General features: G+C 48.0%; 1 protein-coding gene across 1 annotated transcript; it reads right to left on the bottom strand.

Moving 5' to 3' along the window:
* Positions 1–24,615: 24,615 nt before the first annotated feature.
* Positions 24,616–138,711, bottom strand: LOC102576298 (E3 ubiquitin-protein ligase rnf213-alpha-like). Its single transcript, XM_059731390.1, has 65 exons — positions 138,628–138,711; positions 136,772–136,890; positions 135,081–135,126; positions 134,283–134,331; positions 132,908–133,069; positions 130,500–130,717; positions 128,737–128,981; positions 126,933–127,153; positions 123,650–123,847; positions 122,299–122,485; positions 119,389–119,453; positions 117,574–117,760; positions 115,352–115,471; positions 115,164–115,262; positions 113,715–113,843; positions 113,249–113,453; positions 111,370–111,543; positions 109,931–110,083; positions 108,434–109,017; positions 105,776–105,941; positions 103,786–104,003; positions 101,819–101,956; positions 101,392–101,574; positions 98,114–99,578; positions 97,314–97,507; positions 95,247–95,402; positions 90,961–94,590; positions 89,356–89,489; positions 89,150–89,245; positions 88,432–88,547; positions 86,851–86,979; positions 85,005–85,063; positions 82,861–83,011; positions 78,299–78,440; positions 76,969–77,142; positions 75,939–76,072; positions 74,559–74,716; positions 71,823–72,026; positions 70,223–70,416; positions 68,875–68,995; positions 67,789–67,889; positions 66,119–66,292; positions 63,244–63,461; positions 61,024–61,120; positions 60,808–60,922; positions 56,071–56,254; positions 53,543–53,754; positions 51,409–51,510; positions 49,372–49,584; positions 47,933–48,014; positions 47,486–47,520; positions 45,318–45,412; positions 44,881–45,031; positions 44,545–44,710; positions 43,910–44,001; positions 41,851–42,093; positions 38,614–38,755; positions 37,228–37,311; positions 35,804–35,972; positions 33,670–33,865; positions 32,580–32,657; positions 31,603–31,803; positions 30,202–30,291; positions 28,778–28,938; positions 24,616–27,458 (listed from the first exon to the last, which is right to left on the bottom strand). The coding sequence occupies exons 5-65, from the start codon at positions 133,030–133,032 to the stop codon at positions 27,287–27,289; spliced, it is 14,445 nt and encodes a 4,814-aa protein (XP_059587373.1). The 5' UTR covers positions 133,033–133,069; positions 134,283–134,331; positions 135,081–135,126; positions 136,772–136,890; positions 138,628–138,711; the 3' UTR covers positions 24,616–27,286.
* Between the last annotated feature and the right edge of the window lie 4,725 nt (positions 138,712–143,436).

The raw sequence follows: 143,436 nt of genomic DNA, 5'->3' as shown, positions 1-143,436 counted from the left end.
GGCAGAGAGAAGGTGAAAAGGCAGGGGACACAAAGCGATTGCAGTAGCAGAGGTCAGGGGAAAAGGCACTGGAGACAAGGTGATTGCGGTGGCAGAGGTCAGGAGAAAAGGCGGTGGAGACAAGGTGATTGCGGTGGCAGAGATCAGGGGAAAAGGCGGTGGAGACAAGGTGATTGCGGTGGCAGAGATCAGGGGAAAAGGCGGTGGAGACAAGGTGATTGCGGTGGCAGAGATTAGGGGAAAAGGCGGTGGAGACAAGGTGATTGCGGTGGCAGAGATCAGGGGAAAAGGCACTGGATACAACGTGATTGCGGTGGCAGAGATCAGGGAAAAAGGCAGTAGACACAAGGTGAAAGCAGTAGCAGAGGTCAGGGGAAAAGGCGGTGGAGACAAAGTGATTGCGGTGGCAGAGATCAGGGGAAAAGGCAGTAGACTCAAGGTGAAAGCAGTAGCAGAGGTCAGGAGAAAAGGCAGTGGAGACAAGGTGATTGCGGTGGCAGAGGTCAGGAGAAAAGGCACTGGAGACAAGGTGATTGCGGTGGCAGAGATGAGGAGAAAAGGCGGTAGACTCAAGGTGAAAGCAGTAGCAGAGGTCAGGGGAAACGGCAGAGGCAATCAGGCTAGAGCAGTGGCAGAGGTCAGGAGAAAAGGCAGGGGACACAAGGCGATAGCAGTAGCAGAGGTCAGGAGAAAAGGCAGGGGACACAAGGCGATAGCAGTAGCAGAGGTCAGGAGAAAAGGCAGGGGACACAAGGCGATAGCAGTAGCAGAGGTCAGGTGAAAAAGCAGGGGACACAAGGCGATAGCAGTAGCAGAGGTCAGGAGAAAAGGCAGTAGACACAAGGTGAAAGCAGTAGCAGAGGTCAGGGGAAAAGGCAGAGGCAATCAGGCTAGAGCAGTGGCAGAGGTCAGGAGAAAAGGCAGGGGACACAAGGCGATAGCAGTGGCAGAGGTCAGGAGAAAAGGCAGGGGACACAAGGCGGTAGCAGTAGCAGAGGTCAGGGGAAAAGGCAGTAGACACAAGGTGAAAGCAGTAGCAGAGGTCAGGGGAAAAGGCAGGGGAGACAAGCCTATAGCAGTAGCAGAGGTCAGGCTCTGCCACAGCTATCACCTTGTCTCCACTGCCTTTTCTCCTGACCTCTGCTACTGCTTTCACCTTGTGTCTACTGCCTTTTCTCCTGATCTCTGCCACCGCAATCCCCTTGTCTCCACTGCCTTTTCTCCTGATCTCTGCCACCGCAATCACCTTGTCTCCACTGCCTTTTCCCTTGCCCTCTGCTACTGCTTTTACCTTGTGTCTACTGCCTTTTCTCCTGATCTCTGCCACCGCAATCGCCTTGTCTCCAGTGCCTTTTCCCCTGATCTCTGCCACCGCTATCCCCTTGTCTCCACTGCCTTTTCTCCTGAACTCTGCCACCGCAATCGCCTTGTCTCCACTGCCTTTTCTCCTCATCTCTGCCACCGCAATCGCCTTGTCTCCACTGCCTTTTCTCCTCATCTCTGCCACCGCAATCGCCTTGTCTCCACTGCCTTTTCTCCTCATCTCTGCCACCGCAATCCCCTTGTCTCCACTGCCTTTTCTCCTCATCTCTGCCACCGCAATCGCCTTGTCTCCACTGCCTTTTCTCCTCATCTCTGCCACCGCAATCCCCTTGTCTCCACTGCCTTTTCTCCTCATCTCTGCCACCGCAATCGCCTTGTCTCCACTGCCTTTTCTCCTCATCTCTGCCACTGCTATCCCCTTGTCTCCATTGCTTTTTCACCTGACCTCTGCCACCGCAATCACCTTGTCTCCACCGCCTTTTCTCCTGACCTCTGCTACTGCTATCACCTTGTCTCCACTGCCTTTTCCCTTGATCTCTGCCACCGCAATCCCCTTGTCTCCACTGCCTTTTCTCCTGATCTCTGCCACCGCAATCACCTTGTCTCCACCGCCTTTTCTCCTGACCTCTGCCACCGCTATCCCCTTGTCTCCACTGCCTTTTCTCCTCATCTCTGCCACCGCAATAGCCTTGTCTCCACTGCCTTTTCTCCTCATCTCTGCCACTGCTATCCCCTTGTCTCCATTGCTTTTTCACCTGACCTCTGCCGCCGCAATCACCTTGTCTCCACCGCCTTTTCCCCTGATCTCTGCCACCGCTATCCCCTTGTCTCCACTGCCTTTTCTCCTGATCTCTGCCACCGCTATCCCCTTGTCTCCACCGCCTTTTCTCGTGATCTCTGCCACCGCTATCGCCTTGTCTCCACCGCCTTTTCTCCTGACCTCTGCCACTGTTGTATCCCAGTCTCCACTGCCTTTTCCCCTGATCTCTGCCACCGCAATCACCTTCTCTAAACCGCCTTTTCTCCTGACGAGACAAGGTGATAGCAGTGGCAGAGATCAGGGGAAAAGGCAGTGGAGACAAGGCTATAGCGGTGGCAGAGAAGAGGAGAAAAGGCAGTGGAGACAAGGTGATTGCGGTGGCAGAGGTCAGGAGAAAAGGCAGTAGACACAAGGAGAAAGCAGTAGCAGAGGTCAGGAGAAAAGACTTGGAGACAAGGGGATTGTGGTGGCAGAGATCAGGGGACAAGGCAGTAGACTCAGGGTGAAAGCAGTAGCAGAGGTCAGGAGAAAAGGCAGTGGAGACAAGGTGATAGCGGTGGCAGAGGTCAGGAGAAAAGGCAGTGGAGGCAAGGTGGTAGCAGTGGCAGAGGTCTGGAGAAAAGGCAGTAGACAAAACGAGAAGCAGTAGCAGAGGTCAGGAGAAAAGTCTGGGAGACAAGGCTATAGCGGTGGCAGTGATCAGGAGAAAAGGCACTGGAGACAAGGCTATAGCGGTGGAAGAGGTCAGGAGAAAAGGCACTGGAGACAAGGTGATTGCGGTGGCAGAGATCACGCAAAAAGGCAGTAGACACAAGGTAAAAGCAGTAGCAGAGGTCAGGAGAAAAGGCAGTGGAGACAAGGTGATTGCGGTGGCAGAGATCAGGGGAAAAGGCGGTGGAGACAAGGTGATTGCGGTGGCAGAGATCAGGAGAAAAGGCAGTGGAGACAAGGGGATTGCGGTGGCAGAGATCAGGGGAAAAGGCGGTGGAGACAAGGTGATTGCGGTGGCAGAGATCAGGGGAAAAGGCAGTAGACACTAGGTAAAAGCAGTAGCAGAGGTCAGGAGAAAAGGCAGTGGAGACAAGGTGATTGCGGTGGCAGAGGACAGGGGAAAAGGCGGTGGAGACAAAGTGATTGCGGTGGCAGAGATCAGGGGAAAAGGCAGTAGACTCAAGGTGAAAGCAGTAGCAGAGGTCAGGAGAAAAGGCAGTGGAGACAAGGTGATTGCGGTGGCAGAGGTCTGGAGAAAAGGCAGTAGACAAAACGAGAAGCAGTAGCAGAGGTCAGGAGAAAAGACTGGGAGACAAGGCTATAGCGGTGGCAGAGATCCGGAGAAAAGGCACTGGAGACAAGGTGATTGCGGTGGCAGAGGTCAGGGGAAAAGCCGGTGGAGACAAAGTGATTGCGGTGGCAGAGGTCAGGGGAAAAGGCAGTAGACTCAAGGTGAAAGCAGTAGCAGAGGTCAGGAGTAAAGGCAGTGGAGACAAGGTGATTGCGGTGGCAGAGGTCAGGAGAAAAGGCGGTGGAGACAAGGTGATTGCGGTGGCAGAGATCAGGGGAAAGGGCACTGGATACAAGGTGATTGCGGTGGCAGAGATCAGGGGAAAAGGCAGTAGACTCAAGGTGAAAGCAGTAGCAGAGGTCAGGGGAAAAGGCAGAGGCAATGAGGCTAGAGCAGTGGCAGAGGTCAGGAGAAAAGGCAGGGGACACAAGGCGATAGCAGTAGCAGAGGTCAGGGGAAAAGGCAGTAGACACAAGGTGAAAGCAGTAGCAGAGGTCAGGTGAAAAGGCAGAGGCAATGAGGCTAGAGCAGTGGCAGAGAGAAGGTGAAAAGGCAGGGGACACAAAGCGATTGCAGTAGCAGAGGTCAGGGGAAAAGGCACTGGAGACAAGGTGATTGCGGTGGCAGAGGTCAGGAGAAAAGGCGGTGGAGACAAGGTGATTGCGGTGGCAGAGATCAGGGGAAAAGGCGGTGGAGACAAGGTGATTGCGGTGGCAGAGATCAGGGGAAAAGGCGGTGGAGACAAGGTGATTGCGGTGGCAGAGATTAGGGGAAAAGGCGGTGGAGACAAGGTGATTGCGGTGGCAGAGATCAGGGGAAAAGGCACTGGATACAACGTGATTGCGGTGGCAGAGATCAGGGAAAAAGGCAGTAGACACAAGGTGAAAGCAGTAGCAGAGGTCAGGGGAAAAGGCGGTGGAGACAAAGTGATTGCGGTGGCAGAGATCAGGGGAAAAGGCAGTAGACTCAAGGTGAAAGCAGTAGCAGAGGTCAGGAGAAAAGGCAGTGGAGACAAGGTGATTGCGGTGGCAGAGGTCAGGAGAAAAGGCACTGGAGACAAGGTGATTGCGGTGGCAGAGATGAGGAGAAAAGGCGGTAGACTCAAGGTGAAAGCAGTAGCAGAGGTCAGGGGAAACGGCAGAGGCAATCAGGCTAGAGCAGTGGCAGAGGTCAGGAGAAAAGGCAGGGGACACAAGGCGATAGCAGTAGCAGAGGTCAGGAGAAAAGGCAGGGGACACAAGGCGATAGCAGTAGCAGAGGTCAGGAGAAAAGGCAGGGGACACAAGGCGATAGCAGTAGCAGAGGTCAGGTGAAAAAGCAGGGGACACAAGGCGATAGCAGTAGCAGAGGTCAGGAGAAAAGGCAGTAGACACAAGGTGAAAGCAGTAGCAGAGGTCAGGGGAAAAGGCAGAGGCAATCAGGCTAGAGCAGTGGCAGAGGTCAGGAGAAAAGGCAGGGGACACAAGGCGATAGCAGTGGCAGAGGTCAGGAGAAAAGGCAGGGGACACAAGGCGGTAGCAGTAGCAGAGGTCAGGGGAAAAGGCAGTAGACACAAGGTGAAAGCAGTAGCAGAGGTCAGGGGAAAAGGCAGGGGAGACAAGCCTATAGCAGTAGCAGAGGTCAGGCTCTGCCACAGCTATCACCTTGTCTCCACTGCCTTTTCTCCTGACCTCTGCTACTGCTTTCACCTTGTGTCTACTGCCTTTTCTCCTGATCTCTGCCACCGCAATCCCCTTGTCTCCACTGCCTTTTCTCCTGATCTCTGCCACCGCAATCACCTTGTCTCCACTGCCTTTTCCCTTGCCCTCTGCTACTGCTTTTACCTTGTGTCTACTGCCTTTTCTCCTGATCTCTGCCACCGCAATCGCCTTGTCTCCAGTGCCTTTTCCCCTGATCTCTGCCACCGCTATCCCCTTGTCTCCACTGCCTTTTCTCCTGAACTCTGCCACCGCAATCGCCTTGTCTCCACTGCCTTTTCTCCTCATCTCTGCCACCGCAATCGCCTTGTCTCCACTGCCTTTTCTCCTCATCTCTGCCACCGCAATCGCCTTGTCTCCACTGCCTTTTCTCCTCATCTCTGCCACCGCAATCCCCTTGTCTCCACTGCCTTTTCTCCTCATCTCTGCCACCGCAATCGCCTTGTCTCCACTGCCTTTTCTCCTCATCTCTGCCACCGCAATCCCCTTGTCTCCACTGCCTTTTCTCCTCATCTCTGCCACCGCAATCGCCTTGTCTCCACTGCCTTTTCTCCTCATCTCTGCCACTGCTATCCCCTTGTCTCCATTGCTTTTTCACCTGACCTCTGCCACCGCAATCACCTTGTCTCCACCGCCTTTTCTCCTGACCTCTGCTACTGCTATCACCTTGTCTCCACTGCCTTTTCCCTTGATCTCTGCCACCGCAATCCCCTTGTCTCCACTGCCTTTTCTCCTGATCTCTGCCACCGCAATCACCTTGTCTCCACCGCCTTTTCTCCTGACCTCTGCCACCGCTATCCCCTTGTCTCCACTGCCTTTTCTCCTCATCTCTGCCACCGCAATAGCCTTGTCTCCACTGCCTTTTCTCCTCATCTCTGCCACTGCTATCCCCTTGTCTCCATTGCTTTTTCACCTGACCTCTGCCGCCGCAATCACCTTGTCTCCACCGCCTTTTCCCCTGATCTCTGCCACCGCTATCCCCTTGTCTCCACTGCCTTTTCTCCTGATCTCTGCCACCGCTATCCCCTTGTCTCCACCGCCTTTTCTCCTGATCTCTGCCACCGCTATCGCCTTGTCTCCACCGCCTTTTCTCCTGACCTCTGCCACTGTTGTATCCCAGTCTCCACTGCCTTTTCCCCTGATCTCTGCCACCGCAATCACCTTCTCTAAACCGCCTTTTCTCCTGACGAGACAAGGTGATAGCAGTGGCAGAGATCAGGGGAAAAGGCAGCGGAGACAAGGCTATAGCGGTGGCAGAGAAGAGGAGAAAAGGCAGTGGAGACAAGGTGATTGCGGTGGCAGAGGTCAGGAGAAAAGGCAGTAGACACAAGGAGAAAGCAGTAGCAGAGGTCAGGAGAAAAGACTTGGAGACAAGGGGATTGTGGTGGCAGAGATCAGGGGACAAGGCAGTAGACTCAGGGTGAAAGCAGTAGCAGAGGTCAGGAGAAAAGGCAGTGGAGACAAGGTGATAGCGGTGGCAGAGGTCAGGAGAAAAGGCAGTGGAGGCAAGGTGGTAGCAGTGGCAGAGGTCTGGAGAAAAGGCAGTAGACAAAACGAGAAGCAGTAGCAGAGGTCAGGAGAAAAGTCTGGGAGACAAGGCTATAGCGGTGGCAGTGATCAGGAGAAAAGGCACTGGAGACAAGGCTATAGCGGTGGAAGAGGTCAGGAGAAAAGGCACTGGAGACAAGGTGATTGCGGTGGCAGAGATCACGCAAAAAGGCAGTAGACACAAGGTAAAAGCAGTAGCAGAGGTCAGGAGAAAAGGCAGTGGAGACAAGGTGATTGCGGTGGCAGAGATCAGGGGAAAAGGCGGTGGAGACAAGGTGATTGCGGTGGCAGAGATCAGGAGAAAAGGCAGTGGAGACAAGGGGATTGCGGTGGCAGAGATCAGGGGAAAAGGCGGTGGAGACAAGGTGATTGCGGTGGCAGAGATCAGGGGAAAAGGCAGTAGACACTAGGTAAAAGCAGTAGCAGAGGTCAGGAGAAAAGGCAGTGGAGACAAGGTGATTGCGGTGGCAGAGGACAGGGGAAAAGGCGGTGGAGACAAAGTGATTGCGGTGGCAGAGATCAGGGGAAAAGGCAGTAGACTCAAGGTGAAAGCAGTAGCAGAGGTCAGGAGAAAAGGCAGTGGAGACAAGGTGATTGCGGTGGCAGAGGTCTGGAGAAAAGGCAGTAGACAAAACGAGAAGCAGTAGCAGAGGTCAGGAGAAAAGACTGGGAGACAAGGCTATAGCGGTGGCAGAGATCCGGAGAAAAGGCAGTGGAGACAAGGTGATTGCGGTGGCAGAGGTCAGGGGAAAAGCCGGTGGAGACAAAGTGATTGCGGTGGCAGAGGTCAGGGGAAAAGCCGGTGGAGACAAAGTGATTGCGGTGGCAGAGGTCAGGGGAAAAGGCAGTAGACTCAAGGTGAAAGCAGTAGCAGAGGTCAGGAGTAAAGGCAGTGGAGACAAGGTGATTGCGGTGGCAGAGGTCAGGAGAAAAGGCGGTGGAGACAAGGTGATTGCGGTGGCAGAGATCAGGGGAAAAGGCACTGGATACAAGGTGATTGCGGTGGCAGAGATCAGGGGAAAAGGCAGTATACTCAAGGTGAAAGCAGTAGCAGAGGTCAGGAGTAAAGGCAGTGGAGACAAGGTAATTGCGGTGGCAGAGATCAGGGGAAAAGGCAGTAGACTCAAGGTGAAAGCAGTAGCAGAGGTCAGGGGAAAAGGCAGAGGCAATGAGGCTAGAGCAGTGGCAGAGGTCAGGAGAAAAGGCAGGGGACACAAGGCGATAGCAGTAGCAGAGGTCAGGGGAAAAGGCAGGGGACACAAGGCGATAGCAGTAGCAGAGGTCAGGTGAAAAGGCAGGGGACACAAGGCGATAGCAGTAGCAGAGGTCAGGAGAAAAGGCAGTAGACACAAGGTGAAAGCAGTAGCAGAGGTCAGGGGAAAAGGCAGAGGCAATCAGGCTAGAGCAGTGGCAGAGGTCAGGAGAAAAGGCAGGGGACACAAGGCGATAGCAGTGGCAGAGGTCAGGAGAAAAGGCAGGGGACACAAGGCGGTAGCAGTAGCAGAGGTCAGGGGAAAAGGCAGTAGACACAAGGTGAAAGCAGTAGCAGAGGTCAGGTGAAAAGGCAGAGGCAATCAGGCTAGAGCAGTGGCAGAGAGAAGGTGAAAAGGCAGGGGACACAAAGCGATTGCAGTAGCAGAGGTCAGGGGAAAAGGCACTGGAGACAAGGTGATTGCGGTGGCAGAGGTCAGGAGAAAAGGCGGTGGAGACAAGGTGATTGCGGTGGCAGAGATCAGGGGAAAAGGCGGTGGAGACAAGGTGATTGCGGTGGCAGAGATCAGGGGAAAAGGCACTGGATACAACGTGATTGCGGTGGCAGAGATCAGGGAAAAAGGCAGTAGACACAAGGTAAAAGCAGTAGCAGAGGTCAGGGGACAAGGCGGTGGAGACAAAGTGATTGCGGTGGCAGAGATCAGGGGAAAAGGCAGTAGACTCAAGGTGAAAGCAGTAGCAGAGGTCAGGAGAAAAGGCAGTGGAGACAAGGTGATTGCGGTGGCAGAGGTCAGGAGAAAAGGCACTGGAGACAAGGTGATTGCGGTGGCAGAGATGAGGAGAAAAGGCAGTAGACTCAAGGTGAAAGCAGTAGCAGAGGTCAGGGGAAACGGCAGAGGCAATCAGTCTAGAGCAGTGGCAGAGGTCAGGAGAAATGGCAGGGGACACAAGGCGATAGCAGTAGCAGAGGTCAGGAGAAAAGGCAGGGGACACAAGGCGATAGCAGTAGCAGAGGTCAGGTGAAAAGGCAGGGGACACAAGGCGATAGCAGTAGCAGAGGTCAGGGAAAAGGCAGTAGACACAAGGTGAAAGCAGTAGCAGAGGTCAGGGGAAAAGGCAGAGGCAATCAGGCTAGAGCAGTGGCAGAGGTCAGGAGAAAAGGCAGGGGACACAAGGCGATAGCAGTGGCAGAGGTCAGGAGAAAAGGCAGGGGACACAAGGCGGTAGCAGTAGCAGAGGTCAGGGGAAAAGGCAGTAGACACAAGGTGAAAGCAGTAGCAGAGGTCAGGGGAAAAGGCAGGGGAGACAAGCCTATAGCAGTAGCAGAGGTCAGGCTCTGCCACAGCTATCACCTTGTCTCCACTGCCTTTTCTCCTGACCTCTGCCACCGCAATCCCCTTGTCTCCACTGCCTTTTCTCCTGATCTCTGCCACCGCAATCACCTTGTCTCCACTGCCTTTTCCCTTGACCTCTGCTACTGCTTTTACCTTGTGTCTACTGCCTTTTCTCCTCATCTCTGCCACCGCAATCGCCTTGTCTCCACTGCCTTTTCTCCTCATCTCTGCCACCGCAATCGCCTTGTCTCCACTGCCTTTTCTCCTCATCTCTGCCACCGCAATCGCCTTGTCTCCACTGCCTTTTCTCCTCATCTCTGCCACCGCAATCCCCTTGTCTCCACTGCCTTTTCTCCTCATCTCTGCCACCGCAATCGCCTTGTCTCCACTGCCTTTTCTCCTCATCTCTGCCACCGCAATCGCCTTGTCTCCACTGCCTTTTCTCCTCATCTCTGCCACCGCAATCGCCTTGTCTCCACTGCCTTTTCTCCTCATCTCTGCCACTGCAATCGCCTTGTCTCCACTGCCTTTTCTCCTCATCTCTGCCACCGCAATCCCCTTGTCTCCACTGCCTTTTCTCCTCATCTCTGCCACCGCAATCGCCTTGTCTCCACTGCCTTTTCTCCTCATCTCTGCCACCGCAATCCCCTTGTCTCCACTGCCTTTTCTCCTCATCTCTGCCACCGCAATCGCCTTGTCTCCACTGCCTTTTCTCCTCATCTCTGCCACTGCTATCCCCTTGTCTCCATTGCTTTTTCACCTGACCTCTGCCACCGCAATCACCTTGTCTCCACCGCCTTTTCTCCTGACCTCTGCTACTGCTATCACCTTGTCTCCACTGCCTTTTCCCTTGATCTCTGCCACCGCAATCCCCTTGTCTCCACTGCCTTTTCTCCTGATCTCTGCCACCGCAATCACCTTGTCTCCACCGCCTTTTCTCCTGACCTCTGCCACCGCTATCCCCTTGTCTCCACTGCCTTTTCTCCTCATCTCTGCCACCGCAATAGCCTTGTCTCCACTGCCTTTTCTCCTCATCTCTGCCACTGCTATCCCCTTGTCTCCATTGCTTTTTCACCTGACCTCTGCCGCCGCAATCACCTTGTCTCCACCGCCTTTTCCCCTGATCTCTGCCACCGCTATCCCCTTGTCTCCACTGCCTTTTCTCCTGATCTCTGCCACCGCTATCCCCTTGTCTCCACCGCCTTTTCTCCTGATCTCTGCCACCGCTATCGCCTTGTCTCCACCGCCTTTTCTCCTGACCTCTGCCACTGTTGTATCCCAGTCTCCACTGCCTTTTCCCCTGATCTCTGCCACCGCAATCACCTTCTCTAAACCGCCTTTTCTCCTGACGAGACAAGGTGATAGCAGTGGCAGAGATCAGGGGAAAAGGCAGCGGAGACAAGGCTATAGCGGTGGCAGAGAAGAGGAGAAAAGGCAGTGGAGACAAGGTGATTGCGGTGGCAGAGGTCAGGAGAAAAGGCAGTAGACACAAGGAGAAAGCAGTAGCAGAGGTCAGGAGAAAAGACTTGGAGACAAGGGGATTGTGGTGGCAGAGATCAGGGGACAAGGCAGTAGACTCAGGGTGAAAGCAGTAGCAGAGGTCAGGAGAAAAGGCAGTGGAGACAAGGTGATAGCGGTGGCAGAGGTCAGGAGAAAAGGCAGTGGAGGCAAGGTGGTAGCAGTGGCAGAGGTCTGGAGAAAAGGCAGTAGACAAAACGAGAAGCAGTAGCAGAGGTCAGGAGAAAAGTCTGGGAGACAAGGCTATAGCGGTGGCAGTGATCAGGAGAAAAGGCACTGGAGACAAGGCTATAGCGGTGGAAGAGGTCAGGAGAAAAGGCACTGGAGACAAGGTGATTGCGGTGGCAGAGATCACGCAAAAAGGCAGTAGACACAAGGTAAAAGCAGTAGCAGAGGTCAGGAGAAAAGGCAGTGGAGACAAGGTGATTGCGGTGGCAGAGATCAGGGGAAAAGGCGGTGGAGACAAGGTGATTGCGGTGGCAGAGATCAGGAGAAAAGGCAGTGGAGACAAGGGGATTGCGGTGGCAGAGATCAGGGGAAAAGGCGGTGGAGACAAGGTGATTGCGGTGGCAGAGATCAGGGGAAAAGGCAGTAGACACTAGGTAAAAGCAGTAGCAGAGGTCAGGAGAAAAGGCAGTGGAGACAAGGTGATTGCGGTGGCAGAGGACAGGGGAAAAGGCGGTGGAGACAAAGTGATTGCGGTGGCAGAGATCAGGGGAAAAGGCAGTAGACTCAAGGTGAAAGCAGTAGCAGAGGTCAGGAGAAAAGGCAGTGGAGACAAGGTGATTGCGGTGGCAGAGGTCTGGAGAAAAGGCAGTAGACAAAACGAGAAGCAGTAGCAGAGGTCAGGAGAAAAGACTGGGAGACAAGGCTATAGCGGTGGCAGAGATCCGGAGAAAAGGCACTGGAGACAAGGCTATAGCGGTGGAAGAGGTCAGGAGAAAAGGCAGTGGAGACAAAGTGATTGCGGTGGCAGAGGTCAGGGGAAAAGCCGGTGGAGACAAAGTGATTGCGGTGGCAGAGGTCAGGGGAAAAGGCAGTAGACTCAAGGTGAAAGCAGTAGCAGAGGTCAGGAGTAAAGGCAGTGGAGACAAGGTGATTGCGGTGGCAGAGGTCAGGAGAAAAGGCGGTGGAGACAAGGTGATTGCGGTGGCAGAGATCAGGGGAAAAGGCAGTAGACTCAAGGTGAAAGCAGTAGCAGAGGTCAGGAGAAAAGGCAGTGGAGACAAGGTGATTGCGGTGGCAGAGGTCTGGAGAAAAGGCAGTAGACAAAACGAGAAGCAGTAGCAGAGGTCAGGAGAAAAGACTGGGAGACAAGGCTATAGCGGTGGCAGAGATCAGGAGAAAAGGCACTGGAGACAAGGTGATTGCGGTGGCAGAGGTCAGGAGAAAAGGCAGTGGAGGCAAGGTGATTGCGGTGGCAGAGGTCTGGAGAAAAGGCAGTGGAGACAAGGTGATAGCGGTGGCAGAGATCAGGGGAAAAGGCAGTGGAGACAAGGTGATAGCGGTGGCAGAGGTCTGGAGAAAAGGCAGTGGAGACAAGGTGATTGCGGTGGCAGAGATCAGGGGAAAAGGCAGTGGAGACAAGGTGATAGCGGTGGCAGAGGTCAGGAGAAAAGGCAGTGGAGGCAAGGTGGTAGCAGTGGCAGAGGTCTGGAGAAAAGGCAGTAGACAAAACGAGAAGCAGTAGCAGAGGTAAGGAGAAAAGACTGGGAGACAAGGCTATAGCGGTGGCAGAGATCAGGAGAAAAGGCACTGGAGACAAGGTTATTGCGGAGGCAGAGGTCAGGGGAAAAGGCAGTAGACACAAGGTGAAAGCAGTAGCAGAGGTCAGGAGAAAAGGCAGAGGCAATCAGGCTATAGCAGTGGCAGAGATCAGGAGAAAAGGCTGGGGACACAAAGCGTTTGCAGTAGCAGAGGTCAGGGGAAAAGCCGGTGGAGACAAAGTGATTGCGGTGGCAGAGGTCAGGGGAAAAGGCAGTAGACTCAAGGTGAAAGCAGTAGCAGAGGTCAGGAGTAAAGGCAGTGGAGACAAGGTGATTGCGGTGGCAGAGGTCAGGAGAAAAGGCGGTGGAGACAAGGTGATTGCGGTGGCAGAGATCAGGGGAAAAGGCGGTGGAGACAAGGTGATTGCGGTGGCAGAGATCAGGGGAGAAGGCGGTGGAGACAAGGTGATTGCGGTGGCAGAGAAGAGGACAAAAGGCAGTGGAGACAAGGTGATTGCGGTGGCAGAGATCAGGGGAAAAGGCAGTAGACTCAAGGTGAAAGCAGTAGCAGAGGTCAGGGGAAAAGGCAGAGGCAATCAGGCTATAGCAGTGGCAGAGATCAGGAGAAAAGGCTGGGGACACAAAGCGGTTGCAGTAGCAGAGGTCAGGGAAAAAGGCAATCACCTTGAGTCTACTGCCTTTGCCTCTTCAGTGGCAGAGATCAGGAGAAATCAGGCTATAGCAGTGGCAGTGACTGGTGTCTTTAAATGGGGCTTCGTCTTATTCGAGATATTCGAGATTGAGGTGGAACGAGAGCGTTAAAAAGTGGAAGCAAGGTGAGATCACTGAGACGAAGTGTTATATTCATCTTTAAAGATGGGTGTCCTTGTTTTATGTGCTCCCCTTTTGGCCCTTAGGCTGCCCTGGATTTCTCTGGTCAGCCATGGAAGCCTCCTGGCCCCTTGCCCTCTTTTGCCTCGCTCGGGGATCGTCTTGCTTTGTGCCCGAAGGATCGTTTCCTTTAGTCAAGGACGCACTGCAGAGTAGGAGTTTTGATGGGATGGGAGCCCAAGAAGGGTGGCTGTGTCTAATCGCCTGAGTGCATTGAGATCAGCTTTCCTAAAGTCTAGCACTTTCACCCTACTAGTTACCTTACCCACTCGACGTCTTAGTGATCACCTTATAATAGAATTCAACATGTCTCCCAGATAGCTACTGAGCTGGAGGTCCTCTACCATGTCATCCCCTGTTGCCAGTACCGGTCCAGTAAGACATTCCCCCTAGTGGGACCATGCACCTCCTGTGTCAGGTGGAGGTCCTGTACACAGGTTAGAAACCTGCGTGAGCGATGGGACCTTGCTGTCTGCGTCTCCCAGCAGATGTCCGGGTAGTTGAGGTCCCCCATGACTACCGCCTCTTTAGCTTTTATGGGCTCTGAGAGTTGCCTCAGGAGCCCCGCATCTATTTCTTCCCCTTGATTTGGTGGTAGGGGTCTGCTACAGACCCCCACACCCCTTTCTCCTTGCCCCCCATGTAGCCTAACCCACAATCCTTCTACTTCCTCAGCCTCGGATTCTGTCTTTATGTCAGTGAGCAATACACATCAACCCTCATCAAGTGCAACGCCCCCCTTACCTCCTTGTGGGAAGGCGATGTATTCCCTCCCCGAGACCCTGGAAACGAGTGCCCTGGCACTTGGCCAGCTGTTCTTGTGTGCCCCTGGCCTGCAGCCTGTAACAGGGTGCAGGTCCCCTTCATTCTCCGGGTCTGGTTCCACTTGGAGAGGTTGGCCAGAGAGAATAGCCACGGACTACAGGGAAGGCTGCTGGCTTCTGGAGGATACTGAGTGTGTTGGCACCCCGAGACGTAGTGACCTTCCTGTAGCTCAGGTCCAGGTCTCTGCTCCTCTGTTCTACTGCTCCGGGCACTATTGAGACGGCCTCCCCCGGCACCCTGTAACCAGAGCTGCGCCCCCACCGCTTCTGGCCATGGGGGAGGAGGCCTCAGCTCTGTGGCTTCCGTGACAGGAGCCTGAAGTCATGGGGCTTATAGCCCCAGACACCTAGCAGCTTTGACCCCTGATCGAGACCACCTGAGGCAGCTGTCAGCTGGCATTTGGGGCACCGTTCGTGGTGCTGCCCGAGCAGTTCTGTCCAGAGTCCTGGCCCATCGCACTCTGCTCCGGGCTGGATGTCAGAGGCCAAACCTGCAGACGTCTGCTCTTCCCACCTTGCACAGAGTGACGAAGTGGCAGCAGGTGCATTTACACGTAAGAGGAGAAGAGAAGTTGGGGCCTGTAGTCTCGTCCTCTGATGTGCTGACTTAGAAAACAGACAGGCATTGGACTTAAGGCCCCAGAAGGAGAAGCAGGGAAATGGCAGACGAGCAGGAGTTAGCCACCAAGGAGGGAAGAGACCCACGCCAGCCCACCCCGAGGGAAGGTAAAGGAGTTTGGACACAGTGTCTGTCCTCTCTGCAAGTTGTTCATCACAAGGTCGACAACTTGGGGATGCGTGTCGTGGAAGGTTTGGAGCAGCGGGACCCCCTTATACACAGGATTCGTGCCTGAGGTCCTCCTGTTGTCATACACGGGTGAGTGCTAGCGGGGTACTCCTCATTTAGGAAACCGGACGCATGTCACACCCCCTTGTTTTGAAAGGACACCAAGCTTGAGAGTACAGTAGGCGGCGTGAGCGACGTTATTTTACATGCTATGGGGGTGTGCAATTCATTGCCAGTCAGCTGGACTTCTGTCTTGTGTACTATTGCAGGTCCCTGAAGGGCGGCTGGACGAGAGCGAACGGAAGCAGGAAAAGAAGCTGGGGAACAAACAGTGTGGGTTGGGGTGGGCGGGAGGGAGGGGAATTGTTAACGCATGCTTAGACGAGTCCTGATGGAGACGGTGTGCATCTCTCCACTTTCACACACCCATGAGGAGCAAGCAGCCCCGCGCGTCAACTTGCACCGTGCATTCGGTCTTGGGTTGGCCCCGACTGTGCGTGGCGAGGCTGAGGCATTGTGCCGGTTGTGCGTACTGATATGCGGCAGTCGAGGGTTTTGTGGGTTGTTTGGCTTTGCTAGTTAAGCGGTTGGTCCAAATAGATGCGACTGAAGGCAGCGTGTAGGTTTTTCTTGTTGAGCGGGTCTCGGTGGTAGCGTAGAAACGCAGGTTTGTGCTCGGTTCTGTTCGTGGCTTGGCTGTAGCTGCTTCGGCTGGAGGTTGCGGGGCCGATTTGAGGCTGTTTGTGGTGCACTTTGTTTGTGTCTGGAAGTGAAGGCTCCATGGGTGTTTGAAAGTGTTAATCTCCAGCTCCACAGGGACGAAGATCTTGTCCTGTGTCCAAATGATCATAAAGTTAATTGACGTCATTGTCTAACCGGTAGGAACAAGTGGGCCTAAGATGTATGCAGTCGAATACTCAATGGTATAAAAAACTTTTCACTTTGTGGCTGGTGCTTGTCTACATAGAGAAGATTCAGCCATTATCCTTCCTACTGAGGCTGGCTGAAGGAATAAACTTTTACAAGTAAGACCATGGACTGGATCAGTAGATGGAATGAAAGTCACAACAGGAAACATTTGCATTAAACAAGCAGTAAAAGACTGTAACAGATGGTGCCTAGTCATCAGTTCACAATTGCTAATGCACTGTAGGAAATCAGTCCCGATTCTGCGAGGAACTGAAAATAAGGTACAGTGAAGTAGTGATGCTTAGGGATCGGCTGGACTTCCACAGATCATACCAGTCTAAAAAGAGAAACTGGTCCCAATAAAAGTAAAATACTTTGGAACTAAAAAACACCAAGAAGCTGGGAAGTTACTCCTGTGTTTCAGACCGTAGTCTCTGAATGCCTCTGGTACGCATCTTGCTTCTTCTTTTAGCACGGTGGGTGCTCTTTCTGTACCGGGCTGGGTCACGGCAGGGGGAAGATGCGCTTGTCCCCTTGCGAGAAGGAGAATGCCTGTGTCCATCCCCAGTCGCCTCCAGGTTTTCGCGAGTCCCTGAAGTCCAGCTGTGGTTTCCGCCCCCCATGCCTGTTCAATGTAACGTCCACGGGCTTTCAGCCATGTCTCCCGATTTTCATCCCTGAGGGGCCACTGAGTTGGGAGGGAGCCAGACACATTTTCTCACTGAATTTAAAAATTATATGTTTTAAAAATATAATGGCATTTCGAATTTATTTTCAGGCATATTACGTATTTTAATTATTGGGGAAATGGTGAGTCAGTGACGGTCAGCACGTTTCCCAGCACATTTGGCTGGAGGGAGGGAATGAATATTTTCGAACCATTGAAACAAAAATGCATTTGACCAAGTGGAGGCTTCTGATTGACATAAGATACAAAGCTGCTCTTGCTTTTGGCTGATCCACATCAAAACCAAAAAACGTACCGAAGGAAAAACCCCTGTTCGGTGCTGCCGTCCCGTGGTGCCGGCTCCACCTGGCAGCCCGCAGGGGAAGCTGGGGAAAGCCAACCGTGCTCGGGGCAGGGCTGAGCCGGGAGCCGCGGAGGTGGCGGGCCCGGCCTGTGGGACGTGGTGTCTGCAGGGCTGGAGAAGGGGTGCGGGGCGGCGTGAGCCGGCGCTGCTCCATGGGGGCGGTGGGGCTGCCTGCGGGATAGGCTTATATTCTGAATGCTGACGGGTTTAGGGGAGTTGGGCGCCTGGCTGCTGCTCGGGTAAGATTGGGAAACTTTTCGGCCTTCACTGAGACGCAGTTGTTGCCATCGGGAAAGCCTTAAGGTCCGAGAGAGAGGAGGCCCTGATGTCTGGTCACCTCCAGGGTTGGGCACCAGCCGAGTCGAAGTTTTCGGGTAACAGTATTGGACTCAAGCTCCCGGCTTGCAACCGAAGCCCCACTTCACCTGCCCAAGATCCTTTTTTGTTGTGGCTCTGCCCTGAGTCTCAGTCTGCACCCCTCTTCCACGCACCAGGTGCTCCATGTAACAGACTCCTCTCAAACTTCCCTTGCTTTACTTAGCCAAGGGGTCATCATCACTGCACCCGCGTGAAGCGGGGACCTAAGATGGTCCTAGGGTCTGCATTAATACAGCAACACAACCCTGTATTTAACCAGCTCCCGGGGAGGGCCGGGGCGCACGGCCTGTGACGCACCCTTGGTCTCTCCAGCTGTGTCTCTACGCACCTCCTGTGTCACAGTGAGAGAGAGACTGATAGGCGGCAGTCGAGGGTTTTGTGGGTTGTTAGGCACTGTTTCCAGGAGCCTGGGGCATAGCCCCGAAACCAAACTAATATACGTCTTCTGTTGAGCTAGCAAAGCCAAAGTCCCACGCTGCTATGTGAGCGAGACTGGAGGTTAGGTCCTGATATGGGAACAGTGGGTCTTTTGGCATGAACGGTGTGACTGGTGTTTTTGAATGGGGCTTCGTCTTATTCGAGATAAAACAAGGACACCCATCTTTAACACTCTCGTTCCACCTCAGAGGCAGCGAGTCAAGGGGCGCAGCACAGAGCTCTGCCTCCAGAGGTGCTTGCTAGCCTGGTGGGCAGAGACTTGGCCTAGAGCTTCAGTGTTGTGAGTTTGAATCCCAGCCCAGCTGGTAAGGTGTTCTCCTTGGCACCTTCTTTGTTCTTGTGCCCGGCTGCCTCTTTCATTTCTGCAGCCGGAGGCACCAGGTTAAGAGGTGCAGTCGACAGCTTCTCTGTTAGGAGAGCTTGCTGGCCTGGTGGGGAGAGTGCTGGTGTGTAGCTTGAGTGTCATAGAAAGCAACTCACCCTGCCAGGATGGGATTTGAACCTGAGGCAAGTTTTTACTCCCAGGCCCCCCTGACTCTTTCATTGCTGCGGCCAGAGGCGCCGAGTCAAGAGGCGCACCCGACAGGTCTCCAGGAAGGAGAGCTTGCTGGCCTGGTGGGGAGCCCACTGGTCTAAAGCATCAATGTTGTGGGTTTGAATCCTGGCCAGGTAAGATAGTTTCCTGGTTAAGTTCTTTGGTCTTGTGGCCTCCTCCCTTTATCATTGCTGGGGCCGGAGGCACCGGGTCAAGAGGCGCAGCCGGCAGTTTCTCTTTCAGCAGAGCTGTCTGGCCTGGTGGGCAGAGTGCTTGTCTAGAGAGTTGGTGTCATGGGTTCAAATCCCACCCTGGCACTGTGAATAAGCAGGTCTCTGGGGCCAGTTCTTTACTTCCAGCCCCCCCTGACTCTTTCATTGCTGCGGCCAGAGGCACCGAGTCAAGAGGCGCACCCGATAGGTCCCCAGGAAGGACAGCTGTCTGGCCTGGTGGGTGGCAGAGTGCTGGTCTAGAGAGCTGCTGTCATGGGTTCAAATCCCACCCTGGCACTGTGAATAAGCTGGTCTCTAGAGCCAGTTCTTTACTGGCGGGGCCCCCGACTCTTTCATTGCTGCGGCCAGAGGCATTGAGATAAGAGGCGCACCCGACAGGTCTCCAGGAAGGAGAGCTTGCTGGCCTGGTGGATGAGGCGCTGCCTTGAGACACTGGAGGCACGGGTTCTAGTCCTGTGTGTGTCTGGGCTGGTGAGTGATCCTGAGTGAGCCCAAGACCCATGGCCTGGGTGCCCCCCTAGCTGTGCTGTTTGAGCGCACAGCAGCTGGGGTTGGCTCCATGCTGCTGCTCAGCATGACTTTGTTGGCGCAGGACCTTTTGGAGGTCACGGAGAGGTCGCCCGGGTCTGGGGGCGTCCGGTTTTGGCACTCCAAATGTACATGTACAGTGTACAGTTGTACGTCCATGTCTCTGTTACTGATTGCGTGTATGCCTTTTAGTCAAAACCAGTCTACATTCACCTGGACGACTGTACACTGGACGTACGACTGTACACTGTACGTGTACATTTGGAGTGCCAAAACCGGACGCCCCCAGACCCAGGCGACCTCTCCGTGACCTCCAAAAGGTCCTGTGCCAACAAAGCCATGCTGAGCAGCAGCATGGAGCCATCCCCAGCTGCTGTGCGCTCAAACAGCACAGCTAGGGGGGCACCCAGGCCATGGGTCTTGGGCTCACTCAGGATCACTCACCAGCCCAGACACACACAGGACTAGAACCCATGCCTCCAGTGTCTCAAGGCAGCGCCTCACCCACCAGGCCAGCAAGCTCTCCTTCCTGGAGACCTGTCGGGTGCGCCTCTTATCTCGATGCCTCTGGCCGCAGCAATGAAAGAGTCGGGGGCCCCGCGAGTAAAGAACTTCTCCCGGAGACCCGCTTATTCACAGTGCCAGGGTGGGATTTGAACCCATGACACCAACTCTCTAGACAAGCACTCTGCCCACCAGGCCAGACAGCTCTCTTTTTTGAGTCCTGTCAGGTGCGCCTCTTGACTCAGTGCCTTTGGCCGCAGCAATGAAAGAGTCAGGGGCCCCGCAAGTAAAGAGCTCGCCTGACAGGGCAACTCACCATGCCAGGGTGGGATTTGAACCCATGACACCAACTCTCTAGACAAGCACTCTGCCCACCAGGCCAGCCAGCTCTGCTGAAGAAGAGGCTGTTGGCTGCGCCTCTTGACCCGGTGCCTCCGGCCCCAGCAATGAAAGAGGGAGGTGGCCACAAGAGAAAACAAGTCACACAGGAAATCACCTTACCGGCAGGGACAGGATTCAAACCCATGACACTGATGCTGTAAACCAGTGCTCACCCCACCAGGCTACCAAGCACCACTAAACATGGAGCTCTGTGCTGCGCCCCTTGACTCGGTGTCTCTGAGGTGGAATGAGAGCATTAAAGACGGGGGGTTTGGTGTCTTTGAACGGGGCCCGTGTTAGTCGAGATGAACAGTCGCACTGCTCGCACCCAAACACCCACTGTTCCCGTATCAGGACTTGACCTCCAGTCTCGCTGACACAGCAGCGTGGGACTTAGTGCCTACAAGGAGGAACCCGCTCAACAGAAGACGCATATTAGCCCCGAAAACATGCTACCCCACCCCAGGCTCCTGGAAATGCTGGCTAAGTGCCCCCACCTGAGAGCCTCAAAAAGCAGTGGTTACAGCCCCAGTTTGACTGTTGGTTTTAGTCCCGGGTCCGAACCTCCATGTTTCACTTCCCGTCAGGGGAATGGGTCCAGCTAGGAGAGAGCAGGCAGGAGCACCTCACCCAGGACCCCGACAGCAGGGCAGACAGCTCGGCTGCTGAAACTTTGGGAGCCAAGTCAAAGTCATGGTAGATGTATGCCCAATAGACAGACTGGAGACCTGGGATCACGGCTCTGCTCCAGGCCATATGGTGAAGTGCTACAAGCCAGGCTCCGGGGTGGCCACAGGCACTGCCAGCCCTCGGCCTCTTGCACAAGCCCGCCTCAGGCAGCTCCTGCAAGCCCCAGCCGTCAGGCCTCGTTTTCTCCCGGCACTGCCTCCCCCCGGCTGCGCCCAGTCTCTCCGTGCCCGACTTACCTGGAGCACGGCAGGGCCTGTGGCTGCACACGGGCACGTCCATCTGCGGGGCTGCGGCTGGAGGTACGGTGCGAGGAGGCTAAACAGGCGTCTGCTGGGGCAGCGGGTCCCGGCCACCAACACCCCAGCTGCGGCACTTGGGGGACCAGGGCCAGCTGCACCGCGCGGTCAGGAGTGCTCGCTGCGCTCACGCCAGATGTTGTGTGCAAGCGGCAAGTTATGCTCCGCTCAGTTACCTTCCGCCCATATTAGATGATATGTGGGGCGGCAGGGGCAGGGCTGGTGCCTAGGGGCTTGCACCAAAGCTGCTGGGGCTGCGGGTCCCTGGGGAGCGGTGGGACAGGTGCTGATCATGGGCAGTCACGCCTGATGGGTGCTCGCGAGGCTCCTTCCCAGGACAAGCCACGTGTCACAGAGCTGGGAGCTGAGCCCGAGCCAGCCCCGGTTCCCCGTCTCAGCTTGGGCTGGGGCCTGACACCCCAGAGGCAAGGGCGCCCTTCCGAGGGCTCAGGCCTCTGCCTCCCCTTCCAGCCAGCCCTGCGGTGGGGCACGGCCAGGGGCTCTGACTTGGGCTCATCTGCCCCGGCTGTGCAGAGCCAGGACTGCTACAAAATGGGCTGCAGAGATAGACACTGTCTCTGTCCGCTGTGAAAGCCCCAGACCCTACGAGAGATGTACAGAGCTCTGTCTGTATATCTCTGTCTCTGCTTCTCACTGTGTATGTTCATCTCTGTATATCTAGAGAGATGGAGATAGGGATAGAGATATATGGTGATAGATAGAGATACATAGAGACAGAGATAGAGATATACATAGACACACTGCTGAAGAAACGTGGGTGACTACTGCCTGGTTGTAGGTCAGAGAAGAAGGATGACTTGTGTGAGACTGCAGCTCTTTTGTTTTATAGCCAGTGCGTAGCGCAGTGGATGTGGGACGTACCTTGCAGGAGCAGGGTGGACTCCGCTGGGCGACTGTACGGCGTTGGAAAGAAGCAGTGCGGTTTTCGAGCAGACAACGAGGGGTACTGGCCGGTGCAAGAGGTTCACAAAAGTTGAGGACAGCACTGTCAAAGCAAAATTTTTGGACAATTACAGCAATTACTGGCAAAGTACAATTAAAACACTCGGGAAACACGCAGAAATGTTTGCTTGCAGTGGTACAAAATGACTAGCATACACACAAAAAAAAGGGACCACCTCTTTTAGCTCTTTTCGCACCGCTGCGAGCTGCAGTGCATCTGCTCCACGAGCACACTTGAGCAGGAGGCGCAGGGGCGGGGGCCCAGGGCCCGGGAGCCCTGGGGGGCATCCACACGGCTGTCTGCGAGACCGGCGTCGGTCCCAGGACAGACGTGCACGTGGCAGACCGGCCGTGGCACCCTCTGGACAAAGATCAAAGGGATGAGGGGACTTGCATGTCACGCTTGGGCTGACTTCCAGCACACAGGGCAAAGGCAGGGTATCTAGCTGCATTTTTACAGACTACATTAATCCCGAGACGCACAAGCGTCCACGAGGAGCAGCTTACACCGTGGGACGCTGCTTCCCAGCGACTCTCCGACGCTGCGCTGAGCCCGTTCTGCTCCATGCGACAAAGCCCCTCGCATTTCCCCTTCCTTCCTACCTCCGCTGAGACGCCGCCAACTTCAGGCTACCTCCGAGACGTCTCCTGCCCACGAGAGGGAAGAAAAGGGCTCCGGCCTCAGCTCTGCACCCCCAGACAGGGTCCACCCTGGGCACCTGGCACCAGACACCCCCGACCCGCGACCTCCCCCTGGGGAGACGCCACCTCTGCCACCCGCGCCGGCACGAACCGAAGCAGCGCCAGCAGCCTCAGGCACGGCCACAGCTGGGACACGCCGTGAGCAACACCATCTTGGGAGGACCAAGGGTTGAAGGAAAGGATGACACTGGTGCAAGGCAGGGGGAAGGACGGGCAGCAGGTGTGCGACACGTGCGAGGGAAGAGGAGGCAAGTGCGAGCAACGTGAAAGGGGGAGGGCTGACATTGGGCTGAAACTCCAGGAGGGGCCAAGAGGCAGGAGCCGAGGGCGAGGAAAAGGGGGAGAAGGTGCCAAACCGAACAGGAGAGCGCGGTGAGATCAGGGGTTTCATAAAGAGAGGACAATAACCGGGGCGAGGAGACGTGCAGCTGCAGCAGCGTCCCGTGTTTCGCACACACTAAAGGCCAACACAGTCGCACGTCCCTCAGCAACCTACAGCCCAGCACCAGTGTGAAGCCCCAGCCCGCAGCCAGCCAAACTGGGGGCTGCCTGTGTGCGCACCCCAAAACCAGGCCCACGGGTTACGGGCGGTTGCCACCAGCTGTGCCCGGACGCCCCTTCCCAGCTCAACGCCCAGCAAATCCCACCAGGAGCCCAAACGTGTGGCCTCCAACCAGACCCCATGGAGTGCACGTTCTCCGTGCCAACCCCCGCCCCGCGTGTCGCACCAAGCACGGTAAGGTTTGCGCCTGTCCTGCGCTCGGAGATGCAGCCAAGCAGTCCTCGCATCCCAGTCGCATCACACGCGTGTCCCCAGCACCGCCAGCCTTCGCTCCTCCCGCCACGACAAGGCCCTCCCGTGCGCACCCCACGAAGCAGGAGCCCCGCAGGGAGCAGCCTACGCCCACGCTAACTTTAACCCGACAAGCTGTGCGGAAAACCCCAGCAAGTGCTACTTAGAGGATTGCTCACAACACAGCAAGATGGGGCGACAACCTGCCCCACGCCCAGACCAGACATCTCCCCCCCCCCCCACCTGCCCCCAGTGCAGCCCGCCCCACTCACGGCCATCACACAACGTCTACTTCAAAGCAGAGATGTTCCTATCCCTGTCCAAACCCACGTGGGGACCCCCATCCAGACAGGTCTCCACGCCCTATCTGCATACAACCACTCAAGGCCTTCTACCGCATGCCCAGCCACTCATGATGATGATGGTCATGTAGTACAATGGGCCGCTGTAGCAGGGTCTGCCTCCTGAAGATGTCCATGGCTGTCCTGCCCCCTCTATTCCCTTAGGCCACTTCCCCACACTCACCTGTGACACCTTGATCTCTAAGTAGTGCAGATATGGGAGGCTGCTCTCAGACACTAAGAGGGAGCCTTGGTCTGTTTATAGAGGGCACTGCTCAGTGGAGATGCACCGATTGATGCCATCTGAAGATCTAATTTGATCACTTCAGAAGTATTTTATTTTTTTCCACATCTGCATTATACTAGGAATATATGCTCTTTCCTCTGCAAATGCCTAGATGGCTCTCCCATCAACTCCTCAGTGTACATCTCCACTGACTGCCCTTCTTGCATGCAGGAATAGGAACAGATTTCTTCTGACAAAGCCATACTATTAGCTCAGAGCCATGTTTTCAAAATTAAGTACACATACACATTATTTGAAATGAAATAGTCCCCCCTCTGCAAAAAATAAAAGGACCCACTGGCAAAAACCAGAGTCAGCACTTCCATGGCTTTCAGTCTATATATGTGGGTGTCTGATCGTGTGTAGACTGAAAGAAAATTAAATAGGAACCAAGAAAATACAACACTTTCCACAATGAGGCTTATAAATGAGTTGAAGACAGAGGTGCATATTTAATTCTGGGTACAGTGGGCTGCATCCCAGCTGATAATTGTGTCTCCTTCAGATCTCCTTTGGAAACCAGATATCCACATGCATCCAACCGCTGAAAAGTAAATGTAAAGCTGATTAGGAAATGGAATAGACATCTCACTGTAAATTCCAATATTTCAAACTTTGTTTCCAGGTTGGTTGGAGAGGAGAGGTTAAAATACTAATGAGACTTGCGCTTCATTCAGAAAGGTAGGACACAATGCCAATAGAAAAAGAACTACAAAAACCAGAACTCGTGGTTCCAAAATGATACCTTTTATTAGACCAACTGGGAAATGGTAAGAAAATCGTCCTTTTCTGCAAGCTTTCGGGATCAAAGTCCCTTTGTCAGGCTCCGGGAAACGTGTAGATGGTACAAGAAAATGGAAAAAGAACACTTTCATCAAAATCAACATTTCTTTCACACTTCAATGTGCTCCAAAACCCCTTTTTTTTTAACTCTGTCATTTGGACTGGCCCAAATAAGCAGTTTCATCATTATCAATAAGGGATGTCTATTTTTTATTTTGTTTTTTCTGTTGAATCAGATGAATGCAAGGCGCTTGGACTCTCGCAGTCCTTCCTAGCTACTGGACGAGCTTCACCAGGAGCGATGGAGATCTCCCCAGGCCTGTCCAGTGCATCACCTGGTGCTTATGGGACTTCTTCAGGCACTTGGAGTTGTGGGTTCATCTGCCCCTTCCCTGGTGGAGTCTGGGGCCAGAAGGAAGGAAATAAAGACTCCTTTCTGGAGGCTCCCGCTCCCAGTGTAACACCCTGCTTCTCAGGCTGCTCTGTACATGGTTTCATGCTTTTCTCCGAGTTCACATTAAAATGTTCCTGCAGTCTTGAGATACATGGACGTGTTCAGCTAGACACAGAGGTTTCAAATGACAGTCGATCATACATGCGCAAGGAAATAAAGTGGACTATCAGAGCAATATTTATCTACTTTTTTAAAGTCACAGAAGATTTTCAACTTTTTATCACATAACTCAGTAATAGCATCTACATAATTATAAAAAAAAATGTGTTTCATTTCCTTTCATTACTAATGGACCTCCAAGCAGCTGTATGAGTTGTGACCACATATACAAACGATTTCTATGCAATACACAATAAATATGGTTTTTTACAGTACGCAGGACTCGCTCGGTGGAATCATCTGATCTTTGTTAAGCAGGGAGCTGATGGTCATGGTTGCCCTGAGACATTAACATCTACGAACAAAAGATTTATCCTTCAATCCTACTATGAGATCTGCAAGTCAAGGCATCTGAATTTCTCTGGGGGCCTCTAGACATTATTCCAGCTGCAGCATTGCTTTCCCTACGCAATGGAGACATCATGCCATGTGCGCGGCTACCGGTGCATCAAGCAGGCCGTCAGGAGCACCGCTGGAAGAATTATATGGCTAACATCTTGGGCACTATACTGGCTGCATAGCAAATGTCAAGAAAAGGTAGATTTCCAAGAAAAACAAAAATGGTGAGGGTGCTGCGGCACATGAGTTACAAGGAGATGCTGAAGGAGCTGGGCTGATTGAGTCTGGAGAAGAGAAGACCGAGGGGGGTTGAATAGCAGCCTTCACCTCCCTGCAGGGGGGCTGCAAAGAGGATGGAGCTGGGCTGTCTCAGTGGGGACAGATGGCAGGACAAGGAGCAACGGGCTCAAGTTACAGCAAGGGCTGTTTAGGTTGGATATTAGGAAGAAACTCTCTCACTTGGAGGGTAGCAAAGCACTGGAACAGTTTACCCAGAGAGACTGTAGATTCGTCGTCCTTGGAAGTTTTTAAGACCCGGCTCGACAAAGCCTCGGCTTGGATGAGATAGTTGGGGATGGTCCCATTTGGAGCAGAAGGTGGGACTAGATGATCTCCTGAGGTCCCTTCCAACCCAGCCAGGGAGATCCTGACCTCCAGCGGCTGAAGCACAGTCCAAGAGCTAAAGCACGCGATGAGGGAAACTGTGACCCAGCCTGCAATTCCCTCACTAAGACCATCCAGTGCGGTGCCTCGTATTCTGTACAAATCCCTCGGGCCTGATTCTCCAGGGCCCTGCGCTGTGCGTGCCCCATTCCCCATGTAGCTGCCAATGCTCATCCAGTGGTGCTCTTCACTGTTCTTGCACTGGCTTAGCTGCAAAATGTCAGCCCTAGTGACACCCACCGGTAACATTTCGGCGAGGCATTGGCGTCAGGCCTAGTCTGTACAAGACAAGCTGTATGGGGCGGGATGGGATCACTTTGCCAATATGCAGTACCTGGTGCTGAAGCAGCAGAGTGGTGGAATAAAAACACGCTACATCTCAAAGTGTGCTACTGATAGGGAAACTGAGGCATGGAGAGCAGACCCATGGCACTAAATAGGATAATGGCAAAACGAGGCTGGAAACCAGTTGAGCTCCTCTGCCCAACCTGTGTTGTAAGCACCCGGCCACTGGGCCTCCTTGCACAGACAGAAGTCTGAATTACAGGCGAGGCTTAAGTGATGGAAGAACCACATCCATCACTTTTAGCTCTCTCTGGGTAAAATTCACCCCCAGAGGTTGATTCATCATAAATTCATCTCTCAGGCAGAGGCCAAGGCACTCTTCCCATCCATTTGACGTCTGATCCTGGCTTAAGTAGAGCCCAAGCCTCCAAAACCCAATGAGAATCACTTCTAGAGCAAACTAATCTTCCTCAACTACCGTGCACGGAAATCAGGATGTGGCATCTGTGGGACACCAGTATGGAAAGATCTTCCCGGGGCATTGAGCCACAGGCAATTGCTAACCAAAGGAAATCCCAAAATCATCAGTCCAAAATCCTTACTCATAGCTACACAGCACAAAACTTGACTATGCTAAAGGTAAAAGCCAGGGAAGTGAGGACATTGCAAATGCCGTGCCACTGCTACAATGGAGAAAAGTGGTAGCTGACAGTTCATTCTCGGTTGTAGCCGGAGCCGTATAATTTGCTGGTCTGCACAGCTGTTTTCCAGACTGAAATGACATGCTTCATCTGCAGGTCTTGGCTCAAAGTACGGGTCAGATTTTCAATGTACTGATCTTCTTTTCCCTCTTGTTGCAAATATCCTTCAAAGGTCTCCACTATCCTGTTTGAAGAGAAAATATCGTGTTAACGTTACAGGACAGAGGTTCAGAAAAGAAAGTGCTGGGTAGCAGAGAAGACGGGACTGGGCCCACCTCACTCGGACACTGCCGATTTGCTTCACGCCTGAAGGGAGACCTGGGGTCTGCTCTGGGCTGCCAAGGATATTCAGGGTTTTCCACTAATGAGTAAAATACATAAAGGGCCCTGGCAACAGGAAGAACAGCTCCGGACTCTCCATGCCTAGCTGTGCCCATTTCACAGAGTCGGCGTCCCTCTTCTTTGCTCCCCTTTTGGCTTGATGACTGTGCTTTTGGCTAATAGCCTAGTTTCAAAATGAGGGGAAACAATGCACCTGCCTCGTCTAGTCTGTCAACCGGTACTCGGGGTGCCCTGCTGGGACGCTGGAAATGTGGGTTTGAGGACTCTTTGGCTGACGATGGTCTAGACCCTGCGTCTCCCTTTGTTTGGCAGGGGTTAAGAGGGGGTTGAATAAGATGCTTGTGAAAATCCTTGTGAAAATCCTGCAGGAGGAGCATAATCTACCTTGTACAATCCATCTCACCCCAGTCTGTAATTATTAGAGATCAGTTTAAATCTGGAAGAACATCTGGCTGTTAGTTTTATGGGCAAATTATGAACTTTAGGCAAAAAACACCTCCTGTGATTGGGTTTGCATTTCCCATTGAATGCCTCCTCCCAAAAACTCTGCCTCCTTTCTCAAGTTAGGACAAATAGAAAATAGTTTCTCGGTCTCTCTTCTAGTCACTATTTAATGTCTATTAAATGGTAGCTGCATCTACAGGAGACGCTTATTGTGCAGTAGCTCGTTATTACCGCGCAGTAAGCATCACGAGGTAGACGTGCTGGGACGCTACTGCGCAGTAACACCGGTTATGCAAATGCTAAATGACTGCAAAGTAACAACTGCACAGCCGGCGTCTCGAGTAGACGAGGCCGGCGACTACCCATTTTTAGTAATCTCCTCTTTTAAGTAACTATCCATACATTTCTGAAGAGCCGTCCTTAAAATGCTCCATAATCTGAGCTCACGCTTTTGATAAAAGTGTATGGATATTGGGCAGGAAAATGCAGCACATTGGGTTTCTAAGCCCTATTTGTTTTCTTAATATTTTTATAGCATTTAAGGTAAAAAAAAACCCCAGCTCCACAACAGTGGACTATAAATCAACAGGTGTCAAAGGATGCTCAGAGTGCAAGTGGTAAGGACAAATTAACTGCCAACCAGTTTGTTCACCCAGGTCGACATTTTCTTACTGAGAAGAAAAAGCACATTTGCAAAGAGAAGAAATTCATTCTCACCCCCACTTAGGACTATAGCTGCCTAATGTCACCACGATCATTTCATGCAGGTCAGCGATGAAGAAATCAATGTTGATGGTGGATAAAGCCTTTGTTAGCTCCTCCCTCTCGACCGCCTCCAGCTCCTCTTGATATCTCTTGTCCACCAGGAAAAAGGGATTCTGAAATGACAAAATGGTCAGGAGCGGACACGGATGCATTACAGAAGGCCCCCAATGTCAGCTGACCCCCTTCAAATACTGGAAGTGCTAGATAAAGAAGATGGGAAGCGCCGTTTCTCTCTTGCTGCAGACAGGAGGACATGAACCAATGGCTTGAAACTGCAGTCAAGTAGGTTTAGATTGGGGATCAGAAAAAACGTCTTCCCTGCAAGAACGGGGAGTTGTGGGCTCTCCATCACTCTTCAAGAAGAGGTTGGCCAGCCACTGTTTGATTCACAGAGCTCTGTGCATTCATAAAGCCGCTTCTTGGGGTCAAATCAATCACTGCTTTTGGGATCAGGGTGGAGTTTTACCCTAAAGTTAGCTTTACCATGAGCATGGACCATGGGGGTTCATTTATGAACCCCCATGACGCAACTTCCTCTGTTGTGTGCGTCTGTAGAGGGGGCAGCAGGGCGAGGGTGTTTGCCATCTTCCGGATAGCTCTCAAATGATTTTGAACAACCCTTGTAGCGGCAGGACATTGGCCACCATGGTTCCCCGGATTTACGCCTGGCAGATTATGGTGTTATGTCTTGGGATATGTCCGGGACTGCGTAGTTGGACTAAGATGTTAGTCAGTATATTTGTATAGGGTGGATGGTTTTGGGGCTGGACTAGATGACCTCTCAAGATCCCTTCCAGCCCCACTTCTCTATGATTTTAGGAAAACTGATTAAATGGACCGCTGACTCGCTGCACAGCTTTGGCAGCTTTTAGCCCTGGTATCAAGGAAGTGCCCACTGGTGTCCTGGATTTTTCATGCATAAACCACTGTGAAATAATAAAGGGAACAACTGGATTTTTATTGAGTGCACTTGCTTCCAGCCATATTTTGCATTGTGCCCAAAACCATCTTCTGCCAAAGCACAGGGACCTTCCTGGAAGCTTACTGATTTCAATCTCAGAGTCAGCCCTCCTGCAACTCCTCGTCCAGGTTTCCTGCTGCTTTTCACACTTGTGCAACACAACTGTGATCTGGCTCAGCTCCAAGACACCAAGAACAACCTGTACTTTCAGTTTTCTGATTGAAAATCTTGCAGGTTTTGTGTATTCACTCAGGTTAACATTACCAGTGGAAAGCTGACCGCTTCCAACTCGCTGAAAACCCAGATGTCCCGTGAAAACCAGTGCTGGCAACAATATTTCAGCCAGCCCGTGTCATTGCCTTCCCTCCTCCTCCTCACCGCTTACATTTTCCTGGGGAAAGCAATTTCTTGTTACCTGATTCATTTGCACAAGCAGCACTGATCTCCTCACTGACAGGACTTGCCACAGGGACAGGATGTGCTTCAGCTGCGTTTGCGGCACCACCTGGGAGATGAAAGCACAGGCAGGGACTTAGCTGGATTTTAGGCCCTACATGGATCACCGTTTCACAGGGCTGAGCATGCTCTTCACTCCCTGCAAAGTCCTTCCCTTGTGAGTGGCCAAAGTCTGGCTTGAAGACCTAAAGGATTAGGGTCTTGCTGGTCTCTGCCCGGCTGCCGACTAAGATTGGGGCCATGCTGATTAAATCATGCTTATTTTGATCCATAATGCAGTGATCCTTCAGCTATGCCTCTCTCCATCTCCTCCAAAGCGTACTACAATGCAAGTACATTCCCTGGAAAAATAACCCCTGAGTAACATTTTCTGGAAGTGATGAAGCGAGTGAGGAGCAAAGATCCACTTTCTAAAGAGACTGGCATGGACTATGGACTTAGGTGGCCCAACAGCCATGTTAGCTGCCTACCTCCACTATTTTGACCCTGACAAGCTCTATTTGACCACTGCCAGCACCTGTGGGGCACCTGAAACCTGTCCTTCCCCACCTAGCTCCTCAGTTTGATGCCTGCAGCTGCTTTTGGACAAAGCCATCCAGGACTGCACGCTGGTGAGTACCATCGCCCCTGCAGGGCCTAGCCTTGTAGATGCTCTTAGGGCAGGTGGCACTCCTGGTGCTCCTCCTTTGTTAATAAGAAAGGCTGTCAGGGGCCACGTCTCCACAAGATGCTGACTGCACAGCAGCTCGTTATGACTGCGCAGTGGCACTGCATGGCACGAAGCGTGATGCAATGCTACTACAGATATGATATGTATCTACCATAGATGCATGCATATCCACGTATAGGTGTATACGCATGTGCACAGGTGTATGTGAACATCTGGGTGTGCATCTGTTCATGTAAGCATTTGTGTTTTTCAGGGGTCAGAAAGTGTGCTTTTTTTTTTTTTTTTTTTTTTTTAACTCACACGATTGAAATTTTCTACAAAAAATGTCAAACTCCTGTGAAAAATCCTCCATTCCATTTTCCTCACCATCAAAATCTTTTCAGTTTGTGGAAAACTAAGATGAGAGAGGTTTTCTGTTTTATTTTTAAGCTTTTCAAACACAATTTGCAATTTTTCTCAAAGAAATCATGTCAGGTAAGGTTAACACTGGGTCTGCTCAGTATGCCAGTTTCTGTAGAACAAGTTTGGTTTTTTTTAATTCCTAGTGTACCATTTTATATATAATTACACCCCCCAACACACACACCCACACTTCAAAGTAACCATCAGGAACGGAGATAAGCAGCACAAAATATGTGACAAGGAGAGCTCCGCTTTCACATATGCAAAATACAAAGTCCATTTTCTTACTGGTAGGTCCCTGAAGTGCTTTGCATCTGCATCCATCCTCAGTTCATTTCTGACATAGTCAGTCAAGAGGCGCCCTGGCTCCCCTCCAGTCACAGCTAGGAACTCGGCAGCTACTTTTAACGTGGACAGTGCTCTGGAGATATCGCTCACAGACCTAGCCGCCTCCATAACGCTTTTCACTTGACTCACGCTCAACAGTTCCTAGGAACACAAGAGGAGGTGAAAAAAATAATGCAGGACTGAGGCACTCAGGTCCTGTTGCTGTCAGTGGTGTTCGAACCCCCTGGGCATTTGAGGGCACATCCATGCAGCACAGTGATGGTTGTTCGTGGCATCTGCTCGTGGTAGCAATGGGAGGCAATATTATTTGTTGGGGGCTGAGCGCCATTATGGGGCTTGCAAGTACTGGTGCAAGTACTGGTGCTACGTGGTGCCAGACGAGCTGTCATCAGCCACCGTGAAATGAGTTTGGGAGAGCCAAGCCCCATTAGCCCCGCACTGCCTATGCCTGCTCAGACACCTGTATTAGCTGCACCCAGCTAGTGCAGAGCAGCGAGGATGCAGCTTCATGTGCTAGCAACTAGGGTACAAAGTTTCTAGGGAACCCAGGGGTGCTTTCTGGTTATCATCATGTGCCATATCCTGACCACCCTTTCTTGCCTGCCTTTGTCACCTGCGCCAGTTAGATGAAACTAGCACAGGGTGGCAAACCCGTGGTACAATTACACTTCCATTGTGCTGTATGGGCATCAGCTCTTCCTCATGTGATTTCTGTCCTGGCCTTGCAGGATCTAAGCTATTGCATACAATGCATGAAGAAAATCAGTATCATCATATGCAAGATGGGTAAATAATGCACAAGTGATCATGGCTTTTAATCCATTCTGGTAGTTAAGACTATAAAGCCTGGTGATGCCCTGAGAGAAAGTCCCCCAACAGGTTAGGTCTGTGCATTTTATGACCCACGTCTCTGTTACCTGAGACAGCTGTTCTTTAACTTTGGCCTTTGTGAACTGCAGCGTCTTCAAGTGCCGGGGTGGCATGGATGGAGCTGTCTGAAAAGGAACATGGTAGTTATCAGTGACTCGCATATCAAGCACGGCACCGTTCTGCGTACACAGAAAAGACCATGAATGGACATTTCAAGAATTAAAGCTACATTTTCTAAAGTGCTTAAGTGATTTAGGAGCTGAAGTGCCAGTGCAAAAAGCAATGAGGGATCTGACTGAACACAGTGCTTAGGCACCCCTGGTTTAAATCGCAGGCCCAGCTCAACAATATCATGGCAGAAGCCACCATGGCTTGCATCAAGCCATCTTGTTGCAATGAAATGCCATGGTATGGCCACTTGCTGGGGAACTCCCCTGCAAGTGGCCGTATTGTGGCATTTCATGATTTTCACGAACATGCAAAATTGCAGCTTATCGCTCTTGGATGCCATTGACTTTTAGAGGGAGATCGGTGCTGAACTTGCCTAGGAACATTTTAGTAACCTCCACGATGCCTACCTGTACCTTGGACTATCTTGCTAAAAGGCAATGAAATTTAGCTTCCTAACAGGACTGGGCTGGGAAGGAGTTCTCCAGTCCTGCAAGATTTTTCAAACCTCCAAAGTGTTTTCTGTCTCAAATCCTGGCAAACCAACATCTCAGCTGTCGTGCACAGTAACCCTGAAACTGCTTTGCATTTGGGCCGATCAACATATTTAATTGTGGGGAATTACAAACATTTTGTTGGACTTTAAAATTGGAATCAACATTTTTTTTTTTAATTACTAAAATTTGGGAACAAAGAGTCATTTCCAATGGAATATTGACACGTTTCGCTCCAAAACATCCAAGTGGGAATGGCTCAACATCTTCACAACTTCTTCCCGAAGCGCACGCTGTCCAAAAGCTCCAGATCAGCTGGCCTCGAGGATGTACGTCCCTGTGAAACATTGCCCTTAAGCTCCTAACCACAGAGGTGTTTTTGAAGATCTTACCTTCAGATTGAAGACTGATTCACCAAGCCCCACCTACGCGTTGCCTCTGTTCTTACCCCAAATGAGACTGGTCCTGAACTCACCTGCACTTTTATACTGGGTTTCCCACTGATGAACCGGTTTATTGCTTGCCTCTGCAGAGTTTGAAAGTTGAACTGTGTGGTTTTGGTCCCGTTTTCCTCCAGCACATACTGGAAGTTTGACAGTGCCATGGTGATCATGTCACTTGGGGTAACTGTTATCACAGATGACACCCGCACTTCTTCAGCGGAAACAGACCTGGAGAAGAGGGCACGGCAATATGAGGAGAAGCCCTCTTTACAGCCACCAAAACTGAAGGAGGAATGAGCCAGCTTGGGCTATTTATTTCCAGCTCTCTGGGCTCCCAAACATGGGACTCCTGCGATTATACCTGCTTTCCTCGAACACCCCAATTCTTGGAGTCATGGGATCATGGGAGAAAATACTTGGTATTAAAAACGAGGCATGGCACAATCCTATTCCACTCCAGATGCCTAAATGACCTGGTCACAGTTGCATAACTTCAGGGCTTAGTGTTTGCTCATAGCTTCAGGGTCAAAATTGCCCTGAACATGGTATGGGGTGGGGAGAAGGAGGTTCCCCCTAGGCTTTTGCCCAAGAGCTGAGCGGTCAGGGCACTTGCCAAGGAACAAAAGATCGAGCTCTCGGCCCCCCTTGCTCAAGGGGTTGGGACCCGCGTCTCTTGCTTTGTAACAGTGCTTTAACAGCCCACCCCTGCCTTAGTCCTGGTCACTGGAAGTTACAAGCTGGGTCTGTTCATTGCTGCCATCCTGCTTGGTTATAAAAGAAAACACACGGTCCCATTTCTACTCAGTGCTGACGAAAGAGGCACCAGCAAGTGGTCTCTTTGTTCAGTGTCCGTCGGCAGTCGAGTGTCAGAGCTGGGTTTTGATCTCAGGCCACCCCAAAAACTTGAGAGACCACCATCCATAAGGATGACCAAACTGCTCAAAATGCAGTGAAGACGGCAAATATTTCTGTTGTCACGCACCATTCAAATACTGACTCAGAACAGATCTGTAAGGGGACTAAAGCAACTTCACTGTCTGCCCGGGTAGAGCTCATGGGAGATGGCTGGAAGGGATCTGTTATCAAATCCCCCCTCGGTCTTCTCTTCTCTAGCTTAAATCATCCTAGTTCTTTCTGCCTTTCCTCATACATCTTGCCTCCCAGACCCCTACTCAGTTTGTCACTTTGAGCTGGACTTTGTCCAGCCTGCCCACATCCTTCTTGAAGCACAGGACTCCAGGTGAGGCCTCACTACAGCTGAGTAGAGCAAAGGAATCGCTTCCTTGCTCAGGAAGGATGAGAGAAAAAAAGACATTATGGGTGCCTAGACATGTGCTCCGAGGTGGAGGTGGGGGCGCTTTAGTTGGAATGGCTCGCAGTGTCATGTGTATTCAGTGTCCCACGCTTCAAAATGGCAACGGAGGGGCTTTACTAAAGCTCATTCAATGAGCTGCAGTAAAAATGCCCCTGCCACCACTTTTAAATGTGGGGATGCTGAATACACGTGATGCGGAGGCTGCCGGAGCGTGCCAGTTAGCATGCTCCAGCAGACTGGATTAGTCACGTCTACTCCAATGCGTGCTAATTAGCACACGTCAGAGCAGAGGTCCGTCACATGTATAGGTGCCCGCAACACTTCAACCTTTTCTACATTATTGATAATTAAATTGCCTTCCACGGTCCATAGGGAAGCCAACGCGTTGACTGGTCCTCCTCTTACTTGTGACGAACTGGTAGATCCCTTTTTATTGCCTTTTATGTCCCTTACTAGTTGCACCTCGACCTTCCTAATTTTATCCATGCGGTACTCTCATACTCCTCCCTAGTAGTACAGCCAAGTTTTCACTTTGTTGAAGGATTCCTTTTTTTGGGTTTCAACTCATTCAAGAGATTGCGGTCTAGCCAGGGTTGGCCTCCTGTTGCACCTTCCCATTTTTCTGACGTAAATCAAATTGTCTAGGAGAATCGTGATTGTAAGGCACAGCAAGCATCAGCTCCTTCGACACCTTGCAGCAGTGAGTAAAACTCACTCAGGAAGCAAAATGTGAATTGTAGGGCTCAGAGCAGCGTCCAGCCTTTCTGAGCTGCGGGCTAGGCAAGCGGTGTGGGGTCAGGTGGGTTGCCTAGTCTGGGCAGGTCACCACAAGTGAGAAGTTTGGAGGATACCTTTGCTTTTCTTTAGTGAGCTGAGCCGCTGTGTCGATTAAGCTGTTCTGGAGCTCGATTAGGAATTTTGTAACGATGGAACTGATGGACGGGTCAGTCGGGAGGAGGTCCAGGACAGCGGTGTCAGTGTCGATTTCTTTATTTTGCAGCTCTTCGGGGATTTGCATTCCTGTAACAGAACACAGAATGGGCCACTTCGTGCATATGGAGTCACTGCCACAGGCTGTCACCTGCCAGTGGTGAAACTGGGAGGAAAATTAGATGCATTTGCCACAAGAAGATTTCCAACCATTGCAGATTGGTTGTTTTTGCATGTCAAGTTTAAGCATGCTTACGAAGTTCAAACAAGTCCTGTCTAGACATTAGCGCTCGGTGGCTGCATCTACACGAGATGCTGACTGCCCCCTAACTCGTTTCTACTGCACAGTCAGCATCACCAAAAAGCCATTCGGGGAGGCTACTGTGCAGTAAGGCTGGTACTTGTGTGTGTATTTAGTACTTGTGTGCACGTCAGCATCTCGTGTAGACGCAGCCAGTCTGTCTTTGGAACTGGGAGGTCAGGGGTTATTTGGTGTTATTTTGCTGGTTATTGGGTTCAGGAGTAACCCCACCGGTCATCTTGTCTGCCTGGCCAGGCCAGCCTCGCACCTGGAGCTTGTGCTCTCCCTCGGGTGCTTCTGCAGGCTTCTGAGCACCTGTTGGCGCTTCAGCTGTTGCACACTTGGCCCTGTTTTCCTCTGGTCACACCCGCCACCTTGGTCCACTGTATTGGTCCTGCCTTGGTGCAGTCCTGCCTGGGTGACTTGGAGAGCCCTTCTCTCCTGGGAACACTTCTCCTTGCTGCATGGTTGCATGGTCAGAAACTGGGCTTATATCCCCAAGCCTAGTCTCCTTCCAACCTTCAGGTCTTCTGCACCCAAAAAAGTATGTGAACTTTTTCACCAGGTGCAGCTAATTGCGTCATTAGCCGCCTGGCCTTTTTAGTGCTGGGCCCAGCTACTCCTTGCTCACTTTCTGGCCCTGGGATCCCTGCTCTCTCAGACCTTCCTAGTAACAGGGCCGGGGCTACAATACCTGATTGTTTGTCTTTGGAAGACATGACAACAGTGAGCAATGCAAAATGAGCTGGTTCGGGTGCCATGCTGCAACACTCTGCCATGGCTCAAATCAGCCCCGTCAAGAAAGGCAGACATCTTCTTAGTTTATGATTTTCGTTTGGTTGTCTCGATGCAATTTCCATTTGGTCATCAAGCCGTACGGTCGCTTAGATGATCAAATGAAGATACAACGTCACCCCACAAATACATACAACCGCATCTGCCTTGGTGAATCAGTCCCACTGAGAAAAGCAGACGTTCCTTATTTTGGCACATGACAGGAGACTATCTAGAAAGAAAATCAGAAGGCCATAAAAGTCCAAATACCTGTGCTTTTAGGATTCAATTTTATATTGCTCCAAACTTTCTGAATGATGTGTACAGCTCCTTTAAAAGCCAAACGTTGATCACCTGAAGTTGGGGAGGGGAGGAAAAAAAACATTTGTCAATATATGCAGACAAGGTTCCTTGGGTGAATTTGATATCTTTTATTAGACCAACATGGCTACAACCCAAACCTTTGTCAATATATGTTATTCAGGAGTGTGTGTACACGTATATATGCTGTGTACCATATTACACATATATACGCATACATGTATGTATATATGTAAAAACCTGGCGTCTCGTTTCTAAAGTACATCTTAGGGTTACAAGATTTAAAGAGAAGTTCAACTACAATTACATGAAAGGAGATTTATCTCCAGATGCTGAGTAAAAATATGAAAAGTTGTGTGGCTATCAGAGAGGACCACGCTCAATGGCAGCAAAAGCAGATCTGCTCCACCAAAAAAAGTCATAATCCCAAAAGAAGATTAAATGAGCTAGAACCAGTTTGTGGAGGGGATCAGATGACAGCAATGGGAGGTTTGGGTGGCTGCTAGAGGGAGTGATATGTGGAGTTACGCTTGCTGTCCCTAGGCTACAAAATGGACTAGAGGGTGTTTTATTATCTTCCCAGACTCCTGGGCTTTGATCGTTGCCATGTAGGGTCAGGAGAGAAAGTTTTCTTGCCTGATGCTACAGGTGCCGGGGTTCTTTCCCCCCCACTTTTCTCACAGGTTGGGTGTCAGCCTGTGACAACCCTAATTAGCACGCTCCAGCAGACTCAATTAATTACAGGGTGCCAAGCACCCTAAATTCACATCCCACTTTTGTGTTTGCTTCCCTAGCCAATGGCACCAAGCGAGTCAGATAACCTGAAACCTGGCAGGCCTGATGCCCACACGAGGGGCTACCACCCCTGCTGCATTCATCCCGCTCTGCCTTAACACACACACACGTGATACGAGTTTTGCTTGCAACAGTTTGAAGTGCGCTTTCACAGAAACCCCTGCACCTATCTCCTTGAAACTTGGCAGGCTTCATGCCCTTAAAAGGGGATATCATCCCTGCTGCTTTCATCTGAATCTGCAAAGCAATGACAAAGTTAGAGGTATTTTAGTGATTCCCCATTATAGCCTACGGCCAAATCTCCAAATTGGCGCCGAATCGCCGATTCTGAATCATCCAAATCGCATCAGGACAGTGATACGAATCACCGAATCAAGTCACTGTCCCTCCGAATCGGCCAAATCTGAATCCGAATGGAATGCTTGCTGCTTTGCGCAGGCCTACTGATTTTTGCCAGCCAGCAACTTAACCCCATTGACACAGAGGGAACTTATCCAAAGGGAGAAAACGGGCCAATAACTCTAGAAGTCGACACTGTACCTGAGATATGAGACTGCTCCAAAAACTCTCTAACAGAAAACTGTTCCTCTTCATGGATGTCGCAGTTCTGGTAGGAGTGGATTAAGGCGTGCTGCAGGCTGAGGATGTCAGGCAGGTGCTGTATATACTGGATGTGGTGGTGCTGGAAGAGAAAGTTTGTGGTCTGTTTGACATTGGCTCATCAGAAGACAGAGAATGCTTTGAGTAAGGGGTTGATAGCTAATGAGCCAGGATCCTGTTTTTCTCTGATAAAAAAAAATCTCCAGTTTTCAGGTTAAAAAAAATAACCCCAGATCCACCTTTTTCCATGATTAAAACAAAACTGGGCAGGAGCAGCATAAAAAGATTGGGGCCAAGTTGAATGCCAGAGGCTGAGGCTCTGATAAGCGGCAGGGGCAGTGGGGAAAAGGACAGCCAGAAGCGAAGCGCGTGCGAAAAAGTGGAACATTTTTTTGTTTGTTTTTTGGAAATTTCATTTGTCATTCATTTGAAATAACCAGTAAAATAATCAGTAAAAAAATTGCAAGGTTAGCACCTGGCATCCGGTTGAATCATTGCAAGAGAAATGTGATGGATTTCCGAGTGAACCCAAGCAGCACTTGGCGATGAAATTTTGGCAAAGCAGGAAAAATCCCAATTTGGGTGTAAGTCACAGTTTCATAGCAGCTAGGGTCAAGAGGGACCTGAACAGATCATCTAGCCTGACCCCCTGCCACCGGCAGGAATGAATGTTAAATCTATGTTGAAAATTTAAAACAATAAACAAAACCCTCCTGGAAGAAACGCAGGAGCTAAAAATAAAACATGTTGGAGGTGTTTTAAATGACAAAAATACATAAATGAATAAAACAATAAAATCAGCTGACAATGTGGCTCTGCAGATGCAATTTAGGTGGCTTAATCTTTGCGACGTGGACACAGGAAAAGTGTGACGCGGAAACAGAAAAGGTGTAACACGGACGAGCGCCCTACGAATGCAAATACACACTGAATAATCCAACAGCAAAATGAGCATAGCCATATGGTTTGGTTGCTGGAAACTGCCCTCAAAAACGCAACAGTTTTTTTGAGCAGATTTAGAGGCACAACTGGTGTATAGTAGTCCCTTCTTGCAAAGATATTGGTTCCTTTTCTTTAATTTTTTACCAAGAAGCTGATTAGGGGGAACAAACTCTGAAGTAAGTAAAATAGAGGGGTTTTTTTGTCTGTGTTTTTTAGTAAGTTAAGATATAGCTGTGGTTTTCAACCTTTTTTCATTTGTGAACCCCTAAAAATATTGAATTGGAATTTTTAAATGGAAATGTGGACCCCTTTGAGTTGTAAGTGTGGGTATTCACATACTTTTTGATTGATCATAGTCATCTTTCATGCACCCCTTAGACATAGTCTGTGGCTCCTCCGGGGTCTGCAGACCACAGGTTGAAAACCACTGACATTAATAAGTGCAGTTTAAGATCCATATTCAACTCTCACTGCACTAGGTTTTTTTTCCTAGCCTAGAGGAGGGGCTTGATGGATTAGGAGACCCATAATGAGTCTTTTCTGTGTTGCAGGGAAATAATTCTTTCTATTCTGAAGAAACTCCCCTTTTTCACATGACTGCTCTAGAGTCACACAGACTTCCTATAGTCTGCCTATAGACTTCCTCAAGCATTGGAAAGCAGACTTCCACACATCAGCTCAGGGAGGGATTAAGAAGGTGCTGGATCCATTTGTGAAAGGGGTCTGTGATAGATTCAGAGAAGTAGGGTCGGAGGCTTGCAAAAGGGGACTGAACTCCATGAACAAGTCCTGTGTTCCCATGGTTCTCAGTGCCGGGACTTTACCGGAGCACTGATCAACCCACGCTCCTGAAGCACCGACTAACGTGGACCTCATGGGAGCCAAACTAAAGCTAGAATGTGCATGCACATTTAGGTTGTACCAATTCATAAAAAAACCCTGATTGATAAAGCGGGTATTGAATAGACTAGACAATACTGGGATGTACATGAAGGGGAAGGTTTAATACAGAGCGTAAGATGAGCTTGTAAAATGCTGTGTCAAGCACAAGTTACAAGATGTGTATGATGCAAATGTAATTTGGTTTGCTCATTGTGAAAAAGGAGAACTGGAAAGCCCCGGACCTTTTACAGGTCTAGGGGATGGGATTTGTGCTAATACCTTATTATGGGCATCCTGTACTAACTAATGCCTTGTGACCCATTGGCCAAGAGTGGGCAAGTCCACCTGGGACATTTACTGTGCAGCTGACTAATTAGCTCTGCAGTAAAATGTTAGCGTCTATACATGCAGTGCTATTAGGCAACAATGAACTAATTAACTGCCACAGGACAGCACTGCTAGATGCAAGTACTATCCTACAGCAGAATGATTTACCCTGTTGCAACACATGTGTAGATGCTGATGGGGCACAAAGGTGCTCCAGTGTGGGGGCTGCCAGCTGGCTAGCCCTGCACTGTAGCACCCTTGCACCCCAGCCAGCCCCTCTGTAGCATGTGGAGCTGGACTGGAGCAGCCCCAGGCTGGCAGCTGATCACCCAGGTCCCCTGCCAGCAATGTCTGCTCTGCCCTAGCTCAACGTACTTCAGTTCTGGGCACATGTACAAATGTAGTACCTGGGAGCAACAAGCTCCAGTGCCAACCGTACCAGAGTTTCTTGCTTTGCATAAATTACACGTGTGGACATGTCCAGTTTGCAAACAGTGGTGGGGCATTCACCAGAGCCAAGCCTGTGGTCGTTCTTGCTATGATCCTGAGGTCTTCAACACACTGGGCCTATCTACAAATGAGCTTTACCGAGCATAGACTAATTTACCGTGCATCAAAGCATCACTGTCTACATGTACACCACAATTTGGGTGCAGTAGATTAATTTACTCTGGTGTAGGATAGTCCCGTTTGACACAGGTACTATCTGACAGCAGAGTAAACGACTGTGTTTAAACGCGTGTGTAGATGGTGACACCGAGGTTAGGTTACTCGAGCATAAATTGCACCAGAGTGTTCAGATGCATTCACTGCACATGTAGACGCACCCACAAACCGTAGTAGCAGCAGAGGCATTACTGACAGCACTACAATATATCACATACCCGCGTAGAGAATTGCACTGACCGTGAACAGAGAACAAAAAATATAACGAATACATTGGTGTGTGTATCCAAAGGTGCGTGCGAGTGGTGTGAAAATGCGTGTGGTGTCTACGCATGTCGGTTCATTCAAATCCCCACGAACCTTGGACAGGATCTGCAGGAGCACAGGGAACTGACTTGTTTCACTTTCCTGTTGAATCACGTGAGTCAGGTGTTGAATGGTCATCCTCTGCTCAAACCGCCACATGCAGGGCTGGTTGATCAGCCCAGTGCTTGGCAGGTCACCGAAGGGCAGGTGCTGGCCATCGGCTGTTTTCAGAATACCGGAGCTATGAGCTTCCTCCACAATCTGCTGCTTTGCAGAAGCAAGTTTCTCATTCAGTCTCTGGGGAAGAAAAACGTCTGTTAAGAGCCCTGTCCTGTTACAAAGGAGGGGCTCGGCGCCAGTCTGAGGGCTGGGTGGGCTTGTGACCATGATACAAGGCTGCAACTCTGGAGATGTAGGTTCAAAGTATAGTTCCTACTACACATGCCTGGATACTCTCCGAAGAGTTACTTCTCCAGGAGGGAGAAAAGTACTAGCTGGCTGTGTCTGCTCATGTGCTTTACTGCGGAGTAAAGCGTCACTGTCTACATGTGCAACAGTATTAGGCTGCAGTAAACTAATTTATGCTGCAGTAAGATAGCACTGCGGGGACAGTACTATCTTATGCAAGGGGCATTCACTGTGATTAAGGACACGTATAGACACTGACCTTGGCACAAACTGCTCCCAGGCAGCAGGAGGCCATACTCCTGGCCGCCACCCGGCTCCGCACTTTCAGCGCCCTCATACCCCAGCCAGCCTCTTTGCCACCTAATGCTATCATCCAGAGCCCAGGGATGATCCCCCCATGCCTCCTGCCAGGTCGTAACTGCTCCACCCTGGCTCAAATTGCTGCTGTCCCAGGCACAGGTGGAGTGCGACTACGTGAGATGTTTTCTGTGCAGTCGACTAATTAGTTGCGCAGTAAATGTCCTGCACCTACAGGTGTGCGGCTATTAGGCTTGAGTAAACTAGTTTACTCCACAGAAGGATAGTGCAAGTATTATCCTGATGTGGAGTAAAAAAAAGCTCCGCAGCAGTGCATGGGTAGATGCTGCCCGAGATGGTTAGGGCATGAGACTTTTAAAGCACCTGGAAATCCTGCTCGTGCAAACAGTCATGCCATTGCAGCACAAGAAAGGGCAAAAAATGTGGCGTGTACGAACACCCATGAAGTTCATGATGGCTGTGCAATAGAAGGAGAGACAGCAAGAAAACTCGGTTGTTCTAAAGTTGGGTATCTATGCAAACAACTCTGGGGTGTGAGAATTTGTGCTAGCAGAGGGCCATTCAGGTCAGCCTTCCAGCTCAGGGCTGCTCTGAACGGGTTCAATGTGCAGCTGAGGGGCTGGCTGGGGCACAAGGGTGCTGCAACGTGAGGCCAACCAGCAGGCAGCCCCCGCGCACCACTGTCAGGTGCCTGCGCAGGGGGAGCAGGAGGGTCCGGTGCCCAGGGAGAATTAGGGTGCATTGAAGGAGCTCCAGTGCCTGCCAGAGAGTTGTAGGCAGATCACTCCAGCAGGCAGAGAGTTGTGTTAGCAGATCACCTGGGAGGCCTGGGAGTGGGTACTGGGGAAGAAGGGGCCCGTGAAACTACCCCCTAAAACAATGACCCTGGGCACCTGTGGTCTTAAGAGTAAAACCAGGCTTGGGACCAGGATTGGGGCAGTCTCTGTTCATCAAGAGTTAGTAGCATGCAGGTGCAGTGAGTGATCAGAGGGGAGAGGGTCCCAGGTCAGCAAGGGCTGAGTGTCCACCCATGGGCACTGTGACCACCCCACTTGCTACAACTCCGTATTTGTAAACTCCCAAATACAGAGGCTTCTCCCCTATTGTAGGCTTAACAAAATGGACAGGTTTTGGACTGAAATATGAGCAAAACTAAATATAGTTAATGCTTCCGTATTCTTTTTTTTTAATACTTCCCACCAATGTGAAGCCAAGCGTCACCGGGAACATTGGGTGTAAATGGCGTTTGAGAAGGCCAGCTGGGACTAGTGGCTTCTGGTGGGTTTTTTAAGGAGAAAAAAAATCTGCATCTATTATTCTTTACCGAATAACCGTGTATATGATATTTCTGATATCTCTTAGGCACAGAAAACCGGTGCTCACATACCTGAAAAAAGGATTGAGTAAGAGTTTTAAAACAGTTTTCCCACTCTATTCTGTCTTCCTTTTTATGCATTGATTTAGCCGTCATTTTTTTACCTGCAAGAAAGATCAAATTACACTCCAACTTTTGTTATTTCGCATGAAAAAACTGCCTAATCTTGTGTCAAAGCAGTTGCGGTAAGCGCTGCAGTTCATAGACTGAAAAGAATAAAAATATTACCAGGCCGCTGGATTCATTATTACTAAGATGGAGGAGCAAAACCTGTTCACTGGCTGGAAATCCATTCATTTATATATGTATACGTGTTGAATCTGAGAAGAACCACTATGATTACTCACCTAACCTCAAGCAACCTCAGATCTGAGGCTGGTGCTGTGGTAATAACCGCTTTTTTGGGTCGAGGGTCCCTGTAGCTTCAGCATCGCATTGACAGCTCACATCAAGGTGACTTTCTCTAGGACCCCCGAATCTGGTTCAGGGTCACCTTTCTGCACAAAACAGTCTCCATCCCCCACAAAGCTAGCAGTATGACCGGTGCATATTGTTCTTCACCGTCTAGCCTTGCACGTGTCTGTGATAAAACATGCCTAGTGCAGATTCCCTGTCCTACCTGCAGCAAAACCGAAGCATTTCTGTACCTGCTGTGACTTCAAGGAGATAGCTGAGAAACAGGTGGACCGTGATGGTGGCATCATCTCTATTCCTGCCAAGCGACTCTGCTAGGAATGCAATATCCTTTTCAAGGTGGTCCTGAAAGAACTTTTTGGCAACTTCTGGCTTCTTCTTCATTAAATTCAAAATGGACTGGAAGACAAGATGTTTCCATAATTATCTCTAGGGAATCATTTGCCCCACAAGCAAATATAGCCTCCACAGACAATGGTGCCATCGTAAATGAGAGCAAAATAACATTAGACAACGCTGTTTAGTAACCTGGGACAGACCGACATTGCAAGGGATGCTCATCTGCTGACCTGGCGGTCTGTAAAGGTCCCCAGGAGCATGGAGGAATGGAGCAGCACTCTTGCAAGGCAGACCGAGGCAGCAGGCAGGTCCCTTTCCGCTTCACTGCTCCGGGAGTCAGGACTCCCCAGGATGTATCCTCTCTCCGTTCTGTCCTCGGAGCTGCATTACGAAACCAAAATTACCTTCAACTGGATGACGGCCTGACTTTTCCCAAAGCTCCCTTCTTTAAGGGTTTCACCTTCTCTATTTGGCAATTAAAGGGGCCCATGGCTGTGAGAAGGGAGGAAAACAGGGTGGTGATTTTGAAGGGAAAAAAATCACTTCCAGTGAATGCCACTCAGAATATCTGTCCAGTTTTCAAGCCCAGTAAATCATTCCCAGGCAGCTGTGCAAGGTTTCGGTTGAGACTGCCTCATAGCTTTCTTTTTAGTGATTTTCAACTTACGTGTCCACTTCAGCAAATCCTTCCACAGGCTTGTGAAAAATCCCACCGACAGTATGGCCACACGGACACTGTTCCTTCACCCAGGGATGTCCACACTGCTCCCGCGGGGGAAATGACAACATTAAACATGTCTTTAAAAACCATGTAAAGATTGCCCTGGGTTTTCTTCGGTGACGGGCAGAACTGCTTTGCTCTGTAATGCTCAGAAAGAAACCGGCTTTGAAGAAAGCAGAAACGTTCAGCGTGCCAAACAAGAGGCATGGCGCTGGTGCAGTACACCGGCCTAGAGAGCACAGCCATGCAGTGCAGAAGCTATTGTGATGCCTGCAATGCCTTATTAACTGCCAAAATAAGTCCTCCTCTAACCCAACCGGCAGAGGCCTGTGATTAAGAGAATGACAGTCATGCTCTAAACCTATGAGCGCTGCCTTCAAGCACATTATTTTTCATCCCAGCTGCTCAAAGAAACCCCACTTTTCTCTCAGAAAATGCTAATGCAACGGTAATACATTATTTTGAAAGGACTGCATCTTGCCAAAGCTGAACAGGGCATGTTAGATTTGATCAAAACATAGATCAGGGCTCCAGTGAATAGAGGGAGCAAGCAGGCCAGTTTGCAAAGTTTGTGGGCAGCAAGGGGAGAAGGAGCCAGGCAAGTCAGTTTGCTGCCCCCGTCTTGGAAGGGGAGCCTTTAAGGTAAGCTCTTTCTTTCATTAAGAGTGTTTAACCTACACACATTTAGTGTAAGTAGGTAAAACTCAGGGTTAGACCTACCCCCAGGCCCCTTGCTTAACTAGAAGCCCAAGGAGGGGGGAGTTGCTCTTCGAAACAACATTGCTCGAACTGAAGAGGATGATTAGACATAGTGGTGCAAAGCCTTTGGCAGCGCAGCAGCACCTACTTTTTAGGCAAAGTGACAAGCTTTTAGAAAGTCTGCACCCTTTATTGTCACGGGACAGTGGTTACCAAACGGTGGATCCACAGCTGACCACAGACGCCACCATGCCCTGGGAACAAAGGGCCCCAGCTGGGCATTAAGGGTGAAATGTGTTTCTCAAGAAAGCTTGCTTAATAACTATTCTCCAATTATTTGGGTTGGTCTAATAAAAGATATCAGATTCACCCAAGGAACCTTGTCTGCCTTGTGTTTCTCAAGAAATTTGGAGGGCTGTCTACATCCAGAAAGGAAAGAAGCTGCTGGTCTTGGCCACTCAACGCATCTCTCTATTCAGTAGCTGTTGACACAAACCGTAGGTGACCAGTTACAGACAGGCTTGCCAAAATCTGGCTTTTCAGCCCAGGCAGTGGGTGCCCTGCTCTCAAATGGGGAGGCCCCACATTCATTCGCTGCTTAGAGCTCTGCCAAAGCTACATACGGGCACCGTATTTTTCATGCTGGAGCTTGGAAACCACTTGGGAGACCAGCAGTGAACAAAACAGGAGGTCTGAGCTGGACTGCAGAAAGGGTTACATGCAATTTAAGTATGGACTGCATATTTCTATGCATATCATATGCGACATCAGCCTGGGCCTTTGTGCGGACGGCAAGTAGAGATTCTGCACCTGGTAGAGATCCATGGGAGCAAGTCTCAACTTCAAACCAAGGCAGGTACAGAAAGGGGTTCGCAGATGCTTAGGGACATGGGTAGTCCATCACATGAGATGAGACTGGAGGAACTGGGCTTCTTTAGCATGGCAAAGCAAAGGCTGAGAGGCATCTGACTGCTGATAGTAAATACATCCAGGGAGACAAGCACCAGGAAGACAGAAGAGCTATTGGGGGCTGGACTCGATGATCTTACGAGGTCCCTTCCAACCCCAATGTCTATGACATCTATGAAATTATTAAATTGGAGCGACAAGCAGTGATGGCACAGGAGCAAGTCGGGTGAACTGGCCAAGAATAAACTTAGGGGGAAAACTGGGAGGTTCGTAATCTCCAGAACAACTGCGTCCCAGGCAGTCGAGCGGGGCAAACCTCTTCACTGTCAGGTGGATTTCTCTCAGTGTCCGACCTGCTTGGCTTGCACGGGGATTTATATGTAAATCCAGTCCAGGGCACTGGACTTGATGGCCCCAGCGGCCTCTGCCAGGCTTGTGTTTGCATATACAGTGCAAAGACAAGAAGGTGCAACAAGAAGCCGTGATGACGCCTAATGGCTACTTACATTTTCAACGCACCATAACCGTCCACACTGGCACTCTGCACATGAAAAGGAAATGATATTACCCAGTCGCCAACAGAGAATCGATGAATGTCTGCAGGTAACTCTGCTGGGGCTGTCAGGGTGGCACCATCAACCCCAATGGCAGGAGTGATTTCTCAGTGTGCCTCTTCTTCCCCATCAAATAAATAACCTCGTGGCCTGAATCCTGAGCGACTGGACATTTGGTCCAACCGAAGTGTGACTGGTGCAGGGATCTGCCTCCTGCTTATTCCCAACCACCCCTCTGCTGTGGTGCTCGTGGAGCTCTTGCGGGGAGGGAGGTTGCAAAGGGGCATCTGTCGGGATAAGGGACGTGGAAGCTCCTCAAGCAAGCACGCCTCGTGCTATGAGAATGGGATGCTGGCCAGCACCCAAGAAACACTAGCGAACGATTTCCCCGACACTTACTCCACATCTTTTCACTTTCGGTCATTTTCCAGTTCTGCACATCAGAGACGAGGTCACCCGGCATGGTGGGAAGATATGTGTCCTTGCAAAACAGCAACAAGAAGAAAAAACACAGTTTTACACCTTTACCATAGCACTTAGCATGGTTATTGCTCCGGATAGGAGCAGCTCACTGTGTCTGTTCAGGAACTGATGCAGTGTAGACTGACAGTGGAGGGGGAAGAATAGGACACCATCACATGTAAAGGTGACCAGACGAGCCATGATACTAGACCCCCGCCCCAGGGAACTTTCGGAAGATACAGACAAGAAATGGAAGCAAAAACCAGGGGACGAGGCAGGTTCAGTGACTTGCCTAGTCACAGAAACAGTACGTGGCAGAGCTGGCAACAGAACCTAGCTCAGCCCAAGGTTAATCCAGCGCCAAATGGAAGCAAAGTTGCGTTTCCGAGTACATAACAGCAGGGCATTAAGCAAGATCAGCCTGTAACACTACACAGAGGCGCTTTCATCAAGGTAAGTCTCATTAGTCTTTTAAATACTAGACACCCCTACAGCACGCTACCAGCAGGAAGGGCTGATCTTTGTACGACACTTGCCAGCCTTCATGTAAATGCTCATCCTTGCAACCCAGGCATAGGTTTCATCTCCTTGTGTTAGAGATCCATGCTCTGTATGCAGTAGCTGGATCACATTCCCCCAGCTTGAGTGATGTTGGACATTAAACTAGATGGCTGAAATGTTGGGTTCTTGCCTTAAAATCGATGAATGCTGTTTTCATAGAGTAAGAGATACTGGGCACATCTACATGAGATGACTAATTCTACTGCGTATTAGCGTGTCACGGCAAAAGGCGGGATAATACACTAATGCACAGTAGAATTAACCTACTGTGCAGTAAGGGTCACAAAAGGACCGTGTGCCTTTGCTACTGTGCAGTAGTGCCAGCTACTGCACATTTAGTTAGTACCTCGTATTAGAGGTACTAAACTTAACGTGCAGTATCGAAAGTGCATTAATGCACATGTAGATGCACCCCCTGGTGCCCTTGGGATTGTCCTTTTGAAGGTGGAAGTGGGGGAAAGTATAAACAGGGGTTTTACAGTTAAAAATAAAAAAATACCAAGTCTCTGACTGACAATTATGGAAAGAAAAAAAGTCACAAAGGCAAGACAAGGGTGTTGAGAAGTGGTGTAAATGCCATCATTTGGGATTATTTAAAAACTACATTACAGTCCACGTGCACTTATAAGCATCAAGCCTCCAAAAAGCTTCTGTAAATCTTCTGGGGACCAAAATGCTTCCTGAACGTGGCTAGGATTGGGGCTGAGGGTACATCTGAAGTGCGGAGCTTGAACATCACAAAGCTCCCGGTGTCGATGGGTATTTATAAATGTTGATTTTTTCAGCCGACTTTGGAGTCCCAGCCATTGACTTACCTTCACTGCACTTGGCTGAAAGCAGATGGATCTGAAGACTTGGGTGATGGGCTGCTGGGACAGGCTTAGTACGACAGCAGTGTGGAAGACCACCTCCAGACAGGTGCAGTTGTCACGGCTTCTTATAACGCTCAGTATCTTGTTCAGCTTTTCTGTGGGTTCCTCTGAGAGCGATGGCACCTCTAGGATGCTCTCCATTTGTTTCGTGGCAGCCTGAAAAATAAGTGAACGAAATATATGCAGCCAGAAGGGAACATTTTAGCTCAGCAGGTACTAGAATCACAGAATCATGGAAAAGTAGGGCTGGGAGGAAACTGAGGAACTCGCAGCTAATCTAATCGAATCTCCTGCTCAAGGCAGGATCATTCCCAAGTATCTGTCTAACTTGCTCTTACACACTTCCAAGGAGGGAGAGTCCACACCCACTCCAGGTATCTGGTTCAACACTGAAATATCCTCAAAGGGAGCAAGTTCTTCCTAGTAGCCACACTAAATCTCCCTTGCTGCGATTTAAGACCTCTTCTCCTTGGCCTATTCCCTAAAGAAATGTCTATTATCACCATCTGTACAACTTCATAATGTCTCACCTCAGTCTTCTCTTCTCCAGACTAAATAATCCCAGGCCTTTTAGCCTTTCCTCATAAGCCATGTTTCCCAGGCCTCTCATCATTTCAGTTCCTCTTTGCTGGACTCTTTGTAATTTGTCCAAACATTTCTGGACTCATTATTCTAGGGGAAGCCTTACGAGCGCTGAATAGAGCAAAAAAATCACTTCTTTTGACTCTCAAGCAACAATTCAGTTAATATAGCTCGGTATTCTGCTGGCTTTCTGTGATATTATATGGTCATAAGTGCACTTTGCACTTGTCCTAATAACATTTCATTCAGTTTATTTTGGACCATGTATCCAGTTTAGTAGGCTCATTCTGACTCCTAATTCTACCCTCCAGGACAACACCATCCATCTTGGGGTCATCTGCAAATTTGCCAAGTATGTATTCAAACCCATCCTCTAAATTTCTAATCATTAATGATTTAGAGGATGGTCATTAATTACTAATCATCAATTACTAGATCCAGGACAGAGCTCTGGAAAGCCTCATTCCCAGTCAGGAGAGATAGATGGCCACTCCCTGGAGCAGGATGATCCAACCATGTACATATCCACCTCATAGTAATTGCATCAAGTCTGCATTTCCTTAGCTTGCTAATGAGGATGTTGTGGGAGACCATGTAAAAAGCTTTGCTAAAGTCAAGGCATCCTATCTACGGCTCGCCTCATCCACCTTGTCATAGAAGAAAATGAAATTGTTCGGGCATGACTTATTGCAGAGGAATTCCTGTTACCCATCGCCTTGTTTTCCTCCAGGTACTGAGAAGCAGACCTACTCCATGTTCTTTCCTGGCACTGAAGTCAGGCTGAATGGTCTGTAATTTCCCAGATCCTGCTTTTTTCTATTTCTTAAAGGTGGACATTATACTTGCTCTTTTCCAGTCATCTGGGATCTCATTCAGCCACCGGCACTGTAACAGCATCGTCACGCTGCCAGAAGGGAGAGAGCGTGGGCTAGCGCGGCACCGTGAATATTCAAAACCACGAACGCCAAACCCACAAATAGCGAGGGTTTCCTGTAATCCCTAACTTGCTCTTCCACTACACTAAGCTGTTTCTCTCCTTCCCTGTCCTTGTTACCAGCTGTGTTTTTCATCGGGTAGCTGATTTTCTTTTTGAAGAACGCTTCAGACTGCTCAGCACCATCCGTAGTTAAATTGCCTCTGCAATTTAACTATGGGATAGGCACTTCACTTAGACTTCCTCAGATCCCTAACCCTTGACACATCTCACGCTTCTGATGTAAACCACCCTGTGCAGAGTTGCTGGCACACAAGTGAGACCCTGACTAAAACCACTCTCATCCTGTGGGTCAAATCCTTGTCCCGTGTACATTGTCACAAGGAGTTCTCTCCGCTGGGTTCAGCTGATGCATCACAAACCAAAATGAGATGTTTTACATTAAATGTAAAACCAGTACTCACAGTCAGATTCTTGGCCGCTTCCGATTTTATGCTATTAAGCTGGTCTTCTGCTTTGCCTAGTGCTGAAATCATCAGGGTTTTGTTGGACCTGGTGTCCATGAACTAAGGAAAAAAATGTTTTAATCAGAAGGCGGCTATGTCTATAGCAGAAGCATTAAGATCATTACACACCAAAAGGTCAGCAGCCATGTCCAATTACACTTGAAGGACAATCCGCACATTTTTCTTCGACATTAAGATGGTGCATTCTCAGTTACTAATTGATTATTTGATTGCTTGCATTATGCTACAACCAAATCCCACTTCATTTTTACAAGGACCTTGCTACATAATCATTTTAGCTGGCTTCTGGAGCTCTAAAGCACTTGTTATTCATTTTAAAGTTATACCACACCAGAGCAGGATTATCTCTAATCTGCCTAATTTTGCTCCAGTTCCATTAAAGCATGGCCATTCTCTACAGCTCTTCCACCCAAGTTGAAGTCCTCCAGCATCCCAGGATGCAGCAGCCCCTCCTGAGTCTAGGTGAGTGGGGACGCTAGTGCACAGTGGGGCCAGGCACGGCATCTCACTCCCTGGGCACTTTGGGCAGAGTGAGCTCTGCATCCCCAGAGCGTGCAGCAGCTATGGTGCGGTGACTCCTGCCACCACTTTGACTTGCTTGCTCTGCCTGGCACAGCCAGTCTGGGCAGCAGTGGGAGGCACCAGACTGCAGCCACTGGGTGCTGTGGGGCAGCAGCACTTGCTCTGCCTGGTGGGAGCATCAGCCTGGTGCTGCCCCTGCACACCTAGCCCTTAGGGGCAAGTCCCAGCTGCACAGGCGAAGGACAGGCAGAGGAGTATTTTCACCTTAAGGTGCAACTGCTCCTCTAAGCTGAACAACACGACGCCAACATGTGTGCAGCTTTCAGTGCAAGATGTAACAAGGCCCTTAGTCTAAATTCTACGTATTTGCCCACAGGTAGCAACGTCAGTGACATTTGTGGCACTGCCAATTTTATTGTTAATTTACTAGGCCTGTGTGAAGTGGCTAGTATTTGCATTGGATTCGGCCGATTCGGGGTACAGCGATTCCATTTGGTGGTTTGACTCACTGTCCTGAATCAATTCAGCTGAATCTTATTTGGAGTTTCGGCTGCTGCTGAATCAGCCGAATCTAATGCCGAATCAGCTCTCCCAGCCCGGCCCCAGTTCCCGGTTCTTTGGAAAAAGAAGCCCGGTACTCGCTGAGTGCTGCCAGGTAGGGGGACGGGGGGCAATCCCCGCTGCCTCCCTCTGCCCCACACTGTATGGGGGGCTCTGCCACGAGCCCCCAGAAACCCCAAGGCCACTGCAGCAACTGGTGAGTGGAGCTTTTTTTTCTTCTTTTTTTTTTTTAAAGAGCTGGGGCAGTGGAACAGCCATTGGGGGGGGGGGGGGGGGGCTGGAAGAGTGGGCAGGGGGCAGGTTGCTTATGGAAGAGCCCCCCATGCAGCATGGGGCAGTGGGGGCCACCAGAGATTGCCCCCCCCCCCCCCCCACCTGGCAGCAACCAGTGAGTAGGGGCTTTTTTTTTTCTTCTTTTCAGAGAGCTGGGGCCGGGCCAGGCAGCCATGGGCGGGGGAGGGGGGGGAAGGTGCTCTGGAGGGGCTGGGGGAGCAAGCAGGGGATGGGGGCTGGTGAGGATCCCCCCATGGTCCCCTCGCCCCTCTTCCAGCAGTGAGCGGGGACTGCCCGAGTCTCCGAAGCTCTCCAAATCTTTTCTGAATAGATTCAGAGATCTTTGAATCGATTTGGACCTTTTAATTGGTCTCCTGATTTGATTTGGATTTGAAGATTTGGCCGCTGAATTGGGCCGAATCTCCTCCAAATTCGATCAGCACCCGAAGCTTCGCACAGCCCTATAATTTCCCTCTTCACAGCTACACTCGTCCTTTTGAGCATGCTCAGAAAGCTCCATTATGGCCAAAAGGAGGATTGCCTGGGTAGGAACAGAGGTTAGGGCAACATGCCACCTTAGAGACTAACTGGTTCAGAGAGGCATGAGCTTTCAAAGGCAACAACTTTCTTTGTTAGACGCTAGAGAAAGGGAATCCAAACCCTCAGACAGTTTCTGTCAGCACAGAAATCTCACATTACTTGGACAGAGCTTTACCTCTGAAGTTTCACATCCTCTTGGCAAAATCCACCGCTCTCTCTCAAGAACCTTCTGCATGATGTTCAGCCCATGGATGTTAAGAAGGGCCCTAAACAGAAATATTTGGGGCCATGGTGTTTGGGCATTTTCCACCATATTTTTCATGGCATTCAAAAGGGCACGATGTTTCTCTGCATCTTCACTATTCATTCCAGTCTCTGGAACCGCAGCTGCCAAAAAAGAGTGAAGTTTTAGCCTCAAGCCAAAGCCACATTTTAAACTAGGGGTGGGCAATTATTTGGGCCTGCAAGCCACAGAAGGAGTTTTGGGGAGCTGTTGCAGATCAGGTCAGCTGCCCCCCTCCGCAGCCCAACAGCTCACCAAAACTCCCTATGTGGGATGGGGCTGCAGGGTGGCAGGGAGCTGACGTGGGCAGCTTCAGCAAGGGCAAGTCATGCCTGGCTTTGGCAACAGCAACCCTGGTGCAGAGGTGGTGGTGGCAGTGGTGGCAGCAGTTGAGCACAAGCTGCTGCTGGGTGCTGGGAAAAAGCAGGATCTGGCAGCTGGCACAGCTGCCTCCCTTTCACTCCTGCTGGGGCCCTTGTCACTGCAGCCATCCGGAGCCCTGCAGCTGCTCCCCATTGCTGTTGCCACCATAAGTGCCATCTTGGGGCCACTACCACGAAGGCTGCTGGGAAATGGGGTCTGGCCACTGAGCTACCCCAGCCCTGTTGCACATGCAGGGGTGGCAGGATGCACCGCGGGCTGGACCGCACCTGGAACAGGTGGGACGGATCTAGCTAGGCCTCATCCAAAATACTGTATAGCGTTCGGGGCTACCCATTTCAATAAGGATGTGGACAAGTTGGAGGCAGAAGCTGAAACAAAAACTGTGAATGGGCTGGAAGGAAAAACCCTGCGAGGAAAGGTTGACAGAACTACACATATTTATCTTGAAGAAAAGATGACTCTGGGTGGGAGGAGGGGGGTGGGTATATCTCAGTAATCTTCAAATAGGCTGAAAAAGGCTGACATGGAAAGAGAGAACAGCTGCTCCTTCTTGCCACAGAGGGCAGAATATGAAACAATGGATTTAAACTGCAGCCAAGTAGAAATGGATTAGATGGTAGGAAAGATGTTCGTACAGTAAGAACAGAGGTAGAGCAGACTGCCCAGGAAATGCTGGACTCTCCTTCAGTGGAGGATTTCAGGAGAAGGCTGGATAAGAACTAGACAGGGGTGATTTAGGGAAAGCATTCATTCATTCACTGTTTTATCCAAAGAAAGCTCATGTAGGGGTTTAGACCAGATAACCCTTGAGATCCCTTTAAATGCTTTGATGATTTTACATCTTGACATTTAAATGTGTATTTTTCAGTACCTATATTTGAGTGGCCATAAAAAGAGTTTCCAGGGGAAACTGTAAAGTTTTTACATTTATTTTTCTAAATTGTGACAAAAGTCAAACTCTCAACATATTTGCAAACTTTGGGAAGCTGTGCAATGATGTCGTTGAAATGAATCATTTCTATAAATGGAGCATTTGATGATACCAACATCTTTTGCTTGGGTAACCAACCATTCATCTCACAACAGACAACAAAAAGGTTGAATTGAAAAAAAATGAAAGGAAATGAGAAGGCTGAAAGGACACAAACAGGAATTTGAACTGAAACCAAATGAAAGCAGGATACAGAACAGACCGCTGCATTTCAATTTTGAAGTTTCTCTAACTTGGTTTCCCTAACACCGGGTGCGCAACTACATGAGACGCTAACTGTGCAGTAGCCTGATTCTACTGCACAGCAGTGTGCAGGGCAAAACCTGTGCTAATACGCTACCGAGCACTAGTACTAGGCTACTGTGCAATTAGCATTGCTAAAAAGTAGGGATGCACTGATAAAGATTTTTTCAGTTGATTATTGATGAGCCAGATCAGCCGATACCAATCTGACTGCCAATGTCAGCCAGGCAGCTTGGAAAGCAGTGTGCATCTGGTAAGACCACTGCAGGGAAGGGGCAAGGGGGAGGGAAGGGGCGTGGAGAGGGCAGATTGAGGGCCCAAAGGTAAGGGAGGAAGTGGGGGAGGCGCTGCCCAGCCCAGGGCAGGGCGTGGGACAGAGCCACAAGTGGCTTGTCCAGGGGCTGCAGGGTGGGACAGGGAGGGGGTGCAGCTCCCACTGCAGTGCACACCTGCAGGGGTGGCATGGGGATCATGCACCCCCTGGATCTGCACGCAGGGCAAGGGTGGGCTGCCACTATGGGCTAGGGCTGGGCTCAGGGCAAGGAGCAGTGATACTGGGAGGGAGTGTTCGGGGGGCTTATGGTAAATTTTGGGGTGGCTGTAGCCCACCCTGTAGCCCCCACCTATGATACGGACCAATGCGTCAGTGCACCTCTACTAAAAAGCTGTGTGGCTGTTACTGCACACTGATTTAGTAGTAGGTTAGCCAAGCACTAAACTTAATGCTCAGTAACTACAGTGCATTAATGAACGTGTAGATGCACTCACTCTTGCTTTAAAAATGGGGAGCAGCTCCACTCACCACTCAGAAACTCTGTACCAAGCACAGTTGCAACATGACTGATGGCCAGTCGGAGCCTGGCGATCAACTGCAGGGTATGAACATCTGTAACCGCAGCACAGCTGGGAGTGGACAGGTCTGCACTGGTGATGCAGTGCTCAGCCTCTTGGCTGGCATCTTCTTGGGAGGAGGAGTACATAAAATCCTGTTAAGTGAGGAGAGCACATGTTCAAAAACTGCACTGTGACCAGACAACGTATCTGTGGAAACGGGTGTAGAGAGAGAGTTAGCCATTATAAACATCACCTGTATCTTCATCAGCATCTGATGCAATGAGTTTCAGCCCACAAAGCTTGTGCTATACATATCTACTATAAGGAACAGGTATAGTCAGTGTGACAGTAGGTGCATCTACATGAGACATTTACTGCGCTGCAGACTAATTAGCTGCACAATAAACAGTGCATGTCTACACATCTACCCCTATTAGGCTGGAGTAAATTAACCAACTATGCAGCAGGGTAGTACTTGAATGCACAAGTACTCTCCCACTGTGGAGTGTTTTAGTCCATAGCAGTGCACATGTAGATGCTGCCCTAGCTGACAGGGGCATGAGGGTGCTTCAGTGCAGGGGCTGCCTGCTGGCACAACACCCTTGTGCCCCAGCCAGCCACTCCACAGCATGTTGAGCTGAGGGAAGCAGCCCTGGGCTGGTGCGCTGGCCCCCAAGACCCCCTGCCAGCTGGTGCTGTTCTGACCCAGCTCAATGTGCTATGGTCCCAGGTGCATGTGAATCATAGCAGTTAAGGGCTGGAAGGGACCTCGAAAGATCATTGAGCTCAAGCCCCCTGCTCTGGGCAGAAATACTGCTGAGATCAAAGCAGGCACCATACCCCGGAGCAATACGTTCCAGAGCGATAAGCTCCAGAATTTATTCATGCACATGTAGACACACCCAGTCGCAGTTGTTGAAACCTAGGTTTTTTTCCTTTCCCCCTTCACATGCCACCATAACCTGAAGCCAACAAAAAAGAAACTTGTTATTTTTAAACAACGTTATGGATTAATAGTAATGGCCCACATGCAAAAACTCGCATCTTTCCCCTTTTTGCATCTGCTCCCATCCCAAACCCCACTTCCCATCTCTTGAGAGAATTTGTAGGTGCCCAGTGGTTGCACATAGAGCTAGATCCTGTGCCACTTATTAAGCATCTAAGTGGATGTAGGCGCCTTAGTGTAATTTTATTCTACTTTGTTCAAGCCTTTGAGGGTGCGTCCTGACGAGCCTGCACATGAAGTCTGCGGTGCCTCAGACCTTTTTGGGGCACCTCAACCTACATGTAGCACACATGCACCCGTTCAGCACACTGCTAGTTTGCAGCACAGCAGGGTTTTTTTGGCACCAGGAAATCCAACTGTAAAGAAAGAAAACACTGCTGAAAAAGTAGTACGGTGCATGCAGCAGCAGTGTGCACCAAGAAAACCAGAGCCTGGCTCACCAGAACCATACTCTGGCTGCTGGCCAGGCTCTGAGCAGCCAGCTTGGTACTGCTCCTGCCCCAGGAGGCCCCCAGGACCCCAGGTAAGGCTGCTGGGCCTTGCCCGGGTGCTGGCCCCAGCCTCCTCTGCCCCACTCAGGTCAATTTGCCATGTGCCAGAGCTTGCATGCAGGGGTGCACCCAAGGACAAATAGCAGTGGCACAGATATGTGCTGGTGCCACGTGTCCCACGGGAAACATGTGCCCCTGCACATATGCACTCGTGGCAATGAGCCCTGAGAGTCCATTATTGCACCACGCTTTGTTAAACACTCTCAACACTAAGTTCTCAAAAACAGAAGTCAACTTGGCTCACAGTGACCAGGGGCATCCCTCAGAGCTCAATACTCTTTAATATATTAATAAATTATCTGGATTGGGCTGTCAGAAGTGGACTGGCTAAGTTCACAGATGACACCTACTTATGGGGACATGTGGTCACTCTGCTAGGCTGGCAATTCAGGCTGACCTGGACAGGCTTGCAAGGTGCGCAGATAAAAACCTGATGACATTCAACATGGAGAAATGCAAGGTGCTCCACCTTGGGAGAAAAAACTCACATCATACTTATAGGCTTGGCAGTGCTACACTCACTAGCACCATGGCCAAAAGAGACTTGGAGGTCATGAGTGACCACAAGATGAACTTGAGCTACCAACGCAACGCTGCAGCCAGCAAGGCAAATACAACTCTGGCTTGCATCTACTCATGCATCTTAAGCAAGACCCAAGAAGTCATCCTCCCGCTTTACTCAGGCTACAGCTGGAGTAGGGCATCCAATTCTGGACTTTAGAAAGGATGTGGAGAAGCTTGAGAGAGTCCAGAGGAGAGCCATGCACATGATCAGAGGTCAAGAGAACAGGCCTTATGAGGAGAGGATGAGAGCCGTGGGACTCTTCAGCCTGGAGAAGCCAAGGCTCAAGAGTGACCCGGTGGCAGCCTGTAAGTACATCAGGGGTGCACATCAGGAACTGGGAGAACGTCTGTCCATCAGAGCACCCCAAGGGAAGACAAGGTCTAATGGTCACAAACTGCTGGAAGACCATTTCAGACTGGACATAAGGAAAAACTTCTTCGTCCAAGTCTCCAGTCTGGAATAGACTCCCCCCAGAAGTGGTGCAAGCACCTACTCTGGGGACATTTAAGAAACACCTGGATGCTTATCTCACTGGGGTGATCTGACTCCAGCTGAATCCTGCCCCTGGGGCAGAGGGTTGGACCCGATGAGCTCGAGAGGTCTCTTCCAGCCCAAATGTCTGTGAGAAGTAACATATGTGAGTATTTATTCTGGGACTTGAGCAGGGCGGAGTAGGACTGCCTCTTTGTGCTTAAGTCTATCAAGACATCTTGTAGATGCCCAGTGGCTGCACATAGAGCTAGATCCTGTGCCACTTATTAAGCATCTAAGTGGATGCAGGCAGGGATGGAAAGGGATCTTGGAGTCCTAGTGGACTCCAAGATGAACATGAGTCGGCAGTGTGACGAAGCCATCAGAAAAGCCAATGGCACTTTATCGTGCATCAGCAGATGCATGACGAATAGGTCCAGGGAGGTGATACTTCCCCTCTATCGGGCGTTGGTCAGACTGCAGTTGGAGTACTGCGTCCAGTTCTGGGCACCGCAATTCAAGAGGGATGCGGATAACCTGGAGAGGGTCCAGAGAAGGGCCACTCGTATGGTCAAGGGCCTGCAGACCAAGCCCTACGAGGAGAGACTAGAGAAACTGGACCTTTTCAGCCTCCGCAAGAGAAGGTTGAGAGGCGACCTTGTGGCTGCCTATAAGTTCATCACGGGGGCACAGAAGGGAATTGGTGAGGATTTATTCACCAAGGCGCCCCCGGGGGTTACAAGAAACAATGGCCACAAGCTAGCAGAGAGCAGATTTAGACTGGACATTAGGAAGAACTTCTTCACAGTTCGAGTGGCCAAGGTCTGGAACGGGCTCCCAAGGGAGGTGGTGCTCTCCCCTACCCTGGGGGTCTTCAAGAGGAGGTTAGACGAGTATCTAGCTGGGGTCATCTAGACCCAGCACTCTTTCCTGCTTATGCAGGGGGTCGGACTTGATGATCTATTGAGGTCCCTTCCGACCCTAGCATCTATGAATCTAATCAGTGAAATAGGATCGACTCTGATTTGCAGATGTCCACCACAAGAGGCAAGCTCTTCTCTGAACCATAGGAACTGCTATAAAAAAATGTAAAGCATGCTGAAAAACCAGCACTGGATACCTCAACATGGGCACCCAAAATTTGGGGGCAATTTTATAATCTAACCTAAATGCAGTACTTCAGTACCTCTATTTCACAGGTATAAAATGGAGATAAAGACAGCATGTCATAAAGATGAATTCACTGATCATTTAGTGCATAAGCACTGTGGTGAGAGCACCAGAGATGTAGCCTTGAGGAAATGGGTACGTTTGAATTCAGCGCGGTGTACAGGCAATCCTCGGACTTACGACACAACTGGTTCCTGAAAACCGCGTCTGAAGTCGAAACGTTGCAACTTGGAACCAATTTTCTCATAAGACACAATGTTATAAATGGGGGATTGTTTTCTGAACCAAGGCCCGATACCCTATTTTCACCAAAAATACCCCAGAATTTTGTACTCGATCAATTATAGATGAGTAACGTAGCTGCATTTATAGTGTAAATAGCAATCATTGATTTGGAAGGACTTCCTTGAGGTGACTTCGCTGGACTTTTCGAAAGGCTCTTGGTTGAACTTTTTGAAGGGCTCTTGGCTGGAGTCTTCTCAGCAGTCCCGGCTGCAGGTTTTCTGGAGTCTCGTCTGCTTTCTTAAAGCAAGTGTCCCAGGAAGTTTGGACAGACTTTCTCCAGGGAGACGGGCGACACAGCGAACTTGTTCGCTGGCGTGGCGTCGCATCAGACCAAGTGTTGTAAAGTCAAAACTGAGGTCATAAAGTTGAAACAGGCTGCCCACTTATAAACGTTGTAAGTGCAAAACGTTGCAACTGCCTGAACAGAAAAACTGCCCGTTCACTACTAAAGCAGAAGGTCCATGAAAAAAAACCCTCTAAAACCAAATAATAAAAATAACCCAATGTGTAGTCTCATATTTAAAGGATGTATCAAACAGGCTGTGTTCTGTTTGTACAGACTCTCTTTAATCAGGCATTTTGTAACCTTTGGATGTCGGACTTTGCAACCTTAATGTCCTTTTTAAGGCAGTTTTGTGGATGAAACATAGAACTCACCTCAAAACAGCGTACCACCATGAAGTAGAAATCATCCCGGATGCTTTGGTTTGAAGTTATTACTTCCTCCATCCTGGAGAGGTATGCCTGAAGGTGAATCTTCACATCATCGAGTCTAGGAGGAAAGGGATATGGAATATCACATACCCTGTACCCTGTGTTGGTCAGGGAGTGGGACGTATGAGGAGAGGGCTATGAGTGAACAGGAAACCCAACCTGCATTGGAGCAACATTTTGAGAAGGGAGGATTTGACAGTAGGACTTGGGTCCATGCACTCTTCAAAGGGTGACAGGTCACTTGTGGGTTTGTATACTAAAAGCAAAGAATAAATTGGGTTAAGTTTCTTCTGCGCAAATATATAAATCTATGGCTTCTTTGGAGTTCACATGCCCAGCGTGGGCAAATCAGTCACAGTCTGTTGGCACAGAAAGCTTCTATTTCTGGTGCTCTTCTATTGCCCTTTGCACACCTCAATGGGGCTTTTCTAGCGCTAGACCTGGGTGTTTTCAATCTTCCCCTGCTAAATGGATATGCATGTGTGCACATGTAGACTGAGCCTACTCATTACTCACGTACCTGCCTACCTTCTGAGGCTGGGGGGAAGGACCATCATAGGAAATCAGGGCTGGAGGGGACTTCAGGAGGTCATCGAGTCCAACCCTGTGCTCAAGGCAGGATTGTCCCTGGCTGACGCATCCCAGCCAAATGTCCGTCTAACCTGCTCTTGAAAACTTCCGAGGACGGAGATGAATTTTTCTAGACAGCCTTGTTCCAATGCTTGACCACTCTGAGAGTCAGAAAGTTCCTCCTAACCTCCAACCTACAGATCCCCTGAGGCAGCTTGAGGCCATTGTTCATATTCCTATCCCCTGTGACCACAGAGGAAAGTCCATCTCCAGCTGCACTGTAATCACACTTCAGGTATTTGAGGGTATTCAATCCCTCTGTTGGCAAATTGCATAGCGTAAGTGAAACAGGCCTGAGCCCTGCAACCAATTACATAGAAAGAAAACGTGCTGAGTGTATAACCTGCATGTAATTTAAGCAAACAAGGGGCTGCAACAGCACTAACCTGCTTGAGTAAGAAGCAGGCACTTTCTAAATAGCACCACCTATACTAGAATACAAGGTAAGGTTACAGCACTGGGAAAAAGCTCCTCGTCTTACAGTGACCCCAGGTAAGGCGGCTGGGGCCGCTGCTTTTTGTGCGCCTGGAGACGTATGCCTCTGCATGTGGGGATACACCCTATGAGGTGAAACAGAACCAAGTTGCCCTGCACCTCATCTGCATATACATTTTGGGGGGTTCCAAGGACTCATGACAAATACACCTGATTCCAGTCATGAGTGGGGGGCTAATTAGCACATGGCTTCTTTGTGGAGAGTATCCGGAGTGCGCACACATACTGAGCAGTATTGACTTGTGGCTTGAAATACTGTTGACTCCACTGGGGCCCAGCCCAATGAGCTCTAGAGTAAATCCTGAGCCTTTTGGCTTTGGACTAATATCATGCATAATTTGTACTATATATAAGTAAGTGCCAAAGTGCTGTTTAATAGCATGTTTATGGACTGCATGTGCTAAAATTGGCAGCAGTTTCAAAAAATGGTGAAACACATCAATTCTGGGTGAACTGTGTCTATAGGTACTATATGCAGATTACTACAGGTATATTTACCTTCAAGATCTTTTTTTTTCAAATTTGCTTCTTAATTCCATGTGATTAAGGAGACCAGGGTCTGACAATAAGGAGAGGAGGAAGGGCTGCAGGGGGAAGAAGTTCCAGGGGGCAAGCACAAGGGCCCTAGATCTATTTTCCCTGATGTAGCAGTGGGGAGCAAGGGGGTTCAAGGCAGACCTCCATTAATTAGATTTTACACTTACACAATTATTACAAATTTATAAATTTTCTGTATATAGAATCTAATTAGTGTACTGCGGTGTACAAAAGGGGCATGCAGAGCAGCTCCCAGGGAGGGCATGCCCTGGGGCTGCTGCCATCTGAGCTGCTGCTGCTGCAGTGGCAGCAGTATCAAGTGCCTTCAGTATGAAGAGACACCAGGCAGGTAAGGCTTCCCTTCCTCCTCATCCCACTCCTCCCAAAAACATATCCTTCCTATCCCAGGCACTCGGTGAGCTTGCTACACCCTCTGCCTACCATATACTCACACAAATGATGAGCAAAAGGAGCTGGGCTGGAGCACACCCTAAGCATACAGCCACAGCAAAACATTTCAAACTGAGCCTGAGGATGCAAGATACCTACAGCGGGAACGTGCATTTGAATAACTGTACAGTAGAGAATGGAAAGTTTCTAGTACTTATAGCTGGGGTGAGAAACATTAACAAAAATGAAATGCAAATGCTTCAACACCAAAGGCAAATAAAAAGGACCCAACATTTATTTTTGAACTCGGATTTTCAAGGATCATACCTCTGATAGTTGAATGGGTGGGGCTGCTGAGATTGGATTTACCACACCTTGACTCTGGGTGCTCTGAGTTTGCGGGCTTGCAGGCTACAAACTTGATTAGTTGTTCAATGACCTTCGCGGGTAGAGGGATTCTGCCCCCAAAGCAGTAACTGCTGACAAACTCCACGAAGAAAGAGTTGCATTTCCTTCGGAATTTGTTGCAATTTTCCACGGCCTCCCTGGAGCAAAAAAAATGCAAGAAGCAAAAGAGAATTAAAAATGGCAAATGAAATCAGAGCATGATTGCAACTGCATGGCTGATAACTACACTAAATAAAACCAGACAAGGAAAAAGGCATCTGCCCCCACCCCGCCCAGGGAAACAACTATTGGAACAACATCTAACCATAGGGTTAAAGTCCTCTCTGTCCCCAAATATGGTGATTGGTTGGACCCTGAACAGAGGGAAGATCATCTAACCAGGAAATTTTGGCTTTAAGTCCCATTCAGGAACATTGGCCCAGCCCAATCAAAATCCCCAACCTAGGCTGCAGCCAACACCCAATGCCTCTGAGGAAGGATTAAAAAAAGCCAAAAAGAAATGCAAAGAAATGAAAAGAAATAAGAAATCCTGACACGTATCAGAAAAGGGAGGGGAGCCCAGGGGCAGGAGTCCCCTCAAGCCCCATACGACAACCGACAAAAACCATAGGCATAGCTACACCTAGATCATCCATGAACAGTGGCTGCTCTACCTCTTCTTAAATCTCCAGTGATGGAGCGTCCACATCAGGGCTGTGCAAAGCTTCGGCCCCGGTTAGATTTGGTGGAGATTCAACCCGATTCGGTGGCCGAATCTCCGAATCTGAATCGAATCAGGAGACCCTTTAATCTCTCTGAATCAAATCAGAACCCTCCGAATCAATTCGGAGAGATTTGGTAATTCGGATGTAGACGCAGCTTTAAATGTTTTTCCTACATACTTCCAGGTAGCAGGTGGCTCGTGAATGCTGCGATGCTGGGGTGCATGGAGTGTCCCACAGGAGCATGGGGGGCTCCCCAGCATACTCGGCAGCAAACCCAGAGGTGGACCAGAAGCACTTCCAGGTCCACCGGGGAGCATGCTGGGGGGCGCTCCCATACCTCTCTGGCTTGGCGACTGGTGCCTCCTGGGTCTGGGGGGGCACCCGGGGTCCCCCTGCAGCCAAATGCTGAGCTGGGAGAACGGGAGGGAGGGAGGGAGGGGGCAAGTACGCTCCCCACTGGACCTGGAAGTGAACCAGAAGTACTTCCGATGCACTTCTGGGCTCACAGCTGAGCACGCGGGGGGGCCGCACTGCACTCCTGTGGGACGCTCCATTCGCCCCAGCATCGCAGCGTTCATGTGCCATGCCTGGTACCTCGAGGTATGTAGAAAAAGCATTTAAAGCTATGTCTATGTCCAAATCGCTGATTCTCCGAATCAGCATCAAATCCTCAGAATCAGATTCAGCCGAATTGAATCAAGAACAGTTATCCGAATCAACGAATCAAATCACTGTCCCCGATTTGGGCTGAATCCGAATCGAATAGACCCCGCTTTGTCACCTGCCTCTGCACCCTCTCTACCTTCTCCATGTCCTTTTTAAAATGTGGAGCCCAAGACTGCCCACAGTACTCCAGATGAGTCCTATCCTATATCCTAGCACCATCACCTCCTGCGTCTTGCACCTAGAGCTTCTATTGCTGCACCCCAAAAACACCTTCCCCTTTCGTGTAGCTGCATCACACGGCAGACTCATGCTGAGTCTGTGATCTACCAAGACTCCCAGATCCTTCTCCATAGTGCCACCATCCAGCCAGGTGACATCAATGCTGTGCTTCTGGTTTTCGTTATTCATCCCAGGGTGTAGGACCCCACTGCATGAGCACACTTGCTTTAACACGGCAGGCACTATGGCTAGGTCCTAAATCAGTTTACGCAGTCTAATGGCTCTCTCGCCCATCCAAGTAAGTGCCACTTTTGGCACTTATACACAGCCTGTAATTCTATTTCCTTTGGCAAAATCAAAAGGATACCTGAGAAGAGATCTGCAAAGAACATCATAAAGGGTCCTTGCACAGTTTAGCCTGAAAGCCTAAGAGTTATAGCACCCGAATAGGAAGTGGGAAACCTCTAGCCACCAAGCCCTGAGCCAGGTGCTACTGGGGAAAATAGGGCTTAAGACTCGAATGCAGCACAGGGATTGTTCTTCTGGAGCCTCTGGGGATTTAAAAAGAGGCCATAACATGGAAAAGAAACCCTCTTCTCCTCCATACTCAGAGGCAAGTCCCCTTCCTCTGTCCCCTACCCACTGTGGCTGCTTGGGAAAGACGACTCTTCAGAGATGCTCCTGCCCGCTCCACATTGATTGTGCAAGGAGATGGGCTCATCTAGAGCACCAACAGTGGCAGCTACTTCCCGTCCCTGCTCCTGGGCATTGCAATGGAAGCCACCTCCTCACCACTACTGCTGCCACCGGTCCCATCTCTCTCAGCCCCTGTGCAGCCCAGCCGGAGCAGTCACGAGCAGATCTGAAGCTTCCCCCGACCTGGGACGGTGGGGAAAGCAGCAGCATCTGGGGAAGAAGGGGATGGGACGGATGTACCTCTGAGCCCAGAGGGGAAGCAGGGATGCTTACTTCCTTTGTGAATTTTTAAAAGTCCCCAGAGGCTCCTGCAGCACAGTCTGCCCACAATAATGGGTTGCGGGGAGGAGGCTGCGGACATGGCTGCTCCCATACTCCCCTTTACCAAATCTTGGATCTGCCCCTGATGAGCACACAGGGCTTCAGACAACCAGTAGTGACTGAGATGATCAAGAGCGTTCCTGCCCCACGAGACTCCAAAATGCTGCCTTTTGGTGCCCATCAGGTACCTGGTGACCTGCGAGACGGTGGGCGTGTAGTCCTTGGGGATGTTCTCCTTACAAATCCTGCACTGCTTGTGCTTCCAGTCCAAGATGCACTGTGTGCAGAAAATGTGTGCACAGGGCAACTGGGCTGGGTCGGTGATCTCCTGCTGGCAGCTTCTGCATTTGTCCACGCCTTTTCTGCAACACATCACATAAAGGAAAAGCACACTCAGGCTTGCTTGACACAAAGAGTTTGAGCCAGTTCTTGTTGAGGAGAGATTTCTCTACTGGTCTAATTAAACCATGCAACCTCATCTAGACTGGAATAAAGGGGCTGAGACTGGTGTAACTTTGCTTCCCACAGGGGAACAGCTGCATAAGTCTATGCAGCATCATAGTAGGAAAACTGCACCCATGCTGGACATTTATACCATTTTAAGCACTGCTACCTGCACCCTGGGGGAAAACTAGAAACAACAGCCACAAACTCCTGGAAGAGTTTCAGGCTGGACATTTGGAAAAACTTTATAACCAGGGTGCCCAGATGATGGAACAGGCTCCCCGCAGAGGTGGTGCAATCATCTACCCCAGAGGTCTTCAAGAGGAGACTGGACGGTCACCTGGCTGGGGTCGTCTAACCCCAGACGTTTTTCCTGCGCATGCAGGGGGCTGGACCCGACGATCCTTCGCAGTCCCTTCCCGCCCTAGGAGTCTAAGTATATGGACAGAATTAACGAAGCACAACTTTCTGAACAGAAAGATCTTACAGGTTTTGATTTTCAGGGCCTAAGAGAGTCAAATGTGCCCCATAAAGTACATGAAAACTCAGCCTAAATCAAGAATTTTCCCAAATCTGTGATTTTTCCATTGGAATCTCAATTGTGCATCAAAATGCTTTTCATCTTGAAAATTAAAATGCACTATTTTGCTTCAGAGAATCCATGGACTGTCTGTGAAATTTAGGCTTCTTGAAAACGTCCTTCCCACGGAAAATTCCCTATTTCTAACATTTTGTTCTAATTAACAACCACATAAGGGAAAAAATGCTTAGAAACGCAACATTTTCTGTAGCTAGGAAAAGTCATCTATAGTATGAAATTCTTCCAGACCGGCATGGCAGCATTTGACACAGTTATTTTAGGACCTATTTCTACCAGCATGATTAGATTTGTCCTTCTGGGCATGCTTAGAAGAGTCTGCTATGGCCACTTGAGCTCTACTGCAAGCATTTTCTGCTGAGAAAAGCACAATGTGCAGGTCCCCAGAATTTTAATCAGAGCAACGCCATTACCAGCAACTCTTTGATAGAGGAGGAGGGCAATTTTTTGCCTTTTGGCTCAATGGTTTTTTGGTCAGGCGACACGGCTGGGAAGTGGAAGACCCCAGCTGGGCTTCTCCCTCCAGGTACGTGGAGTCAAGAGGAGACAAAGAAAGCAGAGGGAGTGACGCTCAATGAGATGGGAAGCGGGCTGTCGGGGACAGCACCTCGGGTCCTGGGCCGTGCTGCTGGTGGCTGCTTAGCGGGGCAAACCTAGTTGTGCAGAGAGCAGTACAACCCAAACTGAACCTACGTGACCCTATGTGCCATCTAGACAGATAAGTATCTCGGAGACACTTAGAGGTGATATAGGATTTGGACCTAAATATCGACTTGTTGAAAAATGCACCCATACAGGTCTGCTTGTTTGACTTACCCAAAGTAAACTTTGACAGCATGGTTGCTGCACGTCTTCAGCACTTTTGTCACGATCTCAAAAATCTTCTCCGGTTTCAGATCTTCGGTTTTATACAGTAACTGGATCAAAGAGCACAGCAAACACCATTACGTTTTAGCTGAGCAACATATCAAAGCATTAAGCAGACAAAGTTCTTTGGGTAAATATGATCTCTTTTATTAGAACAACTAAAGAGTTGGAAAAACTGTTCTTTGCGAGCTTTCCGTCACAAACACCCTCCTTCAGGCCCAGGGAGAGTCTGCTGGTGTTTTGTGTTCTCCGTGGTGCAACAGAAGCCGACATGCAAAATGCAAGTCTGAAAAAGCAAATGCCTGGCAGTGAGGATCAGAGGCGAGGGGAGACCATAGGTGTGAGACAGGGGGAGGAGAAGCGGGGATGTTCACCTGGTGATAGAGGTTACTGGGGGTTATCAGCTGTCAGGCAGGTAATAATGTGCCATAAACCCAACGTCTATATTTAGTCCATGACTTTTTGCACATACTTCACTTCACAAAACTACTGGATACAAAAAATCATGGCTGGGAAATGCACCAGGCCATTGCTGCTTCCCCCAGCTCTTGGCACCGCAGCTGCAGCGTGAGCGCAGCTTCCACCCAGAAGGGAGCTGCACTGGGACCGGGGAACTAGACGCTGCTTCCACGTTGATGCCACTTCTTTCCACCCCTTCCTCCCCACTATCCAGCCTGCTCCTGGTGTGGCTTTCCTCCAGCTGAGCTATATTTGCCCTATGTAGAAAGATCTGGGAGTCTTGGTAGATCACAGACTCGACGTGAGCCTGCAGCATGATGCAGCTACACAAAAGAGGAATGAGGTTTTGGGATGCAGCACTAGAAGCAGGAGGTGCTAGACACAGGAGGTGATAGTGCCTCTCTACATGGCATGGGAGGTCAGACAGGCATGATTTAGTCATCGCTATACTTATGTTCGACTATGGAGGGGACAGGAGAGAGTTGGGTGAATCAAAGGACTGAATTCTTCCAAAACTTTGCTGCCTAATCCCAGCCAGCTCCGAACCACCAGCCAGGGACCATGTTGAAGCCTTACGCTCCAGAGGAAGACCGACTGCTTCACAACGGTCCTCAGCAGCTTCTCATCCATCTCGGTCTCATCGTGCAGCAGGTGATCAATGAGCAGGTAGATGATGTTTGTGCTATTCCATCGGTGCCTGAAAAAAAATGAAGCTCCCTTACTTCCAAAAACTGTGTCCTGTTTGAATAATAAATCCAAGGAAGTTCACTCTTGGGGAAACATCGGCTTTCCCCCAACCCATGGAACAAAACCAGCAGCCTGGGTGCAGTTTCTGAGCCAGACAATCGGTCCTAAGGCTCACAGTCACACTGGGATAGGGTCCGACTGTGCTCAGGAAATGATACAAGGGGGAACAAAAAAAGTCCTTTGTGCTTTCCTCTCCCTGATGTGTAAAGGTAGCAAACATGCTGAAGGATTACTGCACAGGGCTTCTGACTTGCTTGCTGTTGCTGGGTTGATAAAGCAAGCCCAGAATAAAGGGCTATAAAGAGACTGATAGTTGGAGCTTTCTTCTCCACCCCTGGCTGGCGAAGCAGTCACCTAGCATACACATCTCATTCTGCAATATTTACAATGGATGTTTCCAACTGTGAGGTTTGCATCACCTGCACAGGCCGTCACGAGGAGGTGGCAATAAAAAAAGCCTGGTGCTCTGATCGTGTGATAGACCTTTGTCATTAATAGCCCCAGACCTTCACAGTTTGGGACCTTGTTGCATCATTTATAACCATGTAAAAAAATTCTCCGCTGCTACGTGAGGAGACACTTCTCATCTCTCCGAGGACTACATAGGTGAAAATGGCACCGCAACTAAGGCAGCGGAAAAAGAGGTCCTCGTGAAGGGAACCAGGATGACTTCTCTGCTGCTGGAGCAAACAGCTCAACTCTCCTGGTAAAATAACAGGGTGCCACCCTTTCCACGCACCACACAGCAGTAGGGGAAGACACAGAAAACACTAAGGATGCATCTTACAGGACATGCACCATAAAGCAGGGTGCAAAACAATTTTTGTATCCTGGAAACCAAGTTTCCATTAAAAAACCAAGCATCAAAATATCAGTGTATTAATGGAGTATAGGTTGTAGCCGTGTTGGTCTAAGGATATAGGCAGGCAAGGCTCTTTGGGTGAAGCTGATATCTGTTATTAACCCAGCTCAAGTAGCTGGAAAAATTCTTCGTTGCAAGCTTTCGGGTATAAATACCCTTCGTCAGGCTGAGGAAGCACCTGGCTTCGGTGTGTGCTGTTGTTGGAGGTGTATTAATGGAAAAGTTTGTATGTGTACATCCTTTTGCAAACAGGAAATCAAATTGTGTATTCTTTCAAGTACACAGACATACCTTTCAGTGTGGGTGAGTACTTACAGTATGCTACTCAATAGTTTCCCCTTTTCACTATACAGCCTTATTTGGTAGTCGTCCGATGTGACCCAATTCAGAGTGTGCTTGATGGACTGGACTCTTTTCAGCCATGCGAGGCAGGTGGCAAACGATACAAAAGTCTCCTCTGTGGGTTGCAGTTGTCTCAGGAGGATGTTCAGGGCATCCAGAGATACAAACTGGAATGACAGGCCAGAAACGTTTCAGAAATGACATTTGTGTTGCGAGGAAGAAGGGGATGGGGGATGAGGGCAAATCGAGGGGGGTGCAGTGATGCAGCTGCACCCCCGTTCATTCCTTCTCCACCCAAAGTTTAAAACCAACTGCCTGGCAGTGGGAGCAACATTTCTATTCTGGCAGCAGTGACAGAGTCAGTTGGCCTCATGGCTCATTATAATCTACCCCACTCTTCCTAAACTCTTCATTCAAGAGGTGTAAATGGCCCTCCATGAGTCTTGATGCTCAGCCAATCAAGCTAACCTTTCTTCTGCAAGTCTGATGTCTGGTAACTGCTCCTGGTAACCTAGCTCCTCTTTCACAGTTCTGCAGCCTGTTTTTATCTCTAGCTAAAAACAATACATCAGGTGTGAAAATGTTAATTTGGGTGAACATTAACTCAGGTGTGGAAATAACTCGGTGAGGTATGGATGCACTGTGAAGAAAAATGGACACACTCACTGGGCGCATCTACACTAGACGTTTACTTCGCAGTTGACTAATTAACAGACCTCTAGTAGCCAAACCACAGTTGTGCATGTCAGAGGTGGCATTAAACCTTAATGCATGACTGCTCGAGGCTCATTCCGGCAGACAAACTCTTTGGGTAGAGGTGATATCTTTTATTGGATCCACTAAATAGTTGCAGAAAAGTTGTTCTTTGCAAGCTTTTGGGCACACCCATCCTTCTTCAGGCAAAAAAAGGAATTGAAAATGGTGAGAGAAATTAAAGATGGGTAGAAATCTCTCGGGTATGAAAAAGGACGCTTGTGTCCAAAACCCTGCAAAGATGTGCGTGTACCTGAAGAAGGATGTGCGTGTCCGAAAGCTTGCAAAGAACGCATTTTTTTTGCAACTATTTAGTTTTTGCAACTAAACAGCCTGGACTAAATATTAACATAGGGCTTAAGGCCCCTGCTACAGCCTGTCTGCCATCAGACAACTCCAGGTAACCTGCCTGCCTTTGTCTCTGCAACTAGTCTTCATTTGCATTCTCACAAAACAGCTTTCCAAAGACTGGCTTTTTTCATATCTGACCATCTTTAATTTTACTCACCACTTGAAGGAGGAGGTGTGTGTCTGAAAGCTTGCAAAGAACAACTCTTTTTGCAACTGTTAGTTGGTCTAATAAAAAATATCACCTCTACCCAAAGACTTTGTCTGCCTTCGTGTTTAGACCCATACAGCTACAGCCAGGATCCCCAAAGCTAATTCTGGCATTAACGCTGCTTAACTTTCCGTAGCAGTTAGTATAGGGTACTGGGATTTGCAACCCCACCCAAAACCTGCATCATACAGAGCACACGGGACAACATGCGTGAGGTTGAACAGAACAAGAACAAAGCCACCAAAGTTCAAACAATCTCACCATTGCAGTTGAGTCCTTACTGTACATGTTCTGCAGCTCATCGGTTATAGACTCCTCAGTCTTTACTAAATCGATGAATAGTTGATAAGTGTCTCGTAAGTAGAAATATTCAATGTGGAGCCAAATCAAGGAAAACCGCAGATCATTTCCTGCCACAGAGGAGTGGAGTTTTTTTGCACCAGTTATAAGGACATTTGACAAAACCTGGTAAGAAAATAAAATGCATTATTTCTACTCAGCAGTAACCACTGACTTAGGTTCGTTATCGCTGTTGCGTGTCATGGAACATGTATGCTACATCTTAGGGTTTCCCAAACTTTTGATATCTGGGGTACACTTTTTTTTCTGGATTAAAACTGGGAGCACACTTCACTTGCCCACCCAAAAAGGGGACCAGGGAACAGCGGGGGCAATACAAATGCCACTTGCAGAGGTCCCATCTTGGTGCAGCCCCCCAAAGCTGGAAGCTGCATATTAGGGATGTGCGACATGGGCCCTATTTGATTCAGATTCAGCCCGAATCGGGGACAGCGATTTGGTTCGTTGATTCGGATCACTGTCCCCGAATCCAAATTTGAAGACTCGATGCTGATTTGGAGAATCAGTGGTTCAGGCATAGACACAGCTTTAAATGTTTTTTCTACATACCTCGAGGTACCAGGTGCGGCTCGTGATTGCTGTGATGCTGGGGCGGATGCAGCGTCCCGCAGGAGCGTGGGGGCTGGCAGAAGTCCATTTTCGGGTCCACCAGGGAGCACGCTGGGACCCCCCCCCCACTGCCTGGCACAGCAATCAGCCGCGGGAAGACCCCAGGTGCTCCCCCAGACCAAGGAGGCACCAGTCACCGAGCTGGGGGTAATGGGGGGGCCCCCAGTACGCTCTCCGGTGGACCCAGAAGTGTTTCCTGTCCACTTCTGGGTCTGCTAGCAAGCACACTGGGGAGACCCCCACGCTCGTGTGCGACTCTCCATGCACCCCAGCGCCACCGCATTCACGAGCCACCTGGTACCTAGAGGCATGCAGAAAAAACACTGAAAGCTGTGTCTATGTCCGAATCTCCAAATCTTTCCGAATCTCTCCAAATCAATTCGGAGAGATCGAAGGGTCCTCCTATTCGATTCAGATTTGGAGATTCGGTCACTGAATCGGGCCGAATCTGTGCCAAATCGAATCAGGGACCGAAGCTTTGCAGGCCCTGCTGCATATGCACTACTACCGGCGAGCAGGGAGCCGGCAGAAGCAGCACCAGCGTGGGCACGGTGCGAGCCCCCAGGGGAGGTGGTGTCAGGCTGAACTGGGGCAGCAGGCTCTCTAACGGGATGCAGAGAAACACTTCCAAGCATTCAAAAACTAAACTATTTCTACAAAGAGAGAATATTTATGAGGAATTCTGATGGGTTTAAAAGAAATACAGTTTTCCCCAGAAAACATTTTCTACAGAAAATGTAACTCTCCCACTCTTTTAAAAAGGCCTACAGTGCCCCATTATAATCAGAGGTAAAGTTAACCATATCAAGAACTAAGGAAATATCTGGAAAAGAGTTTTAAGTTAACTCCATTTTTGGTAAAAAGCATCTGCTGGTCACAGAGGAATTTTTGAGGTGGAAATATTTCTTTCTTGAAGATACTACATGTCACGAAACGAGCAAACATGCAGCTTGTAATGGAAAATAGGACTGAATATTTTATATATAGATATTTTTAAATAAACATGTTCACTCAATTCCATCATAACAGTTAAAGCTTTCTCTTCCAGGCCTTTAATAGCTACACAGGATTTAAGGCCAGACCTTAGATGCCACTTGGGACCTCCTCTACCATAAGCCAGAAAACTTCACCCTGTGATTCCTGCATCCCGTCCACAACTCCGCTTTGAGCTAGAGCAAATCTTTCAAAACAGAGATGCCCAGCCCCTGCAAAATCCACCATATACCTTAGCAAGTTGCTTCAAGACTTAATCAATTCTAGCATTAAAGTTGTGTGCTTGCTTTCTTCTGAATTGTTACATGCTGAAAGGGAACCACTCCAACCACATCATTATATTAACTCACAATTCTTCCTACAGGAAGGTGCACATTTTTGGGCAAGCAATTCCCAAGGAGGAAAGAGCTCTCCACTTTTTAAGCTACTGATTAGGACCAGGGAGAGTGAGACCTGGGTTCTAGGTCTCCTCACCCTAGTAGAGCTCAAATCTGCCGCCGGGTAGGGATGAGGCCAGACCACAGCATGGATGGCGCTGAGGTATGGCTGGAGCCCTTGGGCTGTTGGGGACACTGGAGAACCAGGCCAGGCTGGGAGCAGAAGGGGACCAGGCAGGGAGGGAGCACATGTGCAGCTGCTCCCCGTGGCTCTAGGCTGGAGGACGGCAGGGGTGGCTCTGAGGCTACAGCTGCAATACGGTCAGCTGTGAACAGCGGCAATAGTGCAGAGAGGAGTCCTTCTAGAGCTTCCTCCCAGGCATCATCAAGGGACATAGTGTGGGGACGGCAGACATGCCGGGGAGCAAGTAAGGGAAGAGACAACCTGCACGCTGCTGCTGTCCTCTGCAAGCCTGGCGCCCGACACAGCAGCTTCCAGCAGGAGTGGGGCAGAAGTGGCTCTGGGACTCCCCCGTGCACCGGGCAGCTCGGGGACAGCAGGATGTGACCTCCTGAGGTCCCTCCCAACCTACGATTCTGAAATTCCCATATAACCCTGGCCATATTTAAAAATGCCCATCTCCGGAAGTCCAGTTACCTCATACACCTTAAGGTCCTGTCCAGGAAGAGCCATCCTCACAAAATCACTGGCGTAAAACTGTACCACGTCCACTTCATCGACATCTGGCATTGGCACGTTCTGGATTAACCTCTGAAACATCTCTGCAGAGTCTCTTGTGGGGTCCCTTGGAAAACCTGGGTCACCCAAGAACGAGCAAAGGAGATCAGTCAATCACACGGTGCCAGCAGACAACAGCGCTTTTCAATATGCAGGTGGATGGGGACCGGTAACAACACACAGTGGGGCAATGGGCAACCAAGGTTTCTCTGTGATGCAGAGTTAATCATTAGAGAGAGCCTGCAAGGTCATCAGAGGTCCTAGGCCATCCCCATTAGCTGTGAAGAGCAGCAAGTGCAATCAGTCCCCTCTTCAAAGCATTAAGGGCAGGAGTTTGGTCAAATGTCCAACAGGGCCACCTCCTTGCCCCCATCAGGTCCCTCCACCAAGATGCCTTCAGCACCAGCAGGTGCTATACTTCCACAGCCTGTCGGTCTGCAACCCTAGGGCAACAGGGACCCATAGTTTTACTTTGCCAGGGTGAATTTGGGTGTAGTGGGTAGGCCATGGGGTGAAAGGGAAGGGAAAGGAGGATGGAGGGCTGTGGTACCTAATTCAAGAACTTAAAAAAGTCCCTGGCTGCTTTACCTGCAGCACGGTCTGCCAGCCCTAGTGTGGGTGTGGGGACGGGGGGAAGCTGGGACTGGGGGGGGTGCATCTACCTCTGTAGCTCTGATTGCTGCTTCCACACCCCCTTTTGCAAAATTCAGGACCTGCCCATGTCCCTAGGTGAACTGTTCGAGTGTTTTGCTCCCTTTACTCTTATATATCAGCACCTTTGAGCCTGGATATGTATTATTTTATCTCCCAGGCTTTGGCTCTCACTGGGCACTTTTACATGCGTCTTGTGGGGAGGGCACCACTTTAATTAGAGCACCTCCGAGAGCCACTCGAAAGTGCTGCAGCATCTCGTGTGTCAACAGCTCCGTGCTTCAAAATGGTGGCGGGGGTGCGTGAACAAATACTTGTTCAACGAATGTCAGTTCAAGCTCCCCCGGCTCCATTTTTAAGTGTGGGGGCACTGATACGTGAGATGCAGGAGGCTGCTGGAGAGCGGTAATTACCACGCTCCAGCAGACTTGATTAATAGAGTCTGCTTTGACATGCTGTAATTACAGCGCATTGGAGCAACCTGTAATTACCCATATGTATGGAGGCACCCATAATGCCTCTGAGCCTACTGTAGAAATCCTCATTCAATTGACCCAAATTCACCCCAGCATAAGCCAAAGTAAAACAAAGCCACAAATATTGATCCACTATAGTTTGTTTTAATAGTTGCCGAAAGTTTGAAATCACCTTTTGCCTGATGGACCGTCTCCCATATCGCATCCAAGTCAGCTTTCAAAACCCAGCTGAACGGGAACTGGCAAACCACAGACGTGTTTGGGTCTTCAGTCATTGATAACACAGCAATCTTAGCATCAGGCACTCTTGAATAGGAAAAGTGCATATTACAGATGAGAGTATGTATTAGAGCCTTATATATATTGTTTTCTGGCTATATGCCTCTCCTTAGGGGTTGGCACAGATTTGCATTATGGATGCACGCTTTCCTCTCCAAGCTCTCCTCCTCTCTCTCAAAACACTAATGCAAGCACCACACTGTAAACTGTAGTCATACACAGGTATGTTCGCTTCGGTCCTGAAAAGACTGAATTTGCTAACAATTTTTTTCAAACTAAAATGCAGTTCTGTCTAAGCAGAACCCGCGTGCAGGAAATGGGTGTTTTCAACAAATGTCTCGATTCCAAACATTTTTAAAAGAAAACCTTGAATTTTGTAAATAAGAAGATTGAGGTTTTGATTCAGTAAGTTTTTTTTTTGTTTTCAATTTTTAGCTACTTTATACCAAAGACAGTTTCGGCATTTTAAATGAAAATTCACATTGAAAAGAAATATTTCACTGGACTCAATGGCTGCCCCTACACGAGACGCTTACTGTGCAGTAGTGACCCACAGCACGAACCATGATGCGACGCTACCGCACAGTTGTGACCCGCTACTGCACAGTCAGCATCACCCACAAGCTGTGTGGGGACGCTACTGCTCAGTAACGCTGGTTACTGTGCAGTCCTTTAGTACATGGGTATGCAGCCACAGCTATCTGTCAGCAGGGAGCCTGGCTGGCAGCTGGAGCGTGGTCCTGGGCAGCCAAGCTGCAGTTTCAGGCGGTGCACATTGCTGACCCCTCGTGCTGCAAATTGCCAGTGCAGGAAACACCTGCACGTGCAACACGTGCAGTGTACAGCATCGTGGACAGGTCTGTGGTGCCACGTACTGCACGTGCCCATGAGAGTCTGATCTCTCACAGTGAGTTGACCCTTACTTGCTGGTGTACTTAATCTTCAGAAATGATTCATCTTGGAACATCCGGAGCCACAGGTCGGACAGCGGAGCCTCCTGAGAGATATGATCCAGATTGTTGTTGGCATCAATTACTGCTAGAATTTGGGCGAACACGTTTACCATAATATCTTCTATATAAATCCAGAGCGTGTGCCTTAAAAAGAAGGGAAAACACGTCCTCCAAAATTAGTTTTCTCAGCTCTTGTGTCTGCAGCAGGACAGCTGTCTAGGGTATACTATACTATCCTATACTGAAATGCTGAAGCTATACAGTATACAGCTGGAGAGCCAATCCCTATAGGCTCTCCAGCATGTCGAGTTAATAAAACATAACTAAATTCCAACCTTTATATTCAACATGAGATAAACCAAGAAGCACACCTGTTATGGGATTGGTGGAGACCTGCTACAGCAGCAGCTCCCAAACTGTGGGTTGTGACCCCAAATGGGGTCACAACATCAGCGGATGGGATCGTGGAGGTAGGGGGACCGTGGGTTGGGAGTGAGGGGCCATGCTGAGGAAATGGGGTCGCAAATGGGGTCATAATAAGGACACATTTGGGAAACACTGCTCTAGAGGACTCGGTACACATCAACTCCATAGTACAAAGTGACCGACTATCATTCAGCATTAGTGAGGCCTCGCTTTGAGGACTGCATTGAGTTTTGGGTGCTGCAGTTCAAGAAAGACATAAATAACATTGAAAGAGTTCAGCAAAGAGCAACAAAAAATGACTTGCTGGAAAAGACTGGAAGAACTGGAATTATTTAATGTGGAGAGAAGACGGAAGATGGATTTAATAACAACGTTCAAACACCTGAAGGTAGGTTATAAAGAGGGCTGGTGATAGACTATTCTGTGTGACCTAATGGGACAGGATGCCACATTTTGAAATCGTAATGTGGGAAATTTAGGCTGCATATAAGGATGCACTCTCTGAGGATGAGGGTGGTTAAGCACTAGAATAAATTGCTCACAGGAGGCATCACATCTCCACGGCTGGAAGTTTCTGAGATCAGATTATGCAAATACTTGGACTGCCTAGGTGAGTTTAGAGAGGGGTAATCCTGACTTGTGCAGGGGGCTGAGCTGGATGACCTAGTGAATTGTTTTCAGACCTAATTTTCCCTGATTTTACAGAGGTTCTTACCATAGATCAAACTCTCACTGTCCAATCTAAGACTTTTCCAGTAATTAATCCAATGAAGGATCAGAGCCTATCATATCTTTTTTGTATTCCAAAAAAATGGAGCTCTCTGAAAATCAAATGGACGACGTGTCGATGCTATCCAAGGACACAGACATTTACCTGAACGAAGCGCCTTCAAGTATGAACTTTCCGGACTTTGCTTGATGGAAGGTCCATTCTTTAGGCTCAAGACTCCTCTTCTCACGTTCTTGTAAAAGGCGACAAATTCTCTTTTTTAATTCTCCCATAAAACTGTGGGCAACTAGCCAAACACAAAACAAAAATCGCTAAATAAGACCGGTGAAAATTTTCTACGAAAGCATTTTCTCTGGGGAAAAAGTGCATTCAGCTACGTGAAAAAGTTATATAGAACCCGTGCTTTCATCAGTTTTTAATTCTTTTACTTTTCATCTGAAAAACCCAAACCTAAACATTTCCAGTCAAAGTCACCAAGAAGTTTAGTTAAAATAAAATGTAGTGCTTTTTTATTAAACAAAAAGTTGACATTTTTCATGGATAGAAAAATACCCATTCTGACCAGCTATAGCCAAAGACGATTACTTATTATCTTCTATTAAAAGGTTCTATTGGTGGAAACAATTTGAATTGCCATTTGGAATTGAGCAACTCATAGCAAAATCATCAAGGAAAACATGAAATATAACGGATGCATGTTGCATTTGTCTCTCGAACGTCCCAGTTACTTCAGTCTAAATACAGAGTTGAAATCAGTGGGAAAATTTAAAATGTGTGATGTAACTGGAATGATGGCAGGGGAAAAACAGATATATATATATATATATATATATATATATATATATATTGCTCTATATATAAAGGAGATTTCCACTTTGTACTGCACCTCAGAACATAATATCTATCTACCTATCTAGATAGATAGATAGATATAGATATATATATAGATACAGATATAGATATATAGATCTATACATACACACACACATACATACATATATATATATATGTATGCATTATATATGTGTGCATTAATTTCATATGTAGACACACCCAGATGACCACAAAATGACTGAGTTCAAGATCTTAATTGGAAGAAGGAAAGATGGACGGCAGCAGAATAAAGATGCTGGACTTCAAAGAAGCAAATTCAGGGAATTGGTGGTTAGGATCTCCCAGGATGCAAGGCTGGAGGTAAAAGCAGACCAGGAGAGCTGGTTGTATTTGAAGAAGGCTGCATTAATGGTGCAGGAGTAAGCTAATCCGATGCGACAGAGGAATGGAAAGTGCAACAGGAGACTGACCTGGCTAGACGGTGATCTTCTCAATGAGTTGGGAATCGTGCGTGATCATATTAAGAGTATGAGGATATCACACAGGCATGCAGGGAGAAAATTCGGAAGGCCAAGGCATGAGTTGAGATGCAACTGGTAAGAGCCATAAAAGGCCATAAAAAAGATTCTGCAAGAATCTCAGAACTAAGGGGAAGACCAAAAGAAAATGTAGATCGTGGAAAGGCTGAGGGACCTGGGCCTCTTTAGCCTAAAGAAGAGAAGGTTGAGAGGGGACTCGATAATGGCTTACCGCTATGTCAGAGGAGTGCATCAGGAGCTCGGTGAGCAACTGTTCACTAGGACACCCCTGGGAAAGACCAGGATCAATGGATATAAACTCCTGGAAGGTCGCTTCAGGCTTCATACCAGGAAAAACTCATTCACAGTGAGGATGTCCAGACTGTGGAATAAGCTCCCTCCAGAAGTGGTGCATTCACCTACCCTGGAGGTTTTCAAGAGGAGACTGGACGCTCGCCTTGCTGGGGTCACCTAACCCCAGTCGTCTTCCTGCCCAGAGCAGGGGGGCTGGATCTGATGATCTGTAAGGTCCTTTCCAGCCCCTAACGTCTATGAATTTATGAATCTATGGAGGATGTCCTTTATTGTGAAACACCCAGAGAAGAACAAGGTGATCAGGAACAGCCAGCATGGATTCACCAAGAGCAAGTCATGCCGCACCCATGTGACTTCCTTTTATGATAAAGGTGACAGGCTCTACAAATGGGTGGGAGCAGCAGGTGTGATATACCTTGATTTTGGCAAGACTTTTGCCAAGTCCTTCAGAAAATTCACATTAAGAAGCTACGGAAATAGAGACTAGATGAAACTATTATAAGGTGGATGCATACCTGCTTGGATCATCATGCTCAATGAGTAGTCATCAATGGCTCAATGTGGAGGCAGTATCAAGTGGGGTTCCCCAGGGGTTTCTCTCAAGTCCAGTATTGCAGAACATCTTAATTACTGATCTGGACAAAGGGACTGAGTGCACTTTTACCAAATTTGTGGATTATACAAATTTGGGTAGAGTTGCAACACTTTGTAGGGTAAAGCGAGGATCAGAATGATTTGGACAAACTGGGAAATGGTCCACAATTAATAAGGTAACATTCAACAAGGATAAGTACCAAGTCCTACGCTTGGGATGGGATAATTTCAGGTGCAAATACAGACTGGGGAATGATTGGCTAGGTTGCAGTACTGCAGAGAAGGACATGGGGGGCTATGGTAAACCAAAAGCTGAATATGAACCAACAGCATGCTCTTCCTATTGCAACTCCCCCCCCCACAAAAAAAAATAAAATTAAAGTTTAGTCCATTGTATCAATAGAAATGCCACTTGCAAATCTAGGGAAGTAGTCCTTCCACTGTTTTCCGCACTGGTGAAGCCTCACCTGCAGTGTTGTGTCCAGTTTTGGGCCCCACACTTCAAGAAAGATGCAGGCAGTTTGGAAAGACTAGTGGAGATTTTAAAAATGCCTCGAGGCCTGGGAAGCATGACTCATGGAGAAAAGGCTGAAAGACCTTGGGTTATTTGTGTGGAGAAGAAAAGACTGAGTAGGGATTTAATTAAAGTCTTCAAATACTTGAAGGGCGATTATAGAGAGGATAGAGATAGCTCTTTTTTCTGTGGCTACGGGAAACAGAGCTAGAAGAAAGGTCCTCAGACTTCAGCAGGGGAAATTTTGGTTGGAGGACCAGAGGACGGGAGGTGGCTGACATGGGTGGTAGGGTGCCTGGGGGTGCAACCCATGCCACAGAGGACTGAAGCCCAGGACCCAGAGGGCTGCAGGAGGCTAGAGCCAGGGCAGGGCCAGGGATTAGGGAAGGAGTGGGATTAGGAAAGAACCTGAGGTCAGGATTGAGCTCTGCAAGGAGGGATACCAAGGGGACACTCTCAGAGGCCAGAGGCGAGCAGGCAGGACAAGCAGGGCTACTAGGAGGTGCCACTGCCAGCCCTGGAGGCCAAGCCCTATTACAAGACAAAGAAAAAGAACGAGCTTTACCTGGCAAGGGACATGAATGACTGCACAAAGCAGTTCTGTAAGTGTGTGGGCCAGAAAAGAAAGACCAAGGAAGTTGTGCGCCCGCTGTTAAATTGCCAGAAGCGGCTCTTAATAGAAGATGCAAAGAAGGCAGAGCTACTCAACATCTGCATTGCCTCCATTCTCACAAAATAACTAAAATGCAGGCAGACACCTGATAGAGTTTATATGGAGAAGGAAGGGGACAACCTCAGAGATGCAATAAGAGATGGGATTTGCAAGCATCTGGAGGAGGAAAGGCTGATCACAAGCAGCCAGCATGGATTTACTAAGAACAAATCACGTCAAATGAACCTGATCCCCTTCTTGGACAAAGGAACTACTTGAGTGGCTGGCAGGAACGTTTTGAATAAAGTACATTTCAGCATCTGCAAGGCTCCTCACAAGATCCTACACGATCTTCTCCTAAGCGACTAGGCAAGTTTGGCTTGTCGATAAGGTTCTTAAGAGGGGATATGACACATGATAGCAGTGTGCGAAGACTCGAAGGGTGGCCAGGAGGGGAGAAAACACCTTTTCTCTCTTACTGCAGAGAGCAGGGCACAGACTCGTGGCTTGCAGGTGCAGCAAAGTAAATTTAGATTGGATGTCTGGAAAAAAAACCTTCTTCCCTGTTAATGGAACAGATGCTTAGGGAAGTTGTGGACTCTCCATCCCTGGAGGTGTTCAGAAGAGGTTGGATAGTCACTGCTCAGGGATGATCTAGCCATAGATATTCCTGTGTCGTGCTACAGGTATTTCTGGGCTTTGGTTGCTGCATGGGACGGGGAAGGAACTACTCCCTTCCCACACTGCTACATGTGTCACATTTTTTTTAGCTTTCCTCAGAGGCACTGAATGTTAGCTACAGCCAAGGCAGGGGATTTTCACTTGGGGTTGCCAATGCTCCTGCTGAGACTTAAGGATGGCATTTCCTGACTGCAGGGTCTTTCTCTCTGCTCGGGGTCAGACCAATTGCCATGCTTGGGCTCAGGATGGAGTTTAGTCCATGATCAGTGGTGCAGATTTGGAGGGCTTTTATCTTCCTCGGTAGCAGGGGTGGGGAGCATTGCCCTCTACCTGGGATCTCTTGAGTGTATTTTAACAACCTTTGCAGCACAGGACATTAGCCATTGTGGTTCCCCTGCTCTACCCATGAAAGGTTAAGGTGCGATGTCTTGCATTGTGTCAGGGTTGACCGTATCATTTTGCTAAGAGGTTAGCGAACGCATTTGGATGAGATGGTTTGGATAGGGGTGATCTTGCCTCAGGCAGAGGGTTGCAAGAGATGACCTATAGAGGTCCTTTTCAGCCCTACTTTTATAAGTTGCCTTTGGTTTGTGCTCACATGCAGTTTTCTTTTGAGCCGAGAAAAGCGCATCATAGAGAATCTGTATCCTTCTGGTAGCTCGTTCCCTGTTGTCCTGCTTGTCCTCCAGCTGAATCACAGCTTTCTGAACGCTTTGCTTAATAAGGTACTCGATGTTGAGCAGCTGCACCTGAAAAGAGAGCCATTTTAAAACTGTATTTGGTATTTGTTAAATACAGTGTAGACACATCCTAAATGCAATCAGAGAAAGTTAGGGTTGGAAGAGACCTCAGGAGGCCACATCTACTCCAACTGCCTGCTCCAAGCAGGACCAGCCCCAACTCCATCATCTCAGCCAAGGCTTTGTCTAGCTAGGTCTTAAACACCTCCAAGGATGGAGAGCCCACCACCTGTTCCAGTGTTTTACTACCCTCCTACTAAGAAAATTCTTCCTAATACCTAACCTAAACTTCCCTTGCTGCAACTAAGTACTAAGGTGACCCCCACTGCTAAGATTAGATTAGATTAGATTAGATTAGATTAGATTAGATTAGATTAGATAGATCATGCTATTATGCCCAGGTGGGGGTGGAGGTATAGAGAGACTGAGGGATGGGTCCACAAAAGGACAGTGCTTAGTGCTCCAGCACCCCAGCTCCATGTTGCCTACTGATTCACTGACGTGCATGAGGCATCTGGGATCCCTAAACAGTGCATGGGGAGAGCAAATGGACTTGGAGAGGTATCTTCCAAAGTGATGCTGAGCAGGGAAGATCCTGAGCTGGCCAAGGGATGAGGGGAACAAGCTCTGCTCTGGGTGGAAGCACCTTGCTATGTGGGGGTGATAACCTGATGAAGCAGAGAAGTGACAGGCTTGGAACTGGGGCCCAGAGAGATTCAGGGCAGAAACCTATTTCACTTGACAGGCTGCAACAGTGAACCCTAACCCCTCTTATTAGGAAGGGGGTGTATAGCAGGGTAAATGGAAGAAAGCTTGGTACACATGCCCACAGGGAAGTAACCCAGCTGTGTAAACGTCATTTTTTTATACTTGTGAACCTATAACGTAGCCGTATGGATGTGCAAGTGTACTGATTATACACAGAAGGCTGTATTCTGGCCAGGCAGAAACACCGCTACATAGCCACGTAATTTGGCAAGCATTAAGTCTCAAAAATGGCAGCATAAGTGTCACTTCGGCATATAAAATGAACCAGAATTTGACTCTCGGTGTAGCACTTGACGTCTACACTGATACTTCCCCCTGGGGAGAGGCTGGCAACCTGAACAATTCTACCTGGAGAGTCCTGCAGCCATTTCTTCCTTGAGCAGTAGGTCAGCATTGTATAGATCCCTGTGGCTTGCCCCATAATATCATATCTACCCAAACCCAAGATGACTTTGAATTTAAGCCCTCCAGTAATAATACCCTAGATATGGAAAATACATACGTTTGTTCTAATTTTCCATGTACAGAATCTAATTGTCAGAGGGCCATCTTAAATTTGTCCTCCCCGACCACTGCACTAGAGAAAGCAGTAGCAGGGGATAGGCAGTGGGAGGGCAACCTCACCCCCACCCTTACACTTGCACCCTGTTGCCTCGCCCTCCATGCTTGTGCCCTCCAGGGCCTGCCCCCACGATATCCAAGTACCCTGGAGCCCTCCCCTCCTGGGCTTGCCCTCTATGGAGTCTGTGCTCTCTCATGCTCTCTCTCAAGGGGCAGCGGGGCAAGCCCTACGAGGAGAGGCTGAAGGCCCTGAACCTGTTCATCCTCCACAAGAGAAGACTGAGGGGGGACCTGGTGGCTGTTTACAAACTCACCAGTCAGGACCAGTGGGCACTGGGGGAGGCTCTGTTCCCCCGGCACCTCCTGGGGTTACTAGGGCCAGAGCTGTAACTAATGGTAAGAGCAATGGGGCAGGCAGAGACAGTGGGGAGGGTCAGTGGTTGGGGGCCAACAGGTGGGAGGGCGGACGCTGGGGCTTTCACTGACCCTAAGCCTGGATCAGGACTGGAACTAGAGCTACAGCAGTCACTCCCCCTCCCCTCAACCTTGCTCTCATATCCAAGTCGAGGGGCTTTCCCCCCCTTGTTGACTTGCAGGGGGGACCTCGTTTTTGGATCTGAGTAACTATGCTATACAGAAATCTTCTAGTTCACACAGTAAGAAAGAAACGTACCTTTTCCTCCAGACAACGACTGTCTCCTGTTTCAGTGCCTCCTGGCTTGGCTGAACCATCTAGAGACATAAACATCACGTGTAATTTCATACTGCTTGTCTGTTGTATTGAAGAATGAATCACGTGTGACAAATAGAAAGTCGCGTAGAAAATTCATGGGGGAGAAGATGGAGGGGACATGAACACTCCTTATCAGTGCCTTTACAAGGGCATATTACCCTTGGGAAGGGGAAGAGATTTTCAGGCTGAAAATCAGTATCAGCCCAGGGACTGGATGAGATGACCAAGGAGGTTTTTGCTAGTCCTGTGTTCCTAAGGATGGGTACAACTACATCGAGAGTATATTGTTTTAGAGCAGGGGTTCTCAAGCGCTTTTCATTACTGAGCATTGCAATGACTTCGCCTTTTTCATGGAGCATTAAAAGAAAATCAAATAGATATAATCATCATCTCATCGTCAGTTATGCCTGTCAATGGGATTCTTGACATGACTGCGAGTGCTTTCAAGCGCTGTTTTTGGACTTGTTGGAGAGCACCTCATACAGTCATGAGGGCACTATGGTTCTCATGAGCACTGTGGCAGAATACCATCTCTCTCTCTCCCCAAACTCTGCTATGTGACAATTTGGCTGTCACGGTCACTGCAGAGGGCAGACCCCTCGGGTCCCATCTCTTCCGGTGACCCTGAGTTGCAACCTGAGCTAGATACATTCCTGAGGGAGGGGGGAAACCTGCTCCCTCTGCCTACATGACTGGCCTCACACACCTGGGTGAAGGGCTCCCTATTGTTTTAAGCAATGCCAACATACTTGCAAGGGGGCTAAAGACCCTGCCAGTCTACCCAGCAACCAGTGATGCATTCCAAACTGGTTGGATGACAGCCAACAGTTGCTGGCCTCCATTGGACCAGGTAAATGAAGTCATAAGGGCTATATAAGTGAAGGACTGCCCAGGAGGAAGGGCAGGAGCCAGGATGAGAACTCTCCAAGAAGCTGGACCATCTGAAACTCACTCAACTCATGATCAATGAATGGCCTGCCTCCAGAGGGAATCTCCACCTGCCTCTGGCTGATACTCATGAGTAAGCTACCTGAGATCTAACTGGATATATAGCCTGCAGTAACTCAGCTGTGTGATCAAAGGCTACCATGCCACTGTTTGCTCTAAGGGATTTCTCTGATATTGCTCTACCCTGGACCCTACTCCCTGTAACCAATAAAATTCTCCTTTATACCTAGCATGGGAAACTTATTGGGAGTGGGTCTAAATTATGCTTTGGGGTCCCCCAGGTTTGGCTGACTAAGGGAGACCACTATTTGTGCTTCAGACTGAGCGAAGCACCCCAAGTTTTTGCAGTGGGTCAAGTACCCTCAAGGACTATGAGGCCTGTGTTTCCCTCAGGGTGCAGGTCCAAGATCAGGCCAGACTCTGGGTGGTAGCAGCGTTACCCCCAGGCTTGCTCTGGGTGTGCTCTAGGAAGGGGGGTGGCCAGATGTGAGGCGCCCCCGAGGAGGCACTCGGAGCCTGGGAAGTGGTCGGGCAAAGTGAGGCAGGTGGCTCAATGCAGAAGCATCCCCTACTGTCCTGCCACAAGCACCAGGGTGAGAATGTCTCTTTTGAGAGTATGTTCTGGCTGCCACGGGCTTTGTCTCTCCTTCTGAGCAAGCAGACATCTCCCCACCCAATTTACACAGATGCTTTCTAGATCGCAAGAACGCTGTAAGAGACACGTCTGTGCCTGTTTAATCTCAGATGTCCTACTTCTGTAATCCACTTGACGGGGCAGGAGAAGGGTGAAAGGCAAAACAATGCATCCGAGTGGGGTTTAAAGCCAGAAGCTGATTACCTGCATGAAGACCCTGCTGAGCGCTCTTCATGAAAACCTCGGCAACTGACATTTTGGAGAGCTGCCCCAAAGGGGCTGTAAAGTGCTCAAGAGGCAGAAGTTCGTCCAGATGGAGAGAAGTCCATTCATCTGGGGAGGAAAGAAAGGGTAATATAAATCAGGAATCCTCAGGCCAGAAGAGATCACTGTTAGTAACCAGTCCAATCTCCTCCACACAGAAGCCCTGGCAGTGTCACTGGGTCTTGCATCTGGAGATCAGTAAGTTGTGTTTTATTAAATTCTCTCTTCCTAAAAGTCATCCAGGCTGGACTTGAAGACATCAAAATTTGCAAGTTGTCCCAGTTACTCTGACAGTTTTCTTTTCCTTTATACTGCAGAAAGCTCTCACTGACACATTTTCTCCAGCCCTAAAACCATATTTGTGACTCTTTTCTGACCCCCTCTAAATTTTCAGTGACATTTTTAAAAACATGGTCATCAGAACCACATTTTGAACATAGCAGGTCAAGTGCTATTTCACTTTTATGCCACTAAGTCTATCTACACAGCAGCAATTCGCTTAGGGTAGAGTTTAGATTCTTTTTCCATGTGCATTTTGACTTGGCTGCATAAGCTCTGTGGCAGAATAAGGGCATTTATACATGTGCTCTGGGAGTGAAGGGGGGTGCTTTAATTAGAGTGGCTCCAAGCACCACTCTAATTAAAGCACCCGGAGCACCATGCATATCAGAATCCCGTGCTGCAAAAAGGCAGCAGAGGTGCTTTAACTAAAGCTTGTTGAATGAGTTTTTGTTAAAGCACCCCCACTGCCATTTTGGGGACACCAATACATGTGATGCTGGAGTCTGGTGGTGCACAAATAATTGAGTCCCCTACAAAGGGCTATAGTTACAGCAAGTTGGAGCAGCCTTGCTGCATATGTATAGGCACCCTAAGATCACCCAAGTGTGTGTATACCAGTAAGCAAGACCTCAAAAGTGTTTAAAGATCGAACACAATTAGCCCACTGGCCAGAGAAGGTGGGGTCCTCCTGCTCTCAGCCCAATAGCCTGAGCACTTGCTGAGAGACGAGAGGGAGACCCAGATGTTAGGTTCCAATCGTTTAGAGATTAATAGCAAAGTGCCCCAGTCTCCAGGCCATGGGTTAACAGAGCATGTGCCAGCCCTCCTCTTGAAGCACTCTGGGCAGCCAAGAGGAAGACAGAAGGGGCCAGTAGTTGGAGGAGAAAGCAGAGAAGGTCTCCTGGGTTGAGCACTGCCCTGCAAACTGGGGGCCTCAGTCCTGGCTGTTGTTATACAGCCTGTGCTGAGCGCCATGCTGCCACAGCTACACACCTATTGCTACCCAAGCTAGCAACTTCACAGCTCGCTGAGAGATCTCTGCACTGCATCACAACCTGCAGTACAGACGTGCTATAATTTTACCCAGCTCTTCGCCTGTACATTGAAATGGGGGTTTTACTGTTTAGTCAGACTGGTGCTCTTGTGAGCGCTGCCCTACAACAAGACTTTGAATTCTACACGTTACAGCAATTTAAATCCTCGCTTACAGTGTCGAATGGAAAGCAGCCACATACTCACCTCCACTGAATGCCAGGTAACCAGACCCACCCTGTATCCTTGGTACTTTAGTTATGATGACAACGTGTGACAAGCCTGGGCTTTGTGATTTTCGTCTCTCATCTACTATACAGTACCTGAGGGTAGGGATACACATAACTCTTAAACTGGTTTACGTACAGGTTAAATCAGACAGGACACAGGAACACACAACAGTTCTACTATTCCAAAGCGTCACTGATTGGGAACCGTTTCACAATTTCTGCGGGACAGGATGCAGACACCACTTAACAACTGAATTATTCCCAAATGTCACGGATTGGGAATCAGCTCACAAAAGTGTGTGAAGCCCTATAGCTGGGAGGGGACACCCACCACAGCATGCCTTGCCATGGGTGAGTAGAGAAGAGTGCATGCACCCATACTTTGGAGGTCCCAGGAGTGGGTGAACTATGCCTGGGGGCATTTTATCTTTTCTGGTTTCCCTTCTGTCCCAAACATGAATTCAGTGAACTTCCATAGCCTGCAATTCAGTGAGCAGCGTTCTTGCCTGACTTTGGGGCAGGAGGGGCAGTGCTTGATCCCACACTCTTGGATCCCCTAGCATGCAGGTGGCATGATGTGTAGGAAGTGAGGGCACAACCGGTCGTTCTGGAGCCCCTGGTCCCTGGCTTGACTGACACACAGGTTTAACTTCTTTCCTGACCTCAACCCTGAAATCATAAGAAAAGTTGCTTACTTAGCGCAGGCCAGGAGCCTTTTGCTGCTCTGTGGCTCATCAAAGTTGAACTGGACAAGGAACAGTTTCTCATCTGGTGATTGACTGAAAAACTTACTGCAAACAATAAAGAAGTCTCTTTACCTTCTTTTTGAAAGATCACAGCTGTAAAAACATGTCCAAAATATACCGAAACCAAAATGAGTTGCACCAAACCCTCTTGTTACCTAAGCTCCTGACGGAAGGCATGCTCAGTCTCAAACTGACTTAGAAAGACACAGCAGATCCTATTTTGGAGATTCAGCTTCTTCGTGACCATGTCCAACTCTCTCTGGTTTAGAAGTCTTGCGTGTGTAGAAACCTATAAGAAAGGTTTATTTAGGGAAGAATTTCTCTGCTTGAGTTTGCTATGGTATGTAGAAAAAATACAATGAAAGGGAACTGAAGTGAGTGTAAATGGCTGCCCAGTATAACCACCGAGAAAGAACTTCTCCTTCAACTGGAAAATAGTGACTTTTCAACGAAAAAGCCAGACAATCCCATTTCCTTCATCACAGTGCTCTGTAGTGCTGTGCTGGATCTTCAGGACAAGCACTGAATCCAAAGGGAGAGCAAACCCTATGCAGACCCTTGCCTCACTCCTCCAATTACAATGCCCTTACTGAGCTGGGCGTTTTTAAGACTTGAACCAGTCTTGGTGTAGCGGCACATGACACTTTCATATGGCACATGGAAAACTGCGGGCTAGACAGAATTACTGCTAACTGAACATGTGGATGGGTGGATAACCACAAGCAAAGAGTAACTGTACATAGATTGATGAAAAAAGGCAACATTTCCTTAATTTCGCTATTCATAAAACACCAGCATCTTCATGTTCAAGTGGTAAAACATGTGCCAAGGATGATCATATCATGCAGCGTGCCATTGCATCATAACAAAGTTACTACTTTTCCTGGGAAGAATATCTCCAGATCGTATTAAGTGGCCACGTCTACACGAGATGCTGATGGCGCAGTAACTCGGCACTGCTGCGCAGTAGCTTTGCGTGGCACGAAGCGTGACCCAACACTACCGCACACTAGTAATGAATGCTATGCAGTCAGCATCACCAAAAAGCCGTTCGGCTGCCACGCAGGAGCTCCGGTGAGTCTCGTGTGGACGTGGCCGGCCACAAGCACTTAGCTATCGTGAGACTGCACTATGGAGAAAATATGAGCATGGAAAAAAGTGCTTTGCTGCTGCTGGACATAACCTTCAATCAGTTTGGCATTATATTTCCCTGTGAAAGGCTTTATACAGGCTGCAAAGTTTACACGGGCCATATCTGCATTAACTGAGATTCCAATGCCGATGTTTTAAGACTCGTACAACAAGCTCCGTTACTCTAAAATACATGACAGCTTGAACAGCTGTAGGAAAAATGTTAGGGATTGTTTCTAAACCTGAAACAAAACTAAGATGAAGGTCAGTTCCTTAGTACTTTAAAACTTAACTAGTGCAATGTGCTTAAGATAGTGTTAGTATAATGTGCCTAAGGTCTCTCGGTGGTATTTTTTATATTTGCACCAGAGATAATTTTCATAATGGGAAGGTCCTTTGCACATGACGCATGCTACAATAAGTCAGTACACCACCCAAGATAATGAGGTGCACGTCACTAGGGCCCATGGCTTCATCAATAACATTAATATCATTAGTAATAGCATGCAGAAAGCTTCCTAGAGATGCTGCACAGCCTGCAGCTCTTGCTGAAGTCACCTGAAGGCATGGCTGCCTTGCACCCCCCGAAATCACGCCCACCAATCTCGCTCTGTGATAAAACATTGTACCTCCAAGCACAGCCCAGTAGTGGCATCCACATTTGACTGTGCTTTCATTGACTTTCTCAGGACGTCAGTCAGGTCGTCGTGCTTCTGCCGCCCAAAGTACAAGTCCTGGATCTGCTTAGCATCCTGCAGAGAGGAGTATTTGAGACGCAGGATGGAGTCAGGGGTCGCACAGTCGATGAACTTGCTTTTACAGGCTTCTAGGACTTGCTCTTTGTTGAACACAAAGTTCCCCTGAAGGCTGCTCTGAGAGCACTGCAAAAGGACCGTGGCAGAAACATCCTCGCTGAATCCAATGAAGACATCCTGTTCCTTAGGGTTACCGTTGGACCACCTGATGCTGCAGCAACCAGCGTCCCTAACCGTGACAAACAACCTGGCCCATTGCTGGAGCTTCCTCCTCACCTCCACCTGCCGCGAGCTGAGAATGGTATTCATCTCCAGGCAATGCTTCTCCAGCCTGTTCAGCAGCGGGGTGGGAAACTGCGTGTAGACGACGTTCTTCTCTTCGATCACAACCAACTTGAACTCCTTTTTCACTCGGCATTTGACTCTGTGAGTGCCCAGGCCCAGGTCGACGTACTTGTTTTCTCCTAACTTGACAAAACACTGGTTCAGAGCATCGTAGAGGCTTTCGTACAGGTTCTGTATGTTTAGGAGAATGACAGGCCGCCCTGTTTCCATGCAGATTTTCACTCGGTTCACAGAGCGGCATACCTGCGAGTATTCTTGGTCCTGCGGGAAACCTGAGCCAAATATTACATCGCAGCTCTCGATGTCCATCAGTTTGGTCATCTGTAGAATCTGGAAAGCCGCGTGGTTAATTGTGATTAGCAGCAAGTATCTAGATACAAACTCTGTTTGGCTCCTGTCTAAATTTTCCCGCAGCAAATCAACTGTGTGCGTGGTTTCTAGCCTGGTTTCTAAGTCCGAAGGAAGAGTGATAGGAGGTTTGCAGGTTTTGAACAACTTTAAAGGGTCTATGTCTTTTGAACCCCCAAAGTTTCTCAGAATTGCTTTTCCAATGAGCTCTTCCGCAGAGTATCGATCCTGATCTTGGGTGTAAGACAGTATCATTTTGATCAGGCTGTAAAAATCACGGAGCCCAAAAAACTCCGCTGACTGCGTCTTTAAGACCTCGCAATAGAAGTTAGCTAGAAAGGGGAACGTGTGCTCGATTCGTGAGATGTTGCAGCCCGCACAGATTTCCTTGGCCATCTTCACGAGCTCGTCCTCCTTCGGTTCAGTCCTGAGCACAAAGAGTCCTCTGTTCATCTTAGCAGGGTCCAGGGCCCAGTTTGAAATACCGACGAAGCCAACTTTTTTATACGGCTCTGGGGTTTCATCATCGACACACCCATCTTCAAGGAGAGGGTGCAACGTCTTGAGGGGCATTTCAGGAGAGTCTTCTGCAAGACCTACCTCATCCAGAATCACGACTGAGGCAAACTCGTCCAGTTTCTGGCCCTTCTGAAACTGTGAGCATTGCTTGAAGGTGGAGATGATTCCCTCAGGCCTAGAGTGAGGGCTACACTGGAAAGATATCACCTGGATCTGTTTGTAACTTTTGAAAAACTCTATTTTGGATAATCGGCCCTGCATTGCAGCCACAGCTATGGTTTTGGACAGGGACTTGGAGCTTCCCGGCTTCCCTACAAGAAAGAGAGGCACTCGCAGGTCCATGCATATGACCATCATGAAGCTGTTTTCTCTCAAGGCATCGTTCCGCGCCGTCAACTCAGGAATGGTGAGGTTATCCAGGAAGACCTCTTGGCACAGCACGATCTCCTGCTGAAGGAGCCCTGCAGGGAGAGAGAAGCACTTTGCTATCGCTTCCAGGTAATCCTGGCGACCACGCTCAAGAGACATGTAATAGCAAACCCCCATGGAGAGAACCAAGGAGCGTTGTGCTGCATTGAGCGGAGGCATTTGACCTTTCTCATATTCATCGGGGCGAGTGGCTGAGCTGGACGAGTCTGAGTGCTGAGCTGCGCTCTTTTGGTCGATAAGAGGAAAAAGCAGGTCTTTTAGGTTGTAAAACCACAGCAGCACCTTCATGCAGCGCTCAACATCCCTGAGACTGGTAATTCTGCATTCATCTTTGTTCACCCTTAAAAACTTCTGGGAGGTCAGAATAACAGAGGTGAAAATCTCCATTTTTTCTCCAGGAAGCTTGTCCTTCACAATGGATCTAACGATCTCCTGGATGTACAGACTCTGAGTCTGTTCATTTAATTCCCCAAAGTCCCAAACAAGAGGCAACATGCTCGGGGGGAGCGGCTGCACCCGATACACCAGCTGCCGCAAAGGAACGTAGCCCAATTTCTCTAGGGTGTCTTCACTGCGAACTCTGTACCCCAACCCGGCTTTCTCTAGCTTCTCAATGGTCTCCTCCGTGTGCCTCTTGTAGGGGTTGCAGGCAGCCACAACTTTTAAGCGGGTGGTGGGGATCTGTTCTCCATTTATACTGTGGTCGCACAAGACCTCTTTAATGGCAAACACGGCTTCTGTTGTGTTCGCCTCGTCGAAGAACAGCACTGTGTCCACATCGTACTCCTCTCCGTTCCTCTGTGCCAGCTCAATTGCTTCCCTGACTTTCTGGTGGATGACGTGGGAGCTAGTGCCTCCGTGAACACGCACCAGCATCATGTTTTGAATGTCCCTTCCTGCTCTTTGCAAGCTGCACATGAACTGCACCAACTTGGTCTTCCCGCAACCCGTTTCACCCATGATGATCACAGGGATCCCACACTGGAACCTCAGGTGAATGGCCAGCATTTTCATCGTGTTGTCCAGAGTCAGCTTGTAGGATTCATCTGGATCTTGGCTGCTTTTCACACCAAATATGCTGCAGAGAGTTTCCAGCTGTTCTTGCCTGGGCAGATCTTCAAACTTCTTATTGAAAGGCACCTTTTGAACACTAAGTATGTGATATAATCTATACCCAATTACTTTCTTTTCTAAAACTGACCCTGAATATGCATCAACAGCATCATAGTTCTTATTGATATGGAAACCCAAGAACTCCATGGAGTGGTTATCAGCATGGAAGACTATATAAGGGTGAGACTCCTGCTCCCACTTGCGTCTTAACTGGTACCCTGTCAGCACGCTGTCCTCCTCTTTTTTACCCTCTCCCCTTGGAAAGCTTTCATCTGACATGACTAGAGAAGGCATGGCAAAGTCCTTGGACATGGCGATCATGAACTTTATCACAAATGATTTAAAGCCCCCAAATTCTCGTCCTGCTGCTTCGCTGCAGAACACCGAGGTTTCGCACTTCATCAGCTGGAGGCTCAGGAACTGAGCGAAGTTGCTGAGCTCAGTCCAGGAAGGGTTTTTCCGCCCACAGCACTGCAGCAAGAGCCTCAGACACTCCTCCTCGGTCCCTTCCACGGTCTGAGGGCTGTAACAGAATCGGTCAAGATTTTGGTGATTCTGGTAGCGCCTGAGATACTGATATGACCTCTGGAAGGCTTCACCCTTGAATGTGCCTCTGTCCAACAGCTGCCGTTCCACCGCAACATCAGTGCCAGAACTGGACTTTCCAAGGACCTCTAATACCTCTACTGGCGATACACATTTCACAGCTGGAAGAAGAGCTAGAAATTCTCTCTCCATGTTACTGGTCATCTACAGGGAAAACGATAAGGAATTAAAATGATTATTAACACTTTCTAATTGCACAAACAAACTAAGAAATCATGAGGGGAGGCTGAGTGAGTCGGGTTGATTTACCCTGGAGAAGAGAAGACCGAGGGGGGATTTAATAGCAGCTTTCACCTCCCTGAAAGGTAGTTGCAAAGAGGCTGAAAATAGGCTGTTCTCAGTGGTGGTAGATGGCAGAACAAGGAGCAATGGTATTAAGCTTCAGCAGGGAATTTTAAGATAGATTTTAGGAAAAACTCTCGTACTAGGAGGGTAGGAAAGCACTGGAAGAGGTCACCTAAAGAGGTGGTGGAAGCTCCATCCTTCGAGGCTTTTAAGGCCTGGCTTGACAAAGCCTTGGGTAGGATGATGTAGTTGGGGCCGGTCCTTCTTGGAGAAGGGTGATGGACTAGATGTGACCTCCTGAGCTCCCTTCCCACCCTCGCTTTCCATTATTTCTATGGTCCAATGACTCCACAGGTGCATGGGAGCAGAGATTTGTTTTCATTTACTTGGATACACAAAGCACGCTCAGCATTACACCGGACTTGGACCTACTGCTGTCTTATGCCCAAACTGAGTTTCTCGAGCAATCCTGCTATCTGCAGGGCACTGCCTTCGGTGCCCCGTTTTGTCCATACCTCTTGTTTTCGTGTGCTGCTTATGCCCTTGCCTCTCACCATGTACTCAATCAAGTACAGGTGGGAGGCTCTGCATTTCCAGACCAGGCCATCAGGGCTCTGGGTGTGTCGCAGAATGCACAGCTCAATCAGCAACCGGTACAGACCCTTTGACACCTGGCAGGCAAAATGCAAAATGAATAAAGTCAATCAACCTTCCATCAACATACAATCCAGGGCCACGTCCTGCCCTGGTGTACCACAAGTACAAGGGAACTTCGAGGGAACTACACCATTTACCCTTCAGCTGTGCTAATGCTACCCTAAAGAGCTGACAAATCCAAGCTTCAGTGCCATTCCAATTGCAGCCCATACTGCGAATGCAAAGATGCCTTCTGGTATCATGATAGAGTACCAGGCGCTAGAAATCTGCCCAGAAGTAAGTCTTTCTGTGACGGAGATAATTTGGTGACCAAACTCTGGACTAGACTTCCCAAGGAGGTGGTGCAGTCCCTAACCTTGGAAGTCCTCAAGAGAAGTCTGGACAGACACCTTGCGGGGATCATTTGCTCTCAGCAGTATTGAGGGGGATTGGACTCAATGATCTTTCAAGGTGCCTTCCAGCCCTTAATTTCTATGATCTGATCTCTCTAACACACTTGGGATTTCACCCATTTTCCAGTATACTAAACCCAGTAACCTTTCTTTGATTAAAGCAGCGCTCAGTAAAGTCTCTAGTCTGTATCTGAAAACATCTAAAGATGGAAAACCCCATCACTTCACCTTGGTGTTTCTTCCAATGGTTAATTAGCCTTTCTGTAAAAATGTGCATCTTATTCCTAAACTGACTTGGTCTGCTTCGTTTTCCAAGCATCGCTCCCTGCTCCCCATTCACGGTTTAACTCTCTGTCACAGAAACTGAGCTATACTTTGCTCACTCCAATACTGTAGGCATGAGGACAGCTGCAGGGTGCTCTGTCATCACCAGCTCATGGGGTGTCGGTTTGAGCGCTTTGGTAGGAAGCAAGAGATACAGGTTAAGGTTTCCTTTTGGGCAGACGGGGTCCAAAACCTGTCTCCCATTCCTTGGGCAAAACCCCAAACCACAATGGGTGGCATTCAATTCCCATTTGGTTGACTAAGTAGCAGTGTTTTAGTTGCACAAGTGCCATTTTACTGCATGACTTGCTCCATGTTATTCCCAAAACACATCAGGCATTACTAAGGCCTCTTCTTGATGCTGCTTTTGAAGCTGAGACACTGCTCCTTGCATTTACTAGCTATTGGAGAGAACTGGATGAAAGACGGTGTAGACTTTCTGCCCCAATGGGTGCTAGACTCCAGGCTGGAATGGAAGTCCCCTTCCCTTCCAAGCCAGGAGCTATTGCACTGAGCCACACCACCTTAGGCATGCCTTTTTTCTCCTCTCCCCATGTACCTACTTCTTTCTTGGCTGTTCAGGGGGCCAGCTTCAAGAGAAACACCAGGGAATGCTTTGGTTTGGGTAAATCCAATATCTTTTACTAGGCCAACTCAAACAGTTAGAATTGTGTAGCGACAGGCCAAAGTGAAGTATGTTCAAATCTTCTTTGGGCAAGTGCCCTAACTACTCTATTACCAGGGGCTACGCCCCAGGCTCCACTCCTTTTTATCTAACACCTCCTAGTTCTGGTTTTGTGACATTTCTGATCTCAAGCCTTAAATGCAAGGGTCATGTATACGTAGCTGCAAACGGGCTTGGCCAGTTTACGGACTCATTTTACACGCACAGTCTGCACGTGCCCAAACAAGTCCCCTGGGCTTGGAAATAAAATGACTACTTGTGCATAAGTGCCAAAACAGTTTCTTAAATGACCAAAGGGAAACAGGAGGCTGCAGCCTCTCCTCACAAGCCCGTGGACTGAAAGATGGGAGGGCCCTCTTCCTCCATTTTACTCCAGCAGGTACACATACCAGATGCTCCTAATCTGCCACCTGTGCAAATGCAGTCCTAACTTTGTGCAGGTGACAAAAAATGCCAATATGCAGCTATGCAAGCGTGCTTCAGGCACGTGAACATGAACTAGACTCCAACCCAAAGGCACTTACGACCGGGGAGACATCAATGTGGAAGATCCGGGGCACGACATCGGTTGGCTTGTCTTCCAGCGAGCAAAGTTCCTTCAGGAGGAATCCAAAATTGATTTCTGACTCCATCATCCGGATGGTTTTGTGGGTCAGGCCAGTGTTCTCCGGGAGGTCCTTCGCCTTTTTAATGGTGTTTGCCACAAACAAAGATTTTCCTAAAATTGAGAGAGATGGTTGGAAATCAGTTTCTCCTGCTGAAAAGCACTCATAAATCTAGCGAGTCAGTAAGTCCAGAGCTCAGGCCAGCGTGAATCTGCCGTGCTCCCACTGGAGTCAATCAGGCCAGATCCCAAAAGGCACCAGTGTTGCTGCACCCACATAGGCAAACCAAAGATCTGGCCTTTTTCCTTTTATCCGGGAGTCTAAGAAACTTTCCGCACTGAAAAATCTTGCCCTCCCTTCCTAAAATGGGCCGTATTTGCTAGAGTATAGATGGCAGAGCTGCTGCAATACTTTAGCTGTGAGAGGCAAAGATTTTTGCAGATGATGTTTGATGGAGCAACAGTATAGTGGGGAGGCATACAGAGATGTGGGTACCAAATATCTCTGCCTATGTTCCTCTGAACTGTGCAGCTGATCCATTAAAACAAATACTCTGTGCCCGGCCAACAGAAGGGACTTTAATCGTGCTCCATCTCCCAGTTCTAACACAGATAACGGCCAGAAGAAGTCTAGCTCCTAACACAAAGGCAGTCTGCATTCATCAAATGTAGTTTGCATTCAACAGGTATAAGGCAGACTACAGCTCTGCTAAAACCTACCCATGCCGGCTTCCTCTGAAAACACAAACTTCATATTCTGCCGATAGGGCTCTTCAAAGGCCCGAGTGACAGGTGCCATGGGTACCGTCAGATGCGTCCTCAGGTACTGCTGAATGTCTGCTTCTGAGTTACAGGAAAGAGAAACTTTATAGTTGTCAAAGGCTGTGATAATATAAGAATTGTGAGCTTTGGCATCACAGAAGATAAGGAACCGGTAGTCAGGGACACTGGAGGACTGCGCCAAGTGGAAAAACTGGAACTCCAGCTTTTTGGAGACTTTGTAAACCAATTTGTCTGCGCCCAGCAAGCAGTAGATCTTCTTGTGTTTGGAGCCTGGGGAAAGAGCTCTCCTGACAATCAGCTCAACGTCTTCCTCTCGCGTCTCAGACGTACACACCAGGACCTCTTCAGATGTCGGAAGAGGTGCCTTTTCTGTGCATCGGTAGACAGACAGCATGTAGCGCAGCATCTCTTCTTCTTTGCACATAACAAGGCCAGGTCGTCCTGCTTCAAAACCCACCGGCAAATTTCTCTCAATGCAAGAGGCTTCAGCAGTTGCTAAACATTTCAGCATTTCCCCAAAAACATCCAGACTGATGTACCTGTCGGACACCAGGCCAGTGAGCCTGGTGCAATAGGCATCCCAGAGCAGATTGACCTTGTCTTGGATAGATGGCAAGCTCTCGAATGAAACAGCCAATTTATCTTTTGTAAGACTGCTGAAAGCATACTGCTCCGCTTCTGTGCTCCTCTTCTTAAACTTCTTTGACTTCTGCAGAAAATCCTCTCTCTGTTCCTCATATAACTTGCTTAACTCTTCAATCTCTTCCTCATTCTCGCCATGCTCCAAGGCATATTCCATGAGCATCTGTTCAGTAATGGCAACATTTGGGGAGTAACTTTGCAGTCCAGCCTTAACTACCGATTCATCATACCCAGCATCAACAAGACTTTGGATAAGCTGAGGAAATTTAACAGTGTAGCTGAGCCAAGTCACCGATTGTTCATCTTCCCCTGCCATACTGATGGATTCTGATGGCGTTTCAAGTGCTTTGTTTAATGCATCTCTGATATCCTCTACCGTAATGTCGTGCTTGAATACCGAAAGCAAATTAAGAACCTGCAAATCCACTTCGGTTTTATTTGCTGTGGCCAACTTGCTGCATAAGTAGAAGAGCTGACGAGCAGTGAACATGTTGAGATGGTAATAATTGTTCCTTTGAGTCTCCAGGTATTTCTTCCACTCGCCGAGACAACGCTCCATGGCTCTGCATATGCCACTCAACTCTTCCAGGAAAGGCCTGTTGCTCTGAACGAGGACGCCAGATATTCCAAACTCTACATAGATATTTATATTGTGCTTGTGGCCACAGTCAACTTGAGCTTTCCAGTCTATGAAAAGGATGTTGCCAACCTCAAGCAGCTCCAAATACAGCTTTCCAACCATCCTGATTTTTTCCAGGATCTGCCAAATGTCAAAACACATCATGGAAAAACAGAATGGACAAAATAAGGCTTGTCTCTATGAGCATTAGTACAAATATCCCACTTTCTTCTAAGGAACTTTACAGATTAAGAAAAACTGTAGGACCTGAAGAAGTGGAGCAACAGACTGGAACTGAGCAGTGCGGCGTGCAAGACCACGTGCATAAGCCGAGATTCACATGGACTGACGTGCACTTGCCCCCCTGCTCTACCTGGTGCAAGGCAGGACGTTTGTGATGCTCTGGGAATTATTCCTGGTTGCTGTGTGAGAGGGGTGTTTGCAAAATGATTAAGGTTATGTTAGACAAACACCTGTAAGGAATGGCTTAAATAAATAGAGATCATCTGCCCTGAGCAAGGGGGTGGACTAGGTGATCACCTGAAGTGCTTTCCAGACCTACTGCCCTGCGATTCTGTGACTTGGGCAATTCTCAGGGTCAGTACCCCTAAATTTTAGGCAGGTAGACCCCTGAGTAGAGCCCACAACTGATGAGTAAAGTAGCTACAACCCCTATGCTGTGCTTGAGGAATATTATGTGCTGCAGAATAAGGTTGAATGCTCGACTTTCTGATCCTAACACCACTGGGAAATGCTACTGAGAAGGGCATATTTGAAATCTCATCTCTCCCTGGGGATTGGGAACATCTCTCAGCCCTGGAGACAAGTGTATAAATCAAGTCCAGATTCACAGCCCAGAAATCTCTCTTGTAGTTGCATTTTAAAACAGAAAACTAGTGCACTCCCTTCCTTTTAAATATTGTGTGGCTGGTGGGGCCTTTTAATATAATAATCTAGCAGAAAGGGCAATTACCTAAGAGGTGGGATACTTGACTTCATTTCCTTCCTCCACCTGAGTGGGTCCAAAACTACATTGCTCACCCCGTAGAGAGAGCCTTATTCACCAAGCTAGAGCCTGCCCGAGAGACATCCCTCACACCGAAGGAAGTCCACAACTCAGCAAGGCAAACACGGTTCGTTCAGACAGAGACAGAGAAGAAGATACTGATTCTGTACCCTAGTGATTTAGGAAGCCAGGCAGTAAAATGGAGGCCTAGGTTTGACTTCGAAACTGTTTATGCATTTGCCATTAGAAAGTCATTGGATTAAAAAAAGAAGTAGAGAAGAAAAAAAAAAACAATCCTCAGACTAGGTACTAGTACTTAGGCTTCCCTTGCTTGGTGTGACTAATGCCCCCTTGACGTCATAATTATGCCATGACGAATGTGCTAATTGTGGCTTAAATAGAAAATGGGGTGCACAGGTGCACCATAAAATAGAGAACAAGGCATAAAAATGTTCCACATATAATGTGGACCGTTTCTATGGCTTGTTTGTATGGCACCTTACCACTTAATGTGTGGCCAGTGGCTGACAGTCAGCTGATCATTAGCCCAGGCAGAGGCTGGGTGGGAGGAAGCCAAAGGGCCTCCCCCACTGGGGATTTTAAACCTGTATCAGGCAGCCTAAGCTGGGTCACCCAGTGCTGGAAAGCAGAAGCCCACAGCTGACTGTCAGGCAGCTTGGTGCAAGAAGAGACTGGGATTATAATCCCAGGGACAGTACTATTTTACTGTGGCAAAAATTAGTTTGCTGAACTTTAATAGCATTGTACATGCAGCCTGTGATGCTTTACAGCATAGCAAATTAGTAACACACTCTCATCCACCGATGAAATTGTTTTTCTTTGAGAGGGTGCCATGCTGGGGAAATGCAGCTCCCCTCAAAAGGCAGCAAAAAATTAAAGAATGAGAAAAACCACATTTTCCAACAAAGGCAGGGCATCTACACTTACCTCTAAGAACCGTTTCGCCTCCTCTTGCCCCTGTTCAACCTTTGTGGCTATCAGCATGAGCTTGTTCTGCAATTCTGTGAGCTGAGCAAGGCTATACGCCTTCTTGGCTGTAGCGTCTTGCTGGGGAGCACTTTTGGCGTCATCCTCTGGCAGTTCCAGTGAAATACAATCATCAAGAGAAGGCTGGAAAACAGAGAAAAAGAGGATTAAAACGGCCATGCCGTTGTGCAATACAAAACATGACAAAATCCCTTATTCTGCAAGGGGTCTGCTCTTACCAACCTATTCACATTTCCAAGTGTGAGAAAGTAAAAGGAGAAAAAACATATAGACAAGGGGGGCAAGGGGGCAACTTTGACATTGTTTGAGAATCCCAAAATCACTTGAAAAAGAGAAGATCTCATATCTGCTTCCACGCAGCATTTACCTTAAGTTTCTGAGGTGCAGAGATGATAAAAATCCCTTTGCTATTGATGGCTCTAGCTTGAGACAGAGAGGAGCGCTCTACAGACCCATGGCAGTCATGGACCATTTGCAGCCATTCTTTGTTCAGACAGGAAACCCGCTAGAAAAAACAAAATTAGGTTGCTGCTTCAGAAGTAGAAGAAAGTAGCTGACACCTTAAAAGCATTTGCTTGCCCAGACACCCATGAAACCCCAAACACAGCTGTGCTCACTCTCCTCGGAGACATTTGTAGATATATCCTATCAGCCCAATTGATAGAAAGAATGATCCTCCTGCCCCTATTAGAGGTGGGAAGGCTGAGGATCACAAGGACTGTGAAATAGATGGTGGACTCTCCGTCCTTGGAGGCTTTTAAGACCCAGCTAGACAAAGCTTTGGCTGGGATGATGGAGTTGGGGCTGGTCCTGCTTGGAGCAGGGGGCTGGACTAGATGTGACCTCCTAAGGTCTCTTCCAGCCCTCATTTTCTATGAGTCTGTGACTCAAATATCTGTGTACTGGACTGGAAAAGACACGGATGTAATTTTATTTCATCCCCATCCTTCCTGCACATCAGCTTACCTCTCCATTGAAGAACAGCCCAAAACTGCAGTTATAAGTACTAATCGCAAACAAAAAAATTAAACTATAAGCCAACCAGTAAGGACTCAGTGGCCACATCTACACGTGCAGCTTGCTGTGGAGTCGACTAATTAGCTGCGGCATAAAGCATCGCCATCTACACATGCAATGCTATTAGGCCACAGTAAACTAATTCACGCCGCAGTAGGATAGTACTGTTGGGGAGAGTGCTATCTTATACTGGCGTAGTTAACTGTGATTAAACACACACACAGAAGCTGACTGTGGGTGTAAATTGGGCCAAACTCCTGCCTGCTGCCTTCTCACATGGCTCTGCACTTTCAGCGCCCGCTTGCCCCAGCCAGCCCCTCTGCCACCGGATACCACCACCCACAGCTGACGCCCATGACCCCTCTCAGCCTGGGCCGAGTGTCACCTGCTCCATCCCAGCTCAAATTGCTGTTGTCCTGGGTGCACATGTAGATGCTGCACCCAGGAGTAGTTTTCTCCAGACTTTATTGCTTTGAATTCATTGCACGCATAGCTGCACCCAGTTGTATCAATCTAAATGCACTGGCCCTCCCGCCGTTCTTCATATCTGGGAAGGGCAATACACTATTCCAATCTTAGGCTTTGTCTAGCTGAGTCCTAAAAAACTCCAAGGACTTTTACACCAGTATGGGCATTTCTACACTCAGGACTGCATCAACTTAACTATCTGGGTTAAAAACACATCCCTCACAGAAATCACGACCCTAGTACAAACATGGGCCATAGAACAAGACTGGTATTTTAAAAACGGCATCACCAACTTAAGTGCCACTTTCAAAAGACAACTAAGAATTGAGCAGGAGACCTGAGGTGAATAGCTCATATTTCATTTTGCTGGTTTAATGGAAAGTTTGGGTGTTTTTGTTTTCATATTTGGAGCCAACCCAAAATGGATCATCAAGATTAAAAAAAAAAAAAAGCATTTGAGTTTGACCTTTTGTTTAATGTTCATTTTTTTTCAGAAAAAAATTAAATGAAAAATGGAAATACTTGTTTTGTAAACATTTGAGTGAAATATTTTTACTGTTTAAAAATTTCTTTTGGCTGATATGCATTAGTACCAATTCGCAAGTGATTTGGGTTGATCTCAAATAGCATTGTTTTGGTAAAAAATTATGCAGAATTATTCACTCAGCTCTACATAGGATCTTACATTTCATTGACTTTTGAAAGAAACTTGGGAGTCCTAATCCTCTTAGTCATTTATGAAAACTTTACCCGATGCCTTGAAGTCACCTCCTGCAGAATACCACTGACTATCAAGTGGCACAGTATCTAAAATGTTTGCTTGGCAGAGAAAATCATAGCAAAACGTACTAGCTTCTCTGGAAGTACATTATCATCTACTATAGCTTCTTTGATGGGCTGTAAAGCTGCGCAGAAGTCTTCAAAACCTGATGTAGAGTTCAAGTCAAAAATGATGGGCCCAGAGACAGAGATAGCCTTGTGGAAGAACTGCACTTTATCGAAGTCCATGTTATCTTCTCCTGCAGAAATAGATGCCAGGTCCACAAACGTAGGAAGTTCTGTTCTGTCTGAAAGAAAGAAAAATCCGGTTACAGACGTGATAAGCAATCCAGAAATTAAACTATTCTGAGTTAACGTGAACCAAAAAGTTAGACAAAGAGTCTGTTTATAATTGTGACACCTCTCCTAAAAGTGAGAAATCCTTAATGGTTGCACACCCGCATAGATGGGTGTGAAGAGGCTGGCAGCACCTCTGAAGAGGGGAAGTGTGGTCCATGCTGGAGCTTACCTGCAAGCGTGGCGACGATGCTGAGGAGGGAGCTCGCCCCAGAGTTAGGTGAACCTGGATAGGGGTGAAGATGCTATTCCCTGGGAACAGGGTCTGAGACGGAGATGCTCAGTGAGCTTGGAGGAGAGTGCTGTCCATCAAACACAGCAGCGGGGAAGGTTAAAAGGGTTAAAAGGTTGTAGACTGCAAAGGGAAGCCCGAATATACAGGGAACTTTTTGTTTTTAATTTTCCGCTGAGCTTCATTTGCAATGTGGATCTTAAGACTGTGCAGCCCCAGGGGGCATTGACTCGCATTAATTAAGGGAATTAGTGGAGTCTCTGAGACAAGACTAGCCAGTGGCAGAGGGACTGCAGCGTAAAGGGACCACACCAGTGTTGCTGGGTCACTGGCTGCCACTGTGAAAAACCCTGCCTTCATGGCCACAGCCCATTCTCTAGCCACGGGGATGGGGCTCCCACCTGCACTGTGTTGGGGCTGCCTGTACCCTGGCAATGTCAGGGGGTACTGGCTGCCACCACTGGAAGCCCCTCCGGTATAACCAGAGCTCTGGCCACAGTGGTATGGTTTCTGCCAATGGTGCCACTGGGGCTGCCCGTGACCTGACTCTTGAAGGGGGCATTGCCTATCAGCGTGGCCAGAGCCCTGGCAGGACTTCTTCCCCTGGGGATGCCAAGGCTGCCCACATGTAAGCCAGTGTGCAGTCCTCCAGGCCTGTGCAAAGCGGCTAGTATTCACTACAGATTTGGACTCGGCCGATTCAGGGGACAGTGTTTTGATTCAGTGATTCAAATCACTGTCCTGATTCGATTCGGTCGAATCTGATTCAGAGATTCGGCTGCTGTGGGGGTCAGAGGGGCTGGGAGAGCAGGGAAAGGATGGGGGCTGGCAGGGGTCCCCCAAGTCCCCTCCCCGCTCCCCCTCCTTACCAGCTTGGAGTCCAGCTGGAGCTCCCTGCTGCAGCCACCGGGGACTGCCCGAATCATCAAAGCTCTCCGAATCTTTTCCGAAGATTCAGAGAGCTTCGAATCGATTCAGACCTTTTAATTGGTCCCCTGATTCGATTCGGATTCGGAGATTCGGCCACCGAATCAGGCCGAATCTCCTCCGAATCGAATCACCACCCAAAACTTCGCGCAGCCCTACCGCCCAACCTTAGTTTTCTCTAATTCTAAGATCTCACACTTACAAACGAACAAGATCTTCTGCTAGATGCTGTGAGTTTCTCTTTTGTAAACAGCAAATGAGGAGAAAGAGCTGGGTCTATTTGTCATTTGTAGGGTGACTCTGAACCCCCAATTTGACATGGTAGTGAAAAAGGGAAATGCATGCCTTCGGTATAGTAAGCACAGTGTTTCCAGAAGAGGCAGGGCAGCATTGGTGCCACTGTATATAGGACTAGTAAAACCCCATCTGGAAAACTATGTACAATTCTGGTCATCCATGTTCAAGGAAGATTAATGCAACTTAGGAGAGCAGGAAACTTGGCTCTATGCTGCTAGTCCGAAATTCCTACAGTGCTCTGTCTATTGACGCTTCTACGTAGCTCACCTTTTATTATAGCTTTGACCCAAGAGACAAAGGATTTTTTGGAACATTCAAGGAGTTCTTTCAAGAAGTCCAGTACATTTGGTGACAAGTCACTCAAAGTCTTTTTCACCTTCATGACATCATCGGTTATGTAATCAAGTCTTTTGTTCTTGAAGTCTTCTTCATTCTGTTAAAATATGGCAGCAAGAAGTGGGTTTCTCAGCAAATAAATGAGATAAGCAGTTATTTAATAAACATCCAGAGCTAAATCTCCCCTGCCACTCTGGAGGATTTCCAAAGGGGTTGTCAAAAGACAGACCCGTGTTGATTTTACTCTTAAGTCCATCCCTCCTGTTTGTGCCAGGCTGTATGCGGGTTCTTCTTTCAGAATACAAATATATCATTTTTTTTAGCCAAAATCAGTTAAGATTTTAGTCGCATACCCTAAAACAGAGTGGTTAAATTAATAACACCTGTTCTGGGTATGGGCACATGAATGCAGTGTCAAAGTGGAAGCAATTTATCTGACCCCCCAACCTGTCCACAAACAACAATTAGACTATAACAGGCATTGCCCTTCTGAAATGTTCCCCTTCTGTAACAGCTCCAAACTTGCATTGGTCCATACCCTCTTTTTCACTCCTGTTATTTTAATGCACGTTTTGGGCAAACTGGCTCAAAAAGTGAAGTGTTACCAAATAAGCAAGCCAGTACAAAAAATGCCAGCAATTCAGCTGTTGTTTCCTATACGATACTTGGACGGAGCGCTCTTTGGGGCACGGCCAGCTCATTCTTCTGTATTTGTGCAGCCAACCTAGTCTGCGATCCTATCACGCCCGTGCTTCATCGTCATCCTCATCATCTGTATGTTCAACCGCTGAACCGAACAAGGTCAGGGCATGGACACACATAACGCTTAGACTGAAGCAGACAGGCATACAAACCTATCGAACAAGCTGAAAACTTTCTGGAACAGTTCAAAAGCACACCAGGAGAATCGAGTGCTATTTTGAAAAGGGCCGCTGTGAACTGGTTTAGTATTGTGTGTGGACACCAAGCATTGGGGGCCATCCTGAGAAGTGGGAAATGTAGGTGTGGACTCCTCCAGGAAGAAGAGGGTATTGGACCTGTGTCTTTTGCCACCCGCATGAATGTTTGCAAAAGAAAACAAGGGCTCCTGCTTCTTTGAGAGGAAAAGTGCAACAGGGCAAGACCTGCAATCTAGTGCATGCAGCGGCTACAAGAAGGAAGCCTAGAGGCAGCAGGGCTAGGAAGTACCAAACACAGTGGCTACCCTGGGGTGAGCTGCCCAGCAATAAGCCACAAAGGGGCAGTCGGATAAGTTGAGACTGGATCTGCAGAATGGCTGGCTGCAGCAGAGGGGAGCAGGCTTATTAGTGAGCAAAGGAGAAATCCCTGCGCCTGGTGCAGAGAGCCAGAAGTTCAGGTAACCAGAAGGGGAGAAGCTTAGGGGAAGATGCACTTCCTGAGTGGGCAGCCTGACTCCGGCCTCTGCAGGACAGGAGCTCCTGGGAAGCGAGGCCAATTTGGGGGATAGTGTTTAGGACACTTGCCAAAGATGCGAGAGACCCAGGTGGTAGACCCCCTCACGCAACCAGTCACTCCAGCTTTTTAAACTGCTCTAACCATCGGGCAGGGACAATCCAGTGCTCAGAGCATCCTCCAGCACTTCTCTCGAACCTGGCACACCAGGAAACCAGGAGAGAGATATGTGGGGCCAGGAGGCAGAAGGATTATAGCTTAATAAGACAGAGATGGCCCTGGGAGGGAGCTCTGAATTCAAGCTGCTGCTCCTAAGGGTTTTTCTGCCACTTGAACTTAATATTCATTAGATAAAGTAGACAAACACCAGTAGGAACATGTTTGCCCCAGGGAAGACAGGGGCCATATTTCCCAGAAATATGACATTTCTCCTAAGTGGAAATGAAATATGAATTTTCATTGCCACCTACGAGAAGTGTCATCATCCTTGCATTCTCCTATGCCTAAAGAAGCGTGAGTGTGCCCAAAAGCTTGTAAATAAAGACGTTTTTAAAAAAATATATCTAGTTGGTCTAATAAAAGATACCACCTCTGCCATGAGGTCTGAGTCCTTTCCAGGAAAGCATCCACCTCACCAAGCTGCCCTTTTTATCACTCCATCTATCTTCCCCTACTGGGAGCTTCAAGGAAAGGGCTGGAGGATAATGCCTAGCCCACAGCCAAGTATCTACAGCACTTTGATGGGACCCCTTCTGGATAAGGGCTCCTAAAATCTGGCTCTCCCTTTCCCTAGCAAATGCCCTAACCACTTGGCTACAAGGTGGAATGATTTTCCAAATCCTCCCCCTCCTTTTCCTCTGTCAAACACCCACTAGCCATGGGTTTTCTGTGATGTTTTCAGACTTAAATGCCCCACTGATTCTGCCTGGGCACCTATGCAGCCAGGCTGAATATACTGAGAAGAGAAGCACAAGGCAAGGACTCCTATACGGGATTTCTACTGTGCACAGGTGCCAAAACCTGCAGTTACGTTGTCTCCTCGATGCCTCTTAAGCATGTGATGGTAAGGTAAGATTTGCAAGTTGTCCTGCCTTGGGCCTTGATTTCTGTGCTGTCGACCATGAAATATATACAGTGAGACCACATAAATTGAATCAATTCCAGTATCCTACATACGTATCTGGTCAGGTCATCAAGGATCTGGAAATCTCCATCCAGGCCCAGTTCTCTTCGCAGTTCATTGATCATCTGGGCTGTCTGCACCACTGTGGACAATGTCTCGTAGTTGTGAATCTTATCCATTGCAGTCTCCACCCAACTGCGCTTGCTACCTGCTTCTCCCATACTGTTCTCCATGATTTCAAACTCCTTCTTGAGCAGGACTTTTTCTTTTATCACCGTCTTAAATTGCCTTTTAATGCTGCCAAAATTGATGGAGCAGTCTTTAAGGGACCTATAGGTTTTTTCAAAATCCTCCATGGCTGGGTTATAAATGTTTTCCTGAGCCTCATCCAGGGACAGAATTGCTTCCCCTGGGAATTTGCCTTTGGCTTGTTCTGCTTTCAGCTTCCACAGTTTTGGAAAGCACTGGCTTTCCTTTAGCGTATAGACTTTTCTAACCATACCATCATATTTAGCAAGTGCGGGTGGTTCTGTGTCTGCACGTTTTATCTCTTCCTCGATAGAGAATGTCTTCACCGACATCTGATTTCTGATGCTTTGCTTTTCATCAGTGCTTTGTGTCATGCCATCCAGATCAACTAAACAGGGGGGGAATTATAGATTTAGTAACAACTAGACTTGCATCTGAAAGTGAACTTTCAATCAGATGAAAAATAAAATTCTCAACCTAGTCTTAAATGGGAGGAAGCAGCATCTGACTATCCCCATAGGGTCTCCTTTTTAACTCATGCCTGAGAATTTGCCAGAGATCCCTGGATCTATCTATCCAACAGCTGCTGGCTGGACTGGAGCAAGGCTTTTAGAGACAGCTTTCCCATCTACAAATCTAGGGAGCTGTCACTTTTCAAGCTGTTTAACTGCTTCTTTTCTACTCTCTTCTTTGAATCGCTTAGAAAAGCCTTGCCATCCCTATGGGACTTGTGCCAATGGGTAATTCCAGTCCTTAAACACTGGCTCCCTATTTACCTTCTGGACCTGTCTCTATTCAGCTTCCACTTTCTAGATCTCATCTTGCCTGCTAGGATAAAATGCACTCCTCTCTGAGAAATACCTTTCCAAACACTCACGTATAGATCATGATCACATAATCTCTTAGCTTTCTCTTAAACAAACCACAGAGACTGAGCACCTTTAGTCTCTTCCTGTGACAGACTAAGTTAGTCCAGCGGTTCTTTTCTGAACTCCTTTCTAATTTCTGAAGATCTGTTTTGAAGCATGGGTGCTGAGCCAGGACAGACTATCCGGTAATAGTCTCACTACTGTTTTATACAGAGGTGAGGCTAACTCTTCTCTTCTTCGGGATTCCCCTATTGATACTTCCTAGGATCATCTTCACACTGTCAGCCACACTGGAAAATCATATCCAGCTTGCTTTCAACAGGATCCTCTACCTCTTCCTAGTGTTGCCGTCTGCTAGGGCACAGAGCCTCGCCCATTAATAACCAATAACTTGATTATGATGAACAGCAGAAGAACAGGACTGGACAATACCTTTTATGACCGCCGAGATGGAGTTGCACATTTTTATAAATGCACACTTTTGTTTTTTCTGCTCTTCCAGTTGCTTGAGCTCTTGTTCTCTGATATCAAGCACGTGAGTTATATTCTGATGAGTAAAACATTCTGACTTTTTAGGTGATTTATCTGAAAGGGAGGAAGTGCCAGAGAGTAACCAAGGCAGTGCTGTCTCCTTATTCCTGCAGACAGCTTGGGGCAATTGGTCTGTGACGGGTGGGCAGAGCTTCTTCTACAGACTGAGCTTGGCAAAGTGCCTTGTCCCCCTAGCACTTTTTTTTTTTTTTTAAATAAAACATAGAAAAGATATTGCAAATGGCACCTAGCAATAAAGCTCTTATATTCAGAGGGGTTTTTATATAATGTGAAATGAACTTGCCACGGGAGATTGTGGAGGCACGTAGCACACCCACGTGCAAAAAGAGACCGGATAAATTTACAGATGACAAACGTATTAATGGCTACTGTACAGAATGGTGAAAAACATTTCCTCTGGCATCTCTAAGGGCACTTACACACATGCCGGATGTCTGCTCTGATGCGCGCTAATTAGCACACACGAGCAGACTCAATTAATCGAGTCTGCTGGAGCGTGCTAATCCACATGCTCCAGCAGCCTCCGTGGCACGTGTATTCACCATCCCCGTGCTTCAAAATAGTGGCAGGGGTGTTTTAACTAAAGCTTTAATAAGCATTTATTAAGCTTTAATAAATGTAATAAGCTTTAATTAATTTAATAAGCTTTAATTAAACTTTCATCGTTCCTTTCATCTTCTGACATTAGGCTAGGTCTAGGTGATAGTTTTATTTCATTTCATTTTACCTTGTGGAAAGGATAAAATTATCACCACCATTTTGAAGTGCAGAACACCGAATACACATGAATTGGAGCAGCTCTGAAAGCACGTGTAAAAAAGCCCTAAACCAATAACTGGTGGATGCCAGGGAAATACTGCATAAATCACTTTAGAGATTACCTTGTTTCATGCTCTCCCTCGGTAGCATCCATCCCTACCGTTGTCAGAGAAAGCATACTGGGCTATGAGGACCCTTCCTTTAATCTGACCCATTATGGCACTGCTTAAATTCTTACGGAGAGCATAAATTGTCAAAGATGAATATTACAAATGCTTATAAAACTGACAATGTAATTCAAATAGATGCTCAGTAGGAAGGGTGTATTTCACTATTGTAATTCAGTTCTCCACGTTTAATATAACTGTTTGCAATTTCTACAACACATCTTTTAAGACACCTTCTTCATGTATTACATTTATTCTTAGTCAATGGGTTTATGCTCCATGAAAGCTGAGATGACACTTTGTAGGCACTTTTTTTCCTTTTCCCTCTTGCCTATGCTAAAAAAAAGATCAAATTTACTTGATGTCACTCCTGGAGAAAAGTACATAACTTACCAATGGTGCACAGCATTGTTATAAATCCCTGCTTGTGCTTTAGAAGGCCCCGCAGCACACTGCAGGGGATGTCTCCCAAAAATAAACTGTCACCCACAAAGGAGAGCAGCTTCAACACTTTAGAAAGCAATTCTTGTGCTTTTTCATTGATACAAATTGGACGCTTTGGTTGGTCTGTAAAAAAAGACATAAAACACAGTAAGGGACACCCACCGGTAGCATTTCTGGAACAAACTGCTCTGGAGTAAACCCACCCTGGGCAGGCATCTACACGTGCGTGCATTTGGGAGGAGATTTTCTCCCACCCGGTGGATCAGGGCAGAGAGCTGGGAACTACCCCTGCCCCACAGATCTTTCCAAGCCACATGCTTTGATTGCCCCACTGGGGCCACGGGGCTGGGAAAAATCTGCGGGGCTGGGACTGCCCGTGACTGGGACAATTCCCAGGCAGCCCCAGGCTGCACGGGGAAGTCTATATGCGCACCCTGGCTCTGGCTGGGCACTGTCTGAAATGGATGCACACGCAGACTTCCCCATGGCCTGGGGCTGGCTGGGAACAGTCCTGGTCTGAAGCAGGTCCAGCCAGCTCCAGGCTGGGCAGGGAACTCTCTCCATGCAGGTTGCTCCCAAGCCCCTCTCTGCAATCACTCCTTACTGCTAGGGCAGGGGGGCATTGTCCCTGCCTGGTTTCCAGGGGCAGAGCCCACCCCAGCAGCAGACAGCTCCCCAGGGCAGGGAGCAATTTCCTACCCCCTGCTGCCCAGGAGAAAATTTGCTCCCAGTCGGCTGTCTATATATGCTGTACTGTGCAGCAATTACTTGGCAGTTCATTTGCTACTTGCATGTGCAAGTACCAAATTAATTGCTGAGTAGAGGAAGTTACTGCACAGTAAGAGTCAGCAGACAGTAATGCTTGCTACACAGCAGTTAGCTCTACTGTGCAGTAAAGCATCTCATGTAGACACACCCATTGATACGAGGAGCTAATTTACCATAAACTCAAAAACAAAGCCAAAAAAAAAAATAGCCAGATTTTATCACCATTTGTCAGCAAAGAAAACATTTAACTGAAGAAAAAAAAAAGGTACTGAACGTCACTCATAAGTCACTTGTTGGGATCATTTAGCGAAAGGAGGTGGAAGGGAGAAAGCCATCTACATCTTTGTCCACTTCAATATCTTGGCGAATAGGATGGTCTCACAAACACATTTTCATAGGTATTTATATTAGGGCTGTGCGAAGCTTCGGTCCCTGATTCTATTTGGCAGAGATTCAGCCTGATTCAGTGGCCGAATCTCCAAATCTGAATCGAATCAGAGGACCCTTTAATCTCTCTGATTCGATTCAGACAGATTCGGAGATTTGGATGTAGACACAGCTTTAAATGCTCTTTCTACATACCTCTAGGTAGCAGGCAGCGGTGAATGTTGAGCTGCAGCAACGCGGGTGGTCTCCCCAGTGCGCTTGGCAGCAGACCCAGAAGTGGACCAGAAACACTTATGGTCCACTGGGGAGCACGCAGGAGGGGCCTCTCTGCGCCCCCCTGGCTCGGCAACTGGTGCCTTCTGGGTCTGGGGGGCAGCCGGGGTCTCCCCGTGGCCAATCGCTGAGCCAGGGGGTGCAGGGGGCCCAGTGTGCTCCCTGGCAGACCCAGAAATAGAGTCATCCGACTCCCCGAATCATTGTCCCCGAGTTGGGCCAAATCCAAATCTGAATCGAATAGGGCCCGTTTCGCACAGCCCTAATTTATATGTGTAAAAATGCAATTGGGTTTCTGGTGGGACTTCACTTTCTCCCCACAACTTGGATTAAATTATGTTGCCAACAAATTTAGCTGGTTTGGATGTCACCGGCACAAAACGTCCATCTGGAAACTTACGGATAGTTGAAATAATATCCTGGCCCAAAGAGGACTCAAGTAGCCATACAATAACATTCCCCGTCTCCTCTTCAAAACGTGTAGGCTCCGTTATCAATCTCAGGTCTTCTGTCCACATGCTTTCAATGACAGCAGATAGTATTTTTTCAACAACTGATGTCTTCATTCTTGAGAAATTGCGAATGATGTGTTGCAGACCCGTTACCTACAAAAAGTATTTTGTCCATGCACAGGTAGAGAGACTTTATATGCACCACTTTACAATATCCATACATCACTTATTACTCGAGCCATCTATATAATATGAACAATATTGCCAACAAAAGCCTAAATCAATGCAAAGCTTGAATAAATATAGTGAATGAATCCATACAGCATTGCAAAGTAACGAGCAGTTCAGGAATTGCTGGTGTCCAGCCCTTCTGCCCAGTGAGGGTCACACAGATGCTATACAGAATCAACGTACCTTGGTTTTTGGCATCTTTTCGATATTTTGAAGGATATGCTCCAAAAGGGAAGATGCCAGATCTCTATCTTGATACTTTTCAGTGTCAAGGAAAGCCTTGTAATAGCTAAACAGGTCTTCATGCTCTATCTAAAAGAAGAAGATACTTGCTTTTTTAACTGCTCTTTTGCTTTCAGGAAAACATTTCTTAAAGCTCTCAAAAGTCAATTTGCCCAGCTGTATAAATCTGAGCTGTGGTGTTGGAGCTACACCAGCTTACACCAATGGTGCACCTGACCTGCCTTTATTTCCACGTCTGAGGCTAAAGACAGGGTGGCAGATCAGATCTATAATTTCCATGGACCTTATTCTTTCCCGCCTGGTAATACCCATTGCCATTCACTCCTATTTGCCAAGAGGGTGCAAATGGTTCCAGGCCCCTGGGCATGTCTACATGTGCATTAATGAGCTTTTCCTAACATGCATTAAATTTAGTACCTCCAGGTTCTTATACACATGCAGGGAGCCCACTACAATGCACCAGTGCATCAGAGCAGACACGATTAATTGAGTCCGCTGGAGCAAGGAAATTACCGCGCTCGAGACGCAAGCATCCCATGTATCAGTGTCCCCATGCTGAAAAATGGTGATGTGGTGCTTTAAACTAAAGGTCATTCAATGAGCTGTAGTTCAAACCATCCCACTGCCATTTTTCAGCACAGGGATTCTGATACACATGATGCTTGGGTGCTTTTAATTAGTGTGGCTCACTAATTAAAGCACACCCCCATGCCTCCTAGAGCACATGTAAAAATGCCCTCCAGTATGAGGTACTATATAAATGTGCATTAGGCTACGCTAATGTGCGGCAGCGCAAGTGTGCTTTTTTTAGCTGACGCTTAATGCGCACTAGCCTATTTTACTGTGCATTAGTGGATTAGCGTGATTTTTTACGTGCCGCTTTAATGCGTGGTACAATAGGCTACTAAGCATTAAAGCACTTGTGTCCATGTGTCCACTGACAATGACAATAACAACTTAACCTCGCTTTGTCTAGGCATAAATGACGGCATATGGGGTAGTGGACGTAAATAAAAATGCAGGACAGGGAGGAGTTGCCCAGTCAAATAAGCCGCAGATGAGGCCCATACTGCCATGGTGGAGGCAGGACAACCACCGACACTTGACTGTGACATGCATGTGTAACAATGCCCTGTCGCAGGACACTAAGAGGTGTCTGCTCCTTGCAGAGCAGAAAAGAGCCTAGCTAGAAAGCTATGAGACTGTTTATAACCATCTCACCGTCACCTTGTGCATGCTCACCTGTCCACGACCGGGACATCTTTGTGCTACCACCACCAAAAAGAAGAAGCTCAGAGGAAAACTCAGCGCTCATGAAAACAGCTGGGATCCTACTGCAGAAGGTAAAAAGGGCAGGGGAGCGGGAAGCATTCCAGGTAATAAACTCACCTTTTTTATCCACTCGCTATAAGAAAGGTGAATAAGTTCTTGCCACTGTGTTGTCCATTCGTCACAAAACAGTCTCACTGAAAAAAGCTGTTGCCATTTCTAGGAGCAGAACAAACTCATGAGTTGACTGTCTCTTAATTAGACTAGAAACTAGAATTACTTGCAGCATACCTGCTTTTTATACTCACATCAATGCCTTTTAGAAAGTGGCTTTTCTTTTGTGGCTTGGGGAATGCCTTTTCGACCCACTCTTTTGCACATTTCTCAAAGTTCTTGCATCTATCAGTTCCTCTTAAGTTTTTAAATGCCTTGAAAATACAACAGAGTGAATCATAAGAAAGGAGCAGTGGGGTTTCTTCGCTTGTCTAGGTGCAAATTCAAACCAGGAAAAGAATCTCGCCACAGTCAAGACTGCATCCCAACACTGGCTAGGACTCAGTAGCTTAAACAGCGCTGTAAAACACTGAAAAGTATGTTGCTGGAGAAATGAAGTTGAGCCAAATTGCCACTAATTGGCCAACAGGATTCTTTTCTTTTTTTTTTTCTTATGGCTGCCGTATTGTGCTTTAGAAACTAAAGTTTCTCCAAACCATGGGGGAAAAGGCCCCCAAAACCAATCTCTTTTCGAGACGCCTTGAAAAACAGCTTTTAAAAATGGTTACCAGTCCAAATGACGAATGCATCATCTGTGCATCAGAGCTGTAATGAGGATTTGGAGGCAGTTTTCACATTCACACCATTGCTCCTGGTTCTGTCACCTGCCACCTCTGAGAATTGCCCAGATCCATCCTCTTTGGAACCACCCTTCATTATTAATATTCATATCATTATCAATATTCAATCCCCCTCAGGCTTCACTTCTGCAGATAAATAAGCCCAGTTCCCTCACCCTCTCCTCAGAAGTCATTTGCCCGCCACTGAACTCTCTACAATTTGTTTCCATCCTTTCTGTAGTGGGGGGGCCCAAAACTGGATGTGGCATCTAGATGTGGCCTCATCAGTGCCAAATAATGGGGCATATTCACTTCTCTCTCTGTCATACAGCCACACATCATAGAAACAAAGGGCTGGAAGGGACCTTGAAAGATCAAGTCCAACCCCCCTGCTCTGGGCAGGAATACTGCTGAGATCAAATGATCCCAGTAAAGTGTCTGCCCAATTTCCTTCTGAAGACTTCCCAGGCTGGGGACTGCACCGCCTCCTTGGGAAGGTTAGTCCAGATTCTGGTCACCCTTACCGTAAAAAAAACCCTCAAAAAAACCCCCAAACCCCCCCAAAACATTCTTCCTTGCATCCAACCAGAAACCATCCTCTAACAGTTTACGGCCATTGCTCTTTGTCCTCCCCTGGGGGCGCATGACCCCCAGACCTGGGTAGCCATGACTCGGTGTGACATGTTTTATGTCTGTTTACAGCCAGGATTAAGCTATGCTCATTTTTATGTATTTTTCATGTTTGCATGGGGGCGGGCGGGGGGTTAGGGTGTTTTTGTTAATCTGCAAACATTTCTAATACTGATCTGGGTTCAGATTCTGTGTTTGGATATTGCTGTTTCACCATTTAAAGAAAAAGACTTTAAATTCCCTTTCACCTGATTTCTTTAACCTAGTTATGAAGACTTAAGGGAACTGTATAAAGGATGTCAAAATAAAGCCCATTTTGCAGATGGATAAATCGAGGCCACAGGGCAGCAATGTGACTTGCTCAAAGGGCAAGGACAGCGCTGGGGATTTCTGGTTGTCTGACCTTTATAGCAGCCCACGTGGCGGGGACATAGGGAGTTCCTTCAGTGCCTGGGGGGTGGCAGGAGGGGGCAATAATGCAGACCACTGACAAGCACCGGGTGGGAATGGGGATGGGATTTTACCTGTACCAACTCTCCTCACGCAAGCAGCAGCTGTTAGTGCTGTAGCGGTGCCGGAGTCAGCTGCTGCCAAAGGGGAGGGGGTTTGCTGCATACCAGCTGCAACAGCCCTGGATGCAGGCTCCCGAGGAGCCACCCCCGGTGCCCTGTTTACTCCTCCTCCCTGCCAAGACATCCTGCATGGCACAGGGATGACCATGCCTGCTGCAGCAAAAAACCAACAAACTTTGGAGACAGGGGGAGGCACCACACCTGCCACAGGTAAAGCAGGTGTCCCATTGCTGTGAGAATTGGTAAAATGTGTTCAAAAGATCCAAGGAAGGAGATCCATCCATGGAGCTGACAAACGTAGGAGCAGAAAGTGGGAATTTGAGCAGAGGCCGGGCTACAGTGTATTTTTGTGGAGCCTGTAAACCCTGGCATGATGTCACACTGCACGAAAAGACAGATAAAATGTGTGGATACCAACAAGGACAAATGTTTTCTGAATGTAACGTTGGGGTTAGAGAAATTCCATCGGAAGGACTTCCATAAGGTTCGTTTTACCTTTTCGTTTTTCAATAGGTCCTCTGTTGAAGAGAACACATTTAAAATTTGTAGTGCTGGTATCACTTCATTAGACCATGAGTTCTGAAAGCAATTTTTAACCAACGAGAATACTAATTCCACACCCCGCAGAATATCTTCCAACTCCTTCGCCTCCAGGACAGACTTCTCCTTCTGTAATAGAAATCTGAGGACAAAACAAACAGCGCTAAATGCTCGCCTTGCTTAACTTACATATCATTAAAAAACTAGCAGAAATATAGGACTACAAGCCTATACCTATCTATGGTTAAAACATTCTCCTGAGATTTGGAAAATGTGGGTTTAAACTCCTTCTTAACAATTAAGGAAATAAGCCTGGGTCTCTCACTCCCTGCGAGGGTTTTCAAACCACCATACTACCATATAGAAAGTGAAGACCTCTACTATATCATCTAAAAGGAAGTAATCACTACTGAAATTCATGGGGGATCCAGTCCTGTCCGTGTATGTAAAGCACGCCTAGCGGAATGCCTAACCTCCGAGGACTCAGGCAAATGCACATCTTGTTCCAAATCCTAGTGTGCTTCTAAGGGTACTTAAGTGCCTTTTAATAGGCACCCGAGTCACTGAACATGATCCTACCTGAGCCTTGCTGAAAAAAAATAATGCTGACTTGTGTTTGGTTGCCTAAATTCATAATGTCATCTTTGGGCACCTGCATCTGATCCTAAAAAGTTCCCTATAGTGTCCCATGCCCCTATACATGTGCAGAAGCAATACACAGCATCCATCTAGATTGCTAAGTCTACCTATACTGTCTTCTGATCCTATTGTGCCCAGGAAAGCACACACGTTTCCAAAAATGTAAACTGGAAACTAGACATCCACTGTTCTTACAGTGAAATGAATGCTGGGGTGGGGGTAAAACAACTAGCTTTAAGAATAGGAGACTCAACAAAGAACAAGGCCCTGTTTCCACTGCTAGATATCAGTTCTACAATGGTCCAAGCCAGGGGTAGGCAACGTTTTTTGGCCGGAGTGCTGAAAAAACCACAATGTTTTGGAAGGTGCCGGTGTGCCGATGTGCCAGAGCCCAGAGCAGCTGTTTGCAGCCTCCCAGCCGCCTGCTGGGAGCAGCCTGGGCTCCGTGGCTGGCAGCAGCTGCTCAGAGCCCGGGCTGGCAGTGGTGTGCCAAGCAAAATAGCCTTGCATGCCATGCTGGGCACGCGTGCTGGGGGTTGCCGACCCCTTGTCTATGCAGAGCAAAAAGCATAAGCAGTTCTAGCAGCAGAGGCTGCTCCTATATATAAGCAAATGACAAACTGGCCCTGCTTCACATTCATGGGAAGATAAGATATTAATGATTGTAGAGTACCCCCATATTATACCAACGGGGTCAGACAAGTGTTGGAGATGGACAATGCTTGGTAGGTGTCAGAAGTAAATTTTAGTAAGCCAGCTTCTCAAGACCCAAAGTAAGAGCTTAGTTTGAAGGACCACCAAGTGACCACACCGCCTGTTGCCCCTGGGTTTGTACACTGCTCTCACCAGAGGCAGGGCTTGGGTGGGGAGAACTTTGCTGACTTCTGGAGAACAGCAGTGGGGGACACATGGACTCAGGTATCCACAGTTTGCTGGTGGCTATTACTGCTGTGGCTGCTGCATAGGCTCAGGCTACTGTGGCTTGTGGACAGATTCACCACGCACCAGCTGCAGCAGACACACAGACTCCTAGTCCTGCCTGCAAGCCTACTTCCTGGTCCCATTTTTACCCAACACCGGACCCTTGCAGCATGGATCTGGGGAGTGAAGTGGGAAGTGTCAACTGCTTACTTGTCTCTGAGCCAGGACTCTGTCCTTCCAACCAGCTCTGTCAGAACAGAACGAGAAATATTTTCCTGAAATGAAAGAAAGGGCATATATTAAAAGCCTTTGTGAAAAGAGGTGAACAACATGTAGCCCAGTGATTCTCCATTAGGATGCTACAGCACCCAGGGTGGGTATGAGGTCCTTTTTAGGGGGTGTTGGGCAATATAAGCATTCTTAGGTGTGCAAATGCCTACCACGATTCATTAGGTAAACCTACAGACTTTGAATAGGAATACATTGCATCAAAAGCATTGACCTGTTGTGGTCTTTCTGAGTTCTTTGTAACATAATAATTGCTCTATTATTTTTCTGTAGTCAAAATTGAGTGAAAGGTAAGAGCTGTCATTTTCTAAGAGGTACCTTGATTTTTTTTTTTTAAAAAGGTTGTCTTAAGTCTGAGGTTGAGAACCACTGGCATAGCGTTTTTTGGGCAGGTTTGAAAGGATTAATTAGGAAAGCCCCCTGAAAACATGATATTCATAGAGAGCGGGCTGTATCTGCACAGCAGGGTAAACTGCTACACCTAAACAGAGCCATGAAATGCAGCTGAGAAGAATTAGGAGAGGCTGGGAGTAGTGATAAGCAGCTGCCTAGTCTCTCAGTTCCAGACAAGACATGAGAATTATAACCAAAAAGTTAAAATTACTAAATGCTAAATTTATCTTTATTCAGTAAATCTATGTGCCAGATAGCTCCAGATTGTAAGAACAGACTTGTTATAAGTGTTCAAATTAGTTCACAAACACATGCTCAACATATGCCTTTATGCAATTAAAAGTGTTGGGGCTAGGGTGGTGCAGGCATCGGTGCTAAGGTACACGGTTGACAGGTCGCAAGTTCGAGGCCACCACAGAACAGCTCGTGGTCAGAGTCCAATGAAGTCTGTGACTTCTGCTAAATACCTTGTCACAAGGTTATGAAAAAAGAAAGGACTAAGAGTGTGTTTTAGCTAATGACTGGATTAATGGTGTATTGATGTATATCAAAGGGATGCATCACTGGGGAAGACTTTGGTTCTGCGTGCCTCTGCACTTGTCTCCTCTGTCAGCCTTCACGATCGCAAAGCCGGCAGCGAATAAAGCTTATGTGGTTATACTCGGTGTCTACCTCCTCAGAAGTCGCAGACCAAAAGAGCATTACATTTGTCACACAATCAGCCCATTAGAAGTGCTCTACAGCCATGCCCTAACAGAGCAGCATGGCTGCAGAGAGCTCCAATCACTCGACAAATTAAGAGATATTATATGAAGACTCGAATGAAGGCAGTCCAAAGTGGAATGCCTTCATTAAGTCGTGTCTGCTCCTGCAGCTGGGCGGCTGCAGCCCAGCCTGCCCCCAGTGCCGTCTCAAGATGGGATGGGGAGAGAAGGGAGGGGAGGGACCTCAAGCTGGTGTTGGCCCAGACTGTGCTGGAGTGGGGCTGAGCCAGGGGGCTCCAATCCACCTGCCCCCACTCCAGCGCAGGCTGAGCAAACACCAGTCTGAACTTCCTCCCTTCCCTTCTCTCCTTTCCCATCCTGAGACAGAACCAGAGCTGGGAGAGGAGGGGAAGAGCCTACAGGCACACACTCTCTCTTGATGAATCAGCTCCAAACTGGAGCTTGATCCCCCACCCTCCTCCTCAACCAACAGCTAATGTTTGCTGGGTCGGGAGGAGCGGTCTAACTCATGGCGCTTTCTGTGAAGCACCATGAGTTAGACCAGGGAACTGCACTTCTGTCTGCACCCAAACTGTTGCGGTAGGAGTTGACAGCAACACCACAAAGTAGTTTAGCTTTTGGCATTCAAACAAAAAATGCATTACCGTTCATGGAAAATTTCAGTTCTGCCTGAAACCAAAGGCCTTTTTTTCAGATGAAAACAAAACGTTTTTGCATTGTGCACATGTGTTTCTCCTATGAAACATCCTTTTGTTTACACAGAAGAAAAGTTTTACACTTTGCAAAACAAAGCAAAAGTCAAAACCTCTGCAAACCTTTTTTCTTATTAAATTCATTTACTGGTAAATCTGCAACATGGCCTGGCCACCTTCAGCACGTAGCATTTTGCACTACTGCAGCGATCATGCAATTGTGAGACCGAGTCCATAATATCCAAAAGTTTAACAATAGGCCAGTTCCAAAATCCCGCTAAAGCCAATAGCAAAACCTTCAGTATAACCACTAGACCCTAGGCTGACTGAGTTCAGTGCCGGAAAACACAGCAGCTGCATTTAGACAATGGAAAATGTAGTGAAGGACACTGGATAAAGAAACAAGTAATAAAATTCAAGCAAAGCACCTCTTTAAAGACTTACAGAAAGTTACTAGGTCTACTCAAAATTTTTCAATCTTTTTTTCAAAGAAAATGTGGATTTTTGATTAAACAACACTATTTACAGAAAGCCTCTGCTTTCTTAAATAATCTCCATTTCTTGTAAACCCCTCCCTCCCCCCCCAAAAAACAACAACCAGGTCCTCTAAATGGATGTGATAGGGGTCATTTTTCCAACTTTCAGATGTTTGGGGATGAAAATATTTGGATTCTGGTGAATGAAAAGTTAGGGGGAAAAAAATCAGGTTTTTAATTTTTTTGACCAAAATATTTTAAGCAAAACTATAATTTTCCAACCAGGCCTAGACTTTGAGTTCAAAGATCTAGGTTCTTTTAATTTTTTTCTCCCTCTGCTTAACCTTCTTATGACAATTTCCAGGTTCAGCTCCTGTGTGCCTACAATGCTGTCTCCATAAATTTAAAGCGTTCCTTGTTTTGGTTTTGCTGAAATTTTCTACAGGATCCAATAACTTTTTTGGGGTCGGAGGTAGAAAATTCAGCCCTAAGAATTAAAGGTTTGTGGGAAGCTGACCCAGAAAGGCACTTGGCTGGCAGCCTTACCTTGATTTTGCCTTCAGTGAAGTCCTGCGAGCAAACCCTCTCCAAGAGAGGCAGAAGCGGTAAGCGAATTGGAAGAGTAAGCACCTCGGCAAGGCTGTTCAGGGTGAGCATCTCGATGATTTGCTTTGCCAGAGGAGCACATTTCTCAATGAAGGTCTGATGAGCCTTGATCATTTTAATAACTTTCCTGTGAAAACAGATGATCTATACTTTAGCAGATGTCTACCAATCTTTTGGGTGTTCTCCTATTTACATTTGGGTGTGCCTTATACATTCAATTCTTTATCAGATAGACTTAATGGACAGAACGGGAAGGAACATGCTGGAGGAATACGGTATACTGAAAGAAGTTAAGTTAAAAGCATATACAAATGAGACAAGGTTCCTTGGGTGAATTTGATATCTTTTATTAGACCAACCCAAATGGTTGGAGAATACAAATGAGAGGATTTGATCATACAGTTCACTAGGAGAGGAATGAAAAATTTTTGAAAAAATTATCTACCCTCAATCCACAACCAGGGATTTATACAGCAGTATCATTATCACAAAAGGGAGCTGCCATGATTCAAACTGCTCAAAAGTGTCTCTCCTTAAGAGCACAGTATTAACTCTGAATGCAAGGTAAGTGGGACATAACAGAAGCGAGTGTTACAGGACACTTCAGGGGAAAGCAGCAAGCATGTGAACACTTGAGCACAAGTAGATCTCCTCGGCTAAAGGTGCACCAAATTTTTTAAAAAACGCAAAAAGCTTTAACAAGAGAAAATAGAAAGAGGTTTAAAACGAAACAAAACAAAGGTTCTTGCTAACCAGCCTGTCTAATTCCCCATGAATTCTGCATAGTTTAGGCGGGATCATGCCCCAAATGCAACTACTATACTGATCCAGCATTACATTTATGGTACGGGATCATTTTAAAGCTTTCTGGTATAAAAGGAGAATGGTACTAGATGTTATAGCTTGCATGGAAAACCTTACTCTAAGCTGGCCAGCTTGGCAACAAGGTATGTAGGACAAGGAAGAGAAAAGCAAGGGAGAGGGTGTAACGAGGCTTAATGAGGGGGATATACGCCTGGAGGAGGAAGAGCTCTGTGTTTTACTTCCAGAGCGCATCTACATGTTCTGTTATGGGACATGAATAAACTGTGGAGCTTATTGCTCTGCAATTTATTTCTCCCGGGGAGCTCACTGGTGTCCTGCCTACCCTCTCCCACACAATTTACACTACTGCCACACATCTTCCACTGCTACTGATATTTTTTTTAAGCCAGCAAATGAAGTGCTCCAAAAAAAATTAAATTGTTCTAGCTGAAAGACCTTGCCATTTGGATCTCTCTTCCACACTTACTCTTGCTTTCCTTCTGTCCCCAGCAAGTGAAAAGACAACTGCTTGATTTCTTCGTGAAGAAGCTTCTGTGTTGCTTCAGAAGTTGGCCCTTGGTAGGCAACAGCATACAGCAAAGGAATCAGCCACATCCAGCCAGAACTCCTACTCTCGCTAGAGCTCCGGGACTTACAAGTGTACATCAGAGCACGAATATAGTCACTGTAGGAAGAATAATAATAGTAATAGTAATAATAATAATAATGGGACAAAAAGAAGAAGAAGAAGAGTAGCAGGTATGCAGCCAAACTGTTTCCAGAAGAAGTATATGGGTTGTCAAACACAGCTCTTACCGATGTTAAGCTTCGTCTACAGCTGGGTGACTGCATGTGCAGCCGGACAAATGTGTGCATTTCTTTCGCATGGAAGGAAAGCGTTTGGTTCTTCCCCTCCCTGCCACATCTTTTACCTTCAGTCACAGCCCCTAGGGCTGTGCAACGCTTTGGTAGCCGATTCAATTAGGAGGAGATTTGGCCCGATTCGGCGGCCGAATCTCTGAATCCGAATTGGATCGGGAGACCCATTAAAAGGTCCAAATCGAATCAGAAGCCTCCGAATCAATTCGGAAGGCTTGCAGCAAACAGAAACTGAGAAAAGGGAAGGGGATGGGGTGATCTTCCAAACAGGCAGTCCGCAACTTATGACAGTAAGTCTTTTGTGGTGGGCAGAGCGGGGAGGGAAGATCAACACCCCCAAAACAAGGGAAGGATTGGGGCTGGGACAAGCTGCCAGCCAGGACAGAGGGGTGCGGGACTTGGGAAGGGGGGCTCCCACCACTGCAGGACACCGTGCACCGCCAGTCCAGGAGCTGCTCTTCTGGTGGCTCCTCCACCGGTCCAGGAGGGTATGAGAGCAGGCGTGTGCCCCCGGATCTGCACGTGCGCACTCATCTGGATGCACCCTATGGGTTTAACCAGTTAATCATGGGAAGAAGGATCCTATGCCATGTCCTAATTATAATGAATGCCCCCAAATCCTGAGCTGAATCAAGTTCAGGGTTTCTGCGATGCACAAGGTAATGAAAATCTTGTTCATTTACACTGGCCGCACCTACACAAGATGCTGACTGTGCAGTACTAAATGACTGCCCAGTAACCACTGTTATTGTGCAGTAGCATCCCTGAACAGCTTTTTGGTGACCCTGAGTCCACAGTAGCATCACGTCACGCTCCGTGACACGTGACGCTAGCGTGCAGTAGCAATGAGCTACTTACTGCGCAGTCAGCATCTCATGTAGATGTGACTGCTGGGGACCACAGTTGCTGCATATAAAAACTGCGAAAGCTTGGATAGTATCACTCGCACAGAAATGCAAGACTATGGATGGGGCAAGACTGGGTTGCAGTAACAAGACTGCCACAAGAAAATCAAACCCCATTGATGGCTTGCAAACTATCAGGCATAAAGGAAGGGGAGTGTTTGCGGTACTCAACGCCAGACCCACGCCATAAGATTATAACAGTCATGACAACGGTCCTCAACCTTGTACCACACCTGAGCCTAAAAAATAAGTAATGGTTAAAAGTACTGCCAGAGGCCTGACATACACATTACATGTCTATAAAAACTCAGAGAGCAAGCCAAAAAGCCAGGTGGCCTGGGGGAAAACCTATAAACTACATCTACATATCACTTGAGCCAAGTCTCACTAAACAAAACAGAAGACTAAATATACATTTCAAGCAAAACCTGTAAAAAGAGCATTGAATACAGGAAAAATGTCCTGTGCCTGACTTCCACACATTCTCCAGATGGGCATCCAGTGTCTAAGGTGTTACCAATGCCTCTGTCATGCAACGTCTGTCTGGAGTTTTGTACGCGGACCATCACCGGTACGCGCTATTGCAAATTTGCCCCATTGGTGAACAAATACCCAAAACCAGTGCTGCCTCTAGCATCCTTTTTGGCCACTCAAGACCCATCACCAATAACTGACCTAGAAATCGCTGTGGCTGCGAGAAACACAAGTCTTCGCATCTGGACAAATCCAAAAACAGGAGCCAGGCGATTTAACAATTGTAATGTGACGGTCGCCCTCTTTCTCCCCGTTTTGTTCAGATTTTAATCGGTCAACTATCGAGGAAAAATGCTTTAAAGCTATACAATTAAACAGTATAAAGCAAGACAGGACTGCCAGCAGGGTGTGTGCAGTCCAGGGAGGACCAAGCCGCACAGCCAACAAGCGAAGGATCCACGTTATGTGGCTGTACAAGAACCGCTTCCTGCCTGCACTGGGTAAAGATCTCTTTGCAGTAAGATAATACAAGGACTAATAGCTCATTTTATATTGGGAAAAATCTTTTTTTTTTGTCATTTAGTTTTGTAGCTTGTTGGGAGTTATTAAAGCAAGCCTTTCTGCTATTCATCAGCTGAGTGTCGTCTCATTTCTTAGAGCGCTAGGTTTGAAAAAAAAATGCTTTTAAGTGCAACAATAGTGCGTACGGAGAAGTCAGAGATGCAGGAGTTTAGAGGAGGCTTGCTAGCCACGTACTGCAAAAGCTTAATCTTGGATGTTTTAATTAAAGAAAAAGTTCTGAAGTTTCTCAATATCCTGAGAAATATTGAGGGGCAAGTTCATGATATTTTCTGATTGCAATATTTTTAATGACCGGCAGGAGGACGCGTGAGACCCATTAGCTTGTCCAACAGGTCTCCCAAGTATACGGCTGGTCCATCGTAAGGTAGCACAAAAACTCCTTGCCTCTCAATATTTTGGGACAGAATGGCTTGCTTCAAAATGGAAATCAATTAAAAAATGCTCTCTTGTGAATCAACATTTTTATCTCAAATCACATTGACAGTATTCATTCAAATTACATTTTGGTTTGGTATGAAAAATAGGGGTTTCTTCTTTAAGTGTTAAGCAGGGGGTTTTTTGTATCGACTTAACACAACTTTGCTGAAACCAATGTTTTGTGTTGGAAAAAAAAGTGTTCTTGGCTAGCTCTGTTAACCACTTCCTGTAACAAGTGAACAACGGTCAGGTCTAGTGTGGTGAAAGAGGTAAACAAAGACAGATGTATAAAGAGAAAGAAAGAAGGTCATAATGAGTTCATTAAGGTTTTGTCTTAAACCATCAAAATTCTCTGATGGCAAATAAATAATAAGCAACTCTCTATGTTACTCCATTCCTACTTTTTATCGGTGTACTTTGTACAAATTTCAGTTAAAATATTTTAAAGGAATAGCATGAATTGTCTTTAAAATGCAATAAAATGTTAAGTCAATAAAGTTACATAATTATTACCTTTTTCTGTCTTCTGTCAAGTTTGGGAGTTTGCCTTCCAGTGGGTAAGTATATGGAAGCACATTTTTTATCTCTGTCCAGAAACCTCTGTGTATAGGTAATTTGTAGCAAAATAATATATATAATGAAAAGAGGAGCTCTTGCACTATTGAAGCGGTGCAATCCGGAGCCTTGGGCATTTTAATGATCTCCTCAGCAAATTTGCAAATGATGTTGGCAGTCTAGACAAATGCAGAAATAATGGGTATATTTTATCAGGACAGTTCGACACATTTGAAAAGCAGTTTTGTCAATCCCTTTCCCCATCGGAAATGAAGAGAGAGAGTGCTAGAAGGAGGTATTTGCCAATGGTTGCGTAGAGGGAAATGGCCTAGTCGTGAAGGCATTGACACAGGATTCGAGAGGCTGTCCAGTGTGCGTCTCTCTCTCTCTCCTGAAATTTTGGAATTAAGGATTTCCTGGGCAAGGTAGTCCACATGGGCTTGAACTTGTACAGGGGGTGGAGGTGATTGCTGGTGGCCTGGGAAGGGGTGCTCTGCATAGGGTTTTAACAGGGATGCATGAATTACCCACTGTACCCTCCACATGCGTGGGGTGCAAGTTCAAGTGCAGCAGAGCCTATTTGTCTGATAATATTGTATGGTCCCGAATACCGGTGGGCTGGTTTCTGCGTCAGGCAGCCAATGCAGAGGGGGTTTTGGGGGCTACAAACCTGGGAGCTTCTTGATGTTGCCTATTTTTTGTAGGAAGCTTTAGCAGCCTCCAGGTGTGTATTTACCTCGGCCTGGACTTGGCAGATAGTACTGACAAGCTCTGAAGCAACGGGAACCAGTAAGGGGGAAGGAACTTCAGGGTGGAAATGAAGGCAAACCGCACAATTTGCATTAAAAGTGCTCATTTTCATTGAAGTGTCCCCTGCACTAACATATGGAAACTCAGGCCCTAACCTCCATCACCTAAAGTAAGGGAAGTTTGGATTTGTGAGCTGCTGTTTGCTGATGCCTGTCTCTGTTTTCAGGACGGGAGGGGGGGAAAGGGAGCAGAGGTTTGGGGGTTTTCAAGAGCGGAGGTTTTGGGGGTTGGCTGGCTAGGGAACCCCTCTAAAGAGCTTCCTCTCCTCTATCCCCTTCTGAAACAGGAACAGGCTGGGAAGGGGGAGGCTCCCAGCCCACAGCTAGATTCCTCTCTGCCCTGGGATCAACAGTGAACTTCTGTTTGGTCCGGGGGGTCGCTGCAACTCAGACTGGTCCCTGCAGAGCCTTCTCAGTCCTAGCAGGGAGCTGCACTTCTGTCTGCACCACTGGCCTGCTCAATAGGATTACTGTGGAAAGAATAAGAGATTCAGAGGACATTCCCTCTGCCCTATGAAGGGTTCGGTTTTCAGGCATACAAAACCGAACCTTGAGGCATGATATTTTGCCAATTCTCATGCTACACTGCCTTTCTGGCAGACATCTCTAAGGGTTGGAGTTCAGAAAGTAAATCTGAAAGCTAGATCCAAAGCTGCTAGAGAGTCACGCTGTTTGCTCAAACCAGCTTCTTGTAAAGCGGATGGAAATCCTCCTATTTCATCAGGAGTTAGATTGCACTATTTGGTTCTGATTTAAATGGAAAGACTCAAGGACACAAATGGCCTTTTGATCAGACCCCAGGCGGGAGAAGAGAAGAGCAGCAGCAGTAACATTCGGCTTGATATGATCCTCTGAGTATCAATGAAACACTATTCTGTTTTACAACTAACTTAAGAGCAATACCATCACGATCTTCTCTGAGCGACCAGGAATGCTGGACAATCATTACATACCTCTTCCTTTTTACAGCCCACTTCAGTGGTTTTATTTTGTTTCACATCAAATCTTTTTCGGGCTTTGGAGCAAAGGATGTAGCAGTGAATCTTCCTTTCCAAATCAGTGAAGTTTTGCTTGCATTCCTGGCGAAACTCCTTTACCACATAGCTTATGCTATCCTTACTGACAGATGGCGTCCCCCGAAAAAGTCGCCACCCTTCATTTTGAAAATGGCAGGTATCATCATACTGGGTCCACACTCCTGCCAAAAAAACCAAACAAAACCTTTGAACATGGAAGAGGACAGATTTTGGGCGCAGGCAATCTACTACATGGCCCATGCAGAAGCACGCTGCACGCCAGCCAGCCACGGAGGGGGGGAACAAGCAGCTCTGGGCTGGCTGCTCCCCCGTCTCCATGGGCCCCAGTGCAGAGGCTGTGCTGCAGAGGCACACGCTCAGGCACACCGTGTCCCAGCCAGCCGCAGGTTGGGGCGCAGCTGGCTGCTCCCCCATCTCGTGACACACTGTGCCCCAGCTCTACTCTGCTCCACTCCAGGGGCTCTATAGCACGGGGAGATGGGGCAGCAGGCAGCGCTAAGCTGTGCCGCTCCCCAGCTGGTGGGTGGAGGAGGGTGGCAAGCACCGACCGGTGGTCAGCGACCACCCGCAGATGCCACCGGCAGTGTCGCTGGTGGCCAGCGGTGATGGGGGACCACCGGCAAACACTGCCAGCAGTGTCAGTGGCAAGCGGGGATGGCGGCAAGCAGTGGCCGCCCACAGGCACTGCTGGCGGCACTTTTTGCGCTGCCAATCTCAGCGGGTACATATGCATCCCCTACATGTTGCCAATGGAGCAGCTAGCCCTGTGCTGAGGCACCCTGTGCTCCAGCCAGCTTCCCCTGCAGCATGTTCAGCCTGGCCAGGAGCAGTTTGCCCACAGCAGGACCTTGTGCCCCGCAGCAAAGCCTATGTGCAGGATTGTGCTCTGCAGCACGAAGTAGGGGCATGAGTTTGTGCCACTATTTGCACATGCACATGCCCCTGCTCATCTTGACATGGCCACACAGTCTAAGGAGTTGGCCAGACTCCGGTCTCATTTATTTACTGCACCTCAGCCTGTATTATGGGAAAAGCAAAGGGAAATATTATTTTGCCCTACCCCAAACCATGGTGTTTCCAATCCCGAAACACCTCGGGGCAGGCATTTTCACTTCTAATCACGGGCCGTATTTCAATGGTGTGATATTATCAGTGTTAGTTGTTATTTCAAGAGGCACTAGAAAACTTCTGCTCTTGAATTCCTTTTTGATAGAAGATTGTGTTTGTAACTGAACTACTTCTGTCATGGTTGCACCACTACCACCTGTAGATACACACCTCTGCCACCCATCCTCCCTGTGTGTGTGGTGGACCATCTAGGCTCACGCAGGGGCACGGTGCGTGGCCAAAGGGAGAGGGAGCAGTCTGCTGCTAGGAGCAGCAAATCTGCTCCCACATCTCTGCATCTGTAGACATGTGCCTGGGAGAGTTTACTCTAGAGTACTTTATTCTAGAGTATACTGCTCCCAGATTATTTGCACCCAGCAGCACCTACGCATCTGCTCCCACTTCTGCAGCAGCACAGGTGCCCCTGGTGACGCCATTTTAATTCAGAAGCGATTCCACTGACATCAATGCTATTCCAGTAAGATCCACCGTACAGGTACATCTAGGGACCCTGCTCACCACTGCCCTCCACTTTCTCTCATCAATTCACTGGTGAAAAGCATAACCCTTACCATTTGCTTCAATGGTCCTTTCGGGGATAACCAGAACTCGAAGGAAGAGATTCTTTTTGTTTTTTGAAGATGTTTCAGGAAAATCCTCTAACTGTAATGGCCTGTTGTCATCGTAAAAGTCAAGGATGCCATATCTGTAATAAAGAGGCTTTCCGTGCTGTAGGTTGGAAAGAGATATTCTCCCCTTTGCAATAATTCTCTCAATATCCTTATTGGCCCTAGAAAATTAAAACAGACGAGTCACATCAGCTCTTTACTTTGAATCATCAGAACAGACAGCAAGCTCCCTTTTCTCTTGAAGGACCTGTGATGGTCTCCCGAGAAATTATGAGAGCTTTAAAATATGAGCTACATGCAGTCTGAAGCCTTAGAAACCAGGAGGTAAATAAAAATGAACCTTAAAATCTAGTGTTTCATAAAGTTCACGTTAAAGGGTGGTATTGGTGTCCAGCGCATGAAACGGCATTGTCCAGTACTCACAACTCCCTACAACGTGGTGGCAAGGGACCAGTGGCAGCGTCTAAATTAGCGCTCCCCTGCTGCCAAAATGCCAGAACCACAGGTATCCGTCCCCCTGGACTGGATAACATGGCCTTTTGCATTAGATTTAAAGCCTAGGCTGGGACAAAGTTGCACCCAGCCAGCATGGGACCAGATCTGGGCATTTGGGGATGGATCTCAGCACACTGGGCCTGGGTAGCACAGGGCAGGATCTGGACATGTGGGTCCTGGCCTGCTGGGGCCAGATTCAGATGTGTAGGGCCTGCCTGGGGAGGGCCAGATCTGAGCATGCACCTAGGTGCATGGCTAGTGTGGGGCCCAGCCCTGGCTTCAGGACTCAATGTGAGCAAACAGACAGCTTTGCAGCTGACCCAGGCATGTGGGACCTGGCCAGCATGCAGGATTCAGCCTGTGGACCAGCTCTGCACCATTCATGCAGCCCACAGGGCCAACAGTATGGGCACCACCGCACTAGCTAACTAACTCATTCCACTTTTCTGTTTTAAAGTACATTTTTTAACCCTCAAGATGAAAAAGAAAACTTGGAAATGTTAACATTAACTATTTTGTTACCGGGGAACAAATAAGCACCCTCCAAATGTCTGAGAATTGTCATGCGGGATGACTATACCCAACCCAAAAATTCCTGGCTGGACTAGGGTAGGGCTCATACCATGTCCCACCCATCTAAATTCACAGGCTGCTTACAGATGTGAAAAAAATGGTGCTTTACTTTTAGCTCAGCATGCCCCTGCGCTGAATATGGCGCATGCCCAGAAGAGGCATTGCATTACGGCTCACCCAATGTCTATATTGATTGGGTGCTTTGGCAGGGCATTTGGGGGCTTTTATCTAATAGCTGATTGAATCAGCTATTAGATAAAAGTGCCAAAAACCCCCACTAAAATACGTGATCTATACAGACGCTGGGGAGCCAAGTTGAACTAGCATGCCTCTTCTTCCGGTAAAGTGCATTTTTTTCCACATCTGTCAGTGCCCATTGTTAGTAACTAATCAAAACCTATCCCACCCCTATGAGACCTGCATCAACTTCTGCCCAACTATTAGTATTTCCCAGAGTCTGGATTTCCTAAATATCCAGGCTTGTGACCCTGACCAACTTACCCGGGCCAACATTGTTTAATATATCCTTTTGTTTCGACTGCCTCCATGTTATTTTTGGTGGGTTGGGGGTGACCATAGCCACCTTGAGTCCCATTTGCAGAGGTCTGACCATGAACAGCCTTGGGACCTGCAAAGGACTTTAGCTGACACAGTGTAGGTGGACAGCTCTGAATATCAGCATTGATATCCAAGAACCTCTCCCAGAAAAAATATAAGAAACACCTTACACCATCCCTCCTAACGGTGCACATTAAGAGCACATTTCTCGCAGAACAGCCACTCTGGCTCTGCCCTTATTCTCCTTGCACTCAGGGGAAATCCACCTACCAACTTGAAAAAGTGAACCTGGGAACAAAAATGCATAAGCTGCGTGGACACTAAGAACCAAGGAATATTGGTTTCGTGGCACACGGACATTTTCACCCTCCTCCCTTTTGATAGGTCTTGATCTGCCAGTAATCAACTTCTTTTGCTAACTGTGCATCTGCGACCTCTGGGAATTTTTCTCCTAAACCTGTTCTTTACAGCATGCTGTGTTTGGCTTGTTCTGCTCAGACTTGATAAAGAAAGTCTTGCATTTGAAAACTTGTCTCTCTCTATACCAACCATACAGGTGGTCCAATAAAAAGGCTCTTGCTGGACATGCCAAAAACACCCTTTAACTTGCCATGGGTAAAGTAGGGGGATAACGACACTGGCAATGTCCTGCTATTGAGAGGACAGGAAGTGGTTAAACACACTCAAGAAATCAAAGTATAGTTTAATTATGGGGTTGTTCTTACGCTAAGTGCATATCAGCACATTCTTCATATACTCCAGGTTCCTTGTAGATGCCAACAACAATCTTGACATTGCTACCCTTACATGTCCATTTACTGGACAACGGAGCAATAAACTCCAGGGTCATATGTTCTGTGTTCGATGAGCATGGATTCGGCAAGCACCTAACAGGAAAAAAAACAAAAATGCCTCTGTGCCATCTGTGCTCCCCACCGCGTCGATTAAAATCTCGTGTTAGGCAATCAAAGCACTTAACTTCAGCTTTGAACTTTTAAATATTATATTAAATATATTATATCATTATTATATAATATTATATATTACTATATAATATATAATAATTATTATACTATTAATAATCATTATATTATTAATATTATTATATAACAATATTAATATATTGTAATGATATATTATATTATTACATATAATATTAAATATTTTCCCCATTTTTAACATGTTAAAGGAAATTTTAACATAAAAAATAATTCAAACAGAAAGAAAGAAACTGTTTGTTTGTTTGTTTTTTACATATTCAACCTTAAGTATTCACTGGGTGCGAGAGAGAAACAACCATGACTCCTCAGCTCGCAATTTTGGGCACTCGCCTCCAAGGTCGGAAGCACCTGAGCGCCGGTTCCTGCTTTCACACATGCTCAGGTATACCGTGCAAAAAGGTGTTCAGCAGGAGAGACTAAGGGACTGCTCATGCCTCCTCAAAGGCCCTACATCTTGATGGCTTGGCTGCTCTCACAGGAGGTGGGGATTTCTCATGTGCTGGGTTGGTTTGTGAACCACAGGACAAAGGAGTAGAATTGGGTTGAGTGTACTTACTGGATCAGGCCTCTTTAATGCAAAGCAGAAAGCCATTACCTTGTAACTTCTTGCAGGACTTAGGCCTGGGACAAGTGCCCAGTGCTCCCAGAATGGAGGAAGCGGTGTATGTTTTCAGCTGCTGTGCCAAGGTTAGACACACCTGCAAGGTTGTGTGTGTGCATCTAGAGGGGAGCACAACTGCCAGCAGCTCTTAACTGCCAAAGTTGGGCAACAAAAGAGCATTTAAATCCCCAGTTCTCCGCTGTTAACCTACTCCCTACTTTCCAAGATACAGAACCCCATTTGGACACGAGATCTGAGCCCAATATCCAGCCGTTGTCTGGACAGTGACATATTGCTGACAAACAGACGCGCTTCCTCCCTGGATCTGCTACTTCTCAAGCTTCTTTTGCCTGAGAGCAAAATGATCAACACAACATCTACCTCCCTTAGACTTCTCTTTACCGAGTGATTCACGGATGTAGGGCTGGAGGGGACCTGAGCAGACCATCTGCCCTGGGAGTGCCCTCCCCATCACCCACTTTTGACCCTTCGACAAACCTGGCAGTACACTCTGTGAGCTCTTCGCTGCCTTTGTGCTCTGCAACATCTATAAAGTAAAAAAACATCATCAGAAATCATTTAAGAGCCAAAAGGGTGCTATGTGCAGGCACCAGAGGAATATAATTTAAAGTGACACATTCTTAGCTTGGAAAATGAATGCTCTGTATAAATATTGGCACCATTCGTGGCTGCCATAACCTCCGAATATTCATGCTTTTGTTACGTATTGGCTCACATGAACCTAGCAGAATGGATTTCAACACCCTGCCTCCACACATCACTTCTCAGCCTGACTATGACCATGCCACATCTTGACCTAGCACTTTAACAAATTGGGCAGATGGAGCGTCCTGCATCTTCCTCCGTGAAACAGATTTTGTAGGTCTCAAAACGTTCCTGCAAGACATCTCCAAACTCTCCTTTGGAAATGTTCTCGTTAGTCCTCTTAGCCATGGCATGAGGCTGTCTCAGGGCCAAGTGGTTTCCACCAGGATCCCTAAGACCTCTTCAGAGTCGCTGCTTCCCTGTCAGCAGTAAGCATGGACTATTTTTTTTGGTCCTACCTTGCTGCTTGGTTTTATTAAAATATCAACTGTTCAAATGAGTCCAGCTAATCCCAATTGTTCTGCAGAACTGACCTGTCCCTAGCTTTATTCAGTGCCTAGCAATTTGGTGCTATTTCCAGATTTCATCGGCAAAAAGTTTTATAGTCCTTTCCAGATTATTGATAACAATATCAAGTAACATCAGGTCATAGATCAGTGAAACAGAGAGCTCCGAGGATATAACAGATACCTGTGCAGGGCGTCACCTCAGTCCCAGTCTGCCCAAAGTCGCATGTCTTAAAAAAAGAAAAAAAAAGGAAAAAAGATTAAAATGTAAGTACTGAAGTGGCATAAAGACTGCATTTGCCTTGCTCTGTTACTCTGCTCCAGACGGGATGCAAGCTCAGGTTGAGAGTCACCTCGATGTGAACTGATAATGAGAGAGATAGTCAGGAACCAGGCCCAACCAACCTGGGGCCGAGGTGGGCTGCTCTTGTGTGGAGCCAGAGGGAGGGTTTTAAATGATGGGAAGCCCTGAGAATGGGAACAGAGGTCATGGGACTCTCAATTAATAAAATAATACATGGCTTGGAGAAGGTAGGCTGAGAATGGCTATATAACCCATTCTTATAACCCAAGAACAAGGCGATAGTCACTGGAAGGTACTCTGCAATTCAGACAAGTACACTGTCCAAGAAGAGTGCCATCTTCAGATCACTGGTTCTCAACCTTTTGAGACTGAAAGCACCCTTCATTAGAGTCAGGCTACCTAATATCATATCTAACATATCTAATGTTTTGATTGTTGGAAATAATGGATCCGTTATCCTGCTGTGAAGACCAGAACAGGTCAGAACGAGCCTTAGAAAGCCCATAGCAGGTCCAAATGCTTTTGGCCTGATGAATTCCTATTTGAAATCTCTGGGTTGACTTGCGACGTCCAAAAGGAGCTGAAATGTTCATAACATCGAGAGAGAGAAAAAGAGAGCAACCAAAAATCATTTTGGGCCATTTAGGGCGCCACTTGCGCACACAACATGTAGGTGCTAGTCTTGGTGCCGTATCTGGGATCCAATTGCCTGCGTATGCATCTGTGGACGGGTACATGGCAGAGAGGAGGTAGGCAGCCCACCACTTTTTGTGGAGTTGTGAAGCATATTATCTGGCAAGTTGTGTATCTGCAAAGTGCGCACACGCCTGATAGTGATGTGAAAACCTCTCTTACATTTGACTGGGGAGTGTGGCAAAAAGTCAAAACAATCCTCATGGACAGAAAGCCTTTCCCAGGAATAAATCTGTCATTCAAAACCAAGGTTCCTCTTGAAAAAATACACTTTCAAAAGGAAAGAGTTTACTAATCTCAGGCTAATAGAAGTAGTCAAAGTAGAAAGAATACTAGTTTCAGGCCACTAACCTGCTCATCATTTAAAATGAATCAGAAAATATTTAATCTGACTATTACTCTGGAGGCACGAAGCGACTGGAAACACATTAAAAGCATCATCGTGCAACTTTCCATGGTTAAAGAGCAATGCTTAAGTGCCCTAAGAGACGCTGAAGCAAGTCTCAATCGTTGGACTCAAGTGTCCTCAAGGTGGGCTATGTATTGGTGTACCATCTGCAGGAGAGCATTTGACACAGTGCTCTCGACTAAGGCTTTTATAAAGCAGTCGCTTGGGAGGAAGAGAGAGAGCAGCAAGTGGCTGCATGAGTGACCCAGGTTACATGGGAGGCTAGAACAGCTTATTCAGTGGTCCCTTCTGACGATCAAATCTGTGCTTTATTCATCCTTGTGCTCCATCTGCAAGAGTTTTGGTGTCCAGACTTGAGCTTGGATTCCTTTCTAAGGTACCACGTTGTCTTATTTGGGCCTACTTCGCTGCCAATCCCTGACATAACTAGGCTCACTTGATGCTGATTGTAGTTGAATACAATGCATACCTCTTTTGCTTCCTCGGCAGTCTCACAGTCTGGTTGGGATCCAGAGCTTGATTCCTTTCCAGCGGAGTATCCTTCGCTTAGCGGATGTACTTGGACACAGGCCCTTCTTAAAGTTGCTTCTAAGTGAAAAGAGAGAGAGAAATGAGACTATCACCTTTCCATCTATCCTATCCCATAATAGCAGGGTTCTGCAAGGGCAACCATGGCATCTGACATCTAAGCCAGTAGCACTCAGCTCATGCGTACGGAGCACTAAGACTTCTCAGGTATGTCCTGAAATTCATGACACTAAACTGCAAAGCTTTACGATACCTTATCCACCGTGTCCTGGGAGATCTTCTACCTCTCTTTTGGAGATCCTGGCTTGAAATACTATTACTACCCCTTTTAACTTAACTATTTGCCAACATTCAGGTTCCTGCAAGTGGTTCCAGTTAGGAGGAAAAAAGCGCTGATGAACTCAGGAACGTCTCTTGTATAAACCTATTTATTTGCAAAGAATGGCCATAGGATCGCATTTCCCTGAACACAAGAGGACCTAGATAAGAGGAAGCAGTTTGCTTACAGATACAACCCTACATTAATCTGCACTTCCCAAAAATTCTTACTCCAGATTTTTTTTTCGGGCCACGCTTGCCACGTTTGTTCTGACAGTCTGGGTTTGCGTGCCCTGCCCTTCCCTTCCAAAATTGCCAAAGCTACTATAAAACCTCCCAGTCCTCCATGCAACTGTCTCCTGCAGCCCATGCACACCTTCCAAATGAAAAAAAATAAATCAGAGAGGGAAGCCCAGCGACACGAAGTTTTAAGCTGCCTTAGGCATGTCTACAAAATGCGCTTTAATGTGCAGTAGACTATTTACATTAAAGCATCACAAAAAAGACCATGGCATTACACTAAGGTGCAGTAAAACAGTCGACTGCACACCGAAGCATGCTAACATACGACTGTGATTAATCAAGTCTGCTGGAGCGTGGCAATTACCATGCTCCAGCAGCCTCCTTTGTCTCATGTTTCAGCATCCCCATAGATGGCAGGGGCACTTTATCTACGGCTCATTCGACGAGCTTTAGATAAAGCACCCCTGCCACCATTTTGAAGCGTGGGGATGCTGATATATGAGACGCTCCAGGCACTTTAATTAAAGCGGTTCTCAGAGCCACTCTAAAGCACCCAACTCCCGGAGCACATATATAAATGCCCGCACATTACATGTCATCAGAACTCGTGCTCCAGGGTGGCACATTAATTAGAGTGGTCTGAGAGCCGATCGAATGAAAGTGCTCACAGCATCACTAGTATGCAGCGTCCTGTGCTTCAAAATGGCAGCAGGGGTGCTCACACTAAAGCTTGTTCGACGAGTTTTAATTCAAGTGCCCTCACCACCATTTTGAAGCATGGGGATGCTAAATAGACATGACATGGAGGCTGCTGGAGTACATTAATTAACATGCTCCAGCAGACTCGATTAATCAATTCTGCTCTGACTCATGCTAATTAGCATGCATTGGAGCAGATGTCTGGCATGTGCACGGGTGCCCAGAGGTATTAAATTGAATGCACATTAGAAAAGGCACCTTAATGCACATGCAGACACACCTCTTTGCGCCATATATTTAAGCTTTTAAGGCTTAAATTCATGCAGGCTCTTAACCTTTTGAGCCTGTATGCTAATGAGGGTATTAGAAATTTGGGATGGATCCAGTGTTCCCAAATTTTAGAACACTTACAGCAGGTCACAATCAACAGTACACATAAACAGGGTTACATATAAAAATGTATAAAAATAACAGGATTTTTACATATGTAAATGTTCAATAAAGATTTTTCAGTTCCAGTTATTTGCACTATATTACCTGCATGGATAGATACTTCTGGCTGCTGTTGGTTATCCCCTTCCTCTTCTTCAGGGCAAGCGCCCTCTGAATGGGCGTCCTTGTGTCCCTTGAACATGAAATTCAAAAGCTAGGAGCCAAAATTCATGTAGTCTTGATAAAGACAAGCTATTTAACAAATGCCTTGCAACAAGACTGCAGCGCTGCCATGCCTGTGTTTCATCTGTGGCAAATTAAAAGATGCTGTTGATGGTTTGGGCATTATCCTTGGTAGTTGTGCATGACAGGTCTTTCTGAAGCTTTTAAGAATAGGTCAGATAAACACTAGGTTAGACCACCTTAGACAGGGATGATTCCTGCCTCAAGCAGAGGGGTGGGATGGATGTGATCTCCTAAGGCCCCTTCCACCCCATGCTCATGTTTCTATGAGTCTAACACATATATTTGACAGTGTTCACTCAGAGTGACCAAACTGATGGGACATTCCAGCCTAAAACAGGACAGTTCTGGCAAAAAAAATGGGACACACAAAGACTTTAGTTACGGCAAATCTTGACAGAAAGCTGAATCTGGGCTACTCAAATAGTTAAGCAACTGAACTCATGCTTTAATCTCCAAATGTTCTAAGGGGAAGGAATTAAAAATCCCTACACCCTTCCCCCCAATTTTTCAGCACACAAGTACCAAGACCTAAATAATTTTGGCCAGCATTTGCATCAGTCTGCTTAGTGTTGGGCCAAGAAGTGCCAAAAAAAGGGAAAGGGAAAAGGGAAAGGGGAAGGGAAAGGGGCACTGTCCATGGAAACTGTGGTTTCATTAAAATCCCAATGTTTTAATCAGAAATAAAATAAATAGGGAAAAAAACGAAAGCAAGAAGAATCCGTACTGCAAATTTCAATGATGTTGTATAACTAGTTAGGCTTCATCCAGTGTATTGTATATAGTTTTGGGCTCCGTGTTTGAAAAAGGAGAAGTTAAGAGACCATCCAGAGGCAGGCAACAAAAATCATGAAGGGCTTGAGGAGGCAAGTCATAAAAGAAGAGGCTGAAGAAAATAGGAAGATTCAGCTTACAGAAATTGTGCCTAAGACGGGACGTGATAACAGTGCTCAAATACAAGCAGGGCTGTGCAGAAAGATGCGGCAGCATCTTTTTCTCTCTAGCTAGAAGAGACACAGACCAATGGCCTGGAGTTGCAGCGAAGTAGGTTTAGACGGGATAAGAGAGAAACGTGTTTGCTGCTAGAACAGGGAGGCAGTGGAATAGTTGCCTAGGGGAGTTGCGGACGCTTCATCACTGGAGGTGTTCAAGGAGAGGTTGGATAAACCTTGGTCTAGGTGTAGTTATGCTTATGTTTTACTGTGGGTATTCCCCATGTTGCTGGGCTTTGCTGGCTGTTGAATGGGGCTGTGAAGGAATTTCTTTCACACCTATTACTAAACAGGACCAGTTTTTGCTTTTTTTTCCCTTTTTCCTCACCTTCCTCAGAAACGTCAGGTATTGGCTACAGCCAAGGCTGGGGATTTTCCCTGTGATGTGTCAGTGCTCCTGCTGGAACTCAATCCCAGATGTTCTGGACTAGAAAGTCTTCCTCCCCTGCTCAGGGTCACTGATCACCACATTTGGGGTTAGGGAGGAATTTTTATGCCAGGGTCAGATTGGTCCCGGGCACATCCACATGTGTGCTTTAATGTGCAGTAGCCTATTTTACTGCGCATTAAAGTGGCACATAAAAAAAGTGTGATTATGCTAATGCACAGTAAAATAGCCTACTGTACAATAAGCGTCACTTAAAAACCATGCACATTCGTTAGTGTGCATTAAGGCAGCCTAATGCACATTTCTTTAGTACCTCACCCTGGAGGTACTAAATTTAACGCGCATTAGAAACCCCACCTTAATGCGCATGAAAGACACACCCATGTGAATGCTGTTGCAACAGGAAACGTGGCCTTCTTCCTTAGATCTCTTGACTCTATTTTAGCAACCTTTGCTTAGCAGCAAGAGATCGACTGTCATGATCCCCTTGTTTTACTTGTGGCAGTTTGGGATCCTATGCCTTGGGGTTGTATATAGTTTTATTACTTGCTTAGACAAGCATTTGGTTGAGAGGTTTGGATAGGAGTGATTCTGCCTGAGGCAGGGAATTGGACTAGATGATCGCCAAAGAGCCCTTCCAGTCCCACTTTTCTATCATTCTAAAATTGAGTATTCAGTGCTCTTGAAAGGTAAATCATGGGAGATCAAAACCTGTACCTATAAGAATTTGCAAGTCAGATGGATGCTTGGGTCTCCACCTGTTTCCTGACCAATAATTTTTCTGCTAGTGCTCAGAAAACATTAGCTCAGGGCCCACCCATCCCAATCAAATAAAAGCCCAACCTCATTTTTCAGTCCTGCAGCATTGGCTTCTGGCTGGGATCCAGCTCTTACAACCAGGTCAGACTTGGCATCATCGGTTAGAGGTTTGGGCTCTCTGTTATCCAGTTCGACATCCTCAGTTCCTGGTACAAGAAAATCAGAACAAGAAAAACAGAATTTGCTTACCATATATTACATTGTTTATTTAACACCTTTTCTCGAAATAAAATATTGTCTAAAGGCGCAATTAATGAGGACGAATAAACTCCAGAGCTTAATGCTCTGGAGTTTTTTTGCTTCCAGCCTCACCATTTGAACATGTGCCCAAAAGCAAAAAACTCCTACTCCAGAGGCGATTCATGATTGTATTTTACAAGTACTACCCTGCTGCTGAGTGTGTAAGTTTTGTGCACCCTGCATAGGGCATGTGTAGACACTGAAGCATTTACTGTGCAATTCATTAGTCAACCACGCAGATGTCGCAAGTAGATGCACCTAGTAACATAGAGGCTGGAACAGGGGACCCTTCCCCCTGTCATCTGGAGGAAATAAGGACAAGGTTGCAAAGCAAATGCTGCCTGCAAGGAACCCAGTTAAGAGGGCTTCAGGACTCAGCCTGAACACTGCAGGGAGCAGGACGCTTGGCTGCTGAAGAAGGGGGGAGCAGCACCTGGGCCCTATTCACAGCAAGACAGGCCAGGTGGGATGAAGGAGGAGATGCAAGGGCCATATAAATCTGAGCCTGGGAGTCAAGGATGAGATTCTCACACCAGAAGGAGCTCCGCAAGCATGGCATATGGGGAGATAAGCTAGAAGTGCTGGTGCTGTTTGGGGTTTGCATTTAGTGGACAACTGAGTAGTGGATCTAGGGGAGAAGAAGGCCACATAGCAGGGTGCCCACAGCACCCTGGGGTTTAAGCCCTACAAAGGGGCAGAAGGAGTGAGCCAAGCTAGGGCTGAGAGTGGAGTCAGAGACGTACCATAGAGAAAAAGTGATGGAGACCCGGGATACATGCTGTTCTCCTGAGCTGCGCACTTCTAGAGACGTTCCACCTGGATTTTAACAACTTCCACCCCTCTATCAAACTGACTCTTAAATGCTCCACTCAGTCCGTTCATTTCTTAGATGCCACTGTGACACTTCGCAATGGCTACTTCACACTGGAAACCAAAAGACCTACCGCCAAGCCACCAGCGTTCATCTTAAACACACCACTAGATCCATCCTCTACAGCCAAGCTCTACATTATAACCATATTTGCTTTAATCCTACCAACCGGGATGCACCTCTTAGGGTTAAGCTAAATTGCTAATGTTAGTGTTATATGGGGATCTGCTACATAACAAGGGGTAAGATGTGTGGATACCTTGTCTGCCTATGTCCTTAGACCAACTCGGCTACAACCTACACCCCTGGATACCTTTAAGTGTGTTATGTAGAAGTGGTTGCATTATGCCAGGGGATTGCAGGAGGGAACAGCAGAACATAAATAATGACATAAATGATGCTCTAAAGGCTTGTAAAACATGCCAAAGGAATATATCAGCTCAAAGGAAAGAGCCCATGATGGTTATGAAGGAACCCATAGCTCTGTGGTATCAGGTGGGCATTGACTTACTCATACATGCAGGAAAAAAATATGTATTGGTGCTGGATTTTTATGTGCACTACCCTGAAATTGCATTGATTGAAAGCACAACAGCAAACGAGGTCATAACTCACCTCAAATTACTTTTTCCTAGACCTGGGATTCCATGAATTGTGAGAACAGACAACAGACCTCAATTCAACCGGCTTGAGTTTAAAGAGTTTGCAAACAAATATGGATTCCATCACAACCCTTCGAGTCCTAAATACCCACAATCCAGTGGTCTGGTGCAAAACAGAGTGCAAATAGTGACGAAATTGTTGAAAAAAAAATCTATAGATTCACACACTGATGTTTACCTGTCGCTCTTAAATTAAATTACAGGGCAACACCCATGAAACATGGGTTGTCCCCAGCAGATATGCTGTTTAGGAGGAAACTCAAAACTAGGCTGCCAGATCTTGTGGGTGATACTCAGACTGAAAAGCAAAGCAGGAAACATTTGAAAAAAAATGACAAACTCAAACAAAAATAGTCCTACGACAGGGGTTGCAGGAAGTTACCACAACTGCACAACAAAGAGCTGGTGCTTGGTTCAGATGCATGAATGCAGAAACAAACAGCACTCGTTTCCACCAAGTAGCTCCCAGATCCTATAAAGCAGTCATGCTGGAAGGACAGGGGATAAGGAGGGACAGACAACACTTGCGGCTCATACAGAGGAGAAAAGCAGCAGCGTCACGAGATTAACCAAGGGTGTGCCAGGGGGCCGATCTCCATGGCCCGCCCACCTGTTCTTGGGCCAACCGCCCGCCTTCTCGCCTGCCACGCCTTGGTGTTAATTGATTCATTTACAGATGTCATTCAAGCAGGAGGCTGC

Source organism: Alligator mississippiensis, chromosome 7 (assembly GCF_030867095.1).
Source record: "Alligator mississippiensis isolate rAllMis1 chromosome 7, rAllMis1, whole genome shotgun sequence".
Lineage (NCBI taxonomy): Eukaryota > Metazoa > Chordata > Crocodylia > Alligatoridae > Alligator > Alligator mississippiensis.
Note: the sequence above shows the minus strand (reverse complement) of the source record. Positions and strands in the feature narration are given on the sequence as shown.

Bases quoted from the DNA above. Each gene is read 5' to 3' on its own strand.
- LOC102576298 (XM_059731390.1), bottom strand. From the start codon at position 133,032: ATGACCCTGGAGTTTATTGCTCCGTTGTCCAGTAAATGGACATGTAAG. The intron at 105,942-108,433 runs GTATGTAGGATA...ATATTTTAACAG, and splicing joins TTGATGACCTGACCAGATAC to AATGAAGAAGACTTCAAGAA. The intron at 86,980-88,431 runs GTGAGTATGTGG...TTTCCTCCCCAG, and splicing joins TTACCTGGCATTCAGTGGAG to ATGAATGGACTTCTCTCCAT.